We start from the raw sequence: 119,795 nt of genomic DNA on the forward strand, positions 1-119,795 counted from the left end.
TTCTGAATCTGTGTAGGAATCTGTGAAGACTAGGGACTGATGGACCTAGCTGGGCATGAGGGGACACCTCACAGAGCCTTTTGGTGTGTCTGTTCTTAACTCCCTGAATTTATCAAAAATCTCCTCCTTCTTCCCACAGCTGATGGAGTTGATCAGTATGTACTTGTGCACTGTAAAATAGAGGTCCAGAAGTATCTCAATTTCATGCTGCTTGGGCTGGAGAGGTTATGAAACATCTGAGAGAATGGATTTGTGTTGCTTTGGGGATTCATTTAGAGTTGGAAAAAAACCCCAAAACTTTGTTCCTTTCCCGCCCTCCCAGTGTTGAAGAAGTGGTGTTAAATGCGCAGCACACACAGGAAACGGTTTCAGAACTCTGTGGGCGGAACTCCTGCACCCCACTGAGCTGGGGGAGCCTCTGTGGCACAGGGTGCTCAGTGCCGGGTCTGGGTATAAACTAGAATAGCACGTTGTGGGAAGGGGGGGAAGAGACGGTGAATTCGAGCAGCCTTGTCCAGATTGTCTTCCTCCAGTCTGTCTAAGGAAGCATATTTTGCGGATGTGCTTGGAGTTTGACAGGAAGCTTGCTGAATGAGTTTGCCATTCTGCAGTGTTGTAAATTGGCACAGAGAGTAAAACTTTGTCCTAAAGAGTGAAAATCCTAGCTCGGGGCTATCACCCCTTTCAGGGGATTACCAGAGCACAGCGTGGTATTGTTACATGTTGTGCTTCCAGCACACAAGTGACCAACTGCACATAATTACTTCAGACAATTTGAGATATTGAATTAGATGTTGAATTACTCTTGGTTCTGTGATGCTACCTTGTCTAGGAAGAAACCTAATTCATGTAGTGTGTCATGTATTTTCTGTTGAGAGGAGTAGAAGAAAGAAAACTTTACAGTTGCTTTAGTCAGCTACTGTTTGATTTTGACTTTGAATGTTTTTACAGCCTTTTTCTGAAAGGAGTTGTTTGCAAACATTACTGTGAAACCTTTTATTTCTTTTTTTTTTTTTTTTTTTTTTTTGGAGCTTTGGTAGCTCCAAACAGAAATTCTGTTGCTTTGAGAAGCTTTCTTTTGATGGCTTTGAAATTCTCACATCTCTACTGATTGGGTTTGTTTAGGTGTTTTTTTTTTTTTTTTTTTAAAGGTTTCAGATTTTTTTAACTGGATTTTGCAATCAGAAACAAAATGGCATTCACTAGAGCTTGTAAAAGATGTTTTACAAATAAGTTATTTCTGTGTAATAAGAGCATATTTATGGCAGTGTTTTGACTGTGCATTTAACTCGACTGTAAGCTTCTTATTTTAGGTGTGTTTGCTCACTTCTAGACGGACTTTTCTGTTGCAGAAGGTTTGTCTAGCAGTGTGGCTTAAATTCTGGGCACAAAGGTTCAGTGGCAGAAGAGATTTTACTTTAAAAGTTGTTTCCCTCTGTTTTAGGAACTCTAACCCACCCTCTCTTCAGGGCCTAATCCTCTCAAGATTGACTTTAAAAGGGAGCAGTCTTGCCATTGATTTTTCATGGGAGTGTGGAGGGGTGCATGTGTTTCCATCTGTCATCTCTCCTAACATTTGGAAAATTGCTGTGCTCTGCAGGGTTATGCTGTCCCTCTTTTGAGGGGGATGCTTTCCTGTTTCTGACTCAATTCCTTCAGGCTGGAAGTCATATGCAGTGGGTTTCGGTCTTACTTGACTGAAAATTTAGTGTGAAATTGCTTACGGTCAGCTATGCCCAGGAAATGGCATTGGGGGGAAACACTGGTAAAGTCATTCGGTCCCTTGGCTTTCTACTGGCTCAGGTTTCTGAGTCATTCCTGCTGCTGGGCGAGAAAACTGTAAACAGAACTAATACTCAGCACAATGGGGTTCTGACTTGTTTCAGCTTCTTAGCTGTCCTGACCCCTCGTAAAACAGGGACTTCATTGTCCTGAGCAAGTCAGACAGGGAGTCCTCTGCCTCGAGCAGTGTGCGATGCAGAGAGAGGCTTCTTTTCTTGTTGCTCTATTTCCATGGGAAGGCTGGACTCAGTGGTGTCTTTAGCTCCTTTGTCCCTTGCTGGGAGAGGTCAACTTATCCCAAGTGTTCAGCTGCCCTCCTGGTTAAAATTGATACTCCAACACCATCTCTAACACTAGAGAAAGAAATGGGTGCCTTTTCGTACATCTTCTTTAACTCTGTCTCTCTACTTGTTCTTCCTTTCTCAGACAATCATGATACTTTAATTTCTCTGGGCCCTTTTTTCCTCACCTCTTTCCCCTTGAAGTGTATTTGTTATATGAAACAAATTGTGAACCTGCAGAAATGACAGATAAAATTCTAAAGTCTGGCAGCAGAACAAGCTATAATAATGCACTTCTACTTAGGTCAGAGTTGGTTTTCTGATCTACTGCTAAGGCAGACATATATAAATTCCTTACATTAAACTGTGCAACTAGAGGCGGGGAAAAAGCCTGTCCACAGCCACAAAACAAATCTGTTTGAATCAGACTGATACATTAGTTGTCATATCCAGCATCTACTGCAGCTTTGGAGGTAGCCAGAACAGATTCTGGATTCAGTTGTGTTGTACTAGTGGAAAATCAGTGTGAGTGAATAGGATCTCTGGTCCCAGTTTCCTGCTCTGCGTCTCAGACTACGCCTCTCTCCCTTTGTGTACTGATCTTCTGTGTGTCTTTTTGTCTGATGCGGAAGCTGTTAATGAAGATGCTCTTCTGCTCCAGCTGCCTGAAAGTGAGACATTGTCTGTGGGAAGCTTCCCTGGGCTGTGATAAGATGACGGGGTTTAGGGAATGAGTTTGTTGTTCATTTTAGCCTGTCCTAACTAACATAGGTTTAATAACAAGCCCTGGAAGTACAGGTTGTCATGACTACTAGGCTATTATATTTTAAAATGCTAGGTAGGGAACTGTGGAGACCTTTGGGTCCTGTTCTTGTTTCAGTGTTTGTAAAATCTCTCCTTGTGTCTCATCCAGTTTCAGATCACAGTCAAAAATGGTGATTCCAACTCTTGTGTACTTGCTGGTCACTTAGTGAGTATCAGGCTCCAGAGCGAATTGGTTCAAATTTCTGATCTTTTGGAAAACCAGCCTTTTCCCCAAAATTGAACAATGATTTGCCATTGGATCAATAAGCTGAACTGTCTCACCCTCTGGCAAGATAACTAGATCCAGTGCAGCACAGAAGTGAGGAGTGGCACCGTTCCTTTCCATTTTGGGCTGAAGTGGATTGGAGGGAAAGTGTAAGTTGTGATTTCAAATTGGCTTAATGTGATTTAACTGCTGGCTGTGTTGTGGTTGGTTTTTTTCCCATCTCCCTTCCTTGTCTCCACAATAACCATTGGGCCGCTAGCTGGATCAGCCAGCTGATTCTTCTGAAAGTCATTTTTTTACATGGACATTTTTTACAGACAGTGGACTTGGAAGTAGGTGAGGCCACCTCATTTAGCTGTGGTTTATGTTTAATCTAGCATAAGGTAACCATTTATCCACAGCCTCAAAAACTTGCCCTGACTTTAGGCATGTTGTTTCTCTGTCTCCAAAATAGGGATAAAATAGCTCCTTACCTGCAAAGTGTGGTTAGTATTTGTTGAGATCCTGTGTTTCTGAAATAGCTTCCAGCTGAATATATCAGAAGAGTAACTCTTTCAAGCTTCTCCGGTCACCATTGCTGAAAAAGCTTACAATGGCAAGTTTGAATTACATTTGTAAGTTTTTATTCCCTTCTCATCCCTGTTTAATGTTCACTCTCTGCCTTCCTGATTGCTCATCCTTTCTTCATCCTCTGTTATGACAGGCTATGAGTAGGGAGAAAAGATTTCCTTTGCCTTCAGAGTTCCCCACAGTAGTTCTACTCCAGTCTTTCCCTTTACCAGAGAGCACTGTGAAGTCATTCAAAGAATGTCGTGTGCTAAAGATATACCATAAAAATAGGAGGTGGGTGATGACTTTCTTATATCACTCTTAGCTGTTTTTCCCCATTCTTACTTATTCTCATTGCAAATGGCCCCAGAGCAGCAGAAACCAGATGGCTGGGGACAGTCTCCCTTGACTGGCTGGTATTAAAATCCATGTTCTCTTCTGTGTCTGTATGGTTTTAAATCCTGATGGAGCAAACAAAGTAGAAACGGCAACTGGAGTGCGGTGGAACAAGTTTGGTGTTGGTGTTCCAGTTATAGGAACTTGGAGTCCCTGACGTTATGTGTTTGTACTGTTTAGGATTCTGGTAAGCTCTTTTTCTGCTCATATAAATGCAGCTTTTTCTTGTAGCAGACAGTAATTATTCTGAATTTACATTTAGGGAATGGGAAATTTATCTAAGCAGTTTGAGACAACTATAAGCTGAGGATCCAAGAGAACTTAGGGCAGGCCACAGGGGGAGGCAGCCTGCATTGTTACTGCTTGGCTCCTTTTTCCCGGTGCTGGACTGTCTCTACGCTGTGAACAAGTTTAGTTCAAGTTACTTAAATGATGCTGGGGTAGTCTGAAGTCTTCAAATGCAGTTTGTCATGCTACTCCTCACCATGGTCTTATTATGTGCAAGTTTGGTGTAGATGGCTTTGCTGGGTGAGCTACTGAGTACATCTGGCTGGCAGCATGCAGCAGAGTGTAGCTTGATGTCTTGTTTTTTACTGTTGGTTGAATGTGTTCAAATCTCCAACATTTTGCAAATGATGTGAAGAACATCAAAAAAAGTAAATGACGCTCCAGGGAATAAACTTTCTGAATGACACTTTGCATGGGGAATTGTGCTTTAAATGGCTCAGCTATAAATCAAACTGTATGGGGTCTCCAGGAATAAACCAATCCATGTTTTTGTCACAAAACTGAGCTGGCAGACAGAATTAATCCTGTGTCTGGCCTAGACGCCTGATAGGATCTTGCTTTATTTCCATCCCTGAAGAGCAAGGTGAGCAGAGAATTTCACTTTGTGCTATAGAGAAGTTTGTGGTGGTTCAGGGACTGTGATTAGGCTGTGTTTTTCTAAGAGCAGGAGAGGGCAAAAAAAGCCAGAAGTAGAAAAGGTCATGGGCAGGAGGGCTGGAAATTATTTGCCATGGATTAGGGGCTTAATACTCCCTTATTCTACCCTCTTTCATGGTTCTAAACAAGTTCAAGGCTTCTCTCTGAAAAAGGTTTCTTTTGGGTTGGAGCCACTGGTTTCATCTGGGGTAGACAAAAGTGCCTAAGGCTAACTGCATGCCAGCTGAGGTTACTGGTGCCCCACAAGTTGGAATAAGATGATGGCCTGGATGGTCTTCTCTGTGGCTCATTGTGTTTGGCCATTAGTTATGTTTGCTGCTCTCTGTTGCGCAGCACTGGCAGCTGCCTTGGGACTAGGGTTTTTTGTTGCTGCTAGCAAATTACTTTTGGGCGAAGGTGGTCCACATGAGGAAGATGCTGAGGAGTAGTACTTCTGGATTGCAGCTCTCCCTCTGTTCATTACGGTTTTATGTGGGAGACTTTTCTTGGGCTGTGTAGGTCTGGTTAGGCAGCGTGCTACACAGCTGGAACTATTCTGCCTGGCTGTGAGCAACTCCGGCAGTTAGACAGGATCCCTGCAGAGAGCTGGAGCACTGGGGGAGGGAATGAAATGCCATTTCATCCACGTCATGAAATCTCTTATCAGTGGCCAACTCAGTGTTGTGGGTGGGTGAGTGGTGTTGGCCAGAAGAAGCTGCCTTTTATTTCTGCTGTGAAATGTGAGGAGCTCAGTGCTGTCAGTCAGGCGGGGAGCTGTGGAGTGGCTGTGTGGAGTTTGGGATGAATTTGTCAGTCAGGTTCTTATAACTCTAAGCCTGTAGTTTTCAATCTATCCTGCTGGTGCTTAATCTGAGATTTGCAACTTGGCTGTCCTGAGCAGTTCCCTTGGGCAGTGCCTCACAAGCACAGCTGCTTTGGCATGCTGCTCCCATACTTCTTAACTGCTTAAATCTGGTGCCTCCAGCACCTTCTGCCTTGGGATCATGCTTAAAAGGCTTGGCTGTGCGAGTTAGAGATAAAATCTGTTAGGTTATCATTCATTTTTCTGTAAGAGTTGGTTAAGGTCTTAATGTGTTGGTTGCTATTTTACCATCAAATGTGAGGGAGAAAACTACATGGAACAGATCACCATGGTACGGTGTATGGTGGTGTAAAATTCAGAGACCTTCTAGGCTGTTTGGATCTGCCGGAGTCCTCTGATTGTATTGCTTAGGTTTGAAGAATGCTCTATGTGGGATGGAATGGCCAGTGTGATGTGAGGCATTCGGTGCCTCTTTTTCTGGAGTGGTATTGCTCTGGTGTGATCCTGTCTTTGCGGAGTTGGGAAGTTGTTTGCGTGTTGGGGAGGAGGGTTGAAGAGAAGGGGCTGGGGGTGGTGCAGGGAGGAAGCTTTATGTAATTCTTGGCTGGCTTCTGAGTAATTGTTTTAATGAAATGGAATGCAGTGTATTCGGTGCTTGCTTGGCAGAAACATCTATTTTTTTATTTTCTTTGGGGGGGGGAGAGGAATTGGAGTTAGTCTATTTTCCAGCTGCTTTAAGCTTGAATACAGAGGTAGGAGTGGAATATTGCTCTTAGTGAGGGGGCAGTTGCACTGCTGCGCTTCTGTGGGAGGTTGTCCTTGTACATTCAATGTGTAAGTGGAAGAGCCTGGTCCCTCTGTTTCTCTGTAGGTTGTGAATGCCAGTGCAGTTCTGAAGTGGATCAGATTAATTTTAAAGTACCCACCAGTGAGTAGGTACACATCCATATAAAATATATATGCATCTAGGTACTTGATAGGAAAATGAACCGATTTTCCACTATGCCCTAGTTCAGTGTATAGCAGGGAAGAATATGATGAGTTAGGACAAAGGAGTCAACTTAATTTTCAGCAAAGCAGAAATGTAGAGGCTGGGAATCTTGATTTCAGTAGATTAGTGCAAAATATTCTCTGTAGTTATCTCAGATGATTGTTGACTTTTGTCATAGGATTGGTGGAGGAACAATCAGACATCATGCTGAAAGCCCTTTTTTAGAAAGTAATTTGAAGAAGGATTTATTTCATGTACCTATGCAAGGGAAGTTTATTCTCATGCTGCTTCTATTTCAGTATTGCTGGCATTTCCATTTTTGGTCGGCGCTGGAGATTGGTCTCTCTTACTCATCTTTACCTCTCAAAAATCTACTTTCTCTTTGGTCTTTATAATTTTTTTTAATTGCAGTTTTCTGTGGTTGTGAGCTAAAACAGCTTTTGGTTGATAGAATAAAATTTTTCCTTGTCTAATAACAAAACAACAAATTTTGTTCAGGACACTGCGATGAAGAAGCTGTCATGCATTTAATTGCTTTACTAATACTGCTTTTGGTAAAAATAAATCCTCACTATTTCTCTTGCTGATGACAAAACAAGGAAGAGGCTTGTGACTAGTACTGCTGTCATGATGCCAGATAATAAATAGAAGGATAGGTTTTCTTACTTCTCACAGTGGGAAGAGATAAGAAAGCCTTAAACAGGTTCTCTAGCTCTTCTCTATCCACTGGCTGTAATATATTCCAGTTATAAAACTGTTAGTTTTCTGTCTGGCTTTAACAATTTCATTTCTTTCTGTGGGCTTCTGTCATGACATTGTGAAACTCTTGAGCCGCATTCTTCTGCCAATTCTAAAAAAAAAATAAATTGCAGAGCTCTAGAGCTGTAGAGCCATCAGCAATCTCCATCAAATTACCACCCACATCTTCTCCCAAAGTAGAGTGGGGGACCAGTTCCCACATTCATTTCTGGAACATTGTCCTCCTTTCTTTCCCAGAAGCTGCTTTTAAAGTAAAAAGAAGCTGCTTTAATTAGATTTTTAACCGTTTGCTTCTTGGCCCCTTGTACTTTGTGGTCTTTCAAAGATGTGGCTTGCCCACTATCTGTAATTACTTGGGTTATCTTTAAGTTTTAGTAGAATGCCCATCATATTGAAAACCTCATTTTAAAACTTTCTACCTATTATAGTTATAAGTAGCACCAAGATCCACATGACTGAAAAATGTTAAATATTTTGTTGTCATTTCCCCCTGCCCTGCTCTGTGAGTTTACATTGCACTTTTGGCAGCGCTTTGTGTAAAGTCAGTTGCTGATGATGACTTACACTTTTTGGCTTATAAAGAGTTTGGTGTTGCTTCCAAGTCTGCTCCCACTCTTGCAGAGAACCCTTGCAGAAACGAAAACTTCTTAAAAAGAAAAATCCACCATTTTGAGAGTACTTTCTTAGTAATTAGATTTTTAACAAGCCAGTTAAACCACATACCACATTTGACAAAAGTTCCTTTTTTAAAAAAAGGGCAACAACCCACCTCAGAGTGGTTGGAAGGTTAAGCCAGCAAGTCTTTAAACTTGTCTTTTTTTATATCTCAGTATACTAACCTTTTATTTGGCATCCCCAGTATCTGGGCGAGATTTACTGGGACTTTATTTCTCCTTACAGGCACAGGCTTTTCAAACTTGAGATAACTTGGTTTTTAAGGGTAGATTTGCATTTGTTGAATGCTCTTTGCATTTATGCTCTTGGGAGATATGCTTGTTACTTACTGAATGGGAAGTTGATGGAGGTAATGAAAAATGTTCTCTTCAATGACTAAAATCTCTCAAGTTTGCATTCTGATATCCCATTTAAGAGCCTTCAGGATAGGAATGTCTCAATAAGACTGTACTAAATATGGATAAGATTAGAGTGTCTCTTTAGTGTCCTCATTCTCTGTTGCTGGTAGCCAGAGCATCCTACTTCTCATGGGCAGAATTTGTGCTTCTAATGCTTTTAATTAATTCAGAATTTATAGCAATATTTCTGTTCTTCATTTCATCATCTTTATGTGTGTCTCAAATTTTGTAACTGGCATTTTGCCTGGACGGGTCTATATTGAGATCTGTTTATGCAGCTTGGATAGGATTTCCACTGTTTAAAAGATGCTATTTTTTTCCTCCCTTAAAGTTTCATGTCTCTTCTTGCATAACCATGCAAATCTTACCCTTCTTTTTATTGCTTATAGGGTCCACATACTTTCCTGTTTCTGTTACTTTTTAAAAGGCAGATAATTAACTTAGAATGTGCAAGCTCTGACAGTATTTTGTCTCTAGCTGTGTCCAAAACCTTTTTTACATATGCAGATGGATAGGATTGTAGTGATCTGTAGCAATCTTATTCTGGACTATAGTTATCTGTGTGGCCAAGGTGAGATGCTGAGGTATCTGAGGAGGCAGCTGAGTCAATATAATGGCTTGCTGCTGCTGAAAGGGGGGATGGCTTTACTTTCAATCATCCTTACCCATTTTCTGCTCCCTTGTCTGGCTGTTTGGACATACCCCTTGCTGACTGCTGTGCTCATCTCTCTCTTTTCTAACTCAAAAGAAAACAGTCAATTTTTTTGGCTGGGTGTATATTCTGTTGAACTGGTTAGTGGAGGGATCTTGTGAGAGCCAGCGTCAACACAAGTAAGTGGCAGCAGCACATGTCTGGAAGAGGGGGTAAAACCTCTCCATTTTTGGCAATGGTGATCTGTTAATTCGCCTTTCTGCATCTTTGTGAAACTGTATCGTTCACTCCACTGTACTCCTTGTCCTGTGGAACTCCTGTGCTCCATTCCCATGTAAACCTTGATGTTAACATGTTTTCCTTCCCTACATGAGTTAGAATCAGCAATTACCAAATTACGATCTCCAAGTGGTAAGTGCTCTACAGCTATTGTAAGGTGTCCTCTTAAGTGGTCAAACTTACACGCTTGTCATTTCCATCTGAGGGCTCTGGAGCGCAAGCAAACAAGACTTGCTGTTGCCCAAAGATTTGGAAACCACTGCTGTGTGTTCACACTGTTCTGATTTGCCACTAAGCTACTGCTTAGAAGCTTCTCAGAAAAGTTAACCACTACTGGATTAGCATGTGTTGTAACCTCAATGCTGCTTATGATAATTTTCAGTTCAAGTCAGACCTGACTACCTACAGTTATGCAAATCTCAACCAAATACAGTCCACCCAGGGCTTAAAAAATGCCCTTGTCTACCCTCATTTCAGCTGGCATGTAGAGGGTTGCTTGGTAGTAGCTGGGTGCCACACACCTCTGCACTTGGCAGTTGTTTCTTCTCCAAGTCCTGTAGTCTATGGCTGAGCAGGGTCTGGCATACAAATGATGGAAGCATTTTCCTCTCTGTTCTGCTGTCCTTGTAGTTGTTGCTGTTCTCTGCCTGTCTCTCTTTCAGGAAGGTGTGAGAACAGAGACGTTCAGGTCTCTAAAGAGCCTACTTTCGCGCTGAAGGAAGAAAGCTAGTCTGCTGGAGAAGACAGATGACTTTCTTTCCCAGCAACTCCACATGCTGCTAGGGAAGGAGAATAATAGGTAGAGGGAATCTCTCCTTTCATTGCACAAGGAGAGCAAACCAACTTTTGGCAAGATAACAATTATACGGCATCAACCTGATGTATGTGACTTGGAGAGAGCAGTGTGAGTTTGGAGTGGCATCCGCTGTAGCAAAATTGTAGGATATGATAAATTTCCCAGTGCTGTGATGCTCTTACTGCCCACTGGCAGTATTTCGATGAGTGTTTGCCTGACCAATCAGCCAAGGGACTAGAAATGTCTTGAGCTTCTGTTTATTTCCTTTACCAGAGGTGCTGTTTAAAATCTATAGTGTCTTGTTTCCTGCTGTTTCCCTAACCATCCATGGACTCTTTGCTCTGTTTAATGGAGGTCTCCTTTGTACTAGATTTGTTAGATGTTTGTAAAATGGCAGCACGCACTGTGTTTTGACCTAGCGCTTATGCTAGTAGCTGCATGCTGATGTAGCAGGAAGGGTCTGGTTCCTCAGATAGCTGGCTTGGCTGAGCCCCTCTTCCTGTAGGAATACAAGGGAGTTGGTATTTTGATCAGAGGCCTTGGCCTGGGAAATTGTCCCTTAGGGGTCAGTTCAGAGGCTGCTTGTTTGGTTTTCATGAATATTTTTTTTGTTGTTGTTTTGGCAAAGGAGAGCAGATGTTGTTGGACTCTTTTGAATGTTGATCGCAGTTTCTAGAAACTTTCTGAGGGAAGCCAGCAGCAAATAAAAATTCTTATGATATGCATGGAGAGGGTTAACTTACTATTTCGTGTGTGTAGGGATAAATAGAGGACTAAAAAGCTTAGTGCATTGGTGGCTAATGTTTTTATTTTTATTTCCATCTAGGATGTTGGCTGAAACCCAGCCCAGGTCAGTACTGAGATAGTATTAACTGCTCAGTCACTTGTATGAAACGTTTATACTCACTCCAATCTGTTCCTTCCACCAAACTCAGTCAGGATGCCATTTCACCCTTGTTCAGTTTGAGCATTGCTGAGTTTGAACAGAGCTAATGCCCTTTACTTTTGTCTAAGCCAATGCGCCTCCCTCCAAGAGACAGTTAGGTCAATACAGGCCATTTGCTCATGCCTTTGTCTGGGACTTCCTGGAAATGCCTGAAAGTCTATTTGCTGTCAGGCGGAGATCAGAAATAGACCTTGCACAAGAAGAGCCACTCCAGGAGAGGACTGTCAGAGGCTGTACTTACCCTCCTTGGAGACCAAAGCTGTTTCCAACTTGGCAGTTGACACACAGGGAGAGAGATGGAGACTCTCTAATTTGTGCAAATTGTTGCTCCTCATAATCTTTCATAGGGCTAACTATAACTGCTTGTAGGAACACCAGTTTGCTTGCTTCCAAAAGGAGAGGATTCTGACAAAAGACTCGGCAGCAGGTGGAGCTTATAGCAGGCTGCAGATTCAGACTGAGAAATTCCAACTTAAGTATTTTTAGTACTGAGTACTGACAGGCCCTAGAGTCAGACTTGCTTTTTATTCCGATGTAACGTGGACTTGCCATGTTATGGTGGGCTGTTCAGGGCTGCATGTCAATGCTCCATTTCTGAAAGGCAGATGATTTTTTGTGCTATCCAGGGGGTGTGAATTCTGATTTGTGATCCTTATTGGAATTCAGGTGCAATGGCTGCCGATGTTACTGCCTATAGTTGCTGTAGGTCACAGCCTGTTATATCAATATGGAATACGTGGAGGTTTAGGTTTAGGGTGTGGAGCTGTCAACTGCTGTGGCTGAAAAATGTGGCTGAAAATGGTTTCCACTTCTGCTATTAGTGCTGTAACTTATGGGTGGGACAGTCATCTGAGGACAGTGGTACTTAAATCATAGTGGTCTGAATCACTGGAGGTCATGAGTTGGAGTACTGAGTAAAGTCTGGTTAAGTCTGTATGAAGCATTTTACATATCATAAACCTTTCTTGTGCAATCTCCAGCTTCTCTATCCAGTAAACCAGAACCTGGCATTGTCCTCTTAAACATTGAACAAGTGATGAGATTAGCTCTGCCTACGGCTTTTGCATGCTCTGTGTCACAGGATGTGCTGGAGCTATGACTTGCAAACCCTTTACAAACTTTTCCTGACCTTCATGAAGATTGTTCATAGAGGAGCGAAAGAATTTTTTGACTAAGCTTATCCATCTTTGGTAATTGTTTCCTGTTGTTCAGGACTCAGTTTGAGAGTACAGTGAATCTAGCTAGAAAGGAACCACGCAAGGGATTATTTTCTCATTTAGCTTCACACAACTGTGGGTCATCTTGTCCATGACTCACTATGCAGAGGCATTCAGGGCTTGTGTAGCTGGGAATATGCTGTTCTCAGAAGCCTTTGGTAGCTGTGAAACTGAAAACGTTTATTTGTTTAGTAAGCTGGAACATGAATTCAGATTAAGGCACTAGGTCTTAGCATAGGCTGTTCTTTTCCTGGCATGAGCTGTTTGCTACTCAGGATTATAAACAGAGGGAAGTAAATATAAGATGTCTCTTTTCACTTCAAGTGTGGAGAAAGCCAAGCTATAAAAAAGAGGATGCTGTGTACAACAGGAAATAACCCTTCCCTCCCACCCTCCCCAGCACTTTCTGGAAATGAGAAACAAATGGAGGCACACACCTTTGGGAGGGAGCAGGCTCTGAAACCAGAGATGTCACAGTGCCGCTAGTAAGTTCAAGTACACAATAGGTGAAGAATACAACAGCCAGCTTCAGCTGGATTTGTGTGGCCTTGCTTTGCTCTATGCTGTCCTTAGATCTTCAATGGCAGTACGAGTTTGTTCTTCCTGGTGTTTCTGTTGACAGCTTCCAAATTCAATAGCCACGGCAGTGGAGTGGACAGCTTTAGGTTAATTTGAAGAACGTGAAAAGCCTACACTTGGTTTAGCAGCTTTTCATCTGAAAACAAACACCCTCCTCCCCTATGTTCAAACCATATTTTCTTTGGGAATTGGCCTGGTAACCTTACTGTTTTTTTCTAGAGCATCACGTACATCCCTTCTGAAAGGAGATGGTATTTAAATCACAAATCACTTCCAATGTGAGGATGCTCAGCGAACCTATAACATATTGAGGAATATTTCTTTCTGACCATGTAAGGAGTTATGTGCCTTTTGTGAGACCTGACTTCTGTTATCTCGGCTATCCAATGAACTGTTCTGAGGAAAAGGGATGAAAGTTTTTCTAAGGAAGTTGGAGGAAGGCAGAATGACTGTGCGTTTCTCTTTTAGTAGGTGGTGGTTCATTTCTCTCAGCCAGGTTGACCTGGGGTCTAATTTAGTGTTCAAGAGCCAAGTGGAAAAATTCTGGTGCTACAGGAAAATCTTTTGTGATTCCTTCATGCAGCTTGGACTGTAGGCCAAGTGGATTTGTGGTGTTTCATCCAGGAAACTGTGCTGACTCAGATCTTTTGAGGCAGTTGGAGTGTCTCTCAGCCTGTGTGCTGCATTGATGATCCCATGCCCTGTGGGCCTAGTTAAGATTAGGTTACCTTCCTGCCAACTTGGTGATGTGAACAGAGCCAGCACTTGAAAGATTTCCCAGCCCTGTTGCATCAAAGATGACAAAGAGCTGGATTCGAGATGCTCACTCAAGGAATGGCGCTGTGATTCCCAGGGACTGCTGGTGTCAAGCTGCAAACTGGTCAGCTGGTTTCCTACTGACTGCTTCTCTGTGCCCTTGAAAGTCTTGCTGCTGAGTTACATGAGAATTAGCTGACCCCTCACCATGCTGTGACAAATACACCATTGCTGAGGTTACAGGGCAGGTCTGAGTTTCAGTGAAATGCTTGTGTTAATTTGAAAGGAAGCAGTGTGGCCAGTTCCAGGAAGGATCTTGCAGTGACCTTTTATGGTTTTCTAGCACATGTACAAATAGCCCTCTTGCCCCTCAGAGGGATCTGATGGAAGGTCTGAGCTCACGTGATGGCTCCTGTTGGGTTTTTGCAGCATACAGAGTTGGCTTATCTTCAGAATTTTATGGTCAGGAGTAGTTTGTGCCAAAAGCTAACTCTTAGGCTCAGTGGCACAAATGAGAGCGCACCAGTAGGTATACCAGCTATGCAGCCCTACCAGCTGAGGCATATCATAATTCTGGGTCTGCAAAGCCAAAACGTCAGCGTAGGCTCAGGTAGAAGTGGCTGCTAAATGGTGAGGGATGTCTCCAGAATTTAAGAGTATTTCAGTTTGTGCTGTCTGCTGATTGCTTCCTTTTCCAGTTGCAGTGTTTCTCATCTGCACCTGAGATGCAGATTAATTATGGGAATTAGACAGGGGGATGGATGATTTCTTTCAACTAATGGCAGTATGGGGCTGGATTTTACAGTTTGTGTCCTGGCCTGAGTTTTTGAGGTGAAAGTATGGTATTTCCTATCTAAAGCAGAAGTTTTGTTCACTGACTTTAGACAAGGGCTAAATTCTGGCATTGTTCTCTTTAAAACATTTTCTAAAAGCTGCTTAAGTCATAGAATGGCTGGAGCTATGCTTCCAAGAAATGTAACAGGTTTATCAAAAAAACCCCAAACCAACAGACCAGCAAACTTTTACTAGATTAGTAGGTCGAATTAATTCAGAAAGTGTCTGGCCATCAGCTGTTCCAGGAACAGCATGGGTTTTGCATGCTGGGGGAAGCAGGGATCACTGGGCCCTTCCCTTAACTGGCAGTATGTGGTGGTGTCAGCTCTGCTGAAACTATGGCCAGAGCACTCAGAAGGGTTTGCATTTCATCCCCAAATGTGCAGTGAGTAGTTACTGATAAAGTTACTGAAATTGCTTTAAACAAGCTGTATTTCCACACCCTTTTACAACCCTGTGCTTGGGGTGGTAGTAGTGTATGTCAGTTGTGACCAGTTAGTTGACCACAAGCTCTGGAATAAAGTCTCCAGCTTGGGTCTCAGTGGCTGGGACAGGAAGCCACAATCATTGCTGCAGCTGATCATGTAGACCACATCTCAACAATGCAGTGTCTTGTCTTTGTTTAGGCATTTGCTGATAGTGGTCAGAGCTGGGTGCATGGGTTGCTGTACTGGGGAAAGCTAGCTAGTTTGACTGTCCGTATTTGAGTTATGGCATAGATGGAATTCACGGTGGCTACCATCACATGATTGTTGAAAGCAGTTCTGTGTGTCACAGGATGAATTCTTGTTCAGTTTATCTCTGCAGCCTGGTGTAGCTAGGCATAGCAACTGCTAGATGGTGGCCTTTGCTGTTAAGCTTTTCTGAAGCACCCACACAACTTTGTAAATCGGTGCCACAAATGCATAGGCTAGCTTATTCCAAGGGTAGTATTGGTTTCAAAGAACAGAGAAGCTTCAAAGATTTTCATGCATATTCTCTTCTATCAGAGTTCACCATATCACATACTGATACTTCTTTTTATTCATCAGTGACACAGGGCATGACTTGCACCAATATCTTGGTATGAGAAAGCGCAAGGCTTCAAATAAACATCAGTCCCTGCAATACATTAAAAAAATAACTGGGTGATTTTATTTTTTGACCATGTCATCTGAACTTCCTCTAGGCAGGTCTAGACAATGAGAAGTAAAAATACCAGTGGCTGCTCTGTACTGGTACTCCAGCAGTTGTTAGGTCTGGCAAATGACTTCTCTTTTGTGCCTTGAAATTTTCCGTGTCTTAAATAACAATCTGTCCCTGGTTCACGAGAGAGCTGAGAGCTGTTACACGTCCTGTATTCTAATCACCTTCTCAACATATCGGTTCAATTTTGGAAAACTTCTAAATTTCTCCTTCTTAAAATGTTTTAGAAAATAAGCCAAGCTATTTTACGTGCTTTCTATATATGTGAACCAGAGAACTTCAGGATTTTCAGAGCATCTCATTGCACTTCAAATTTTTAAGGTCTCATCTTGAATGTAGTCTTTGTATTTTATTATTTTATTGCTTTTGTAGTTTCTGATCTTTTGCATTTAAAAACATTGATTAGTATATAATGCTTTATGAACCTGTTACTACATTTCTTTTACTTGGAAGTTAATGCCTGCGTTCACCTGTTTGTTCATGGTTTTCCTATTTCTGATAATTCTCTTCCATTTTGCTGAGAAAAGTCAAAGCTGCTGTTAAAAAGGGAACTTCTGCCATCAGTGTTGCTCTTTGGGGCTCCCCACCCCTTCCAGACTCAAACTCGAGGGCAGTGAGAAGCCCTATAGCAAGGCTCCAATAAGTCTTTTTGATGCAGCTCTTCTAGAGCATTGCAAATGTTTCTTTTGAAAGGCTATTTCATAGGATAAATATACCCAACCTCCCCATTCCTCTGCAGTTACTCAAAATGTAAAACTGTCTTGCCAGGGATTGGGTTACAACCCCGAGCTGTCTCCCTATATGTGAGCTGGAGTTGCATTTACTCCTGGAGGTGGGGGGGAGAAGACTTATTTGAACCTAATGAGATTTGAAAAGTTTGGATCCAGGGATTTTGCAAAGAGGTTGCTGAGATGAGTCTGTGAGCTCAGGGTTCAGTTCTGGAGATGCAATCCTCCTTGTTCTTTTAGGGGACAGCAACAATCAAGGATTTGAATTCAGCATCTTACAGGTATTAAGAAAAAAGGGCTGGAGAATGGTGTGTCATTCTGCAAACGAGGGGTCTGCAGTTTGTCTTACGCCAGGTGAGACATGATTATCATGTAAAGTCCATATTCTCATTTAGACATGTCAGTATGGCTATCTTGCTTTTTAATTTTCATTTGCCAGTGCTCTGGGAGTCTTCTGCTGTTTAAGCCAGGAAACCCTGTAGCAATTCTAGTTATTTGGGTAAACAGGGGCATGGGGAAGAACAGGGCAGGTGCAGACACCTGTTCTCTGCAGCTGCATTAGAGGAAATACTGTAGTTTGTGCTCAGACATCTCATCGTGATTATCCAGTGTGCTGTGTCTGGCTGTCAGGGACATGTGGCAGGAGAGATGCTGGGGGAGATGGGACTCTGTGGCTGAGTGCTGAAGGCAGTTGCTCTGTGGTGGTGGCTGGATGAAGAATCCTGTCTCCAGTGTCGCTCACTTTCCAGATGTCCCATGCAACAAGCAGAGCTACAGGCAACGTGCGGTTTGATGGATGTGCAGATGCGGCTTTCAGCTGTTGAAAATGAAAGGCATTGATATCTGAAGCATTTGAAGTATCTTGCCTCAGTTATGCTTCCATTTCCTCCCCAGTAGCAGATGAGATGTAGAAGAAAATTTGACCGCCATCCTTTTGATCTACTTACTCTATTGATAATGCTGTGATTTGCTGTGTCAGCATGGCTTAATAGCTCATCCTCAGTTGTTGAGAGAGGTGATTGGCATATGGAAATCTGAGGTAGTTTTCTCTCTTCTGGCACTAATGCTGTCGTCTTTGAGCTGACTGCTGTATGTCTGTAGCCCTTGCACAGGCTGGAGTTACGCTGGACACTCGGTAGTAGAAGGCTTCTCCTTAACAGAGGAAAGCAAATTTAGATTTCTCTGAATTGCCTCACTTTAAAAAAAAAAAAAAAAAAAAATTGTAGACTGCTTATGAATAGTGGAAAACTATTTACTGCTTGAGGAAAAATAAGCATTAAAAAGCTGGTTGATACCAATTGGCAAATGTGAATTTGTTGATGCCTTGTCACATAGTTTTTTCCAGGACTAGTTCATGATGTGTGCCACCTTAATCCAGGAGCATTTTTGAGATGTACAGAAGGCACAGGAAGAGGGGAGTGAACAAAGAATATGTTTTGACATGTGTGAGAAGATGCATGTATATATGTATATATTTTTAATAGCTTCACTGTATCTATTTAAGGGGTCTGAGTGTGGCTCAGATTTACAGAAAAGGGGGTTGATGTGTGCATCAGTACAAAGGGGCCCCTGTATGTTACCCATTCCTGTTCTGTACCTCAGAACTGTGTTGTGATCCCCTAGTCTGATGTTCTTGATCTTTATCAGACAAACTGGGATGTGGGAAACTGAAGAATGTGCCCCTGCGGCTGCATATGAAGCCGTTTCTGCTGGGGGATACTGCATTTGCAGGACAGCAAGTGCTGACATGCAGTGATGGTGAAGGAGCCTGCGTTGGAGTCCCTGGAATGCGTGAACTGTTCCTCGGCCTGACAGAGGTGTGGGCTGGAGAGATAGTGCAGGAATGTGTAGTATATAACTTGAGAGATGATTTTTCTTTTCACTGCAGCTTCAGCTGGTACATGGGGCTTATCCTAAGGTATTGTCCTGTTCTTTTATCTTGCTAATTTTCTTGGTGAAAGGGATTTTTCTGAGCAGTCCAATGCATTGGACATCAGTTTGAGAGTTCTTGTCCCAAGCTGTCTAAATTACTAGCAGAAATTTGGCAGATGCTGGAACTACCTTGAAGCAATGCAGTTGGTATTAAGAGCCACTTATACATGTGTAATGTGTGTGCAGAGCTGTGTGTGGGATTTGAAGACCAGAATCCCAAGAACCTCATAGTCAATAATGACTTTTGGCAAAAGGGAGGGAGAGGAGAGAGGGGCAAACTAATGCACCTGGACCTCCAGATGTCTTGGAGTGCTTTATAGCAATAAAAGTATCAAACATGACATCATTCTTTAACTGTGCCTCCTCCACAGAAAAATCTGTGTAGAAACACTTGAACGCGAACACAGATGTCCTTACATGCTGGGGAGGATGTGGTCTGAGTAGCCCTCTGGCCTGAATGTGGTTTCAGTTGAGCATGTAATTTCTGTGTTGCCCAGCGGAGGGAGGAGGACTCTGTCCTTCTGTGCCTGTCTTATGTTTGCATGCAGCTTTACCAGGTGCTTGGCCAAATTACCTGAGCCTCTGGAGTACCCGGGCATGCACACGTTGAGATGCACTGTGCTGCAGTGGACAGTAAGTTGGGGTTTTATCAGCTGTGTGACTGCAACCAGCATAGTGATGACAAGGAGGAGTGTCTGGGTTGGTGGTGTTTTAGCAAGTATCCCTCACTCTTCCACACCCCACTGGGCAGCACTCTCTTAACAGAGTGGAAAATACAAATTTCTATATGCACAGCCCCTACCTGCAGGTAGGCTGAGCCCTACTGAGCCTTTGGAAAGTGGACTGTGTGGTTCCACTCCATCCACGTGTCTGTGAGTTGTGTTAGTAGCTTCTTGTAAGGGTGAGAGTGGAAGCAGGGGTGATGCTGCCGAGGAGCAATGGCTTGAAGGTCTGATTTCTCCTGTCTGTTTTACTTTATCGCTACAAAATGGTTAAATCTATCCTCTAGAGATAAATGAATCTCTGATCTTTTAATCTTGGGAGATTCTGCCTCCTAGAGCTGTGACTGTAGTAGTTTAAAGAGTATTTGGGGCAGCAGTAAAACTGTGGTGAGGTCAGTGTGTGTGGTTGTTTCCAGAGTACTGGGCGATAGCCCCTGAGATGCTGCAGCGTGTGCTGGCATGAAGGTGCACGTCTCCGTGGGGAGGTGCAGCACACGTGGCACCCACAGAAAGTTTCTGTGTGCCTAAAATAGGGACAGGTTCCCGGCTGTGGGGATGATACAAGTGAGGTGAAGTTACTCCAAGTTAGCCCTTGCTGTCGGGTTTCCTCTCTCTGCCCATGTAAGGATGTAGTGGTGCCCTCTGATGGTTGTGTGAACTGGCCTGCGTCAGTGCGTTAGGATGATCCAGTCAACTGCTTCCTACGGGTTGGGAGGGACTAACTGGTTGATTTACACCTCCTGCAGCACTGTCCCTCAGGAGTCGCCTTGGGAAGGAACACTTCATTACCCAAGAAATCGATCAAACCTTTCATATTTCTATTCAAGTATTTAACAATTTCTATTTAAGGAGCGGTCACTGTAGTGAGCTCAATCCTGTAACGTGAAGTGCAGTGCTGCACAAGGCACAGCATCTTTGTTACAGTTCATCAGGTTACAGCTGTCTGGTCACTTTTGCAAAAGAAAGATAGAGAGCAATGCATCTTTTTTCCATTAATAAATCTCCCTTCTCTAATCTCACGTTGTCTTCTGGTAGTGTTGAAAAGTTGCACAAATCCTAAAGGAATGCACAGTGCTTCGGGACATCTTGGGATGAGGTGCTGCATGGGGTCCGTTGTTGGACCCTTTGAATGGGTGCAACAGCCCAGTCCAGCAAAACTTCAGGGGACTCTGGTTGCCTATAAGATTGGATCGGAGAACAGTTTGTGTGGGTGGAAGCAGCAGTGGGGACGGGTGTGAACGGGGAAGATCTTCCCTCTGCTGTGGCAGTGAGCTTGGAGGGAGCGACTAGGGCGTGAGGAAGAGTGGACCCTGGGGGTGCAGAACATGAGGGCGAGCAAACACAGGGAGAGGTCCTTTGCCACCCAGAAACCAGTGTGTGTGCGTCTGTCCTGCTCCTGGCTTGCTCCTTTCCCTGTCCCACCGGCGGGGTGGTGCCTGCGGGCAGCTGGTTCAGTATCAAGTTGTAAAGTTGAAGTGCAGTTTGAGTAAGCGAGTGAGTCCTTTCCAGCCTTTTCTCCTCCCTCCGCTTCCTGTTCCTCAGCTCTGCCTTGTTTGCTCAAGTCAGGAAGGGGGAGGGTATGGGGGAAGTTAATCATTAAACTGTAATGTCTTCTCCTTAACTCCTTCACAGCCTTGGGGGCAGAGTGCTCCTGGCATTTCCAGACCTCTGTTCTTCTGCAGACTTGTAAGAGTAAACCAGTAAATCTACCCGAACTCACTTTTGTGCCCTTAGTAAAAAGCCGAGGATTTCTGTCCGATGGTTCATTCAGCAGAGTGCTGAGCTGAGAGGGTGAATTTGTGGCGAGATGGTTACATCTGCCCGTCCTGCAGTCAGGGCTGGGGTAGAGGGTTGAAAAATGGTTTGGGTCCCCTCTGCAGGGCTGGAGGAGGCCAACACCCTCATGGGATTTTCAGTTCCTGGTGGAGTTTGATTTGCCTTTGTCATTGGTGGGGAGAAGCAAAAAACCACACCTTCTCGGATAGCACTTCTCTTGGAGGTTGTGTGCACGAAACCTCCAGTCATAGGACCTGCCGGGTTGAAGGAATTGCGGCTCTTCAGCAGTTCCCTTGAGGTATGTGCCTTTCACTCTGGAATCCACCAGCTGTTCTTTTGCTTATAAAGAAGATTAAGTTCATTTTTCCCCAGCTGCAGAAAGCTTGTATCCCTTTGGAGAAACTGCTTCTGGGGTATTTTGGCCCCTGTAGGAAGATGCCTGTGGCTTAAATGATTTGGAGCATCTTTTTGGCTAGAGGAAAGGGGTATAGAGTTAATTTAACACAGTATTTAATTTGCTAATGGCTGTATGCTGTTCTCTGAGTGCAGGACCGCTTTTTTTTTTTCTTTTTTGATGCCTTGGTTTGTGGAAGAGAGTGAATATAAAAGCAGCACCTTCCTTGTCTTGTAATGCAATAATACAGTCCTCCATTTGACCCTTCAATAAATTTTCTTGACGGGTTGCTAAGTGCATTGGCTGATGTGGTCTGCTCTGATCAGGAAGTGGCTTTGGGCTGGCAGGTGCCTGCCCTCTTAGAGCCGGTAGGCAGCCATTAGGGCGAGCAGTTGCTCAATTGCTATTCTGGTGTCATCTGATAACTTCAGCTCCTGGTGACCCTGATGGAGGTTATTGCAGAGTGGCTACGCTCAGACTGAGCCCTCACACCCCACACCTGAGTATCAAGTACCCACTGTATGTGGGAGGAGAAAGACAAATCCTGCTAACTGCGACTGCCTGAAGACGGTGGTGTCTGTGTGGAGGGGAGCGAGATGCAGGGGGTTTCTGAGCACCTTCTCTCCTAATTCTGCTGAAGTTGTGTTACTGGTGTCTGGCTGAATTCCACATCTGTGAAGGGACCTGCCAGGTATGTCCTGATGCTCTTATAATGGAGAGCACTGATGTCCCTAGTGAACCAGCTCCTCTCTTAATAGCCTTAAAGAGGTGTGCGTTAGAGCTTGCTGCCCCTGTGGAAAGCTGGGCACCTGGCCAGTGAGGCTTTCTTTAGAAAGTGAGTACAGTGCAGACCTGCAGTCGCCTGCTGGAGTTTCCCCCACCGGGGACTGCAGTGGGCTCCGCAGGGTGGGTTCACAGGACAGAGAACCCAACAAGTCTGGATTTGCCTGTGAGTCACCACAGAGGAGTGTGGGGTTGGGAATGGGCAGAGGATAGTTTGCAGGGAGAAATCAGTAAAGGTAGGAAAGGCTTTTCATGCCTTATCTTTGAAGGAGAGCATTTTGCCTGCTTTGAGATTTCCGAGAGGTGCTAACTGTGTGACGTGGGTTCCTCTGCCTGGCATGAGTGCCAGTGTTTCTAGCTAGTGGAAGTTTTTCTTCTCTTCAGGAATTTGTGAGCAGTCTCCACCCAGCAAGTTGAGAATTGTTTCCAGAAGAAATGGCGTTTACCTGGCAGCCTCTGAAAACTAGTTAACTGTTTGTGTGATGTACTGAGAGGGATTTTTGTTAGGAAGACTGAAGCCCATACTCCTGCTGTGCTGGTGGACTAATTTGAAAGTTTTGTGCTTCTTCCACTACCTTAGACTCTGAGAAAACCCCTCCTGAGATCTTGTTTCCTGCAGAAGGCAGTGCCTGCGGACACAGTAAATGACTCCGTGATGATGTGGGGCCTGTAATTAGTCTGTGTCAATATCCTGTTGCGAGTTGCTCTCTGGGCACGTTTCTCGTAGGTTGCTCTTCTGCAGGGTGCAGTGAGGCTGTGGGTCCTTGTTGTTGGGTGGTTTTCCAGTTAAGGCAAAAATCTGAGACTGACACAGTTTTTCTGGCTGCTTTGCTACCTTTTGGCATTTTCTTTGTACTAGAAGTTTGATTAACCCACTCAGTCCTGGGCTGCAGTGATGTTTTTCAGGGTATCTGAAAACATCTAGGCTCACCCTAGATGAAAAGTCTTCCCAAAGACCTTCTGATAAAGATATCCTGAATGAGCCGAAAGAGAAAAAGCTGTAGTCCAGGATTTTACCATTTTAGTGTCTGTTTTTTTCTTGCTTTCCTGCAGACGCATTACTGGCAGACCTGGAATCCACCACCTCACATATATCCAAACGACCAGTGTTTCTAACAGAAGAAACACCTTATTCCTATCCAACTGGAAACCACACGTACCAGGAGATTGCTGTGCCACCTCCAGTGCCCCCACCACCTTCCAATGAGGCCCTGAATGGTACTGTGATTGACCCCTTAGACCAGTGGCAACCCAACGTATCCAGATACGTTCACCAGCAAGTGAGTGAATGTGTGCGGATGGGGAGGGTGCATGCTGTTTTTTGTTAAGGAAGTAGATGAGGGGAGGAAACAGCAAGAAGTGAGGATTAATTTGGCTATGAACAGAATGGGGAAATAGGGGGAGGTGTGGGTTTTTAATGTAACTAACTGGTTGGAGCAAATGGCAGCAAAGAATCTGAAAGTCATGGTCATTTTTCCAACAAAATGGTAGTGTGATAAGATTAGTGTTAGTCATCTGTCTTGCAGCCTGTGGAAAGAGCAGACTTGAGGTTTCCAGCATAGATTGCGACTCATAGGCAAATTTGAAGCAAATGGAGAACAGTTGTTCCTGGTGTAGCTCATCTGATAGAGACTGACTGGCTATATAGCAGATTTTTTTTTTTTTTCCTGCTGGGCTTTGTTCTGCCCTATCCACGTGTGGGGTTGCAATGCAGTATTGTACATAGTCATTTTGTATTCTCTGTTTCCAATGCAAATCTCATTTCCACAGCCTCAGTCCCAGTCTCCTATATACAGCTCTAGTGCCAAAAGCTCCAGTGCCTCTGTTCCTAGAGACGGGCTCAGTTCTCCTTCTCCCCGTGCCAGTGAAGAGGAACACGTCTACAGGTATCTTGTCCCTGTTAAGAGATAAAAGCTTGACTCACAACTTGAGCCTGCTGTGGCTCAAGCTGCCTTCTATAAGTGGAAACAAACTGTTCCCTGTGTGTGTTATGTTGCCCTGTGTTGGTTTTGATTATCTCTTTTGTAAGAGGCCACTGTAACTCTCAGACTCACTGCAAACATTGACCTGGCACTTCGGTTTGCTGAGGTGCAGAAGAGGTTAAGGATCCATCAGACAGAACAGGATCTGTATTGTGTTGTGAAGGATATGATCCAGAGACAAGTGACAAATCCATCACCCTGTTAAGCAGCCCAAAAGTTATTTAGGAGGTGGGTGGCCTTTGGGTCAGTTACCCCAGGGAACTCAGTTACCTGTGGCCTACCAGGAGGTGCATTGACTTGAATTTTCAAGTAAATTCGAACTTCCGAAAACATTAATCTCAGATGATAGGTAGATGGCAGCTGCTTTTACACTGGGAGGTTGAAGGAATAGCCTGTACAGTAGGACAGACCTTTCTGCTGACATGGGGATGAGCAAGGAAGAGGCTGTCAGAACTTCATCTCTGATGCCCCTCTACAGTGCACTCTGCACTGGCTACCTTTTTACAGTGTGGAGACTAGTGTTTCTCTGGTGGTGTGTTCTAACTATGCCTAGCTCTTTCTGCTGAGCAGGAAGTTGCTTTCAGCCAGAACTAATTCTGGGTAGAGGCAGGCATATCCAGAGATGACCCAATGGAGGCAGTAACTGCAATTTTTTCAGATGGCTGTATGCAATTAGTACAAAATGGAGGTAATTACAGCCATAAGTCCTCCTGTACAAGGGTCTGGCATGGTTTGGTTCTGGTGTGAATTGTAGTTTGTGTGCTTGGGTCAGGAAGAAGTATGCCCTTCTCAGATTGCATATGTGAATTTTTTTTCAGTCTGAAGAGAAAGATAACAACTGCCCTTATGGAATTTCTTAATTGTCACTGGTGTTGTAGGTGTCAGAGTCCTAAAGCCTGTTACATATTAACTTTCTGAGCATGATATGGTAGTGTGTGCAAGACAGATGTTCCCATTTTGGATTTGGAAAGTATCTTTTTGATAAAATAAGAACCTCTAGAGCATTAGAAGTTATTTCTCCATTTGTAAAACTAGGAGAAAATAATTTCCCTGCCATTGACAATGGGAAGACTGTTATTACAGTGTAATTACTATAAAAATCACCGCATTGGTGCTAAGTTAGTTTTGAAACAGTTTGCAGTTGTGTGTGGTAAATGGGATCACCCAGGGATCACCCATGTAGGTTAAAGAATAATTACAGCCAGTGTTTTATACACGTTTGTGCACAGGTGAACTTCTTTCAAGGTGTGTGTATTTAACACAGTCAAAAATAGTTTCAAATTACTTTCTTATAAATTGATTAGAAATCCCCAAATTATAGGTTTGAGGACTCGAAAAGAGACCTTGAGTGCTGCAAGAGGCTACCACATAACCTCGTGCTTTTGACTTTTTGTTGATAGCTTGAGGTTTGTACTTTGCCTCTTTCTCCGGTCTGTGCTGGCCCTGCATTCCCTTGCTTCAGGGAGGAGGTTTTTGCTGCTTGGTGTGATGTCAGCAGAAACAAGTAATTTTCCTGTATACGAGCTAATGGTTCTGCTGCTGTTCTGTGTGTCTTGGATCTGCAGATGGTTAACTCTTTGCTACAGGACTGTGCAGCCATACAGTCCTAAAACCTGAGGCCCTGTCCACCAATGCTATTTCTTTGTAACTGACAACTGAAGATGTGGCTAAGCAGCAGCTGCGTTGTAGCCATTCCACAAAGCACACATGATCTTTTCCCCAGAGCTAAAAGCATCAGCTTGAAAAGAATACAATATATGTGTAAACTTTGTGAACCTAACGTAAGTTTCTCTCCATCCTTCTGCTGTATCTTGATGTAGAAGTTTCACACTTGCCTTTTATCTTTAGTTTCCCGAATAAGCAGAAGTCTGCAGAACCATCTCCCACAATGACCAGCTCCTCTCTGGGCAGCAACCTGTCAGAACTGGACAGACTTCTTCTGGAACTGAATGCTGTTCAACATAATCCCACCAGTGGCTTCCCAGCAGGTAAGGAATAGCAAGACATTTGGTATGAGTGGAATAGTTTGGTTCTCAAAATAGTAGTCTACTTTTACTTTGCAACATCCTTACTGAGTGAGACTCCTCCAGCCCCTGATCAAAGATTCATTTAGTACGGATGGTATCTCTTGAGGTCCATGGTGCAGCACCCTGCTCAAAGCAGGGCCAGCTTCAAATTGGCTCTAACTACATTCAAAGTTAGATTACGTTGCTCAGGCCCTTGCCCTGTTAAGTTCCGAATATCGTCAAAGATACCCTGTTCCATGGTTTTCTGGGCAATCTGTTGCTCTCGTCTGTGATTAGCATATATGTATGGACCAAGGGGTCTGAAGGACTCTTTTCTGCTCCACCTTTCTTAAGATGAAGCCAGCAGGAGCCCATCGCTGCCCAGCATGACTGCACCTCACTATGTCATCCCAGAGAGCAGCAGCTCTGTAGGAGGGAAGGCTGCACCCCCTACAAAAGAAAAGCCGAAGCGAAATGGTGCACGTGGGATCGAAGATGTGCGTCCCAGTGTGGAGAGCCTGCTGGATGAGCTGGAGAGCTCTGTGCCAAGTCCAGTGTGAGTAGTGTTTTGATGGTTCCTGGCTTGGGTGGGGTGGGACGGGCTCCTGTGGGAGTAGTGACTGTAGTGTAGGGGCAGATGTTGCAGGAGAGTGACAGATAGAAGATGGGCTTTGTCTAAAGAGTTGGAAATCAAGCAGGCGCATGAGCATGCTCATGCTCTTTTATCTGCTCCTGGATGAAAAAATACGTGTCATGTTACAAGAAAGGGATTGTTCAAACTCAGATTTATAGCTGATCGCAAATACCCACTGTCTGACAAAAGGAATGTTTGGTCGTTGTTCGTTTCTTAATGGATGGAGGGGGTGTGTGTACACACTCATGTTAGATTTGGCAGAGAGACAGGGTCTGTGTGTGTTGTGGCAGCTGGGTCTGGCAGAGGGCTGGCCAGGGTGGGCAATGCTGATTAAACTCATTATGCTGTGCTTGCCTGGGGGAGCAGGGGGACTTTCAGTCTAGGAGTGCTCTCCCAGGCTTACATGCACTCTTTCTTTTCTTTCTTTTCTTTTTTTTTTTTTTTTTTTTTTGTCAGCCCTGCAATCACTGTGAGCCAAGGTGAGGTGAGCAGCCCCCAGCGGGTCACCGCCAGTCAGCAGCAGACCCGTATATCTGCTTCTTCAGCTACACGAGAACTGGATGAGCTGATGGCATCTCTCTCTGACTTTAAGGTACCCTATCATGACAACTTAATACTTCATCTTGTCCCTCCCCGCCACCAGACTCTCTTGCCTGTTAGCCACATTTGCTGTCCTTGTTTGGTCTCCAGAATGACTTCTTTACCTCTCAGACTTGCTCTGAAAGACTTCCTGTGGTGATATTTGTGCTTTCTGAGTGTTGTTGTAGGTGTTCTCAACTGCTATAAATTCTCATCACTGTCAGGGTAAGGCAGTGCTGGGATCTGTTTTTCCTTTGGTTCTGCAGTTTGTCTGTTTGCCAAAGGTAATGAGCTTAATTACCACTCAGTAGTGGGTGAATTATTTTGCTGTGCTACAACTTAACAAGAAGTAGGGGAGCATGGGACACCAGTCTGCTTACTGACAGAGACCAAGCTCTTCTTTTCTGTGGGATGTCCCAGTGTGTTTTTACCCTGACGTGCTTTCCCTGAGGAGGATCTTCCAGGCACGTGGTGTGAGCGCTGAAGCCTTTGCATCAGACAGCCAGAGACTTCAAAGGCTTCCATCTTAAAACTGTTAGTATCTGTTATTCATCTCAAAATGGGATTAAAGTCTAAGCTTCTTGTGGGGGCAGAGGATGGCAAATAATAGTCAGAATCTTGTTTGGAAATCAAACTATTGTGTTGGAAAAGAACGGCTACTTCAGTCACAAGTAGCACATAAAAATCTCATAATAGGATAAGCTCAGGAGTAACTTGCCCATGGTCATCTTGATGTGTGAAGCACTTGGCATATGTAGTTGGATAACTTGTTCTTTATTCATATAGATATGTTATCATTCTTGCACTAGATGATTAACCGCGGAGCTTATTTTCATGAGACTTCATTTACCCATAATCATAGCAAAATGAAAAACATACTCTCTTCTTTCAACTTTCAGCTGCTTTGCTTATACCCTTACTGAATTATTCACTTGAATTTGTTCTGAGAGGTCGAGAAAGCAAATATCTAATATAGTCTCTCTGTTGTCATTGTCGGGTTTGCCTTTCTTACATACACATGCAAATCGGCCTTTTAATCCTAAGAAAGTCCCTAACTCTCTGGTTTTTCCTCATATAGAATATTCTGCTGATGTTTGGTGTTTCTTTTCTGTGCTGAACTCCATCTCCTCCTACCATGACTTTAGGTGGGGCAGCGAGAGCTGAGGAGTGTTTTGTGAGGAGAAGTAGACAGGACATTCAGTGACAGCTTTGCTGTTTGTTGTTATCTCTGTGCCACCGTTCATGTGAGAGCTTTTGGTGTGTGCTGTGGGTTTCATGGAGGTCATTACAATACCTGGAGTTTTGTCCAAGTGTGTGAGTTCAGAACCCAGCAGTGAGCATGCACGCTCTGTGGGACTTCTCTTGCCTTGCACTTGCTGGAATTGAATTCAGTCTGCCATTTCTGGCACATGTACTTCATTTTGTGAGAATCTAGGAGTTACTCACTGTTTTCTCTAGACTTACTGTAGTGTGTATTTAGTCAACTGCAAATATTGACACCTTAGTGTTGCCTTTTTTCTCCATATTAGGTCTAGGGTAGAGTGCAGGATATCCCTAAGTGTCTGTTCAGTCTGGTTGAAAAACTGCACTGTTGTGAAGCTGGAGAAGAGTTCCCACCTGTGCTGCTGGCATACCATGCCTTGCTCCTTCCATGGGTGCTGTGGGAGCTTGAGTGCTATGGCCTTGTGCCCCTGCTGCTTTTATCAGGGCTCAGAAAACAAGCTCAGGGTGTGGTTGTTGCCACCAGCCTTTGCTCCTAGGTGAGCTCTTGGCAACTGAGAATGACTTTGCCCAGCACAGGTTTTCCTTGCAAGATAAAAGGAGGGGGGCCAAAGAATCTTTGTGCAACTCCAATAAAATGTGCATGACAAAGATGAGCTGCTTTCTGTAATACTGCCTGCCTTCCTAGTTTCTGGTTGAGCTCTGAGAGCAAACTGAAATGCAGCAAGACTTTAAGATTTGGCCTTTATAAACACAATATTAGCATTTTTGCAAAGCATGGAACTCATCTGTGTCTAAATGTTCTTCCTGAAGCACAAAGAACATGGTTTCTATGATGATTTTCCTTTTGTTAATACTGTTGTTGGCTGTTTTAAAAAACAGTTATTTTCCTTTTTCCTGTCCTCCAGGTTGCTTCATTTTCCCTTCAATCCTTGTATGGTTTTACCTCCTCTATTTGTGCCAACCAGTGGTGTTAGCTTGTCTGTAAAAATGGTTTTCTAGTCTGTACCAGTGATGGGATGGGAGAGGAGTGGAGTTTTTGCAAAGGTGAAAGATGAAAGGCTATTGTTTGAATGCCAGATGTGTATGTGGTTGCAAGAAATAGGACAGAAAAACTAAGTATGATGTGTAACTAGTTGGAGTTGGTAGTTGGTACAGCTAGAAGTTGCAGTAGATGTGATTGGGAGGAGTGGAGGCACTGATGTTTAATTTCCCTCATACCCTAGAGTAAAAGGTGCTATTACAGACTGATACTACCCTTTTATCATCTTCTGCTCGCTTTAATGAGTTGCTCATTCTTTTTGCTTACAGAATCCATTTGATTTTGGTTATCTAGCTTATCAGTCATCAGGCACTGAGATTACTTAATGCACTTGTTTTTTCAACCTCTGCCATTTCTGTGTAATATGATGCCTGCTTACTGCATAGCTAGATGCTTGTATTTAACTGTTCTATTACTGTTGAGTGTTTAATCATTGCTCTTACTTTGGAGCTGGTATGTTTTTAATATGTGGGAAATCCTTGCTTTGGAGTGAAATGGTAGTCTTTCCTTGGAAATGCCTGAATTTTTATTTTAGGAAGTCTGGAAACTAAGTGTGAACCACAGCGTAAAGCCAGGTTACTCTTACAGGTGCATCCAGCTTAGGCAAAATACAGCGGGAGGGCTATATTGGGAAATGCCCTCATTTTAACTGCTGAATATACTTATTAGTCCTTTTGGTCTCTTTGCTGTGACTGTGGGTTTGCTGTGCTACTCAAGGGGAGGAGCAATCTGTAATCAGTTGTGGTCCCCTATTGCTCTTTCCTTTCTGAGCACAGTCTCCCTGTAGCACTATTGTTGTAACTTCATAAATGTGTGTGTATGCCAGCTCCTGACCCCTCGGGATGGTGGCAGCTTAGGTCAGCTGAAGGTGTATGTCTCTTCCATCTACTGGCAGATTTTGTGCACGTTCTGGTTAATTTTATGCTTTTATTCATGATAAGTATCCCAGAAAGGTAAGTAAAGATTGAAATGCCATGCATGGGCTTAGGAAGCTACATGCCCTGCTGCCTAAGAGCATGAGCATTTAATTTCTTGAGTCTGCTTTGGAAAATGTGACTAAGAATCAGAGCAGGGCCTAATAGGTCTTGGATTTGGAAATCCTTTGTGGATATGTTTTTAAAACTGGGAGTGCTCAGCATTAGTCTTAGGTTGACCTGCTGTGTGAACTTGTCCAAGCCCCTGTTATTTTCCCTTTTAAAGAGAAAGGAGTAATGCCAGTTTGTCACCCAGAGCTCAGCCAGGAACCACTGAAAATTGGGAGAAGAGGACTCATGATGTTTTTTCAAAAGACCCCATAACTCAGGGAGAACCAATAACTCTGTATCAGTTGCTTGTGTTGCTTTTGTTACACTGTATTTTGGATCAAAATTAATACTGATTTTATTACAATGTAAATGTGGAGCCTTTGGCCTAAGGGGGAGAGGCTAATCTAGCCACCTAAGCAATGTTTACAAGGGCATGGAGTGACTGACAGACTTGTATAGATCTGGTATGTGTCGCATCCAAGGTGAGATTAGTTATGTGACTAGAACAAAGTCCATGTCATCTGTTCTTGCTGTGAATGCCCTGAAGCTTTGTTTTCATTGCCATATACTCAGTCAACTGGAGCATTTTATTAGTGTATCAAGAAGAAAATGTCATGCTTTGTTCTCTTCATTGATTGCTTTTTTTCAGCTTTGAAATGTAAAATTTACATGTCTGACTATGAGTAAGTTAATGTGACCTTTACTCACAGTCTAGACATTCCTGGATTTGCAGCTGGCTTCCCAGTGGCTGCTGCATGCCCCATCACAGCTGCAGGTGAACACATGAGCTATGACTTAGAAGGAGGGCATAGGAAAAGGATCTCAATGGCTGTAGAACTTTGTCTCCTGTAATCTCATGTGAAGATCAGCACAATGTCATACTGGTTCTGCTCTTTGATATCTCCTTTTCCTTCCCTACTCTTGGAAGTAAGGCTTTGGATCAACACGGACCTTTGATTTGGAGGTCATGATTGCTATAATGCTTAATTCTTTGCTTTTTTCCTTCTCCTTACCTCTGTCTTTATTTTTTTTTCTCTCTATTCCTTCTGTCTCCTTTTTGCAGAGTAGTTCCACTATGTCTCTGATTCCTGAACCCTCCCTAGAACGAGTTACCAGCTCAGCAATTGCAGACTTCAGCAACACCCCTCACAGCTTAACAGGGCTATCCCATTCCAAACACCCTTCTGCAAGTCACAGTGGGGACTCGGCAGTGCCAACATCTGCCCCCTCAGCAGTCCTTTGCACTGAGGAAGTCAGCAACACTGTAGTTCTGCCTACTTCAGGGCATTCTGCCACTCTTCCAGGTATGCCCTGTTTGCCACAAATGGCCCCTGTGCCCCCACCACGAGTCTCTTCAGGTTCTGCTACTCGTGGGGAGCAGATGACCTCTGCAAGTTTGGTTCGGATGAGCAGAAAGCCTGACTCTTCTAGAAACGTTTTCCAGGCTATGCCGGATTCCAGTATGGCACTTCTGTGTAGATCTGCTAACGTGGAGGCACAAGGCCTATGGAACAATTTGGCAAAAGAGACTGAGAAGAAGGAGCAGAGTACTGACCCCAAAATCTCAAGTGTACCAATTTCAAACACTTTAAATGGTCAAGGGAAGGGGCAGATACCTAAAGAGCTGGATCAGCAGGGAGCAGTCAGGGACAATTCAGCCCTTCCTTCCCAGAGCAGAAATGTGGCAACAGCTTTAGATGAGCTGTGGGCTCTGGAGCTGTCTGCACATGTGCCAGAGGTACGTGCGAGAAATGACAGCGTTTTGAATACGGTTTGTGAACCTTCTGTTGTGGCCTTGGATCGGTGGGATGTCTTCCCAGACACTAAAAACCAGTTGAGCTTTGTAGTGGAGCAAGGACAGGAGCTAAAAGATGAAGTACCACATGAAACCAAGGTAGATGGCTGTCCTGATCTGGTCAAGAAGAGGCAGGGCAGAGAGAGAACTCCTAGGAAGGCAGGTATTGCTAACATCAACAGAGCTGGAGGAGACCAGGAAAATGAGCAGTTCATAAGCTCTGCAGTCACTCCGGAATCTCCTGAAAATGTTTGGAAAGCTGAATGGGATCTGCTGTGCATCTCCAAACCACCCACAGAGAGGATTTCTGCATCAGGCCAGGCAGGCACTGAATGAATGGAGGAGTAGGATGAGTCCTAGCTAGGACTGTTCTGACAGCCCACTAACATTTTGTGTGTGGTGTGAGTGTGCCCGGACTCACCCACACTAACAGCATGCAGGTCTGAGCAATGTTACTGACAGCTGCATGTCATGGAGGTTTGAAATCCTCTGCTTTACCTTGTGGTCTCTTCTGCATGTCAGTGAGCAGCACAGAACATGGCAGTTTGTAGAGACTTCCCGGTGAAACGGACTTTTAGCCCCTAACTGGGGTAAGACTCAGTCCACAGAAGCCTCTGAAAAGTTGAAGGGCTGTTTCACACCGCTGGAGGATGTTCCTGACTTGGGACAGCAGGTCCTCTGCTCTGCTAGCCTTTTTAGGTCTCATTGCTGGAGCTGTTAGTGTTCCTTCCAGTGCTGGAAGTACACTTTGTGCACCAGACATCTCTGACCAAGAGTTTATGCCTGTGAAGGGCAAACAGAGAGAGGCTGCTCTGTGTCCTTGTGTTGCTGAGTTTTCTTTAATGCTTAGTGGAGTGGTCATGCTGCACCTCCTATCTTGGCTTCCTGCTGGTTAATCTTTCCCTTCCTTTTCTAGATAGTTATTTTTGGCTGCTGTGATTATCCTTACGGGGTTTTTCCTTGCACTGAGTCACTGTTCTGGGCTGTGCCAAGAGGAATTTTGGCATTGTGGAATAAATGTCATCACTCTTCCTGCTCACAGTTGTCACTAATGGCTTGAGTTTGTGCTGTTGCATCTTGGGGCTTGTTCTGACATTGCTCTTCTCTGCTGATACTATTACATTTGTCATTTAGATTAAATCTTTAATCAAGAGGACAAAAGAGACTGCAAATGTGCATCCAATGTATCGTGACCTCTCTCCAAGGCGTAAACTAGGTCCTGCCTTATTTCGCAAGACTGAGTCCCAAGATCACTTACTTGAAGAGCTGCAGGACAGACTGGGCATCGCTAAACAGGAACAGGAAGAACAGAAGAGCCAGGATGACTGGCTGACAGAGGGGGTCATTATCACTGCCAGACCCCAGGGGGAAGAGCAGAATGGTGGACAGCAAGTAGAGAAGGTAGAAAGCAGGGATGTGTGCTACGGAATTCCAGCATGTCCCTCTGTCCAGATAGCATTGTGTGGAGGTGCAGATTAAGTTTCTGAGTGCCCTAAGCAAAATGAAGAACTAACTCTACTCACCCTTGTCTGGCCGGAAAAGGGAACTGGCACTCAGGTCCTGGTTCTTGATGTTTAAGAATTGGAGTGGGATCTGAGGGTGCTGCTGGAGGTATCTGTTTGGGCAGTCTGCTACTATCACATACCATATGTCCATGTGGGGTTTATTTTTAAAACCAGGCCTATCACAGAGGCATGCTTTGTGTTCCCCAATACTGTACCTGTGCAGGAAGTTCTGGGTGTAAGGTGGTGCTCTTCCTTGAGCTACACAGGGAAGCATATTTTCTAGTTCCCTTCTCTTTCTTTCTTGCTGGTTTTTCTCCTTAGATAAACATAGTGATAACAACCAGCCTTCCTGTTGCAGGAAGTGCTTGTTGGTTCCTCTTTGAATTTATTCACCTTTTTTCTTCTTCCGTGTCTTTCTAGGTGGTTTTTCCTCCAGAATCACCGCTCCCCCCAAGGAGGACGGTCTCTGTTCCAGCTTCTCCCCCGCTCCAGCCTTCCAAAGAAGCTGCAAAGACAGTCCCTGCTAATGCTGCTCCCTCTCATGTCTCTGGCCCTGCACCTCTTCTCCCACTCCCACCTCAGCCTTCCCATGTGCCATCTACTCCAGCTCCTAGTCCGGTCTCATCCTCTTCCTTCAGCTTGGCTCCCCAGCCTCTCTTCCAGTGGGAAACTTCTGATGATGATTATCATGAGCTTTCTGTTGTGGACACCCCTCCTGAAGATCCTAGGCACTCGTATTCTTCCCAGACCTGGACCCCTAGCACCAAGACAGTTGTTTCTGTTGGCTGTCAGACTGAAGATGACACTTTCTTCCCACATGTGCAGGCAGGCTTCTCTCTTCTGGCTTGATTTTTTTTTTAGCAGTGTTTTCCAGTCCAACTACTGCTCCCAACTTGATAGCTCAGTAGATACAATCTGTAGGTAAAGGCTGGTACTGAACTGCTAGATTGTCGAGAGGACTCATTGGCAATATCTAATCCCAGCTGTGCCTGGCTAGCCCTGCAAAGTACATGTCTGTGCAATAACCTGATGGTGTGAGTGTGGTTCCTGTCTGTCCTGATGATAGCTTTGTGCAGCAGGGACTCTTATTTCCCTCTGAGATGAAGAAGGTAGCTCTGCAGCACAGGCTGCAGCTCTCCCTGCCATGATCTGTCTTGGAGTTGGGGGAGTAAAAGATGGCAAAATCTCGATACTGGAAGGAGCAAATCAGCAGTCCTTCCTGTGTTTGCCTGTTTAGACAGGTGTCCACAGTGCAAGTGGGTTTTGGTCAGAGGTGGTATGATCAAGAGCTGTGTAATGCATCTCCTGTTGAGGGGCTGCAGCTCCAGGATGGTGGAAAGTCTTAATGTATGTGTGCAGTGATGTGCAATGCTATGTGTACGGGCAGCTCTCGAGCAGTGAGCAAGGAAACACCTCTGCATCTTGAACTGTTGTACTTTTCAGGTGACCTCTGCTCCTCCCCTTGTTCGTAGTGCCAATCTGCTGGCTGCTCGTGCACCCCTGGGCCCTTCCACCTCTGAGAAGGCAGGACCTCCTTTCTGATTCCTTGGCATGGTGTGCTATCCTGGTCCATGAGTGTGCTGCAGGTGCTGCTGGGATCTGCTCCTAGAGCTCCCAGTGCCAGTAATGTAGATGATATCCTGTAGTGCATGGTTTGCTGCTCATAGAGCTCCTAACTGAATTTGAGTGATGACAGTTCTCATGGGTGAAGGGTGGGAATTTGAAGGGCCTTTGCATGATGAGTTTATGTGGATGCTGTGCTGGGTGTCCCTTGTAAACAGCAGACATTGAGTGCAGGAGATGAAAACAAACCCTTTTCAGGTAGGGACTCATCTGGGAGCTGTCAGGAAGGCTGGGTCAACAGGCCGGGTAGAAACTGTAGTGTCCACAGGTGGTTGTGCCTGCACTGAGGTCAGCTGTGGCTTGCAGGAGTGTGTGGTCCCTTATAGGCAAGGGTGAAGTGCTCTGCTGTTGAATTCATCTCATCTCCTTTCTCTCCAGATGGTATTTATCATTTGTGAGGGGTATTTGAGCCTGCCCTGCCTAGTGGCCACAAGCCCCCTGCTTAGAGTGAGAGAGGGTAAGATCCGGCGCTTTTCCTCCCACTGTGCCATGTGGGAGGCCCTGGCTTTGTCCTGGGACTCTGGCCTGGCTTTGTACAGAGAGGTCTGTTGTCTCCCTCCTGTGAGAAGCCTCCTTGCAGTGGTATGCTTTGGAGACATCCACTGCAACTGTTAGGTAGCAAATAACTGCTGTGTGGCAGAGGGTTTGTTTTAGGCTCCGGGCGTTGGGGTGTGATGGGGCTGTTCTGTGCTGCAGGACTAGGAGAGGTGGCAAGCTGTGGGGGTGGCTGGAGGAGAGAGGATGGGAAAAGCTGCGTTAAGCTCTATTGGGAATCATGCTGTGTGCAAGACAAGGCTGATGAGGGATGTGTGTGTGTAAAAAAAGCTAAAATTATGTATGTCATGAGAATTTGTATACAAACAAGTAGAAAACAGGGTTTGTCACTGGGTAAACTAGTTGATTACAGATATGACCAGCTGCAGGACAGGGAATAGAGCTCATCCTGTGGCTGGAAGGGCACATTCTGTCAAGGCTCTGAAGCACTTCAGCATGTCCCTGGCTGCGCTGGCAGCAGGCTGATGGGTTGTTTACAAGTGTAGATTTTATGTCTGTTTTAATCTATACTCTTACTAAAAGATAACATGTGCTCCAGACCAACATCTTGGGGAGGGACTTCTTTGGGTCTCTCTAAACCTGACAGTAGCTATTGCAGTACAAAGTCAGCTAAAATAATCTGTATTTCATTATTGCAGTTTGCCTGCAAAGGGGGCTTTGGTGGCCAAAGAGAACATATATTTTGTTTATAAGTTATGAACCTAAGTAAAACATTTCTCCCCCTCCTTCTTGGGATGCCTTTCTAAGCCATGTGTATTGTGGTGGTGTGAGTTTCAGAAACAGCTTCGGAGACAAGTATCTTAATCTCCTTCCCTCCACCACCGTGCATTTCCAGTGCTCCATCTGACAATAGATGTGGCAATCTTTCCATTGCCATCCTGTCTGCTAGGTCTCTGCTGTGGATGCACTGCCCTCGCTGTAGTAAACAGCAGGCAACTTGAAGGGAGTTATTTCCTTCCTGCTTCCACTTGCTTAGCTCAATTGTGGCATGAGAGCTGCCTGAGGAGGGCAAAGGAGACTCGGCAAAAAGATCTGCAGAAAGTGGTGCAAAGAGGGGGAGGGGAAGGGAGAAGATACTCTAGCTGAAAGGGAGGTGAGATGAGAAAGAAGAGAGGGATCCCTGTCGGAGAGGAGAGAGTGACAACTAAGAGAGGGCAAAAGCATAGAAGTAGAGAGAGGCCAAGGGGAAGGGGCCCTCTGGATGGCGTCTCTGCTTTGTCAGCTGGCCAGACTCTGATGAGGTAAAGGGAGATTTCTGGCAGAGGCTTAGACAGCAGTGTACAGACTACTTAGGATCTGCTGGTGACTTCTGCTGTACGCAGAGTGAAGGAAAATCAAATCCTCGGTTCACAGCTCTGCTGTTACACATCCCAGGGTCTCTGCATGTCTCTGCATAGGCAGAATACATGTGTGTACTTGATCCTGGCTCTCACCGGCTTCTGCAGAGGGTGTAGCTGTCTCCTAGCAATCTCCTGTCTGTCTCTACAGAGGAGCCACTGGCAGCAACAGCAGGCATTTATCTTGTAAATACAGCAGCACTTGCCTTATGTTTTTTTCTCTTCCCTGCAGTTCATGGCACAGGGGAAAGCCGGGAGCAGCTCCCCTCCATCCACAGCCTCCAAGCCTGGCAGTCAGCTGGACACCATGCTGGGAAGTCTCCAGTCTGACCTGAACAAACTGGGTGTAGCTACAGTTGCCAAAGGTGTCTGTGGAGCCTGCAAGAAGCCTATTGCTGGGCAGGTGAGTTGAAGGTGCTATCTCATTGCTGAATCTTGGGCTGCAGCTGGGAGTAATGGGGAGGGCTGTTTCGTGAGGCTGAAGAGGCTGGAGATGCTGGAGAAACTGAAGTACTCTATTTATCCACTGGCTAGGTACGCTGTAAGCTCCTCCAGTGACCTCTACCCTGCCCTTGAGGGACTGCCCTCTCCTGAGATGATAGGTAATTCAGTTTTCATGCTACCCCAGTCCAGGGCTCACTTGAGTAGTAGAACTTGTCATTCTTGCTGACCTCCAGCTGGTATCTTGTCATGTGGTCTAGGGGCGAGGGAGATAGAGTTGTCCTTCATAATTTGTTTTCCCAACAGGTAGTTACAGCCATGGGGAAAACCTGGCACCCAGAGCACTTCGTCTGCACCCACTGCCAGGAGGAGATTGGGTCGCGGAACTTCTTTGAGAGGGATGGTCAGCCCTACTGCGAGAAGGACTATCACAATCTCTTCTCTCCTCGCTGCTACTACTGCAACGGGCCAATACTTGATGTGAGTTCCTTGAGGGGATTAAGGGTGCTGGCAAAGTGCTGCAGGCCTGGGTGTTAAAAACTCCGCTCATGTCCTGGGAGGAAGATTTTGTTTGGGGACTTCTATTTTTTCCTTTGCTCTGGCTCTGGCCCAGATAAATTCTTATGATAGGGAGAGGAGTTAGTTCCTCTTACCTTTCCTGGAGTTCCTTCAGAACCCCACGTTGCTCCTTCATTCCAGTAATGATTCCTCAGCATTTGTCTATTGGTAGCCTGTAGTAATAGGCACCAGTACTAGAGTCCTGAGAGCTGGACGAGGCCCTGTATAAGGGAGGAAGCAATGTGTAAGATCCTTTTAGGGTAAAACAAAGTGTGCAGTGGGGAAAGCCTGAGTGAGCCAGAGGCGGGGGAGAATTGACTCAGCTTTCTAAAGGACAGTCTATTTTAATGCACGCTCTTGTCAGTACCAACATTAATGTGTTCTTCACCCTACCCAGCCCCCTCTTAACCTCCAAGCTGAAGCCATCATTTACATGACTTGCACTTTGTCTTCTTCTGAACAGAAAGTGGTGACGGCTTTGGACAGGACATGGCACCCTGAACACTTTTTCTGTGCCCAGTGTGGAGCTTTCTTTGGACCTGAAGGTATTGCTGGTTTAGGCAGTCTCCTTGCTGAAGTGCAGACAAGTGTGTAAGGCAGAGCTGCTATTAGGGGACAGCCTGAGGGATGGCAGGGGAACTACTGAAGATGGAAATGCCAAGGGATATAGCTGTTTATGGTGGAAGGATGCTAGCAGTAATGTTCTTTTCCCGCTGGAGAGGAAGAGTGTGCATGTGTGTGTATGGGACAGGAAGGGCAGCAGAACAAGCAACAGCTACCTGCGGTGTCTGTGCGTTAGCAGCAGGAAGGCTGATCATACCCATGCTGGTTACCCTGCAGAGCTTGGCTGGTCTTAGGTAAAGACCAGGAGCTGATACTCTTTGCCACTATTCCCTGTTGGCAGGTTTTCATGAGAAGGATGGCAAAGCCTATTGCCGCAAGGACTACTTTGACATGTTTGCTCCCAAGTGTGGAGGCTGTACCCGGGCTATCCTGGAAAACTACATCTCTGCCTTGAACACCCTGTGGCATCCTGAATGCTTTGTCTGTCGGGTAAGAAACCCAAGGTCCTTTGCTGCTGCTGTACGACCCCTCTCATTTCTACCCTGCAGGCATCTGATCCCTTATCAGGAAAAGGCGTCTGGGGTAGTGAAGGGCAGCCAGCCCCACAAGATAAAAACATGGCAGCAACCAAACACCTTCTTGGTCCTCTGCCTGTTTATATTAAACTTTCTAGCTGTTTTGCTCTTTCTTCCCAGCTTCAATTATGGGCTTCTGCAGCAGCTCACAGATAAACAGAGATATTTTCTGTGACCTTTGAATAATTATAAGCTAAGCTTCTCTCTAAGTACTTGCCTCTGCAATCAGATTTTAAGGATCTTCCTCCCATGCTCCATCTGACAATGTAAACTAATGAGATTGGCCTTGTTCAGACAAATATGCAAGTCAGTGAAATGGTGGCAGGCTCCATACAACAGGCATAACAAACAGGAATACTGCAGATTAAATGCTTGGCACTCTTTCAGAAAGCTTGCAAATATTAACTCTTACAGGCCACAAGAGATGAGCAAAATCAGCCTGTGTTTCCTAGAGTGGGAAAGAAAGGCAGAAACCAGAACAAGCAGCAGAACCACAAGGTGCTGATTCCTGTGTATGATGCTCAGCGCAGACTGTCACCATGTTATTGGGGCTGCCTGCCGAGAGCTATCTGTGGCTCCGAGAGCAGTGTGCAGACAGTGGAGCCAGAAGATGGCAGTCCTGGCTGGGGAGGGCTGTGCCTTTTTCTGCAGAGACTGAGACTTCTGTCAAGGAGCTCTGCTTTCCTTTTCCCCCTGCTGCCACACTGCCAGTATTGGTGAGGCCAGCACTGATACCTTCCAGGACACAAGGTGGGATTCTCTTCCTGTTTTTGCTAAAGCAGAGCAGACTTTTCAGCTGTCCTGCTGACTGATGGAGGAGGCTGTTTACTGAACTGATTATAAGCATTAGAAAAGTCTTGGACTCGCTGCAGGCAAACTGCATTCGTCCCAGTATTGCCAGTGTTTAGCTATCCATGGCTCTGCATGCTGTTTGCTGGACTCACTGTGCACACCTTGGGGTCCAGCTGTGTGTGATACTCTGTATCGTCCCTGGGGAAGAGGATGTCTTGGGACTGAGCAAAACGAGGAGTCTGGAAATCTGGCTTCTCCTTGGGGCCTTACAGCTGATCTGTTTGTTAAATCTGTTTGGCAGCATCCTCGACTCTCCCCCACCCTGCTACCTCAGTTTCCCACTAATACAAGGAGGGGAGTCTCCCCAGTCTTGCAGGGAGAGTGGGTGCTTCTGTTGCAGGTTCTGAAGTACATTGTCCTCAGCTGCCTGACACTGAGTGGAGTGAGGTCTGGACTCTACTAAGCACATAGCTAGTGTATCCTGTTCTCCTCATCTACTCAAAATCATTAGCACTGTAGAACAGTTTCTCCAAGTAGTGATGCATGTGTACCTGGTAGAGATGTCTCAGGATGGATGATTCTGCACAAAGTGTACCCGCATAATGCCAGCCATTCTGGAGAGATGAGATCACTTCTAAAGATTAATTGAGCCTCATTTTCTCAGCTGGAACCAGTCCCATGTTCATCAAAATTCTGCTGCATGAAAGTTGCTGTTGGTCCCTGCTTCTGCCTGCAATTGTGGGGAAGCTGGAGTGAGATTAAAAAAAAAAAAAAACAAACAGGGAAAGGTGCTGCTGTGTTTCCCATCTCGGGGGAAGGAGTGTTCTCCTTTCTTCTGGCTGGACGCATCTGATCTGGTAGCTCATCTGTCATGTTTTCTTTATAGAAGTGAAACCAGCTGGGGGAGGGAGCATGGTTAATTCCCTTGCTTGTGGCTGTATCTGTTGATCTATCAGCCTTTCCTTGGGAACTCTTCTTGGACAGAGTTTGGCTCTTTGGACAACAGGATGATTCTGAAAGGCAGCAGTTCACCCTGCCCATGGTACAGCTAGGCTGTGCCACAGAGCAGAGGAGGCTTGTGGAGCTGCCTGCATCCTCAGTTTGTTATACAATCTGTCCCCTTCTGCTTTATCCTCCTGCAGGAATGTTTTACACCATTCATCAATGGCAGCTTCTTTGAGCATGACGGGCAGCCCTACTGCGAGGTGCATTACCACGAGCGTCGCGGCTCGCTCTGCTCTGGTTGCCAGAAGCCTATCACAGGACGCTGCATCACTGCTATGGGCAAGAAATTTCACCCCGAACACTTTGTCTGTGCCTTCTGCCTCAAGCAGCTCAACAAAGGAACCTTCAAAGAACAGAACGACAAGCCCTACTGCCAGAACTGCTTTGTCAAGCTCTTCTGTTAGAAGCATCATAGATGGGCGCTAAGCATCTTTCTGCCACCCCCTTGGCAGTTCTGTCTCTCTGAACATTACTGTGATTTAGAAACCTTACCAGGTGGGGAGGAGGGTGGGGTGGGGTGGGAGTGCTTTCTGCTGCTGTGGAGAGGCAGTAGATCCAGAGATGAGACGGACCATTAAACTGGAAATGCCCTTGCTGTGTCTCAGTAGAGAGAGGCTGACTCCCCTCATTACCGTGTGCGTGTCTGTGTGTGTGACTGACAGCTGAGTTTAGCTCCCGGGCTCCAACAAGATTTTACCCAGCCCCCTCCTGGCAGAAGGAGTCTTTGCCAGTAGGTTTCAGCCTGTCTTAGCACTCTGAGCAAATTGTGACACTTGCAGACAACACAGCCCTCTGCTTTGATACCTCTTTCTCAGGCTTTTGTCTGCACGCCTGCAGTCTGAGCAGTAGCACAGCGAGGGCACCCTGTGATCTCAGTGCCACCCTGGCTCTGCTCACTAGAGCCACGTGGCGTGTGCGACTTACTGAGATCAGAGCATCAGCGCAGGCAGCCAAGACCCTGCAAGGGTCTCTCCAGTTCCATTACACTGTAAGGAGATGATACCACTTTTATTATTTTTTCTTAAGAGGAATCAAGATGTTACTGTGTGGGGTGGTTTGTTTTGGTGTTCCGCTCCCCCCAGTTTGTTATTCCCTGCCTTTTCTCAACACACTGAAGCAGGAGGTGGAAGCGCCGACCATCCCTTAGCACTGATGTGCGCTCCCGTGGATGACACCCTAGGCCAGGCTCCTCCATCAGCACTCGGGCCTGCTCAGGGCAGCTGCTTTCATTGCTTCCTGCTCGCAGGAGAGAGGAAGAGGCATCGTCCCTTCTTTAAAAGCAGGTGCAGAGAGGTTAGAGTGCAGCCTTTTTCATCCATCCTTGTCATGAGCGAGCGTGATGTGCGTGTGTTTATCTGGCCTGAAACTCTCACATCTATCGGGGCCTGAAACTGCCACAAGAGCAGGGAGAAGTGGAGGGATTTAAGAAGCCAGGAAAAAAAAAAGATCCAAACTTTATATCCTTTCTTCTTCCTCTCTTTGCTAATGAGACCGGACAGCCCCTTGGTATTTCCCTTTTCTGTGCTTGTTAAATATGTTCTACTGAGAGATGCTAGAGCAATAACCTTTTATATTGACTGTTACTGGTATAACAAGTCCCTTGGGTCAGGTGTGTGTGACACACTTGGAGTTTTATTATCAAAGTAAATACTGTATCCTGTCTTTGGTAAGAACTGTAGATTTCTACACTGATTTTGAATTCATATCTAATTTACTTATACAGAAATTGGTTTTGAAGTGATTTTAAGAAAGCAACTTTTATATCAAGCTGTGCTGTTTTGGGCAGTATGCCAGTTGTGCTGGTTTACTGCATCTGTAACCTCAACGCTTTGTTAAGCCTAACTAACATTTGAGTATTTTCTTTTTATTGTGGGTTGGGAGGGGCTAGAATCTATGGGGAAGGGAATGTGACTTGTATTTTTTTTTTTTCCTCCTAACACAGGCAGGTGAACTGTGAATGGCTTTTTTCTTTCTTTTGTTTTTCCCCGCCCCTCCTCTGGGTCACCTAAAAGTGTGGTTTTGGTTTTTATTGTAACCTGTAAACTGCTGTATTTGAATCACCTGCCATTCTCCCAAAGCCCAGCTTCCAGGATGTTACAGGGAGTCTTAATGTGATGCGGCAGGGGGAAGGGGGGGGGAAGAGCTGAGACCTTTGCCTTTGATTTCTCCTCTTCAGCCACCTGAAATCAGAGCAGGGCTAACTGGGGAAGGGGTTCCTTTTCTCCTATGGAAGAAAGGTCTTGTGACTAAGGAGAAGAAATAGGAAGAGACAGATTCTGTTCCTGACTAGCTGTGTAACTTTGGGCCAGTCACTAAACCTTACTGTGCCTCGGTTTCCCCATCTGTAAAATGGGGGCAATTTAGCCTGGATTTGTGAGGTTATTGTGAGGCTTAGTTCATACTTGCTAAAGCGCTTTTAGGTCTCTGGATGGAGGGTGCTATGGAAGGTGAAATACTACGTTGAAATACCTGGTGGTGTTCTGTGGTAACAGCAGAAGCAGCCCAGGAAGTAGTGTTTGGAATTACTTCTCCAGAGTGCTACAGCGATATGGCCATTTGGGCTGTGCTTTTCAGCTTGGCAGGTGTGTTAGGGGTCCAGGGGCAACTGTGTCAGAAACCAGCCTGACCTTAGGCAGGAATCTGCGGGTTACTGTCCTGTGTAACCTTGCCATGGTGCTTCGCTGCCCTGCTTGGGACACTGAAACTGTTTTTCACTGGTTTCCCATACAAATGAACCTCCATTTGCGGTTGTGAGACCGAAGGGAGCTGTAGAAGCACTAGAGCTAAAGCTGTGTCAGCTGGGCTAAGTGCAGCTCCTGGAGAGTTCATGAGGCAAGAACCCTTACGCATTGGTCTCTTCACCTTTGAAATCAATTTGGCCTCGCCAAGAGGACAAAAAGCTGTAGTGGCAGAAGTGCTGCAGTGGGACAAGAAGATGCTTCTGGCACTACTGCTCATTGTGTGACACCTGCAAACTGTGTAACCGTGTGCCTCAGTTTCCCTGTCTGGGGAATCTTTAACCTACCTCACTGCTAGTTGAGGCTTGTGTAAGTGATGCTTCTGGCACGCGTGGAAAACCCTGGGTGTAGGGTACTGCGGAGGGGTGCTGGTGGTGCACAGCACTGAAGGGGAGGCTTGTCTGTCGGTAGTGCTTAACGGAGATTGTTAAACACTTACCTCCTGAGCAAGATGTTGAGTGCGTCCTGGATTTATCTGGTTTCTGACATGCTGGGATGCTACACGGATGCTACTCTGCCAAATAATGACTTTTGGTGGCTGCTGCCACTGTGGATGTCCAAAATGCCTGTTATTTGATTTCAGATGCAGTTTTAGGGTAGTACAGCCACGGCACTGCCTGAGCAGCCTGGGAGGGTGGCGTGTGAGGGCTGGGGATGGTATTGGAGGAGGCACGGGTGCTGTGGCACGTCCCCAGGTGCAGGCTGCTCCTGGGAGGTTTTGTCTTTGAAGGCCTCAGCCCTGTGTGCAGTCCCCCCGGACCAAGTGCTGCCCTTGGGGAAGGTCTTTCACACCACGTCGGGGCTGGGCTGGGGGATGCTCCGCTGGGTTGACAGTTATTTGATATCCCCCCCGCCCCCTTGTAAACTTCTAACTCCGCTTTCCTTTTTCCATTTAAAATTCTTGCAGTTACGCTAATAAAATTTTTACGATTATTCTAAGTGTGTGCTGGCGCTTGTTTCTAGTCCCTACGCTTGTGAGAAAGCAGAAACAAAGCGGGTTACCCTGCTGGCGGGCTGCGGGGGTGGGGGGTGCTCCGAGGGGCGGCAGCGCGCTCCTCCGGCCGCCAGGGGGCGGCCCGGTCCGAGCCGCGCCTTCCGCCGCCGCGCCGTTTCCTGCGCCGCCCGCGCCTTCCGCCGCCGGGGATGTAAGCCACAGGCACGCTGCTCAATGAGAACGACGTCCCGCCCTGATTGACATGCGGCGGGCAGCCAGTGGGATGAGATGAGGTACATCCGTTTCACGCTGCGATTGGGTATGAGCCGCGGTATAAAAGGAGGTGGGCCCGCCCTCCGGCCTTTCTTTCCCGGAGCCCTGGGGGAGGTGGGTGCGCGGCGCGGCGGCTCTCGTGGGGCTGGGCTGTGGCGGGCCGCGACCATACCCGGGGTCCTGGGCCGTGGCTGGGCTGTGGGGCGGGCAGGAGGCGTGGGAAGGGAAGGGTGCGGAGCCGCCTGAGCCGCCTTTCTCCCTGTCAGGTCACAGCTCGTCTTTAAACCCACCGGGCGATCCTTGGAGCACCGCCGCGATGCCCAGGGAAGACAGGGCTACGTGGAAGTCCAACTATTTCATGAAAATTATCGTGAGTGTCGGCGCGGCCCCGAAGGGCTGAGGCCTGGCCAGACGGCCCGGCCCTCGTGGGGCGCTGCCGCCATCTGGGCTGGGGGCGGGCCCGGCCCGGAGGGAGTGGTCCTGGCGCTGCTCGGGCCAGCGGGAATCGGGCTGGGGTGTCTGCGGGGCGTCGTTTTAAAAAAAACGATGGGGTGCCAGAGCGCATCTGTTTAAGGAGCGATTATGTGGTAATAGGAGGAGAGTAAGGTAGCCTAGATCAGACCTCTTTAAGGCTCCTGTGAGAATTGCTGTGGCAGTTACAGAGATAATTTGTTTAGGGTTATAACTAGATAGCTGAGTGAGAGGTGCAGCCTTGTGGTGCACCCAGTGTCACTTTGAGTTGAGCACTCTCAAACTTCTGCAGTTCCCTTCCCCCCACCCCCCCCCCGGCATTTTAACATGTTGAGATTTTAATGCTGCTCTGTGCACTGGTCCCTGTTTCTTTGTGTAGTTAGTGTTTTTCTCACTATAGCAACTCCTGGATGATTACCCAAAATGTTTCATTGTGGGAGCAGACAATGTGGGATCCAAGCAGATGCAGCAAATCCGTATGTCTCTGCGTGGGAAGGCCGTTGTGCTGATGGGGAAGAATACGATGATGCGCAAAGCTATTCGTGGTCATCTGGAGAATAACCCTGCCTTAGAAAAGTGGGTAACACTGTCTGAATGTACTCCTGGATCCTCTGTCTGGGAGGAGGAGATGTTGTCTGAGAAGTAGAACTGAAGGCTGTCATCTTTCCTTCAGGCTGCTGCCTCACATCCGTGGGAATGTGGGCTTTGTCTTCACCAAGGAGGATCTGACTGAGATCCGTGACATGCTGCTGGCTAACAAGGTAGGGGAGATCAGCCCTCACCGTGTCTCTGGGCTGGCAGATGCTGAATTAAAAATAAAACTGAAAATGCATGGGGAATACCTGATTATTAGGAGTCTTCAAGGATTGGGAGCTAGGCCCCTGCAGCCTTGGACAAACTGTTCAAGTTCAACTTCTGTCTTGCTTGTGTGTGCCTGGGTGATGTCCATCCTGGAGGGATGCTTCAGGAGGGAGTTGTTGCCATCCCATCTGAGGTGAGAATTCTTTCAGCTTCTCTTTTTCCCTTCAGGTGCCAGCGGCTGCCCGTGCCGGTGCTATTGCTCCTTGTGATGTGACTGTGCCGGCCCAGAACACTGGTCTTGGACCTGAGAAGACCTCCTTTTTCCAGGCCTTGGGCATCACCACAAAGATTTCCAGAGGGACCATTGAAATTCTGGTTAGTGAGCAGTGTGCTGCTGTTGTTGAAGTTCTTCCTTGACTGGAGGGTCCTGACTGTGGCTATTGATGGAGCTGCGAAGGTCAAAACTCCCATTAGTGCTGAAATCTTGCATCAGCAGTCTGACTGTGCAGCACTTTGGGAACTTGAAGGAGGATGTCTGGCTTGGCTCTGGTATGCAGCGTGGGGGGGATTTAAGTTCTCCATCAGATCTTAGCTGCGTGGTTAAGCTCTACTGGAGGAACTTGCAGGTGAGCTACCTGTAGGTAATGCAGGAAGGGCTTTGTCTTTCTCCTAGCTGAGATGTACCTTCTTGCATGGTCTAGGGATTTCTCAACTTGCGGAGCTGAACTTAGAGCCCATTTTTATTGTGCTCGTTTGTTCCTTTGCTTCCATCTCTTGCCATTGGAAATGTGTGTTTGTGTCCGGTTGGATTGACATGCCTGAGTTTGTTTCTGCGTATTCACTACTTTTCCCCTTATTTCTTCAGAGTGATGTGCAGCTCATCAAGACTGGAGACAAAGTGGGTGCCAGTGAAGCCACCCTGCTGAACATGCTGAACATCTCCCCCTTCTCTTTTGGGTTGGTGATCCAGCAGGTCTTTGACAATGGCAGCATTTACAATCCTGAAGTGCTGGACATCACCGAGGAGACCTTGCACAAGCGCTTCCTGGAGGTGAGTGCAACAACCCCTATCCATTACGTTCCACCTCTTCTGCCTAACTGCTGTGGCAGCCAGCACTGCCCCAGAATGACACAGAAGTGTCATCTCCGGTATTTTCTGTGGGGTCCTGCAGAGCCAGGAGCTCTCCTCAGTGCCCTGAAGAAACAGTCTGTCAGGGAGTACCTTCTGTAGGCTTTTTCATCTGACGCTACTTCAGAAAGTGTTTCCTTGACTAACTTCACTGGAGCTGCGGTACTTGCGTTCATTGCACGCTGTCCCTCGTTACATTGGCAGTATAGGAATGTGTTGTCACCTGCCGTGGTTGGTTTCTAGTCGTTATCTCTCAGAGCACAGAAACATGAGTCTCTCTTCTCACAGGGTGTTCGTAATGTTGCCAGCGTCTGTCTGCAAATTGGGTACCCGACCATTGCTTCTGTGCCCCACTCCATTGTTAATGGGTACAAGCGGGTCCTCGCTGTGGCGGTGGAGACCGACTACACCTTCCCGCTGGCCGAAAAGGTAATGGCTGAGTCCTATCTGCTGTTAAAAATGCAGCTGGGCACTTTGACAGAAACACCTTGCGTGTCACTTCGTTTGAAAGGACTCAGGCCCACCTGTGTGCGAGAGACCTGGCCTGAAAAGGGGTATCTGCTTTCATATGTTGTGTACCAGTGGCAGGAGAAAGCTGAATTACTTGGCATTCCTTCCCCCCCCGGGGCTGTTACACTTGAGTGTAGCTGAAATGTCTTTCGAATCTTCATTTATGGCAGTGATAAGTGCAACTCTTTGGCTTCTACCAAGCTGCCAGTGTTGCCTTAACGATTGCAAAGGTTCAATCCTTCGTAATACTTCGTTTCCTTTGAGTTTACCTTATTTTCCCCTCCTTTTACAGGTGAAGGCCTTCCTGGCAGACCCCTCTGCCTTTGTGGCAGCCATCCCTGTGGTAGCTGAAGCGGCTGCACCTGCTGCTGCCGCCGCTGCTGCTCCAGCAAAAGAGGCAGCGAAGGAGGAATCAGAAGAGTCTGATGAGGACATGGGATTCGGACTCTTTGACTAACAGCAGCCACTGTCTGTATTTATGTCAGAATTGGTCCAATGGGAGAAATAAAAAGCTATTTTACACCTTCACATGTGCCCGCATCGATGGTGTAGTCTCCAGATCACTGGGGTCTTGGGGAAAGTGTAACCAGAGGGGCTCCCATGTGCTGCAGAGGAGCGCTTGTTCCTCGGGGCCCGCTGCTCTGCACCGCCGGCACCGCAGCCCTCCCTGATGGGTGGCCGCTGCAGCCAGGGCTGAGCAGAGGCCTCGCCCGCAGCTTGTCTGGGCGGTGGGGCCTTTGCCCTGCGCTCCGGGCTGGCTTCGCCCCTGCGGGAGCCCGGGGCTCCGCGGGCCGGGCCGGGCCGGGCCGCAGCGCCGTCGCCATGGAGACGGACCCGCCCCGGCCGGCTCCGCGCGAGGCCTGCACCGGAAGCCGCTACTGCTTCCGGTGTCGCAGGCTGCGCCATGGCGGCCGACACGCAGGTGAGTGCGGGACAGGTCCGCGGCGGACGTGGCCCGGTGACGGCGGTGAGGTGGGGCGTGGGTGTCCGCCCGGGGCTGCGCCTCCTCCCGCTCCGCTGCGCTTTCTCGGCTCGTCTGCGGGGCCCGGCTTGGTGCCCGCGGCCGGACGAGGACGTGGCAGCCGGTCCGGGCGCGTCCCGGGGCGGGAAGGCCGCGCCGGCGCTGCGCGCTGGAGCCGCCCGCAGGGAGGCCGCACCGGCGCCGAGCCTCGGCCCGCGGGGAAAGGGAAGGGGCGCCCCTCTGCCGGCCTCTTTCCAGCGCGGAGGCGGCCGGGGACCCCGGGCTGAGTCGCCGCTCGCTGAGCGGCTGCCGGGGGCGGCTGCGGCCTGGAGCGGGGCGAGGGATGGCGGCTGCCGCGCTCGGGAGGATCCTGCCCGCTCCCGAAGTGAGTTCCCGATAAACGACGGGGCACAAGCTGCGTCCCTCCTGGCTGCGTCTCGTGTGCGGCTGCCGGCCCTGCGCCGGGCTCGGCGGGCTCGCGGCGCCTCAGCGGGCCCGCGGCAGCCTCCGCCCTGTCCGCGGCTGCCGGGTGTCCCGGGGTCCCGTTCAGAAAGGGAGAGGGGCCTGCCGGGCTGTAGCCGCTCCCGAGTGCCTGGGCTGCCGGGGCTCGGCTGTTGCACCCTGGTGGGCTTTTTCTCCGGCTTAGTGCATTAGGTTGGGAGGTTCCTACGGCAAATCCCGGCCTTCTCGGGATCAGGCCCTTACTAGTACAAATACTGCGTTTGTTCTCTCTGTGTTTGCAGTAGCGTTGCTTGCTAACTAACTTTGCAACACAACATATATATAGATCCTAATCAGAAGAAAAAGCAAATGGATGAAGCCTGTCCCAGTGGCTCTTCTGTGGGGACTGGGTGGTTGTGGTTTGTGCTGTTTGTATTAAGTCATTAAGCTGCATGGGAAGTTCTGTAGTGTTATACATGATTTATATTTTTAATTTCTAGACTGTTTTTCATGTCTGTACATCTCCCTGATTATGATTAAGCAGTGTGAGTCAGTGCAGCTTGGTTTGAGTTTGCATATGATGGACTCATGTAATTGAAAGGTTTGAAAGAAGACGAGCTTTTTAATGGGGGCTTGTTCTGTCAGTTCAGATGCTAACGACATTGCCATCCTCAGCAGGTTGACCTGTACCTTACCGTGAGAGGTTCAGCCCTGCTTTCAGCCAGCTTTTAAGGAGAGCTCAGGGTGTGAGATAGTCACAGGGTCGGGGAGATGTGGACAGCCTCTCTAAATCCCAGGTAGCGGCTGTGCAGGATTACCCTTCCTGCGTGTCGGCAAAAAAGCTTCACTGAAAGCAGCTCTTGAGAAGAATGGAGGCAATTGACATTTCTCAATTGCCAGGTTTCCTGTGCTTATAAAAAGACTTTTTGTGGCAAAACTGGTGGAGTTTTGCGTGAAGAGGGAAGGAATAGTTTTGATAAAGGCATGTTTATTTGCTGCTCTTCCTGAAGGTGATGATGATTATTACTAAGATAGAAAGTTGCTTGGTTTAAGAGATTAATTTTAAAAGCCTTTCCTGGAGAGCTGTGTTTTGGTTTATGTAAATGCAGAAAACCTGTGAGCATAGACCTGGCTGAGTCCTATTTGGCCCACACAAAGTCTTTTGTCTTGCATGTCTTGTTAAACTTGGAAGTTAATGGAAATGGTTTCAATAGTTCAAGGAGCAGGTCACTGAGAACTTACACTGTCTGGAAAGACTAGAAAAAAGTTTATCTCACCTTCTCGATACCACTTGAAAACTGAAACAATTTACAGGAGTTAAACTCAGTGAGTGGTCTTGATCCCTTCCCACTGGCAAGTCCAGGCACACAGTAGTGCAGGCATGAAGAAAACCATTCAGTTGTGTGATGTGATTTTTTTTTGTTTGGCTTGGGTAACCTTCAGTGCTACTGGTAGCGCATGGAAAGGAGTGTGATAGCAAGGTGCAGTCCTTTGTAATCTGGCAAATCCAATTTACAAAATCCCTGCGACATGCGTGTTAATTCTGGAAAAGAGTAAATGCAAGCAGTTCATTCTTCTGCTGGGCCTGAGTACAGAATGTCCCAGCTATTGACAGCCTGAAAGCACAGATCAGTTTTTCAGGACGGGCAGTTACAGACAGCCCTGGGTCGTCTGCAGTTAGAAGTCCCCTTCGAGGGGGTGCATGGGCTTTAGGAGATAACGTGCACCGAAAAGCACTTTTGCATTCTTGAAGTGCATTTTTTTTGGTGCTTTTAAGGGTCCTGTACTCTAGGCTATTGATCTCACCTCTCACTCTGTCCTACTTCTAGAGGAGTAAATGTATCTTACAGAGTGTGAGTGCCGTGACAGGGACACGGGTTAACAAACAGAAAGCAGTTGTCCTTCAGCCAAAGGGGGAGGTTTCTGAGTTCCGTCATGTAGATGTACAGTGACCCTTTCCCCTGCAGATAAGATTGTGGGAGCTCACATTTGGTCACTAAGAGGTTGTGTGGTGGCAGATGACATATTTTGCTTGCTCTGTTTTTGTCTTCCATGTGTTGATATCGAAGGTAGTCTGAAGTTTTTTTCCTCTGTGTGTGGTTTTAGATTTCTGATACACTGAAGCGGTTTGCGGTAAAAGTAACCACAGCCAGTGTGAAGGAACGGAGAGACATCCTCAGTGAGCTGGGAAAATGCATTTCTGGGAAAGGTAAAAGCTTTGGGGCACTGTTTTGATCACCAGGGTGGAGAAGAATGTTAAAATGTTTTGTTTCAAAGGCTATGTGAAACTTGAGGGGTAGTTTCTTGCGGGAGGGGGCCGGTAGTGTTTGGAGTCTGTGTTTTCTCACAGCGCTAATTCTAAGCGTGGGTTTTGTAGGTAACAGAACTCTGGTTACTAGCATGCGTACTTTTTCCAGTTAGTAGTTGTAGCATCATGTGTATTAGTTTTTCATTAGTGTATCAGTTGCCTGTTTCTCTCCTGACTCTTAGCTTGGTTTTGTAATGATTCATGGAATATTTATACACACAAACACCACACATATCTGTGTATATGTGTATGTGGAGAGAGGGAGGGTATGGAAGATTTTACATAGTCTTAGTAAAACAGTTGAAACAAATTTTTAAGAATCTTTTTTATTTCTTTCATTGGCTGAAGATGATTGTGGAATAGCACGTGTTCCAATTTTGCCATTATTCTTAAAAATATGCACAATATGTATAAAAAGAGAGAATTTTTACTATGATCCTTGCAAACAGTTTCATAGATGTGAGCAGTTCCCTGAGTTCAGTTGTGAAGTGAATCATGTTTGTGTTAAAGATGAAGAGCTCATTGATTTAACAAAGAAATATTTTGAAATACATTCTGTTAACAGATCTTCCAGAAGGTGCAGTGAAAGGCCTTTGCAAACTCTTCTGCCTTACTCTGCATCGATACCGGTGAGTAAATTGATGTGGAAAGGCTGTATTATTTAATATATTACTAGTATTTATGTATTTATTAGTTAAACTGGTATGGAGCATCTGGGTATGTTAGCACGCAGTGTCACATAGATGTGTATGACACTGAAAGATGCCATCTAGTAGTTAGCTTTTAAGTTAGGTTTGACATTAAGAAGTTTTACAACACTTAACTTGTGTTTCAGCTTTAATTTTGAAGTTAAAGCTTTCATTCTGTGGTTCAGTTTGCAAGGATGAATGCCTGTGTCCTTGTGACGCAAGACTAAGGTGTCTTTTAGACATCTTCTAGACACTTTTAGATTAGATTAAATCATGGCCTGGTCATAGAATCTTTGGGTTGGCATGGACCTTTAAAGATCCTCTGGTCCAACCCCTCTGCAGTGAGCCCAGATGCCTTCAACTAAACCAGGTTGCTCAGAGCCTTGTCCAACCTGACCTGGAATGTTTCTGGGGATGGGGCATCTACCATCTCTCTGGGCAACCTGTGCCAGTGTTTCAGCACCCTCATTGTGAGAAATTTCTTCCTTATATCTAGTCTGAATCTGCAGTCTTTCAGTTTAAAACTGTTACCCCTTGTTCTATCGCAACAGGCCCTGCTAAAAAGTCTGTTCCCATCTTTCTTTATAAGCCCCCTTTAAGCACTGTCAGGCTGCAATAAGGTCTTCCTGGAGCCTTCCCTTCTCCAGGCTAAGCCCCCCCAGCTCTCCCAGCCTGTCCTCTCAGCAGAGCTGTTCCAGCCCCCTGAGCATTGCTGGGGCCTCCTCTGGCCCCCTCTAGCAGGTCCAATGTCTCTCCTGTGCCGAGGGCTCCAGAGCTGGACGCAGCACTTACAGGGGGGTCTCCCCAGAGCAGAGGGGCAGCATCCCCTCCCTCGCCCTGCTGGCCATGCGGCTTTGGTTGCAGCCCAGGACACAGTTGGCCTTTTCTGGGCTGCGAGTGCACATTGCCGGCTCCTGTCCAGCTTTTCATCCACCAGTACCCCCAAGTCCTTCTCGGCAGGGCTGCTCTCCATCCCTTCATCCCCCAACCTGTACTCATACCAGGGGTTGCCCTGACCCAGGTGCAGGACCCTGCACTTGGCCTTGTTGAACCTCATGAGGTTCACACAGTTGTAGGGAAGCTGTTCAGAACCTGTGTTTTCTTCTGCAACCTGCCAAAGAGCCTCAACATAACTACCGCCGGCTAAGGAAGGGAGTGGGACTTTCTGCCAGAAACTTCTCCACTTCTTGGAACTGCAAAGATAAAATAACTGTTAGCTCGACTGCTGAAATGAGGAAGCAGAGTCCTTTGTGTGGTGCAAGTGTAGTAATGTGTGTAATGTTGGCAGGATTTATAATGCTCACAGAGATACATTTTTCATTCTAGTGATGCAGCATCCCGCAGAGCCCTGCAGCTGGCACTTCAGCAGCTCGCAGAATCCCAGCCAGATGCAACAGCAAAAAACCTTCTGCAGTCACTTCAGTCTTCAGGGGTCGGCGGCAAGGCTGGAGTTCCCAGGTGCTGGCTGAGTTCCTTGGTGGGGAAGCAGTTCTGAGTTGCTGGTGGTTGCTCTTGTGTACAGAATAATTCTTTGGTTGCTACTTTTGGCCACAGACTGCCATCCTGCAACGCCTCCATGGCTGAATAGAAGTGTAGCTTTTAGAAAAATACCTGATCTTGATTTAAAGACTTGCAGTGATATGATATTCACCCTTCAGTCACAGTGGCTGGCCTTGTGCTCAAGGACACTTTCTGTGTTCTTTCACTTTGAGGCAAAGATCAAAATGGGGTGAGGATCCTCAGGGAGCTGCAAGGTGGGATCCATTACCTGAAGTGGAGGGAGGAGGTGGGAGTTAGCAGAAACCAGAACTGGGTAATGTGCCAGGAGGGAATGTAAGCTGAGAAACAATTTGGCAGTCTAACGCTGGGAAGCTCTGACAGTAAAGATGAGCAGCACATGAGAAAACTTGAGTCACTTTTTGCACACTGTCAGTTGGCAAAGTATTTAACTCTTGTTTCTGTAATGCCACTGGGAAGATCCAGAAATGGTCTTTCTTCTGCTAAGGTTTTTTGTTCCCAGCAGGTGAGATTTAGCCTCTTTTGCGCCATTTGGAAGTTGTGAGTGTTAAACAGGAGCTGAAACACATAGCTTCTGAGGACTAATTATTTGTTTTAAAAGCTAAGACTTTAGCTGTATTTTTCTGTGATGAAATTGCCTCGCTTATAAGGTGGTGTTCTGACTTTGGCAAAGATGAGTCTATTATGGACTGGTAGGTGTAAGTTATATACTGGGAGCTGTAGATTTACCTCCTTCTCCTGTTTGTACAACAGTAAGAGCAGTGGATCTGCAGCTCTGCTGGCACTCTCCTGGACATGCCTGCTTGTACGCACAGTCTTTCCAACACCTGAAAAGAGACAGGGAGAAACATGGAAAAAACTGGTAGGTTCTTCTTGGTTTGCAGAGATATCCCTTTGGAGATAAGGACTTAAATATTTCTAACGTCTTTTAAGTTGCTGAAACATTGCAAATAATTCTGAACGTAACTGATAATGTCATGTTAAAATCCAGGTTTACACGACAATCTTTTTTGCTTTCTGGTGTATTTTGATCTCTCCTATTCTGCTGGAGGAAGTAGGAGGTGTATAGAGCATGAGAGTGGGGGAGCCTTGCTGTGTATACTATGGTTTATACCAGTGTTTCTAGGCTAGGTGGGCTAGTGGTGCCTCCAAGGTGCAGTCTGCATCGTGGCATGAATTCCCTGTGCCTCCCTTGAAGTCATTGCGTGTGATATTCTGTCGTATAGGGTCAAGTAGCTTTTTGCTTTCTTTTCACCTACTTTAACAACCTGAATCTGCGGCCATGCTCATAGCACCTTGGAATATAGTTGGAACACATTTTAAGAAGAGATATAATCTGATATAAATTGCTGTTGTCAAAGTCGGAGTTTTCAAAACTGTTATGCGTGGTTCTGCAAAGTGGTGCATGTGGGATGAAAGCAATGGCAGCTTGTTGGAAGAACTTCCATGACCTAAGGACATTTTCCTAAGCAGATTCAGCTAATCACTGGCATCTGACATGTCTTGTTTGATCTGAGGTCTCTGAGAAGCAAATGCATGAAGGTTTGCTCGGCTGTTTCCCTTGGCAGGTGGAGGTTCAGTGTTTGCTCCTTTTGGAAGTCCTGGGAGGTTCTCATAAGCAGGCAGTGGATGGGGCTGTCAAGAAATTGAACAGGCTGTGGAAAGAGGTGATGTATACCTTATGTGACCATATTTGATAGCTGTTCTAGGTTTTGTTGTATTAATGTGCCTTGCTCTTTTTCTTTTCAGAACCAAGATCTGGTGGATCAGTACCTATCTGTCATTCTTGGTCTTGAACCAAACCAGAGTTACGCTGCAATGCTCGGACTCGTCGTGCAGTTTTGCACAGCCCAGAAAGAGATTGATATTATTAAACGTCACAAGGTAAATCTGCCATACTGCTTTTTTTTGGCAATGTGTAGTATCGCTCTTAATCATGGGGCAGAGCGGGGGACAGATGTCTCAGTGAGGTTAATACTTTGCATCTGCCCCTGATTTCATTATCTGTCAATTCAGTAGTAACGCACTTCTGACTAAAGCAGCTGGGATAGATTTATAGAAGAGATGCCAGATATGTGGCTTTTTTTACTGTGACTGGTGGCCAACACTACAGCTTTCTGCCTTCTCCCCTGTTGTAGGAATGGAAGGCAGCATTTAGCTCTCAGTGCACTTTGAATGTTGGGCTGAAGGGTAGAGCAGCGAGCACTGATCTCTGCTTGACTGTCTTATGTGAGGATGGAAGCAAAGCTTCTGCTTAGTGGATAGGGCTGCCTTCCGGAGGAGAATGAGGTGGGCTGGCAAGCCTGGCTTCTTGATGGTGTGTGGGGAGCTGTGTATAGATTGTGGTGTGGCTGTAATTTGGTAAAAAATTTTGTAATTTTGCTCTGCTTGTTCAGAGTGCCCTTCTGGATTTCTACTTGAAGACCATCCTTATGAGCAAGACAAAGCCTCAGAAGCACGTGCTGGTGAGACATCCTGTTACAAGGCTGTTTGTGCTTTTGTCCTACGGGCAATGTCCACTGCTGTGCTGAGCACTTTGTTCCCTTTGCAGGACAGCTGTTCCCCACTTCTTCGGTACATGTCTCACGCTGAATTCAAGGACTTAGTTTTGCCAACTCTGCAGAAATCCCTGCTACGGAGCCCTGAGAACGTAATTGAAAGTGAGTCTGCCATCTCTCTGTATTGCTCTGTCTGTTCCTTAGAGTTCTGGAGTTGTCAGGGGAGTGTGTCTCTCTGGACTATGCTTTTGGTCCTCTGAGCGCAGGCTGTAGGGTTGTCTGGCATCTAAGGGTTGGATCTGGAGAAGCAACATTTGTGGTGTGGTCCCAAGTGTCTGGGTATGTGATAGCTACTCTTTGCACTGAGGACAGAATTTCACAGCTGAGTGCTAAGAATAATCCTGAGTTAATCTGTTCATTGAGAATCAATTTCAGTGTTTTTTCTTCCTAGTCCCTACTGACCCTGTCTGCTCTTGATGTGAACTGTGGGGAAGGGTGTATTAAAACGCTAAAACCAGTTACTTAACAAAATATAATATGCCGTTATCTCTTCTGTCTTCAGCAATCTCCTGCTTGCTTGTATCTGTGAACCTGGATCTTAGCCAGTATGCTCTAGACATTGTGAAAGGACTGGCCAGTAAGTACTCTAACTTCTGTGGGAAGGATGAATTCAGAATAAAGCTTTCTTCCAACTTTCTGGCAGTACCTCTAACAGTGTGGTTGCTGGTGAAGAGGTTGTTCTGTGTGGGTGGGAGGATGACACTGTAACAGTTCATGTGATGATTTTACGCAGTTTGTTGTAAGGAGCTCTTAGCTTGTGCATTATTTTCTAGGTCATCTGAAATCCAACAGTGTGCAGCTGATGGATGAAGCAGTTGTGGCATTAAAGAACTTAGCTCGACAATGTAGTGATCCTTCAGCTGTGGAGTCGCTGGGCAGACACCTTTTTGCCATCTTAGGGGGTGAGTAAATTGTAGAATAAGCAGTGGAGATGAATAAAGGTTTGCCACCTTCAAGGAGTTCTGTGTATTGTATCTTCTATTGTCTTTAGCTCCCTGTATGGTAGGGATGACTCAACCTGGATCAGCGGTAACGGGGCAAGCTTTTGTACTTCTAGAGAAGATTCTTGTTGTAGCACATAGGTGTTGTCTCTAAGTCAGCCATTTGTTTCTTCTTGGCAGGCTCAGAAGGGAAGCTGACAGTTGTTGCTCAGAAGATGAGTGTCCTTTCAGGTGAGGATCCTGGAAGAAAGCTGCTGCTTTGGTGGAGGAAATTCAGCAGGAGGCTGAATGAGAAGGATCTGTACTTAGGATTCCCTGCCTGTCATTCTGAACTGGCTGTGGTTAATGTCATAGAATGTGCTGGATAGCACCACGTGCCAGTTCTTGACTTTCTCTTCAAAGTGAATAATTGGCTGGTAGGAATATGACTGTATTGTGGGTAAAAATGAAGGCAGAGGTCCTGCAGTGTTGAGGCACAGTGGATGTGACATCCAGATGTAGTGACAAGAGAGAGAGATGTCTGTGCAAGGATTGAAACATGAAGGGTCATTCTTGATTGTGTTTAGATTTTGCAGCAAGTGCTGGTAGTTTGGGAACTAATGAGAGAATTATGTCCTTTTAGGGATTGGCAGCCTTAGTCACCATGTGGTTTCTGGATCCTCTAGCCAAGCCCTGACTGGAACTGTGGCTGAGCTTTTCATCCCTTTCCTGCAACAAGAAGGTGAGCCCTCTTTCCTTTGTTCTGGGTTTGCTAAGCTGCTTTCGTCTTGAGCAGGATTTTCATATGACTTGTTATTCAGGATAAATCTGGATTCTCGCCTGTTGTGTTATAAAATCCGTTGCCCTGTTTTGATGAGCAGCCCCACAGACACAGTGCTGTGTCTCTTAGAAGCATGTGCATTCTTGTCCTGCCTCCTCCTGATGTTACCTGCTTTCTGTTTTATGTTCCTGTGTTTTCTGCAATTTCTGTACTGACATGAGCTCTGTGTTACTTCCTAGTCCATGAAGGCACGTTGGTTCATGCAGTCTCTGTGCTGGCTCTTTGGTGTGTTCGGTTCACCACAGAAGTTCCTAAGAAGCTGGTAGAATGGCTAAAGAAAGCCTTCAGCCTTAAAACATCTACTTCAGCTGTGAGACATGCCTACCTGCAGTGCATGCTAGCCTCTTTCAAAGGTAAAACTGTGCAGCTATTAATAACTCTTTTGACTGTGTGGCTTAAGAGAAATCAACTTTTATACTTCCTGATAGAAGTAGATAGCTGCGTGGATTAAGAAAGATTTTTTGTAAGGCAGTATCCCTTCATTAACCTCCTTTGTATTTCTCCTTAAACTCTCTTTTCCCTTCAGGCATACAAAGATGGTTTGTCTCCTTGTATAACTAGCGCGACTGCCCATCATGCTGTCTTTTCATATACCTCCAAAGTAATTTTTGACTGCTTTATTTTTGTCTTAGACTTAAATGATAAGGTTTTTAGCTCAGGGACTATGCTTTTGTTTTACATAGCAGCCAGCATGCTGGGATCCTGGTCTGTGGCTTTGGATCTCAGAAGCTTTAAAAAAAAAAAAAAATTACTGTGTTTGAAATTAAGATCTTCAGAAATTTTAAACTTTTGGTGATCCTTTTGAGATTTGCGTCTGTTGGTCCTATCCCCTTTGACTTCAGCGTTTCATCCACAGGTCAATAGGTTATAAGTCTGATGCCTGTATGTAAGATCTCACTTTCTTGTTGATGCAGTGTGAATCAAAAAGATGGTATACGGTTGCTTAAGAGATCGATAACTCAGTGCATTGTATGGGGTCAATGGATTAGCCATCACTTCTCCATATGGATATGAGTGAAAATGTAATTCTACATTTTTCTGTTGTAGCTACCAGGAATTTCTATGCTATCATAGGGCTGAAAAAAACACTCTAAAGACTACTTAGATATCACAGGGTGGAGGTCCTTTCTGAGACATCAATATGGCAAACCTGAAATTTACTCATGCTTGCTATGGGCAAGGGGGATTACTTGTGTGTGATGTGTGCAGCTGTTCAAGTGACCAAGGCTCAAGATACTCATATTCCAAAATAATTTACTCACCACTGGAACGCTGACTACCATTGCTTTGACCCACCCAATGAAGCATCCAACTGGGACATAAAGAAAATAGAGGTTCTAAGTCTTAAGAATTTACAGTTAAAACTCTACCTGCGAATGCTTAACATAAAAAACCACAAGGTTTTTTTGTTTCCCTTTTCAGTATTGTGTGTGAGAAGTTGCTTCTGGAAATACCAGGAATACCTAGCTCAGTTTCTGGTGGAAGTGAAGGTTGCAGATCAGTGGGATTCCTTGACTTTTGAATGTTTCAAGTGGAACAGATGGTCATGGCTTGCCAGGAATTTACCTCTCTTAGGGAAGCATAGTCTAGACAGTCATAGTCTGTGATGTGAACCAATTCCTTTAATGTAACTGAACTAGCATTTTCTTTTTCATCCCATGAACAGAAACCTGTATTAAAACCGGGCTGGTTTATCTGTGATGAAAGGACTGAAGTGATTATAATCTTCACAGTTAAAATTTAATCATAGTAGTGATGTAGTGATTGGCAAATAGTCTGGGAGATTCAGAGGCTTCTCAGTATGTGTCTGGTTCCTTGTCTCATGACAACAGAAGAACCATCGATATCCTTGTGGTGTGAAGGGCCATGTTGTTTTGTAACTTGCCTCCTTCTGTCTCCTCAGGTGACACGTTATTACAGGGAATGGACTTGCTGCCAATGCTGATCCAGACAGTAGAAAAAGCAGCATCTCAAAATACTCAGGTTCCCATGGTAATGGAAGGAGTTGCCGCAGCTTTGTTGATCTGCAGGATGTCTGTAATTGAGGGACAAACTGGTAAGGTCACAAAACATATAGTAGAATCCAATATAAGCAGGTTCTGAGGGTTAACACTTCTTATTGACAGTGTGCATTCCTTAATCTGTGTATTGCTTCTGCATAGAGAATCATTGCCCTTTTGTAAACCAGGGAAAGGTTTATTTCCATCTCTCTCGGTTATGTCAGTGAAGAATTCTTGCTCTTCTGTGGCTTTGCAAATTACAGCTTCCATTCACTTAGGGCATTATTCCTCTTTATTCTGACAGAAGTTGTTTGCCCAGACTTCACATGCCAGGACTTGACTGATGCATTAAAAGCATTACTTGCTTGTTATTTGTGTAGTATTTTTATAAACTATCTTTGGAAAGCATGAGGACTGGAATTCTCTCTTCCATTAGAGGATATCACAAGAACTGCCTGAATTCATACATCTGCCAGGATATAAAATCCAGGTGTGTTCTATCAAAAGCAACACACCAGTTTTCCTCCTTTTCTTTATTTTTAGGAGGGGTTGCCCTAATGAAAGATTAAGGTGAAGCAGACTTTACATTTACATGTACACTTTACATTTCACACACAAAGTGTAAGTCAGAGAAATATATTTTTGTCGGCAGGTGTTTTTTGGACATGCTTCTAGTTCTGAATGAGAGAGATGAGAGGCTTTGTAACTGAAGACAAGTAAAGCTAGAAATAATTTGAGTGATTTCAGGAGACAGAATTCTACTGTATTTTATGTACGCTGGTGAGTTCTGACTTATTTTGAAACATCCTTGATAGACATCTGTTCTTTTCCTGTCAGAGTCTAAGCTGAGTGGTTTCTGGCAGCTGGTTCTGGATGAGAAAAAACAAATTTTTACATCTGAGAAGTTTCTGCAGTCTGCATCAGAGGAAGGTAAATTGTCAGTTATTGTATATCCAGTTGCATTTTAACGCTATTACCTCATACTTATAAGAGCTACTGTTGCTCTTAGCCCTGTTTTATGACCCTTGGAGGATCCGGTTTCAGATTAAAATGAATAGCACACTCTTTCAGAAGTACATCTAGATTAGTTGTAGTCTAAGCTTGACAATGAATTAATTTATTTCTTAAATGTTTGATAACTCGGGTTCATTATAATTCCAAATTTGTATAGTCTGTAAAAGTCTTTCTAGTACCAAATGTGCCTGTGTGGTGTCCCAGTTAGTAACTAGATAGTTGCAGCCAATATAAAGGGTGTGGAGAAGCCAAAAATTAAGAAGAAGATGGGGAAAAAGTAAAATAAGGCTGGAGAAGAAAACATGTAGGTGAAAATCTTAAGATACATGGAGGAAGAGTAATAAGATAGGAAATCAATTGGGTTATAAATTAGTGTCTCTATGCTCTGTTTTGTTCTCTTGTGTTTAAAGATTAATTGAAAAGAAAAAAAAAAGGAATGTGCCCAACACAAAACATTACTGACGACATTTTAAACTGAAAGTTTTGAAAATGAGTTCATGAATCATGTCTCTGAAACGAATTCACTTGTCTTTTGTACAAAGCTTTGAAGAGGTAAAGTTTTCTAAATGGAAAATAATTTCATCCCTGTTTCCTGAAGGCAATGTGTATATCCATTCATTTTCCCTCCCAAGTCTGCAGGTATCCTGAAACAGCATGATTTGGAAAATTTTGTGTTGCTCCTGTAGGAAGTTAGCTCCAAGAACTAATGCTGCGATTTTGGGAGTAAATATTGTAATAATTTGTTATTGGTTATTTAAGCAAAAACATCCAGCTTAACATCCCCAAACTATCTGATGCCTTGAATGCTGAAAGTCCCCTGTACCATATTTAATATGGGTTATAACCCACCCCATGTTTCAGGGCTTTCTGCTCCTGCTTTTATAATATGGTTGAATGTTGACAGACAACCAAAGAGCCTAGTGACAGCTGAAGCTCAGAAGACGGTGTGAGGTAAAATGCCGAGGCTACTATTCAAATAGCATTATGCACTTTTGTGTGAGTTCGGTGTACGTTTTATTGTCACTGGAGACATTTCGGCAGTACTCAGGAATTAACAGTACTGGTGCAGTGAGCGTGGTGTTTATCGTTTGTTTTGCTCTGTTGACTTAGACAAAAATAGGTCACACATACTGGTCAAGAAAATTCTGCTGGGATCCAGCTAACAGCATTTCTATTAAATTATGATTCTGTTTCCACTCTTGGCAGATACGAGTTGGATTTGTCTCTAGCTTCACTGAGAAGATTATATAGGGGCTCTGTCTGGGTAGCTATTTTAATGTGTCCCCTTGCTGGCTGTTTGTTTTCAGGTAAAAAAAAAAATAATCTGTTTCCTTATGAAGTCTTATGCTATTTTAAATATTTGTCTTTTCCCACAGCAATGTGTACAGTATTGCAGCTGACAGAGCGCCTTCTCTTGGATCATGTGCAACGGCTGCCTGAAAGTAAAGTTCAGTACGTAGAGTGCACTGCCACTGATCTGTGTCCGATTCCTGAATGTTAATGTGGGCAGTGGAGAGGGTGGGCTTGGGACTTTACACAAGGTGTTGAACTCTGTGCTTTTGTGTCCAGTTGATTTGCAGAGCTGCCTCCCTTGCTAAACCTGTTTGTTTCTCCATTTTCAGGCAGTATCACCGTGCCCTTGTTGCAGTACTGCTGAGTCGGATCTGGCATGTTCGAAGACAGGCGCATCAAACAGTTAAGAAGCTCTTGTCCTCTCTGGGAGGGTACAAACTGGCCTATGGGCTCTTGGAGGAGCTGAAAGTGGTTCTCAGTTCTCACAAGGTGAGTAGTCAAGAAGCGCAGACAATTGTTTGATTGCTGCCTACAGCATGATATGAAGATGATTCAATTCCAGCTGTATGATTTCCTAGAATGCTATTGCTTACTAGATTACTTCTATTACTGTATCAGTGCCTTTGGTGTGCCTACTCTTCCCTGTATACACAGAAGACATATTATTCAAAATTATTTGGGGAAGAAACTGTAATTTTGCATGTCCTTCTATTATTTTAATCCCTGCTGGAATACCAAGTGCTTAGTTCCTTTCTTGGTATCCTAGTTCTTTTCCCTGGCTTTATAGCTCAGGTTGTCTATTTAAAGCAAATGTAATATCAATACTTTAGTAGTAACTATTACCAAAAAAAAAAAAAAAAAAAAGGAAACAGTGAGTGCTGTATTATTGGGCATGCTGTTAAGCCAGTGCCATGTCGAGGTGTATAATAGATTAAGTTGCATTAATTAGGTACCAAGGCTGTGACTTTGTAAATAGTCTTCCCATGTCACAGATACAGCCTGAATAAAGTATTTTTTAAAAGATACTGGGTAAAATGAGTCTGCAGAAGTTGGATATACTGTTCCTGGTCAGCTTGTTCAACCTTTTCCGAAGTCCTCTTTGCCAGAAATGATTGTTTTAGTTTTATTTTAGCCCATCTCACCAAATGTAGTATAGTCCTCCATTCTTAGTCTTTCTGTCACTGTCATCTCTGTGCTTCAGTTCCACTGTTATCCTTTATCCCTTTCCTTTGAAAACTTCAGGCTGTAGGTACTGACAGGGGGAGCTGATTGTTGGCATTCAGTACGGTGTTACTGCGGGGAAGTGTGCTAGGGCTCAGGAAGGCTTGGTGTGATGTGTTAATGACAGGTTGTCCACTCAGGTTCTGCCTCATGAGGTCCTGGTGATGGAGTCGGGAGAGCTGTCAGAGCTAGGAAAGATATACATTCCTCCCCGTGTCCTTCATGAGGCACTCTGTGTCATCTCAAGTGTGGCAGGACTTGATGTGGATTCCTCTGAGCCAGAAAAGCTGGCACTGGAGATGCTGCTGGTGAGCCATCATCCCTCTGTAGGTAAGTGAAGGGATAAGGCCACTTTCGTGGCCAGTGTATGGGGTTTTTATCTTACATTTTGTTTGATTGTATTAGCAGTCTGCTTTGTATTTCTTATGGTGATTTATTCTTCTTGCTAGTGGCAGTGCAGCCAGGTCTTTGGCCAGCCCTTCTCATCAAGATGAAGATAGATCCCAAAGACTTCATTACCAAACACCTCAATGACATATTACCCAGAATCACTGCCTACACTCCAGAGAACCAGGTGATAAACTTCTGCTTTCCTTGTGTTAGTTTTGGGAAATACTTTGGAACAGGAGAATTTTCTGGAGGAGTTAAAAGTACTGATGAATTTATAAGGAAGGAGATCTGTCTAAAAGTTGGGGAAAGGATGGGTGCAAAGAGAATATCTCTGGTGAAAAAGAGCTGGGATTTAAGGAGGGAAGAATGTGTACCAGTAACCTAGTAGAATTCTAGATATGATTCATGTACCCACTGAACAAGGAATTAGGAATTAGAACATAACATGGGCTGCCTCAACGGGCCATACTTTTTTGATACAATTTCAAGGAATACTGATAATTTGTTTTTCCTTTGTTTTCTTGATAGTCATCTATGAATGCAGTGGGATCTCTCTCTCTGCTTTCACCTGGTAGAGTGCTCCCACAGCTCATCAGCAATATCTCAGCATCAATGGAGAATCCAGCTCTGTGCCAGGTTACTCGAGAGGAATTTGCCATCATGAAGACACCAGAGGGAGAACTGTACGACAAGTCTATAATACAGAGGTAAGACTGTAATTTCTTTTCTCCGTGCACCTGGGGATTGATTGCTGGTGGCATCTAGCCAGTGGGTGAGTGGATTTGTCAGATGCTCTTTCTGGACAGGAGTTCCTGGATTTGTGTGTCTGGATCTTAGTCCAGATTCTTGTCTCTAATTTTCCTTCTTAGTGCTCAACAAGATAGTACGAAAAAGGCTAACATGAAGAGGGAGAACAAAGCTTATTCCTTCAAGGAACAAATCATTGAGCTGGAGCTGAAGGAGGTGAGTTGATGGGAACAGGAAAGCCTGGCTGGTGTCAGAACCTTCACTACGATCTCACCTGTTTAGTTGCATGGCTTCTGGCATATGTGTGTACACTGTTGGGAAAGATTCTCTGAACTTCTTTGAGTACCTAAATGTTGTCTTCTCTTATATCTGTATGTATCAGTTTCTTTTCTCTTATATATGTATTTGTATCAATTTATGTGGTATTCTACTTGTTTGTAAGTGTGCTTACTAGTTGGTAATATCTGTTTTTTCTCTTCATCTCTTTCAATGTATCTCGTGTAACTTTTTCAGTAAGGGTTGTTAAATAGGTGCTTCCATCTTGCCGACAGCCAGCAGTTCTGGTCAGTCTGGGGCCAGAGCAATGGTTGTAGGTGGGGGGAGAAATTTGGTGAACGGAAGGGAACGTACCAGGTTGAGTGGAGCATTCTTTTATTAAAGGCTGACTTCTCTTTTGCTCTGGGGAGGATGACATGCCCATCCACTGTAGAAAGGCCTGGACAGGTCTTTTTAATGACATAAAATAATTTGTGGCCAATTCAAATGTGGGAGAAACTGATGTTATGATGCTAATGGGACGCTAAAGTGTTGTTAACCTGCTGATGTCCATTTTGTGTCTTCACTTAAGAGTGGTATGCTTGGAAGAATATTTTGATACTGTTTTAAAAGTAAATTACAAAAAAACCAATGTGTCCAACTTTCTTCTCTGCCTAGTTAAGGAGATGTTGTTATTAGCTCCCAGTTAATAATGTCCATGGCGTGCTCTTGCAGGAGATAAAGAAGAAGAAAGGAATAAAGGATGAGGTGCAACTAACTAGCAAGCAGAAAGAGCTGATGCATGCACAGTTGGAAAGGGAGTCTCAGATAAGAAAACGGCTGAAGGAGGTGAGTTTTAATGGTCTTTTTTGCCAACTCTGCAGCTACCATGACCCAAGTCATTTTGATAAAAGGAAAATGGAGTAGCATAGAGAATGTTTGGCAGTAACCTATTTGTTTCTTTTATTAGAAATTAGATTTAACAACTTGATTTTTTTTGCCCTGATGAAGTTTTTACGGTAACCTTTTGAATTGGTTCTCTTACAGCTTGATAATGAGCTGGAAACAGCCCTAGGACTCCTGGACGCTGTTATAAAGAGAAAGCCTCCTGGTCTAACCCAGTACATCCCTGGTCTCATCAGTTCCTTCTTGCCGCTTTTTCGATCACCTTTGGCTGCTCCAAGGATTAAGAATCCTTTTCTTTCCTTAGCTTCCTGTGTCATGCCTGCTCGACTGAAAACCTTTGGTTAGTATTTGCAGTTGCTGTTCAAGGGCAGGGCACATTATTTTTATGGTGGGGTGGTGAAAATCCTTGCTCTTACAAGCTGTGGATCATGACTGTGTATCACAGACAGCCAGGACGAAAAACCATGCTGGAACAGTGCTGAGGAAGACAACTGTGATGTCCCAGAGATCTCGCTGCTGGATAAGACTGGGTCCAAAGACAAGGAGTTGTCTAGTCATTGTGACCACCTCTCAGTAGCAGTTGGTCGCAATGGGACTGTCTCCCCTTTGCAGAGTTTGGAGGATGCAAGCATAACTCGCCTCTGTGACTGTTGTGAAGGAAGCTGTCCCCTGTAAGCCTCAGGGCTGTGTGCTTCCTTCTCTGTGCCTCTCTTGCAGCCTGGGCTGTTGCCCAGAGCTTTGTTGTAATTCTTGGGTCTGTGTTCCTGGGGAATTTTTCCCTCAAGAAATGTTTGGTTTTAGTCCTCTCATGGATTCTTCATTCTTTCATACCAGGTACTTTAGTGAGCCATGTGACCTTGCGCCTGATGAAACCAGAATGTGAATTAGATGAATCCTGGTGTCAAGAAGAGCTGCCTACTGCTCTGAACAGAGTTGTTAGCTTGCTGCATGTGCATACCATTCCTAGCCGAACAGGCAAGGGAGAACCAGGTAAAGTGTGTTGTAGATTCCTCTGACACCGGTCCCCCCACCCCACAATAACTCTGTGAGCTGTTCTAGTTTTGATGGTTTGTATCATGTTTTATAGGCGAGACTTCACTTTTTTTTTAAATCTGATAAGTCTTCATAGATATGAAAAACCTTAAGGTTTTTTTTTTTTTTTCAGTGGTAGTAGTAGAAATTATGTTACAAGTATAGTAAGTGTAGAAATTAAATAACTGTATTTTTTCCCAAAATGGTTCATACAGAAATAATAGTAGTGAAATTAAGGCTCATCTTTGCCAAGGACAGTTCCTACCTTTCAACACCACTTAGCATAAGTAATTCAGTGAGACTAAGTGGAAAGACAAAATAATTGCTTGTTATCTGTGATCTCAGCAGTGAAGTGCCTGTGGCCTCTGCTTGTTTGCTGTGTAGTGCTGCAGTTCATGAATATTTTATTCTGACATGGTTATAGAAGAAGCAATTCTTTCCCACGCTGTAACACGAAGGCAAGCACCAATGTTTTACAGTGCAAGAATATAATCTGGGTTAAATGAACCTTTTTTCTTGATTTTTTTCTTTTTTTTTTCCACTGGGTTAGTTTTAATCTAGATAATTTTCAGAATGTGCTTCACAATGTGGTTTGCAAGTACTTGTACCACGACATTGAAGACAATAGTACAGAAGAGGGGAGGGTAGGTCTGCTTCCTTTGGTGACAGGGATGGCTTAGGCTGTCTTAAAACATCTGGTGTACTGATAGTGGTATCACTCACTGTAGTTGTAGAGATGGTTCATCCAGCCTTTGGAGTTGTTCATCATCTAGCTCAATCAAAAGCTGCTGTGGTAGATGGTTTATAATTTTTTTAAAGGAAATGTAGGATTCCATTTGGTCCCTTACCCCAGTAGTTCAGTTCTCCTCTTACTGCTCTGTTTCCAGTCAGATCTGCAGTTGTGTGACTGTGGCACACATAATCTTCACAGCTGAGTAGTAGCAATTGACCATGTTGAGCACCACTTCAGTGCTGAACATCTCAGTAATAATTCAGTGTCTTCACGATGCAATTTATTTCGATAGTAAGTGCAAGTTCATTAATGTTTGAATCCATTTTCAGGCTTATTTCCAGAAAGTAGCAGGAGTATTTTCAACCCTCATCCTTCAAGATTTCCTACAGTGCTTAATTAAATGAATATCGGTTTTTTTCACTTCTGCAAGAGAAAGGAAGTAGGCTCCATAGCACTTTGTTGGATGAGTCATGTTATATTCCCAAATATAAATATATATAAATACATTCTCATTTTCAAAGTTCTTAGGAGTGTAGTTCTGCAATATTATTTAGTAGAGGTTAGTTTCTTAGGTTACTATGAAACCTAAGAGAGCCCATACCTTATTATAATGTGGATGATAAAATTTATCATTCACTGCTGAAATGCAAAGATACATTTTATAATCTTTTTTCATATTGGTCAATACCAGCTACTTTGTTAACAGAACATTTATCTTCTCAGATAAAGCGTTCTTCTTTCTGCTGCATATAGAGGGACAGTTGCTTAAGCTTAAAAATATCTGGCCAATAATTAAAAAAATAGAAAGTATAAAAGCAAAAATACTGAAAAAAAAAAAAATCCCACATCAGAGATGGTGACGGTTTTACCTAAGCTATTCCTGTTAAATAGCTAGGAGCTCACAGTGTGTTTTTTATTTAATATTTCTCCCTTGAACTACTTTTGCGGTATCCGTGCCCTACATAAGCTGACTAATACTGCAGTATTGTATCTGCAGTGCTCTTCATCTGCATCTTAGAAATTTAAAATCTGGTGTTCTCTGACAGCACAGATCGGATGTAGAAAGCAACAGTTTTCCCTAGATGTCTAGTGCTTGAGGTTTAACTGGACTAACGGGAGGATTGGAAAGAGAATTTGTTATGCCCCATTGCCAAGCCCCTGTGAGAAGGAAGGATCAAACTCTTTAACAATGGGAATCCAAAATTAATTTTGGTTTCCCATTTAATTTTTTTCAAGAGGGGAGGGGAGCTGAGTTTTGCACCAGAATTAGAGGAACCGCATTCTCAAGAATCCAGCTGAAGACGGGAATGACAGGTTAGCTAGGTTGGTAGGAAGTATTTAAGGGGAATATAGCTGGCAAATGGGCCCCAACTTCGGGACAAATGAACTTTAAAAGTGAATTAGCTAAATTGTAACAGATCCCTGTGTGGATTCTCCTGCTCAGAAGTAAAATTGACCGTAATTTTTATTTTTTAGTTTATTTTAATTCTCAAGAGTGTACACACAAACTTAATGCACTTTAAATAATAGATTTTATTTCAACTTTGATTGTGTGATGGAGTTGATTTTGTGTTCTGTACTGCCCTGCCCGCAAGTGTTTCCAGCATAGACAAAAGCTCGGTTTGGCCTGTCTGTCTACTTTATTCCATTGAATTGTTTTGATTTCATTTACAGTGTGTATTTTCACACTGTTGAAGCACTGGAAGTAATTTGGAATCCTAATGTGACTGTAATTAAAGCCAGCTCATTGGTGTAGCAAGCAACAACATTAGGGTAGGATCATAGAATCATTTAGATTGGAAAAGACCTTTAAGATCATCAAGTCCAACCATTAACCAATGCGAAATGTCAGTGTTGGAGACATACTGTTGCTGTCGTTAAATGAGGTGGCAAAGGGGGAGAGGTTAAACAGGGGGCCGGCTGTGTGCGCTGCTTTGGACAGGCTAAGCATTGCCTCTGTAGGGTAAGTCCAGATACATGAGACAGTGACCTTTTAGACTGGGTGTTTCTGGGGACATAGAAGTACTTAGGGTCACTGAGCACGTTTGTACATACGGCTGAAGCTGGCCATATCCATTATGTGCTACCGAGATGTACATTTTACACCAGTCAATATTATAAAACAAAGTCATGCTTAGAGTTACAACACTTGGGAATATAACAAGATCAGCTATGCTTACCGGATTGTTCTTCCTTTTCACAGGTGCTGCCCCATTATCAGCTCCAGCGTTTTCTTTAGTCTTTCCTCTCTTAAAGACAGTTATGACTGAGACATGTCATGACAGTGAAGACAAAGAGGAGTTTCTCGTCAAGATTCTGCAGATCCTTACGATCCATGCTCACCTGAGATCATCAGCAAATGGCCAGGCTTTGCTGGTAGATGAGGTAAGTGAGAGTTTGTGGGCATCAGATGACCTCCTTTTACAGTTGTTCAGATGAGGCATGGGATAAAACAGCTAATGTGTAAACTCAACAAAGCAGATTAATTCTACAAGTTAAAGTTAACAAGGTAAGATTGTTTTCGGTCACAGGTTTTGGTTAACTGTCCATGCCTAGGTTTTGATTGTGATTTTTATAAGGAGTGTCATACACAGGCAAGGTATTTCAGAGTCACAAGACGTAAGGCTTTTTCTCCCCTCAACCTTTCAGAATGGCCCAGAGTTACTGCCCCGGAGGGATATGCTGGTTCTGCTGACCCGGGTGATAGGAACAGGTTCTCCACGGTTACAGGTGAGGCCCCGGCTTTATAACCACGGTCAGGATTCTGCTTAAGTTTCATCAGCATCTACCTGAGGGAAATACACCAACCTGGTTTAAGTCTGAGGCTGGTGGTTGATACATGACTGATTTTCTCTTATGCGTATGGTATTCTTTTGGGGATAATAAAGTGCCTGTAACTTTTTTTCCTGTGGGTTTTATTGCACCAAGCATATTCTTCAGTTTTCCACAGGTGACATTTTATACCTTCTCTAAGGTATAAATATAAGCCTATAAATATAAATCAAAGTTTAGTAGATGCTCACCCAAGTGTTTGTTCTAAGGGATGAGATGGCAGAAAGGTCAATAACAAAAAGGCAAAGGGTTGGACTGAACTTGTCAGTTCTTGTTTTTGCCATGAACCCTTGTCACTGTTCTTCGAGAATTTCTTCTTTTGTGGTAGCACTCAACCCCCACACTGCGCTTGCTTTGACCAAATGCAAAGAAGGCAAAAGCGGTGGTGGAATCTCTAATACTTCCTCACGGCACTTTAGGTTTTGGCTTCCAACGCACTGACCACCCTGTGTGCAAGCAGCAGCGGGGAGGACGGCTGTGCCTATGCAGAACAGGAGGAGATTGATGTGTTACTTCAGGCCCTGCAATCTCCATGCATGAATGTTCGAGATGCATCTCTCAGGGTAGGTGGGAACCATTCCAGGGTCACACTGAATTTTTGAATTTTTAAATTTTTTTGGAGGTGAATCTTCTCCAACACTGATGAAGAGAGGCTTCAGCTGTGATGCTAGTCTTTGGGTAGTATGCCTGCAGTGGGTGGCAATAGCTACTGAACAGTAATTCAAGTAATGCTCTTTGTGCTAGACTTACCTTGCAGAAAGGAGCACTCTGGGTCTATCTACACCTTTGTTTTGTTAAAACAGGTGTAATTACGACAACTTAGCACCTTCTATTTAAAATTGCATAGAGCTTCATCTTAAAGGGAGAAGCTGTCAAAAAATTCCTGTATCTGTGTTTGGTCCAGTGTCTTTGGAAAGCTTCAGGCGCAGTCACTTCTGAGAACATAAAAAAGAAAGAAAAAAAATTAAGGATGCTTGGTTTTCTCTGCTGTGAAACAAATTTCAGCTTGGCTTACCTGAGCTGGCTTCTCTGTACCTTAGAATCAGAAAAGACTGTAGTCACCAGAGCACAACCTAGTGCCTAGTTGCCTCTCTGCAACCTGCCTATGGAGTGCTATTCTTGAGTTCACCATCTTATCTACAGCAACAGGAAGTCCTCGATCTGCACAGGCAGTGTACTGCACAAAGAAATGTGAATTTTGACACTCCCAACCACTGCGAGCTTGATGTGGAAAAGGTTTTAAGTGTTCTAAAGCATCTGTTTCTAAAATCAGATCTTTGCACTGATTCTCCTGTAAACTAATTCAGGGACTGATGGAGCTACAAATGGTTCTACCAACCCCAGACAGCGACGAAAAGAATGGACTGAATTTGTTGCGTCGCCTTTGGGTAGTAAAGTTTGATGTGGAAGATGAGATTCAGAAGTTGGCAGAGAGGTAAGAGTTCTTCCTGGCCGATTGGATTGTAAGGGGATGTCTCTTCTGCTCACCTCGTCGAGCTCCACTGGCAGGGCCTTTGCCTCCTACAGGCAGAGGGCAGCTTTGGCTGCCCTGATACTTACATGTAGCAGTGGCTTCTCTTGCTGAAGGGTGATCTGTCACCTCTATGTGTGCGCTGCAGGTTGTGGGAGTCCATGGGTCTGGAGCTGCAGCCTGACCTCTGTTCTCTGCTGATCAAAGATGTCATCTACCATGAAGAGGCAGTGCGACAAGCAGGTGCTGAAGCTCTTTCCAGAGCTGTAGCTCAGTATCGAAACCAAGCAGCAGAGGTCATGAATAAACTTACAGAGATTTACCAGGAGAAGCTCTACGTAAGTCCTAAGGCGTTGACAGGCACAAGCTTGTGCTATATTTTAGGTCTTCTATTAATCACTTTTTCTTTTGTCTGTCTTGAGGCTGTGCATGAAGCCTGCTATTGCTATGTTTGAGCTTATCACAAACTGTAATGTCTTGACCTTCAAGTTAGCAGCTGGTAATGGCACCATTGTACAGGTGGAAGATAGGCCTTTGGTGATACAGGAAGACTGGCAGAGGAGGATCAGTCTAAGTCTTCTTGGGCCTAAGCTAGCTCTCTGCTTGTTTTCTTTACCGTGCTCTTCTGGTATGGCTGACAGTATTCTCTGTGTGTGTGTCCTTAGAAAAGGCATTCTGATGAAATTTTTTTTCATTGCAGAGGCCACCTCCAGTTTTGGATGCTTTGGGACGAGTGATATCTGAATCTCCGCCTGACCAGTGGGAAGCAAGGTACAGTCATTTTCAGATTGACCTCATTACTTCCTGTGCATCCTAATGAGATGTTACAGATTTTTATTTAGAAGTTCAGGCAGTGGAGAAATAAGGGAATGTTAAGGCAACAAAATACATGCAGCTGTATTGACTTGCTGATTTCGTGCTTTTTTCTGGTAGAGAATATTTGTGCCCCTGAAGCAGGCTGGGCAGGCCAAACTGAAATGCTCTCAGTTCCATCATAACACTGGATAGTATTTTCTCCATGTCTCCTGCTGATAAGAACAGTCTTTCCCCCTCAGACTGTCTGATCTTTGTCTTATCTTGCTGGACTCCCACGTCTGTATGGGCAATTGATTGTTTCAAGAGCAGCAGTGCAAGTGTTACTGAACTGGACAAATTCCAGTTTGGATAATTGTTTTTTGTCTGCTTGCATGCCCTATACATGTTTAATTTGGGATCGTCTTGTTCACTACCTGTCTTAAGCTAATTTGTTCTTTAGTGCTGATGTACCTGGTTGTAAAGCTGCTGTATTTCAACAGTAAGATGAAGTGATCCTGATGTCTGTCTTTGTTGGCCCAAGTATCTGTAATGCTCTTTGGTTTCATAGTGGCATGCTCTCTCAATTTCTGTAAGGTATTACTGATAGCAAATGTGATTTTGACCTCAAGCAAATTCTGTCAAAAGTCAGTAAACTCACAAGCTCACCATCTTTACAGGTGTGGCATAGCTTTGGCCCTCAACAAGCTCTCACAGCATCTGGACAGTTCTCAGGTGAAGCCTCTCTTCCAGTTTTTTGTACCAGATGCTCTGAATGATCGCAGTCCTGAAGTCAGGAAGTGCATGTTAGATGCAGCTCTTTCAACGCTCAACACTCATGGCAAAGTAAGTTTGAACGCTTCTCTCAAAAAAAAAAAAAAAAAAAGTAGATGAATGAAAGTGGAAAAAATGGGATGAAAACATAAGTACTGTGTGAGGGCCCAGAGAAATTTTTTTTTTTTTAGGATTTTTTTTCCTTAGATGTTGCTGTTACTTGTAATAGCTAAAAACTTTCATGTAGTAGGAATTTTTGTGTTTGGAGTTGTTCTGTTAGTGACTAAGAGTGTAGTTTTTCCCTGTCACTGCAATAAAAAAGAAATAGCACTGAATTAACTAGACTTAAAATGATGTAAAACTACAGTAATAGAGGTAAAATCAGACCACAGATCTCTTAATCCTGGAAAAGGTAAGATTTCTCTTTCCAGCCTCATGCAAAGCAAAACATGAAAGCTTGCTGATCATTGGCTTAATTAAATTGAAAACAACTGAAGTGATTTAGAAAATTGAGGACCATCCTTCTCCTCACTGCTACACCTTCCCCAGTGGTGTTAGATGGGGTAGGTGTGCAGGGTGTAAATTGGTCAGCTTCAGATTTCCTCATATGTGCCAGTCACCGTTTCTGGACAACCCTCTGCATTTCTTTTAAGCCCAAGACTATTAGAATATTTTCATATTATTCATTCTTTCCTTCTGTTTCTTAGAAAAGCCATGTGAAGTTTGTTCTGCAAATGGAGCAAGCAAAAGAGCAGGCACTGATGTTTAGGCTCACTGTCTTGCCTAGCTTGCATTGCTTCTGGCAGAACATGATGCTGTTTGGTTTGGGGGATCTAACTTCTTTTCTCTAACTAACTTTTAGGACCTAACTTCTCTCTAGCAGGAAATATTTGTTGCCTGTCGGGATGGCACAAGGTTTTATGTGATGTGACACATTAAATGAACTGTAAATACAGTGTGATTGTTCAGCTTGTTGGCTCAGAGAAGAACAAACAAGTCCACTGAGCATAGCAAATCTCATTCTGAGTGGACTCTAGTGGCAAGTTCTGTGGTTTTGTTTTTCAGGACAATGTTAACTCTCTCTTGCCAGTGTTTGAAGAATTCCTGAAAAATGCTCCCAATGATGCCAGTTATGATGCTGTCAGGCAGAGCGTGGTCATTCTGATGGGTTCACTGGCAAAACATCTGGACAAGAGTGACCCTAAAGTGAAACCAATTGTTGGCAAACTGATAGCAGCCTTGTCCACACCATCTCAGCAGGTAGGTGTCTTCTTGGAGGAGTTCTCATGTTCTGTGCAGAGGCACGTTAACACTGTGATACTTCCAGGGATGTCAGATAAAAAGTGGCTCTGACAGAAAGCTGTCATTGTGGGTGCAGTCTAAGGGAAAGTTATGTTGGTGATGAGTATTTTGTGATCTGATAGCTGGTGGATTGTTTTACAGGTTCAAGAGTCAGTAGCAAGCTGTTTACCACCTCTGGTGCCTGCCATTAAGGAAGATGCAGGAGGAATGATACAGAAGCTAATGCAGCTGCTTTTAGAGTCTGATAAATATGCTGAGCGCAAAGGTGCAGCTTACGGGCTGGCAGGCCTGGTGAAAGGCCTTGGTATCCTCTCTCTCAAGCAGCAGGAGATGATGACCACACTGACCGATGCTATCCAGGACAAGAAGAACTTCCGTCGCCGTGAGGGTAAAGGGCAAAAGCTTTTCCCTCCAAATACTTACCATTTCTCTTGTATCTACTACCATTGTGGTCAGACCAAATGATGCCTGAACCCCTGTGCTTGGTTTATCTACATTTATTTTACTAAGTTTGCAGAGAAGGAAATGGGGAGTGTCTGTCATGAGGACATTGATTGTCTGTAGTGTCCTAAAATGGCTCTCTTTGCATTGTGGTGGGGGAAAGGTTTCTGGTCCTAGACAACGTTCTGGGTGTCTCTCCCTCTTACTTTCAAAGGCAAGTGTTGCTAGGTGGGCTCTTGCTTCCTGTAAGACTTTACAGCTGGTCCAGAGGGGCTTTCACAGCCTGCTGTTCCTTTTGCTGCTGAACGTTTCCTGTCCTTATTTCTGTTTATGTAAGCTAGGACTGGGAGGACTGTTACATATTTTTAATGCTACTGGGTTTCTTGTCCTTTCTGAGACCAGACATCCCTACCACAGCACTAGCCACAAGTTCAAGAAGGCAAGAAACTTTCAGCTTTGAGATTTGGGTGCTTTTGGGGAAGTTCTACAGATATTTGGCAAATTCCGTCTTCTCTTTCCACCCCCTTTAAATGAAGTTGTATTTTCCTCTAACTGTCCTTTTTGGCTTTGGTTTTTTTTTTAGGGGCTCTGTTTGCCTTTGAGATGCTCTGCAGTATGCTTGGAAAGCTTTTTGAGCCCTATGTGGTTCATGTGCTACCTCACTTGCTGCTTTGTTTTGGAGACGGGAACCAGTACGTGCGAGAGGTAAGATGCTGTAGATTTCTGAGATCAGAGCGTTAAGAGAAAACCCAAATGGAATGGATACGAATACTGTTTGTAACAAGGCAAATTGAGAAGGTGGATCTACCCCTGGAGATACCACTAATGCAATTTGATCTTCTTAATAACTGAAAGCCTCTTAGTTCATTGGCCATTAATTGGGAGCTGCTTGGCTAGCTGCATCATTGTACTTAGATGCTATTTTATGTGAAGGCTTTGTTCCCATTGAATCTCTGAGGAAGGAAAAAACTGGTGTTGTGATACAGCTTGTAAATGTTCTCTTCTCCTTGGAGGCTGCAGATGACTGTGCCAAAGCTGTGATGAGTAACTTGAGTACTCATGGAGTGAAGCTGGTTTTGCCATCACTTCTTGCAGCACTAGAAGAGGAATCTTGGAGAACCAAAGCTGGTATGGACCAATATCTGACTGATGTGATTGAGAGTAACTCACAGTTCCCTTCGCTGTCATTACCCTTGTTGATTCCTTCATCCCTACAGATGGCCATGATAGTTTATTGTCTCATAAGGGGCTGTGGAACTTAACAACTTTTGAGTTTCCCGACACATTTGAGCAACTTCTTTCCCCCACAGCAGATTCAAGGGGCACTTTTTACTCCTGATCCCTCTAGAAGTACTCCAGAAGCTGGAAGTTCTAACCCCCTCCTTTCTTTTCCCTAGTACAACAAAAAATTAGTTTTCAGTGTCTCAAAGTGGCATAGAGTGGCTGAATGCATTTCAGTCATTCTGTGTGTTCTCTGACTGGTCGTGCCACTTGCAGATTTGAGTTTGAGGTGAATGTGGTCATCTCATATCTCTTCTTAATGCTGTGTATTGTCTCTTTTTTTATTTTTGTGTACTTCATGTACAGGATCCGTGGAACTGCTGGGAGCTATGGCGTACTGTGCTCCCAAACAACTCTCTTCCTGCTTACCCAATATTGTGCCAAAACTTACTGAAGTGCTCACAGATTCTCATGTGAAGGTGCAGAATGCGGGTCAGCAAGCTCTCAGGCAGATTGGGTCCGTCATCAGGAATCCAGAGATCCTGGGTAAGAACTGGCTGCATCTCTGACACCAAAGAGCTGTCCTGACATGACCATGGTTTATCATAGCAAGGTTTATGTTCACTGCATTTAGGATTAAATCCAAACTTTATAGAAATTAAACTACTTCTAGGAAAGTATAACATGAAAGCTTAAGAGCAGCTGTCTGCTTCAAGGCTTTTTGAATGCTCCTTTCCATTTTGTCAGCTAATGTTAATAGGGTTTGCTCTGTTCCTGTGCTTTAGAAGGATCTAAAAAATCCCATGAGAGAACACTAGCTCACCCTGATGTGCATTTTTGTTTTATGTACAAATAAAGTGTTTTCTCTCCTTTTTAAAAATGTTCAGCAATTGCTCCAGTTCTGTTGGATGCTCTCACTGACCCCTCCAGGAAGACCCAGAAGTGTCTGCAGACTCTACTGGATACCAAATTTGTCCATTTCATTGATGCTCCATCGTTAGCACTGATCATGCCAATTGTTCAGAGAGCTTTTCAAGATCGTTCCACAGACACCAGGAAAATGGCTGCCCAGATCATTGGGAACATGTACTCCCTGACTGATCAGAAGGTACAGTGCTAAAAATGCTCTCTAACTGTATGATGTAGTTACTGTGTGGGAGATAACAGCAACCACTAGAGAGATTTTATTTGGTTTGGGGATTTTGGTTTTAAAGTAGACAATCCATGCAGCTGGCTTTAATTAAATGTATGTAAATGAACAGATAATGGCTATAAAGACAGTGACAATTCTCAGGTGCTTAAGACTGTCAGCTTTGTACTTTGGTCATCTAGTTACTACCAGATTTATCCCTGCAAAAAGGTCTTCTAATTCTTACTATATAAGAAATGCCTTAACAAACAAACTAGCAAAACCAGTACCAGTGAAACACAGATCAGTTGCTTACAAATGGACCAGGGTTTGTTTGAAAAGTATTTGTAGAACCTCACTGTAGGATAAAGATCTGTGTTTAATTTTTGTTCTGATAATCTCTACCTTTAAACCTTTGTAAATGTTAAGTGTGTTGGATTATCCTTAGATACGAAGTGCTACGTTGTGGGTGAGCATCAGAAAGGTTTTGAGTGGTCTGCACAGAACTGGTGGTGTTTCTTGGACTTGCAGAACAATTCAGTGTGCTTATTTGTAGGATTGTGAAAGCAAATGATTAAACTCCCAGGATGTTAAGGATAGTAAATAATAAGGGACCAAATGCCCTTTACATGAAGGTGACAGGTTTCTTTCTCATTTTGAATCTAGTTCTTACTCTTCGGGGTCTTTGTTTCAGGATCTGGCTCCTTACCTACCCAGTGTGACTCCTGGACTGAAGGCATCTCTGTTGGATCCTGTACCTGAAGTAAGTCTCTTGTACAAATAGAGATTATCTTTCAGTGCCTTAGGTTAGACTTTGTTCTGATCTTCTGTAGATCTGTAATCAAACACATGTGTTTTAGTAGCTTTGACTGGATATTTTGCAAATCTCTGTTCCTTTTGTCTGTTAGGTGCGTACAGTGTCTGCAAAGGCACTGGGAGCCATGGTGAAGGGTATGGGAGAATCATGCTTTGAGGATTTGTTGCCATGGCTGATGGAGACACTGACATATGAGCAAAGCTCAGTGGATCGATCTGGTGCTGCTCAAGGTGAGGACAGCTGTGTTGAATACTGAGCTCAAACTTTCTCCTATTAAATCAGATTAGCTTGTTCTTTCTTGTATATCAGCTATGTTACCTGCTTTTTTTCTCAGGTCTGGCTGAAGTTATGGCTGGTTTGGGGGTAGAAAAGCTGGAGAAACTTATGCCAGAGATTGTAGCTACTGCCAGTAAAGTGGATATTGCTCCACATGTACGAGATGGTTATATCATGATGTTCAACTACCTGCCAATTACCTTTGGAGACAAGTTCACTCCCTATGTTGGTCCTATCATTCCTTGCATCCTTAAGGTATATAGCAAAGGCCTGAAGAGTTTTATTTATTAGAGAATCAAAAGAAAGCTCTAGAGTATTTTAAGCACCATTTACAGTAATTGTGAGACGTGCAGAGACTTGTACAGCTTTGCTGGACTATACAAAATATAAAAGAATTTCAGTTATAAATTACGTCTTGTTCCAGGTTATTTGCTTGCTGTCTTTTGTTTGTAGTCACTAGTAATTTCTTGAAATCACCTTTGTGCATTCACAGCTCTATAGTTCATTTACTTTTCATGTCTGAGAGAGAAAACATTGTTTTGTTTTCCTCCTGTTGGTTTTGTATATTGTGTTGAAACCTACCCCCAGCTTTCACAGACACTTTTCTCTCTGTGCTCAGGCACTGGCAGATGAGAATGAGTTTGTGCGGGACACTGCCCTGCGTGCTGGCCAGAGAATCATAAGTATGTATGCAGAGACTGCCATTGCACTTCTCCTGCCACAGCTCGAGGATGGCCTGTTTGATGACTTGTGGAGGATAAGGTAGGGGATAACCATCTTATCCACAGGCATTTCTCTTCCATGGATGGAAAGCTGGTGTGATTTAGACTCTATGTTGCTCCTCAAGCAAATGCAGACATCTCCTGGGAAGTAAAAGCTTAAGTCTGTCTTTTTGCTTGTTGATTTGAATATGATGCGTTATAGCACTGAGTCTGCAAAGCCCTGCGAGCCATGGATCATGTTTCCTGGTACCTGCAAAGCATTCCTACTAGATTATTAATTCTGGTAGTGACTCTGAAAAGCACTTCCAAGGCAGTTGATGTGGCAATATTTAGCCCTCATATATTGTTTTTCATTTTTCAAAATGCTGAGTAATTGTTCTCCTGTGTGTATGGAAATGTGCAGTGGAGCACTTAGAGCTAATAGCAATTGCTCAAAGATTAGTTGTACTAAAAGGCTTGTGTCAGCTGAGTGTTGATGAGTGCACTTATCCCAGGTGAGTATCTTTTGGGTTGAGACAGATACTGGCAGTGTCTTGTTCCTTTTTAGAGTCCAGGCTATTCCCTGATTCATTGCTTTGATACGGGAATTCTCTCAGCACCTTCCAGTTCAGGATTCATTCCTTCCCTTTCTCTTTAGCATCCTTCTTCTCAGTCATGTATGGAGACTGATCTCACATATCAGCCTGTGCAGCATTTCAGTGCTGACCTAGCTCTTTGCCTTGCATTTTGCTCACGTCTGTATTTGAGGTGCTGTCATATTTGGACAGGTACCGCCTGAATACCCTGTTTGTAACACTTGACTTGCTCCTGTTGCCAGGTTTAGCTCAGTTCAGCTCCTTGGAGATCTTCTATTCCATATCTCAGGAGTCACTGGAAAAATGACCACAGAAACTGCCTCAGAGGATGACAACTTTGGAACAGCCCAGTCAAACAAGGTAAAGCTGTTTTTGTTGGTTGTGCCTTTAGTTTTTTTAAATTTTTATTTAAATCAGCATGGAAAGCCTGCTGGAAAGACATAGTGAGTAAGCATGTATTTTGTGCTATTTGTAAGTTTCAGTAGTGGATAACACAATTCTGTGCTATTTCTTTTCAGGCTATTATTAATGCTCTTGGTGTGGAGAGGAGGAACAGGGTGCTGGCAGGGCTGTACATGGGCCGCTCTGACACCCAGCTGGTAGTGCGTCAAGCCTCCTTACATGTCTGGAAGATCGTAGTCTCAAACACTCCTCGCACACTGCGTGAAATTTTGCCAACCCTCTTTGGGCTTCTGCTGAAATTCTTGGCCAGTACTTGCGCAGATAAGCGAACGGTGAGAAATTGAATAGTGCCTTCCTGTTAACTGCAAGTGACCATATAAACTAATTCCTGAAGAACACAGGATAATTATTTTCTATAAATCACTCCAAAGCTGCCATTAATTTAACTGTTCTAAGCATGGGTATGTCTGAGTTCTCTCTTTGCTGAAGGCAACTGTGATGACAGTAAAACCGTTTTGCTCTAGTTACTTATAACAGTAGTGTTTACGTTGCTACTACTCTCTCTATACTGTGAACAGTAGTTTATGGTCAAAAGTTAGTATTTGGTCACAGTTCACCTTCTTAAGTTTTGTAAAACAGGAAAATAGTTAATTAATACATTTTTGGGGACAGGTTGCAGCACGGACATTAGGAGACCTTGTCCGAAAATTAGGAGAGAAGATCCTCCCTGAAATCATTCCTATTCTGGAAGATGGACTGAGGTCAGACAAGAGTGATGAGAGGCAAGGAGTCTGCATTGGGTTGAGTGAGATAATGAAATCTACCAGCAGGGATGCGGTAAGTTTAAATATGGAAGATGAAATCTCCAGTTTCCTAGATATCTATGTTATAATGCAGGTATTGCAGTTGAGACAGAATAATACAGCTAGTGCTGGACTTGTTTTATGGACTGAATTTGGGACTTAAACTAAACGTGAGTTGCTCTTCAGGAACATAATATGCATTTGTATCTGTCGGTAAACTTAAAACATTGCACAGTTCTGACTTTTATGAGATGTACTTGTAGAAATAATCCACTAGGTAGCCTTAGAGTACTGCAGCTACTGGTGTTGATTAATCCTGCTTTTCTTCCAATGTATGTCAAGCAAACTGCAATTCAGTTTCAGTTGTGCAAACTCTGCATTCTTAGCTACTTTACTGAGATGCAGATGTCTGTTGTGCTTTAGACATTCTGTAATTTTATCTCTACATCTTTAGGTACTGCTTTTCTCTGAGTCCTTAGTTCCTACAGTGAGAAAAGCGCTCTGTGACCCTCTGGAAGAAGTCCGAGAGGCTGCAGCCAAAACGTTTGAACAGTTGCACTCAACAATTGGACATCAAGCTCTTGAAGATATCCTGCCATTTTTGCTGAAGCAGCTGGTAAGCATTGCTCGACATTAGTCAACAACTTGATGAATGAAGTTGTGGGGCAGGTTTTGAATAATTACTTTAAAGGAGAAGCAGGATTGTAGTGTCATATCTTCCAGGGAATGGCAGCTCTATTTTGTCTCCTCCATGGAGTGGTCCTAGCCATTGCTAGGGAAGATCTTGTGGCTAAAGCATAGGCCTAAGAATTGCTACATCTGGCTCTGCTAGGGAATTGCCATCATCACCTGCTGAAGTTACTTGGCCACCATGCATGACATGGAAAATCTGGTGTGACAGAAGAGCTTGGTTTGGGTTTTTGCTACGTAGTGCGAGAGCATTGTTGGATAGAAGGACTTGTGTGCTGGTTATATGATCACACAGTAAATTGCCACTTGAAGTAGGGATTAGCTTGGTGTGTCACAAATTATCTCTCAGGTTTGTCATTTTCTCTTTCCCTGTAGGATAATGAAGAGACATCTGACTTTGCTGTGGATGGTCTTAAACAAGTTATGGCTGTCAAGAGCCGTGTGGTGCTGCCTTATTTGGTGCCAAAGGTACAACTAGAAACAAATTTTAAACTTTAGAACTGTGCTTTTTTTTCTCTGCTTGCTGCCAGTTTTCTTTGGACTGATATGCCAAAAGGAGCAGTATAGTTTGAAATTTTCATCTGATTTTATGCTCAAAACATTGTCATTTGTGTTGTGATGCATGTGTACTGAGAAATTTTTTATGTTGTAGATGAAGTGAGATTCCTTCTGAAAAAACTTTTTGCTTGTCTTGTTTCTTGTTTTTTTGTTAGCTGACTACTCCCCCTGTGAACACCCGTGTGCTCGCTTTCCTCTCGTCAGTGGCAGGGGATGCTCTGACACGGCACTTGAGTGTCATCCTGCCTGCTATGATGTCTGCGCTGAAGGAGAAGCTGGGGACCAGCGAAGAGCAATTGGCAAGTATAATGGCTCAGCTCGGTGTTATGACAGGTTGCCTGAAGATACAGTGCTTTGGGTTTACTTCCTAGCACAGAATCTGTGTTCTCTAGATTCACAGATTGCATGTTTTAATTCAGTCCAATAGCTTCTTCAGGATGAGTCTTTTTGCCTGGTGGCATATTGTGAGTCAAAAAACGTATGCTTTCCAAATCTATTTGTATCTGTATAACAGCCTCTTTGGCCTGCAACAAGATACAATTCTCAGTTTACTTATTCTTGGAGAACTGCCGGAGTGTCTAGTTAGCTTTGTATTTATCCTTGGTGTAGAAGACTGAGAGATTAAAGGACTGAAGGGAGGAGATCTCCCATTTTGCATGCAGGGCTCCTTTTGTGCTACTTTCTGAAACATCTGGTATTTGGAGTCCAGAAAACATCCTGGAACTGTGATTGCCGATAGACATGTACATAAGTTGGTGAATTAGGAATTCAAGTTACAGAGTCCTGTTGTCTGTGTGCTGTAGATACCCATTAGCTCAGCTCCTAGCCCCAAGTCTGCCTGGAGATCTCTGACATGCTTGTAATTAGTATTATGACGCAGAGCATTAAAATACCTAAATCAAAAAAGTACTATCTGACAAGACCCACAGTCTCTGAGGAGTGAGTAAGATGGGGGAGACTCAGCTACTCTAATTTTTGTAAATTAGCCTTTCTGCGGCTGGAGAGCAACCTGTGCAGCAATCAGTTCAGCAGAGTCTGGTCACTTGTTAAATGTTGAGAGTTGGTTATATACCTGTTTCTGCTCTGGGACTGAATCGAGCCTTTAATGGTGATGTGACTAACTATGTAATGAGAAACGATTAGGAAGTGGGATATGTTGTAGTATTTCTCTAAGACATAATGCTGTGGATAATGTGGGGAAACCTGGGGTTAAACCTGGCTTTGTTCTCTTTGAGAGTTAACGTAAAGCTAATTTGGACTCTTTAGGAGATGGCAAACTGCCAATCTGTAATTCTGTCTGTGGAAGATGATGCTGGACAAAGAATTATAACTGAAGATTTACTAGAAGCTACCCGCAGCCCTGAGCTGGGAATGAGACAGGCAGCAGCTGTCATTCTGAATATCTACTGCTCCAAGACAAAAGCAGACTATACTGGTCATCTGAAGAGCTTGGTTTCAGGCTTGATACGTCTATTTAACGACACCAACCCTGTAGTTCTGAATGAAAGCTGGGACGCGCTTAATTCCATCACCAAGGTGAGAGGCAGCTTAAAAAGGTCACAGTGGTAATGCCTGGCAAGGAGAAAATGGGGATAGCTAGTAAAATACTGCTTAAATTGAAGCTTCTGTTTTGACTGTAAACTACATTTACATTTGCAAATGCTGCAAAGATCGGAGAGTTGTAAGATGAGCTTGACTTTCAGCATTGTGAGTGAGGAGGCAGGAAACGGGTATCTTCTCTTGACACACCTGAGAAGAATTCACAAAGAATAGCTGGTTGCTATGTTGCCTCATCTTTGTCTTACTCCTCTCTCCTGCAGAAATTAGATGCTGGGAACCAGCTTGCTCTCATCGAGGACCTGCACAAGGATATCCGGATTGTAGGGAATGAGGCCAAAGGCGAGCATGTGCCAGGATTCTGTATTCCTAAGAAGGTAAAGCATCAGAATGAGCGTGGATTAGTCACAGCCATAATACCCACCTTTTGGGGGAACTGGCTGATATGACTTTACAGCTATTCGAAGCAGTGACTATTTGAGCATTCCAAACCTGAACGCTGGGGAGACTTTTTGTAGGTTGCTGTTCTTGAGTGACCCTACAGCAGACTCCTTTTGTAACAAGATCTTTGACAGTTCTGTTACGCATGTAAGTCATGGTCGCTGGCTGCTTTTTGTGGGGGAGTAATGCTGGACTTCTGTGCCAAATTTCTCTGGTTTAAAAATTCCCAGAGCCGCCACCACTTTTCTCATAGCAACTGGCTTAGTAAGGCGTAGATGCATGAAATCAAACCAAATAAAAGTAGCTCTGTAAATGTGGAAGCAGGCAGCTGAATGTCAACAGGATATTGAGAAAAACTCTCCAAGTTTGTGCATCTGGTGTATAATGGCAGCAAAAATAAGATACACATTTTTTGCATATTAGCTTCTAAGCTTTCTTATCTGATGTTCATGACAGGGAGTGACTTCCATACTCCTGGTGCTGCGGGAAGGTGTTTTAACTGGTAATCCAGAACAGAAGGAAGAGGCAGCAAAGGCCTTAGGGCTCGTTATTAAGCTGACTTCTGCTGAAGCTCTTAAACCATCTGTGGTGAGCATTACTGGGCCACTTATTCGGATCTTGGGAGATAGGTTCAGCTGGAATGTCAAGGTGGCTCTGCTGGAAACATTAAGCCTTCTTTTAGCCAAGGTAAGATTCAGGATAATTGACTGTGGTTTGTGAACACTTTCCATGGTAACCTTCAGCAGTATCTGTTGCTGTTCATGTAAATGCAGCTAGGATGTCTGCTGGTGTGGGTTTGATATTTAGGAATGGCACTAACAATGTAACAGGATTGTACAGGATTACACTGTAACAGGATTCTTCCAACAGCTTCTGGCCTACCGAAAAAGCCCCCAGTTCTTCAATTTCTGGACCTCTTAGAAATATTGCTAAATGCTGATAACACTTTCAAATGATTAAAAACTACCATGTAATTAATTTCTCTCTTGTGTCCACTGTTTTTGTGAAATGTTAAGTCCGAAGATGATAATCTTACGTATTTGAGCTGAGCTTTTATTTAGTGCGCTCTATACAAAAGATTGTTCATGATGGTGTAAGGTCTTTCAACAACGTTACCCTTGTGTTTCAGTTTACAGAAAATAAGATTAGATTTGAAAGGTATAAAAGTTGCATGGTAAAATACTGTTTCATGTTTTTCCTATTTTATAGTAGTGTGTTAGATCTGAATGAGGGCTATTTGTGATAACTCACTGCTATAGAAGAGGTCATGCTGTTTTCAGGCTTGACTGTACCGCTTTCTCTTCTTTCATCTCTGGTATAGGTTGAGATTGCTCTGAAACCATTTTTGCCCCAATTGCAAACAACCTTCACCAAAGCTCTACAAGACTCAAACCGTGCTGTTCGCCTTAAAGCTGCTGATGCTCTCGGTAAACTCATTGTCATCCATGTAAAAGTTGATCCCCTCTTTACGGAGCTACTGAATGGAATTCGTTCCAGTGATGACTCTGCTATCAGGTAAGGAGTAGGCGACATCTCAGACCTTCCTGCTTACTAAGGCTGAAAGAAAGGGCTGGGATGAACCAACAAAGCTGTTACAGCTATTTGTCTAGAATTGTTTCCATTGCCCCTTTAATTCTGAGAGTAAGATTTACTTATTAGTGAAAGCAGTTGACTGTTAATCAAGGGTTGTAAAACAAAGAATGTGGATGCTAGGGACTTCTGGGTCAGAAGCTATGCTGTGACTGTGTGTCAGGGGACGCATGGCTTGGTATCTGGCAAGTTCTGGTCTCGCCTGCACACCCCCAGCAACACACTGCAGCCCACTTTCAGGTACAAGACTCTATGAGTTGTCAGTCTGACCTGAAGTAAAGCAGCTGTTCTTGTATCCTAAAGTGCACTGATCCGTAAGAAATTAAATTTTGATAACTTAACTCAAAACTTAATTTGAGAATTTTTTGTAATGTTTGAATAGTCAGAAAATACTTATGTTGTAAGAGACAAACACACATACGTACACAAACATGGAAATAATTCTCTATCATGGAGTTTTCAGCACTGCAGAGAGAGTATCAGTCTCCTAAACTGCAAGGCATATCAGTGTAATTGCTGTGTAAGAAACTGGTACAGTATCCAGAGCTCAATTTCTGCTGTAGGATGTGGGGAGAGGCAATGTCTGACTGTACTTTGTCATCACTTCTAGGGACACAATGCTGCAAGCTCTGCGGTTTGTAACACGAGGAGCTGGTGCAAAAGTTGATGCTGCAATTAGGAAGAATATCAGCACGGTGCTTCTAGGGATGCTGGGACATGATGAGGTACTGCTTCAGCCAGCTGCAAAGGATCCCTGCTGTGGATGGTCTTATTCTTAAATTTACAGTCTGAGCTTTCTAACAGAATTATTTTCTGAAATAACTTCTGGGGGAAATTACTAGTCATAGAGTAGAAAGAAACTTATGTAAGGCAGCATTTGGTTTTGGGTATTACTCACTAAACTGAATACGGTCTGTCAAATAGATCTCGTTGGAGCCTTGTAGTGCGTTAGCTGAGAGTCAGGTGCAAGAATGAGAGATGCCTAGCTAGTCCCTGGTATCTGAACATCTGAGAGTTTAATGTTTCCTTAGCAACCGCATATATGGGTTTGACCCGCAGCTCCTCACCAATGTGTTTGAGGCAGCTCTGAAGTCAGGATTTGCTTTTTATCTTGGAGAAGAACCTGCAATACTTCCACTACATGCACATATGTGTGTTTGTAGGCTCTTAGGTGGTGTTTATCATTTAGTGTAAGAAATTTTCAGCTAGTAGCAGATTTTTCTCTAATGAACAAGAAGCTCTCCAGGTTTAATATAGGGTCTTCTGTACATGGCAGATAGCAACAGTATCATCTGTGAGATTAATCATCTGGTAATTTCTTCATTATGTCTTAATCTGTGCAACATAGACATCCAAGTGTTGACATGCTAGAAATAGAAAAATTCCCACGGGGTTGTAAGTTTCAGGGTGGAGAGGAGCAGTGTCAGGATGGTCACATAAACAGGCCAGAACAACAAAAGCCTGGAATTTTTAATTTAAAAGTAGTATGCGTTTATCACAGAGATAAGCTCATCCGAATGGCTAAAGTAACACACACGTTCTAGACTGTCAATCTAAACTTAACTCTTGTGAACATATCTTTTAAAACATTCACTTTCATCTTTATGACTTTTTCCATATAACAAATTGGAGTTTACATAAGGTCTGTAATTCTTCGGAATCCTTCTGCTAGCTTTTTTGACTGTGGATTTTGGATTTAAGTTCCATTATGTACAAGAAACCTTGCGAACTGACAGAAATCCACAGGTAGTAGGAGTGAAATACTACTACTACTATTTATTTCCTCCTTCTCTTTTTATTTTTTATCATCTTCTGTCACTTGCTCTTCTTGCAGCTTATCTCTGATGTGTATTAAGCTCAACCGGTGTTACGCTTTTCTTCCTGTCCTCAGGATGCCACCCGCATGGCCTCAGCTGGCTGCTTGGCAGAACTGTGTGCGTTTCTGTCAGAAGAGGAGCTCGGTGCTGTTCTCCACCAGCACTTACTGGGTAGGTGAAGCTGTTCATGATGACAGGAACTTGTTCTGAAAGCAGAGGAAGATACCTTCTTAGCCATTGGTTCAGGAAAGCTTTGTGACTAATTATTTGGGTTTCTCCTCTTTGCCTTAAACCTGAATCTCTGCTCTGGATTTTCTTATGATTTTCTTTGCTCGTGGCTATTCAGTTGTACACCCTGATACATAGTTGAGCACAAGGTGGTGGTTGTAATTTGGGGTTACCCATACTTTTTTTCTGGATTTGTTTTCAGAGGAGTTGGTGGAAGTACCAGCATGGCTGAGTGATTGCTAGGGCTAACACAGAGAGGATGGGAGGTGACAGGATGTTCAGGCAGGGTAGACGGGAGGGTCATTCCACCTCTTTTGATGACACTGTGATCTTAGATTGGTGTAGGCTTATTGCAGACCACATCTGATGGCTTCAGATGCTTTTGGAGAATTAACTCATTTGCCTCTAAGTTAGATAAAAGCGTGAATTTTGTAGGAACTCCATAGTGGTTGGGAGTGCTACAGGATTACTCTCCGCTACGGAATTACAAAGGGAATCTGTTAGCTGGTTTCAAATTACAGATGACTTTTACAATTTTATTAGTGAGTCAAAGCTTGTGTAATCCTGATGCCAAGCTTCTTCATGCACTAAGTGATGTGTGGCCGATTACATATGACTGAGACCATCAGAAGTAACTGGGTTGAACAATGCAGAGTCACTTGTTTGTGTCTGGTTTCCACATCTGCCCAGGTGGTGTTCCTGTCTGGTAGAGGTGTTGTGTTTTAGCACTGTTTGTGTGGCTTTTTGGGAGGAGTGGAGGAGGCAAGGCGTTGCTTTAGATGCTGCTTATTATTTCTTTTTGTGGAAGTGAATTGACAAACTGACAAAAGCTTTCTTAGGTGAAGAGGAATGGGTAGCAGGAGCCTTGCTATTGTTCTTTTCTTCCATTTGCAGCAGATGTCTCTGGCATTGACTGGATGGTGAGACACGGACGAAGCCTGGCTCTCTCCGTGGCTGTAAACGTTGCTCCTAGCAGGCTATGTTCCCCCAAATACTACAACAGCGTTCAGGAGATGATCCTCAGCAATGCTACTGCCGACAGGGTGAGTGCTACATGAGAGTGGGCGAGTTCTGTTGCGCTTGTTGGGAGTAGTTTTAAAAGGTGTGCAGGTTCTCTGCGTTACCAAACAGAACAAAAGTCCCCAAGTGCCATCTGCGCTCTTCTCCCAAGTGACTAGTGACAGGACGAGAGGAAATGGCCTCAAGTTGTGTCAGGGGAGGTTTACATTGGATACTAGGAAAAAATAGCTTTTTCTCTACTTGCTCTGCTCTTTGGCACCCACACACATGTCTCTTCCAACCTTAATGATTCTATGAAGATTCTCCCTTGGCTAGGTGCAGTTTTGTAGTGAAATTACATGACTGTTCTTTGAGTTCTGGTCTCTGTGGAGATGAAGATTAAATAATCTTCAACTGCAGAGTTGCTTTCATTGGGAGTAAGTTACACTTCTGTTGCCCTATTAAAGTTCTCATTCATGGGCCAGGTTTACAAGAAGTGCAAATATTTCATTTTAGGAGGAAGATTTTACATCTAGGCTTGAATGAGTGATTTGGTGTAGGGAACCTGGGGGCTCTGTGGGGCCTGCCACTTTATTCCACGTGGCTTATAGTCGCATTATGATTTTTTTCATCCTGTTACCCAGTAACATTAACCCAATCTTTTCCTGCTTTGCATGCTACAGTTTTTTGAAAGATCTGTTTAGCTGTCTGCAGCAGCTCACCAGTCCACAAGACCATCAGCTTAGTTACAAAGGCTGTTGAATTCTGCTGTAATAATACCAATTTTTGTCTTTATGTTGAAGATTCCCATTGCAGTTAGTGGCATCAGAGGGATGGGCTTTCTTATGAAATACCACATGGAAGGAGAAGGGAACCTGCCTCCAAAACTTTCCAACCTCTTTATTAAGGTAAAACTTTTAATGAGAACTACCTGCCATTGTTCTCATGTGATCTGAATCTTGGTTTCAGGTAACATTGGGTGGCTTTCTCTGTCAAATTTCTGTATGGTAACCCAGCGTGAAAACGGAAGTCTCAGTTGCCTTATCTTGGGAAGCTCCAAATCCCCTGATACTTGAAAATCTAGATATGTCTTTTTGTGGCAAAGTACAGACGGAATCACTTTACCAGCCTGCTTTGCAGTTGTGAATACAATACCGCTACCCCTGCTGTAATACAGGGATTTGACTTTTGATCCTCCTGTGGTAAACTTCAGTTTTGATTCTTAATGAATTCATTTTTTCCTTTGTAGTAACAAAGAGCTGGCAGAGAAGGGGGGGGCAAGCTGTCAGTTTTTTTTAAGGTTGCTAAAGGTCAAAAGACCTTTGTTAAAAATGCATCAAACAGCTCTTACCTGGCTTTGTACTTTTTGACTTCCACTTTTATCTCAGAGCTATTCTCTTCCACAAAATACTGAGATAAAAGAGTATTTAAGTTAACACTTTTTTCAATTCATATCTATTTAAATATTCTACCTCAAAATTCCTTTCTTTCTTGGTCTGTTTTTTTGATGTGGGTTTTTCTTTTGTTTCTTTGATTTCCTCCCCATAAAAGTATTCCTCACAAGATCTGAATTTTTAATATTAGAATGTCTTAGAAAAGACAGGGGAAGATAGTGTTTATTTCATTTTGTCTGTCATCTTTATTGTAAATAACATGTTACATTTTCAGGTTTTATATTTCTTTTCAATTTACTTGAAAAACTACCAAACATGCAAGTTGACATGATGCAGGCCATTATACTTCAAAGCAGTCTTTTTGTTTGAAATCCTACATTTATATATTAATTTGTATCATAGTATTGTATTAAAATATAAGTAGCACAATTGTCACAATACTTTTATCACAGCATTTGCAATGCAGTTGACATTCAGGTGTCAGCCTTCATGTTTTAAATGTGTTGAGATTAAATCAAAGATACACAAAGCTCTAAATTTTTTATTTTAAAATTAAATCCACTGTTGAAATGCACCTTATACTCCAACCAGAGACTGACTTGGCTGTTGCTGCTGATCAAGTGTATTTTACAGGGTCGCTGACACTGTTGGCTTTTCCCACACTTAGTGGTTATTGTCATTTGCTGAGACAGTTGAGCGAAGAGTGTGACGCTGTTGTCAACCACATTTTTAGAACTTTTTTTTTTAAAAGGTGTCTTATTTTCAAAGTTTGATCTTCTCTGTTACACAGTTTAGTCAAACTTGTTGATAACAAGTTTGTCTCTTGTGTACCCATGAGTTGAAGACTGCTTGCTTCTTATAGTTTAAAATACTTAAATTAGGAAAAAAGATAATTACTGCTTTAAATACCTGTCCTTGGTATATCTGAATCTAAGTCCATCTTTGTCTCCTTCAGTGTCTCCAGAACTCATCCAGTGACATAAAGTTAGTTGCAGAAAAGATGATCTGGTGGGCAAATAAAAACCATCTTCCCTCACTGGATCCTCAGACAATTAAACCAATTCTCAAAGCACTTCTGGACAACACAAAGGACAAAAACACCAGTGTAAGAGCCTACAGCGACCAAGCTATTGTCAATCTTCTGAAGATGAGAGCAGGTGAAGAAGTGCTTGAGGTATGAGACAGAAGAAAACGTAATCATTGGTAGAAGGCTGTGTCATGTTGCCCTGCGTACAGTTAAGCATTGTGCTTGGAGCCTCAGAATGTGCTGGCAGTCTCTCAAGAAGTAGATGGAGTGGGACACTCCTGTTTGCATTTAAGCCTTAAGCAGCATTATCATGCTAACTAAGCCTTGAAGAAATAAGCAATACTGATACAGTACAACCTTATGTTGTGCAGTATTACCAAAATCAAGGTATTTAACATACCTCTTACATTTAATGTAGTAGCCTTGCTTTCAGAGTGCCCTAAGCCCTTACTGTGCTGTAGTTAACTTAGCTAGGACTGCTAGTTTATTGCTTTGTCACTCATGTAATCCTACTGCAGCAGCAGTGGTGCTAGAGAGAGCATTTTGGCATGGGCTACTTTGTATATCCATTTCCAGGCCTCTTTTCTAAGTCTTAGCTGCTTTTGGATAGTTCCCATGTCGGGAATCATACGACCAGATGAAGGATTTTGGTATGTTTGAAAGATTTTTACATAAATACAGCTTGTAAGGGCACTTACATTTATTCTTATTTTGAATGGTATGTCATAAGGAATTGGTAATTGGTGTTGTCTTCCTTCTGCAGTCGGTTTCCAAGATTCTGGATGCTGCCAGCTTGGAGCTTCTTAACGAAAGCTGCAGGAGATCTCTGAAGAAGCTGGCTGGCCAGGCTGACTCTGATGAACAAATAGATGACACTATACTGACGTGATAATAAAGCTCCAGAAGACAAGAAAACACTGAACCAACCGCTGCATCAGCATTTCAACTCAAACACCTATTTTAAATGTTTTCATTTTTGAAAATGTTAATTCTGATGGGATTTCATGAAAAGGACTCCCAGAGAGTATTTTAGTATCAAATATACCAGAATAGCCTTAATTAGACCCACATTATCTGAAAATTGAAAATTTGGTCCCCTTTTTGAAACAGATATAATGCACAAGAAACAGATATACTAATCAATGCTGGTAAATTGTGGCCATTTGTGAGATGTGGCTAGAGCACATCAGGCTTAAACTCTGGTGACACCTATTTCCTTTCCAGGGTCTGTGCAAAAACTCCAGTACTGGAATTATTGTTGGTCTTTTCCACGGACCCTGGGAAGCAGGAATAGAACTCAGTGAAAGTCAAAGCGTATTGTTTTTGTGTACTGCTAACTTGCTGCTTGTGACGGTTCTGAAGACTGAAAATCCCTGTAAAACAAAGTATTTAAAATAGCCTTAGAAATGACAAATGCGAAAGGGGGATTAAATGCAGTCTGTTTAGAGAAGGAACATTTAATAAAGGCTCTGACTTTGATCCTTCTGGTGTAAACTGTTCTTTTTACAAATTCATTTGTCAACAAACTTATACTGTGATTTACTTTCTGGACCTGCTTTTTCTAGGGCATACAGCTTGTAGAGTGGGTAGCGCTGTAATCTATAAATATATTTTGCAAAACTGAGGCAAGCTAGTTTTTAAAACCAAGCCAGAACTGACATTTAGTGAAATTTTTAAGTAATTACTCGTATTAATTTCCAAAGTATTTTTGACTACAGCCAGCTTTTTAGTTATTCAACTTGTGAAGAGTCCTCTATTTTTATGTCTTCAAAAGCTCCACAAGATGCTTGGCACTTCCAGCATTTTTTTTTTTTTTCAATGAGTTGTACTGCTCCAAGAAAGCTGTATTTTATTTTACCTGGACACATATACCTCTTTTTAAAAAAAATTATTTTAATTTACTAATACCCTTTATGACACTTGGTAGTGAAAATCTTGTTGCAGAACACACATTTTTAGAAGGATAAACAAGCTTTACATTCCATGTAAAGTAATAGTTAAGTGAGCCTTATCTATTTTATGAAACTACACAAGAAGCTGGCTGCACCTGAGAAGCCAGAGCATTAAGATTTGTTGTTTCAAATGGGTGGGTGGCATGCGTGTGGGAATCTTCCTTGCACGTAACTCTGGGTGGCTCAAACCATGACAAAGGGAGGAGAACACAATACTACACATCATAAAATTTGAGAGCATAACATGTAACCACACGGGAACACACATTCTGCTAGAACCAATCTGCCAAGTGGCAGTAGCAGCAAACAGAAAAACACTTTATCTCTACCATACTAAGGCCTCAAACAGCAAGAGGCAATCTCAAGTAGATATTTGGGAGTGCTGTGCTTTCTTCTGGTCACAAGTACAAGAACCTATCAAAATGTTCTTGATGTTATGTCAGCTCCCAAGCCTGTGGCGTAGGCTCCTGGCAACAGAGATTTGCTGTAGGAGTCGGTGGAATACTGCTGGAAGGGACTTGGGACAAGTCAGCTAATTTACCCCTTACCTAGCATAGGCTCAGCTCCAACTGAACCATTCCTAACTGATTTCCATGTAATTGTTTTTTGTAGCATTGTACGAGGGAGACTCCGTAACATCTCTATGCCTTCTATTTCCCTATATAAACTTTTCAGTCTGTCAGAGCTTACCTTGTATCTAAAAAAAATAATCTTCCTTGCTGCTGCTTGAGTCCATTGCTGCTTGTTCTGTTCTGACAGACATTGAAAATAGTTCATTTTTGCAGCAGCTGCATCGTCACTTCAGTGTTCTCACCCCTGGATGAAACAAGTTTAGTTTTAAGTCTTTTTCATAGTTTTTCATGTTTTCTAACTTACACTTCTGCCCTCCATATTTGTTCCATTCTGATTCATATTTGCCTCGTGGTATCCACTGCTGGACCAGGTCTTCCGGGAAGAATATTACTTTGCAAGCCCTACATAACACACTGCTGTATATCCCAACACAAGGTCTGGGTGTTCTTTTTTTGCAACAGCACAGTGGTGTTGACATGTTTAGTTTGTGATCAGCTATTAAGCCAAGCTACACAATTGCTCTTTGGCTCTTTATTTCCAATCTTGTATTTATGCAGTTGGCTGTTTCTACAAAACTGCAGTACTTTCCAGCTGGTTTTACTGAAATTGTATTCTACTAATTTCATAACATTTATCTGCATTCTGAAGGTGGATTTTGATTCTGATTTTTGCCTTCCAAATAATTACTTGCAAATCTTACACCATCTTAAAACTATGTATTTTGCACTGAATTTGTAATAATCAAAGAGTGAAAACTCAACTAAATGCTCCTGAGGATTTGGCAGTCTCAGGGCACTGGAATTAGTTTCACCCATAATGAATTAGCTGTGTTTTGGGATAAGAGGAAGGGAGTTAAACCATGCAATGTAAAAACTTTTGTGCACTGAAACATGTACAAAATTTTATGCCATTCATAAACTACTAAATAGGTGGCAAAACACTCAGTGGTTTTATTGGAATCACTTCACCATTGCAGATGGGAAAGAAAAAAATCACAAGTTTCTCTGAAGAATGGCTGTTTGAGCTTTTGGTCATGGGTACCTTGGCTTACCTACTTTACATCAGATTCTAATTGATGCTTCACATAAACATGTGAAAGAAAATTACAGTTAAACAGAAGGCTTTTTATTAATTTCTTAATTTTAGTCAGTAAGATCTTTTGTTATTAAGGGTATTTTGATGATTTGTATTTCCACCTTATCACAGAATCACAGAATCATTAAGGTTGGAAAAGACCTTTAAGATCATCAAGCCCAACCATCAACCCAATACCACCATGCCCACTAAACCATGTCCCGAAGTGCCACGTCTACATGTTTTTTGAACACTTCCAGTGGTGGTGACTCCACCACCTCCCTGGGCAGCCTGTGCCAATGTTCGATCACTCTCTCAGTGAAGAAATTTTTCCTAATATACAATCTAAACCTCCCCTGGTGCAACTTGAGGCCATTTCCTCTCATCCTATCACTAGTTACTTGGGAAAAGAGACCAACACCCACCTCACCACAACCCCCTTTCAGGTAGTTGTAGAGAGCGATAAGGTCTCCCCTCAGCCTCCTCTTCTCTAGACTGAACAACCCCAGTTCCCTCAGCCGCTTCTCACCCAGACCACTGTGCTCCAGACCACTGACCAGCTTCGTTGCCCTTCTCTGGACACGCTGCAGCACCTCAACATCCTTGTAGTGAGGGGCCCGAAACTGAACACAGTATTTGAGGTGCGGCCTCACCAGTGCTGAGTGCAGGGGCACAATCACTTCCCTAGTCCTGCTGGCCACACTATTTCTGATACAGGCCAGGATGCTGTTGGCCTTGGCCACCTGGGCACACTGTCGGCTCATATTCACCCGGCTGTCAACCAGCACCCTCAGGTCCTTTTCCGCCGGGCAGCTCTCCAGCCACTCCTCCCCAAGCCTGTAGCGTTGCATGGGGTTGTTGTGACCCAAGTGCAGGACCTGGCACTTGGCCTTGTTAAACCTCATACAGTTGACCTTGGCCCATTGATCCAGCCTGTCCAAATCCCTCTGCAGAGCCTTCCTGCCCTCCAGCAGATCAACACTCCCGCCCACCTTGGTGTTGTCTGCAAACTTACGGAGGGAAGTTTGTATGTATGTTATGTAGCAGCAAGTGGAGAAACTCATTCATCTTTTCAAACAGCAGCTGAATTTCTGCACTTCGTTTAGTTGTTTCTGAGAGGGAGGAGTGAAAGGTAAGAGCTCACTTGCACTTACTGAGAATATGCTGATTTTTCAATTGCAGCAAAACACCAAAGTTGAATTTTGATAGCTACTTTTCACTAAACTATTTATACACTGCAATATAATACATCAGAGATAAAATACCCATAATTTTTGCTACAACATGAGATCTGATAAATGGATTGTGCCAACTTGGAGACTAAAGAATTAATTTTTTTCTTATTTCAAATGTTTTAAAAATACCAGTTGTCAGTAAAAGATAATTTTTCCCCACAACTGACTGTAATAACACCTTTGAACTGTCAAGCAACTGTCTCTCAGTGACAGCTGAACTGTGTGTATTTCAAGATCAAAAAATAATTTATGAGAGATGTTTAAACTTACAAGGCGCTAAAAATGTCAATGGAAAAGAGACAAATGTGAAAGCATAAAATATTCAAATATTTTGATTTTTTTTTAGATGAGTCACAGTTTGTACTGTCCATTTCATTACTTAACATCACACCATCTCACGCTTTTCACATTATGAGGTTTCATGAGCTTAAAAATAAAGGTAATAGGAGTCATTGTCATTCTGTGTTTGAGCTCGTGGTTTGTATGCTGGATTCAAGGGATCTCCCTGCAGCTACTCAGGGTCCTGTTACCCTGATGCTCGGGCACGTATCGGGTTACATGATGGGCTGCCCCAGTGCTTTACTGGGGTGGGCAACATGTGTGCGGGGATTGCTTTAGCACTGGGCTAGGTTTGGGCTAGCTGCAAACACTTTTCTAGCAGGGTTTCTGTGAGCGTAAGTCTGTTAAATAACACACGCTCATGTCTGGTAACACTCCAGTCTTTCTCCTGCTCTTCACTTAGCTACATCATACATTTGAGGATAATGCAGAATGAGCTACAGGGTGTGGTTTTATGAGTTGCAGAGTGAATGTGAGATGGAGGTCATCCAAGTGGATTTTAGGATGTGTGGGACTTGACAGGGGTGCACTTTGAATGCTAGAATACTTTTTTGAAGGTTGAGATTAAGGAAGGTTTATAAATAAAACCACAGACATTAGCCATATTGTTGATCAGAAGTATTTAGAAGATGCAATTTCATGTGCTAAAAAAAAATAATCTTCAACCCAGACATGCTATTTTAGCCATACAGGATTGGTTTGTTTCCGGATGAATTGCATACAAATTGGACAAATATAACTGTGGAACCATACCACAATATGCAGAAGAATTAGGAAATCAGAACTGGTTAGAGACAATTGCCTTTAAAATTATTGTTATTCCTCTTAACCAAACCTTACTGTGTAAACCCAAAGAGCCTATAGTTTTCAAGTGAAGTTTTTTTTCAAGTATAGTTTTCAAGGGCCAAAGCAATGCTGCTAAAAGCTGTCTGTCATTCTCTAAGAAACACTCACAGATCAGGGCACAGTTGTGGCTGGAAGACACTTCTGGATTTCAGCTAGTCCAACCCCTGTGCTCAAACCACGGTTGAATAGAGCAGGTTGCTGGGGGCACTGTCCAGGTGGGTTGGACTCCACAACCTCCCTGGGCAATCTGTGCTGGTGCGTGAACACCCTCACAGCATCACTGACACCCTTTGCAGTGGTGATGTCCCACTGACTTCAATCTTTTACTTGTGCTTGGGTCTTAACAAAAAGATCCTCAAAGTAGGTGCAGCCTTACTCCTTAAGCATCTTTAGAGCAACTAACTAGGTTGTAATTATCAAAAGCATTATGGATTGGTATTTTCAGGCTAACTGTCCTTGATTTCTCTGTTGTATTTCCTTTGCCTGTTTATAGGCTCAGTTGACCATAAAGATCTGTGTTCTTCAGTGCTAATACAGTTCTCTCCATTTGAAAGACAAATGTATGTTAGAGATACTTGTGCCAATGAATTGTAAACTTATGGTTAAAATTAAAAATATCAACCTAATTAAATAATCAAGTCAGTATTTTGGTTTGAATCTATGCTAAACTAAAATTACTTTTAAGATAGATGCAATACCTAGCACATTGCCTTTTGTTACTGTGTTTTTACATTTATCTATTGAAAAGCCTTAGTAACTGCGAAACAAAGTCCTAAGTAATTTACATATTCTACACCAGAACACTGCATTGTTTGATCTCAGGAGTTCAAGGGCCAGTAAGAACAAATATTTTTGTACAAAAATAATCAGAGAGAAAACCAGCACTATTCTTCTGCCATCTCTCCACCTGAAAGTGGAAATCACCTAAAAAGTGATCATAGTCTTGCACAGTTTGTGCAGTCAGTATTTGTGTAATTGATGGCAAAATGACTCAGGCTGTTTGTGTGTTAAGGAACTGCGAGAGTGCTGTTTCAAACTCCGTGGATTTGGGCTGTAGATGGTGCAGAGTGGCCAATGTGTGTGAGGTCAAGGCCCTTCCTTAGCCATACATAAGCATTTCTGGATTAAAAACCCCAGAAACCTAATTCCAGACTGGCCTGAATTGCCAAGCCTGCATGACACACCTGGGCATTTCATATCACTTTGCTGTGGGTTTCCTCACCTGCAGGTTGGGCCCTGATGGGAACTGTTCTTGTAGTTGTACGACTTGCTGCTTTGGTGCACAGGCATCTTGTTGAAGCAAAACATGTTCCTAACCATTTTGCTCCGCTCCTGTGCCTTCCTAGGAGTGGAGCTGACAGTGCCTGAAAGCACCGCGGCTCCCTAACGCCTTTGGTGCATTCCTGGGAGCGGCCTCCCCTTCTGCTACATCTACAGGCCTCACACGAGTACCTATGGGAGCTGAGGTGGACACACCGCTGCCTGCTGGAGGTGGTCCGGCGGCTCAGCACAAGGGGAAGACGAGCGACCAGTGGAGGGGAAGCAGGCCAGGGGCCTCGGTGCGGTGGAAGGAAGGCGACAGCCCCGCCACAGCTCGTCCCTCACAAGCCTGTCATGGCCGCCAAGTCGCGCGATGGACGGTCACCCCGCCGCACCTTCTGCGCAGGCGCGGCCAGCGGGTGCCGCAGCTGTGAGCGGGCGCATGCGCAGCGACCGCCGCAGAGGCGAAGGGGGAAGGGGTCGCCTTTCCCGCGCAGGCGCGTGGCGCCGCGTTTCGCAGCGCGTGAACACGCGCGCGGGGTGGGGATGCGGCGCATGCGCGGCGGCGTGCCGGCGCAGCTGGCGGCCTCTGTCGGCGATGCGCATGCGCGGCGGCACCGCTGTCAGTTCCGGCTGTTTGTTCGGGAAGTGGATCCGGCCCGGAGCCGCCGCCGCCGCCCCCTCCCCCCTCGCTCCGCCGCCCGCGGCCGCTCCCGCCGCCCCGGCCATGGCCAGGGATTACGATCACCTCTTCAAGCTGCTCATCATCGGCGACAGCGGTGAGGGCGGGCGGACGGCGCGGCCCGGGGGCGGGGGTAGGCCGCTGGCGGGGTGGCTGCCCCTCGCCTCTGCCCGGGCCGTGGGGGGCCTGAGGGCGGCGGCGGGGCCGGGCCGGGCCGGGCGGCGCGGGCGAGGCGGGGAGGGCGGCCCCCTCCCGCGGCACCCGCGGGGCCGTTGCGGCCGGGGCTCCGCCGCCGTTGTGCTGTGGGTGCCGCCGCGCTGGGCTCTGCGCGGGCGGGCCGCCGGGGTACCCCCGCGCTTTGAATGAGAGGGCGCGTTTGCTTGGGCTTCGTAAGTTTTTATCTGATGAACTTGCGGAACTGGCTACCACAGGATATTATGGTAAATAGCTTGGCGAGGTTTAGGAAAAGGAAGATGAGGCACGTATAAGTAAGGAGAGCATCGGCATTCGTGCTAGCATCAGCCTTCGCGCGCCGCATGTTCTGAGGGCACCCAGTACTCTCTGGCTGGGATGAGGAGGGAATTCCCTTCGCCTGTGACAGCTAGTTTAAGGCATCGATGGGAAGGGCTGGCTGCTCCTCAGCCCTAGGGACCATTGTTTCCAGTGTGGCAACTACTGCGTTTTAACACTCCCTATTACCTTAATTATTCCTTAAGACTCTTTTTCTGTGCTTCAACGTGAAGTCTCAGCTCTAGAGTGTGTCACTCTTTTTATAAATCCTTGAAGAGATGGTAGCTTTTTGTACTTCCAGTTATAGTATAGGATGCAAATACCTAAAATAGTTATGGATAAGGGGTAGTTACAGACTTTTCAAAATAGACCTGTAAATACTTCTGCAGCAAGTTCAGAAACTTCTGGAGGGCTAGTGTGTGAACTCAGCCTGTGCCTGGTGCTTTAGTCTAGGTACTGAATTGGGGCTAGGAAGGTTCAGTGCTGGTAACACTCCAACACCTTACAGTTTAATTTCCATACACTGGAGAAGATGGCATCCACCCTCTTCTTTTAACAGAGGTGTGGTCCATAAGGCAGCAGGTCCCGGCATGCAGCGAGGCATGGCTCTTGGGTGAAGGTGTAATGTTGCACGATCTTGGCAGTTGTCACCTCCAGAAGCTTTAGCTGTATGTAAAAATATTTTATTCTGTACTAAACTGTCTGCATGAAGGGATCTAAAGAAGGAGAAAGGGCAACAGCTTCAAAACAGCTTAAAACCCTAGGTACTTTTGGGAGCCTAGGGATTATTAAAACCAAATGCTGCATTCTGAATAAAGCAGTAACTTTGTTGCTTGCTGATGAATTTCAAAACTGTTCAGGCAAGATAAACAGGATGGTGAAAACTCTGAGGAAGACTTCTCATTTTGAACAATTAAATTAAACTTCTTCTAGCAGAGTTTTCTTGAGTCCTTATAGTGTATCCAGTGAGAGGAAAAAAGTGTTGGGAGAATTGTCAGGTTGCCTGTGGTTCCCTGTTGCTGTAATTAAATCTCACTATGTAGTTTGAGTATTGATTTTTGTTTTTGCTAACCCCAACAGGAAGGCTTTATCCCTGTTTTCACAAAACAGTTTGCTTGCCTTGTTTATTGATGTTTATTCCTTGCAATCGGAAGTGGACTGATACTGGATAAGATGATTATGTCTCGTTTGCTTTCCCCTGTATGCAAAATATGTCAAGAGGGTAGTAGGCTTGTGTGTTTTTAGAACAGGTCATCTTGAAAAGCTGCTGGTGATCTCAGTTGTGCCAAATATTTAAAAATAATACAGATGATGTGTGCTTTGCATGTCCTTCTTTAATTCACTCATGCTTCTTTAATTCGCTCTACCATTCAGTAAGACACGACGTTTAGAAACTGGTGTGGCAAGGAAATTTGCTTTTAATTTTGATTTTGCAAAGCCAATAGGCCTTTTTTTGGTTTTGTTTCATTTTGCTGTCTTCAACAGGCAGAGGCCCTGCCAGCCTTCTCTTTTCAGCTCTTCAAATAACTCTGTGTAGGAAGTGGGGGGTCATGAAGAGTGTGATTTCTCTTTATGTGAACAGTGCGGGTCAGAGACAGTGTTTGTTTAGTGAGATCGTTGTCATCAGGAGCACGTAGAACTTCCCAAGTGAAGGAGGTTTCCCTTCTCTAGAAGGTGCCTGAGTGCTGAGAGCAGTATAGACAAGACCGTGTCTGTGCAGTAGTGGACAGTCTGACAAAGCAGAGGTCATGTGCAGCTCTGCAGCGTAGCCTGAGGCTGACTGACCTTTTAAGAGGGTGGTGTGGTCTGACAAGTCTGTGGGTTCCACCATCTACTTTCTTTTTATTAAGCTGGAGGCCAAGGATGCTTGATCAAAAAGCATAGTGCTTGCTGAAACCTTTGTTTTTTTACCTTGGCCAACTGGCATTTTGCAGGGATTTAGCTCTTGCTAAATAACCAGTCCTCTGTTAGAGTTTAGGAACTGCTCTGCTACCCTTTTTCAGCTCGGAAATATTCAGTGTATGCATGCTGTAACTTTGTATTTTTTAGTAGCATTTTTTTTTTCTTTAAGATTTGTAATACTCAATGAGACCTGAGCATGGCTTTTCCAGATGTCTGGTGGTTTGAATTCTTTGCAAATGAGATCTGGCTTACTGGAATCGTGCAGATTTTTAGGTGTTTTTTTGTGTGCTGGAAGCTATCTTCAGATGCCAGCAACTGAGAGCTATTGGAGCTGTATAGTCTTTGCACGTGCCTTTTGCACAGATTTTCTATTAAGAAGAACTTGCAAGATACACATCATGAAAACAATTAGTTTAATAACTTCTACCTGAATGATTTAATAGATAATCACGCTGGTGAAATTGAATTTCTCCTTCATGCCATAGCTGACTTCTTTTTGTGGGGAAGGGAGAGGAAGGGACATTAACAGCAGAGATGTTATGCGGAGATAACAACTTTGAGGCATTCTGATACCCAGATTCCCTTGGTTGGGTGTGCAGGAATGAGTTTCTTATGATTCGTCTTTGAAGCACTGTGAAAAATGCTTCCCTGCAACGGGGTGTGATCAGGGTGCAAACAATCATATAAGGAAAACCTGGATGAAGTGCTACTCAAAGCACTTAGAGAAATATTTCATTTCGTGGAACATTTTGGCTAAAGGTACAACTTCAGAAAGGTATGTGTCCTTCCTGTTAGATGTGGAACAAGCCTATTTTGGATGGCAATATAGAACAACGGTTCCCAACTCCCCTGTTTGGTTTAGGCTTCTGTTAAACTGTGGCCATGATAACATAAGCTTTATAGTACCAAACCCTAGTCTGACTTTCTAAGTAGTCCAAATTCCACTGCCGTTCAGCATGGCATAAATGAATGGGAGGTAGGCAGTGGTGTTAAGCATGATGTGCCAGTGGAATTCAATAGAGTAGTGTAGAGTAGTGTTCTGAGTACTTGTTAATTAGCATGACATACTTATTTTTGCATCTCTCCTCAGCAAATTTAAGTCTACTGATTGTAAACGTGCGTTTAGGTATTACTCTTTTATGACCTCTTAGAGCTGACCACAGTTCAAAAGCTACTGTTTGAGAGTTTGCTGAGGGCTGGAGGAAGGAAGGGACAAAAAACCCCCCCTGTACTGCTACAAGAAGCATACCAAGTCTTGGAGTGACTGCAGTGTGCTTGATCAAATCTTCAAGGAGAGTACCAAGATGAAAAGGCAAAGTGGATGGTACTAAATTGTCTGCTGAGAAAAGATCCTAGTTAGAGTTAAAAATGCAATGAATGGGTAAAATACTGTTGTGTTACCTGACACCCAAGATGCCTGTATTCAAAGATCTTGCTGTCTTTGTTTGTCGTAGGTGTGGGCAAGAGCAGTTTGCTGCTGCGTTTTGCAGATAATACGTTCTCAGGTGAGTGTTTTGTTTACTTCAGTAAGTGAAATGTTCAAGGTCTGAACCACTGCTGCTGGTTGGCAAGTTGTTGTTCTGCATTTACCCACCGATAGCTGGACTAGGAATACATTATGTTTCTAACTTTGCTTCTCTTGGTATAAGCCTATACAAGCCATACTGTCTGATCTTCACTTGCAACTGACAGTCCCACAGTATTTAAATACTGACATGGTTCCAGAAATAGCTTAGGTTTTTTAGCTTATGCTGTACTCTGTGCAGACTTCCTTTTAGCCATTTGGGATTTAGATTGGTTGAATATTGTGGCTAAAGCACTTGTATTTGTGACATAACTAATTTATTGGAAGTAAACTCTTAGAACAGACTGTATTCAAAATAAGTGATTGCAGAAGCATTTAAAGCAAAGCTTTGTCTCAAAATTTTCACAAGTAAAATACTTGCATAGTTACTGTCCATTTCTTGAGGTATTTGTGTCCTTACTCTTGACCACCAATGCAGTAAAAGAATAATTTTATTTTGTAACACTGAATTTTAAATTTTAAGGGTGGCATGGGAGAAGTGGCTTTAAGGCAAGAAAAAGTTATTATCTGCAGATAAAAATATGCAGATCAGCATGACCTGATAGGGCGTTTTGAAAGATAAGCAGACAGGGAGAACCTTGTTCTCCTGTCCAATCTGAAAGCTACCGCCAAATAGTGTTCAGAATTGTGCTTTGGGACATCCAAAATAAGCAAGACTTAGGTTCTCGCTTATCTACGCTTTCCCTTCAGGCAGCTACATTACCACAATTGGAGTGGATTTTAAAATCCGGACAGTTGAGATCAATGGAGAGAAGGTGAAGCTACAAATCTGGGACACAGCTGGACAGGAGCGCTTCCGGACTATTACATCAACGTGAGTATAACTGGGCTTAATCATATGTAACTTAGTGTATGGATCTTGTAGTTTAGAGTTACAGTTTAGATATTTTAATGTTGCAGTTGATTAGCTAACGGTAGCTCTGCTCTCTGTACAGTGAGACTTCTCTAAGCTGTTTCAGAACTGACAGCTGTGGTGATATTGTGGTTTGGTTTGAAGCTGGGATTTTGGATTTCCTCACTCTTCTGTGCATTTCCATGATGGCTTTGTTTTATTCCTCGGCTGCTAGTTTCCAAATGGTAGAACTGGAGTTCTTTCACGGTTCTGCATACGCTAGAAAACTTGTCTCTGAAGCCTGTCCGAGAAGGTCATCCTCTGATTGTATGTATTGCAGAAGTACAGAGTGCAAACCCTCCATCAGTGTCCTATAACTAATGAATAGCTTTGAGATCGAAGAATAGGTTTTCCGGTATTTAGTTTTCTTTTAGGACAAATGCATTTTAGGAGTTATCTTTGTGTGGAGTACTGCTGAAGCAGACGCCCACATGAAGTTAACCTTTACCTTGGTTTGAGTTCAGTTTTATGCTCATTGTCCTTTTGAACAGCATGTGCACAGCTTTTCCTGTTCCTGAAGAAACCACACCCAGAGCTGCAGTGGTGGGAACTAAGAATAAAATGTGTTTGTAAACTGATTGCGGTAGAGATGGGACTGTTCATCGTGGCACTAGGGGAAGAGGAAAAAATACGCTTGGAAATGAAATTTTATTTCCTTTAGGTATTAATAAGAACTACTAATTCTTGAAAGACCTAGGTGTTTTACTTGATCTTTCACGACTGGTTTCTCTTTTTGGATCCTAGAGAGGAAGATGGTTTTCAGCTGATGTATTGGTTAATTTACAGACATAAAAATAATGAGAATGGTTGCATCTGTGTTACATCTAAACAGCTAGCAATGGCAAAATTGAATCTGATGTGTGCACCGCCCCTTTCCTCTGTGCTCCTATACGGATATTACTGGATTACTTCCATTGTTTCTTAAGTGTTTAGCTTGAAAAAAACTTGGTTGCCTCTTGTAGGGTTCCTGTGTGTGACATCACTTCTTGTTTCAGCGCTGCAGGCAGCTTCGGGCAGGAAGTGGCGAGGGGGAGGCAGCAATGCAGTGCTGCAACTCCCATCAGCTGTGCGCATAGGCTAGTCACAAAGTGCCCCAATTGGTGCTGAGTCAGCAAATGGCCTTCCTGTTTTCAGATTCCCTGACACGACTCTGCGTTAATGAGCTGGTTTGTGGGGCTGATGCCAGCTAGTTCAGAAAGCCATGGTATCCGGCACTGAGCGGGGAATACCAGGAAAGGAGGCTTCCTTTTGTGAACGGGAATAGCTGCAGATGGGACTTTGCGTAGTGGTTTATGTAAATTTTCTTCTTCGATTAACAATTAAAATGGAGAAGCTGAAATGGTTTGGAGGCATTTGTGCCATGAACTGTTTGAACTCTGCTATTACTTTCTTTTGCATAGCTTTTTACCAAAGTGTGGTATATTTTTACTCTTGGGGAAGTAAAGGCCCTAGTTTTCCTGCCTTAACTCTGGTAAAGTAGTTACAAAATCTTCCATGGTCAGGGAAGAAAGATTTGAATTTTGTGCAACTTCAAGCAAAGATGTGCCTGTGTCCAAGTGCATTTAAGTGTTGAGGAAAACACTTTGGGAATGCTAGTTACATTGTCATGAAGACTCCTCTTGCTGCTACATTGACTAGCTGTGACTGTCTCGTTTTCACTGATATTTTTCAAGAGGTGCCCTGAACCTAAACATATCATCTACAGAAACAGGAGGTAACACGATCCAGATTATAGAAATGTTTTGGTTTTTTTTTTATTGGCAAAGTAATACTGTAACTGATTTGCTTATCCCAGACTGAGTCACGAATGGAGTTACCATGCTAGTACTTACGAAAGGCCTTGCCTACCAAATCATGGGTGGAGTGTGAGTGTACTGTCAAGAGTGTAGTAGTCTTTGTCAGTCTTTGACTAGATTGAGGTTAAGGATATAAAAAAGTGTTCCTTCAGTATTACTATAGGCTAGGAAGTCCCTTTACAGTTAAAGGTAGAGTTCAGATTGATGTTGAGCCAAGCCTGGCAAGGAAGTCTGAAATTAGAGCCCATCTGGTAATAATAGTAATAGGTTGGAAGTACTGCTATGTAGAACTAGAACTGCAGAACAGTAGAGGTGGTAGGAAGTTAATAGTAGAAAAATGGGAAACGTTAAAAGGTTATATACTATTTTGATTTTACTCGACTACGGCTACAGAAACTGAAGAACAGAATACAACTGTTAAGGAACAGAAATCAAGTTGATCTGGAGTATTCTACAGAAACTCGGGAAAAAGAAACTAGATCAGAATTTCAGACTGGGAAGTGTAAAAGACAGCAGTTATTTTTACTGTCCATTAAATGTGGAAATACTGGGGTAGCTGGGACCTAGTGGGAGGAGAGACCAGGTTGTATGAATTTGGTTGGCATGGAATGTCATCAAAACTCTAAGTTTGATTTAAACTCACCAGAGATGTAGAATGCCAGGACTCAGCTGTATTAGCAGCAATACTTAAGATGCATGAACAACAAGTTCCTATACCTGATTTGCTCTTGTAGATAGGACTACTTTGTCCTGATTCGGGGCTGTAGTTTTAGGATTTAAACTTTAAATAATAGTTGTCAGATGCTAGGTCAGGATGAGTAGTGATATCAGAGAGACTTTCTGCCATGCATTTGTGTGGAATGGCATGTTCAAGAGAAGGATAAGCTTTTTGAGATGATAGAATTACTGTATCTTGTAAACCAGATGTGATGGTCAAAAGACTAGTCAACTGACCTGTGACAATAGATGTGCTTCCAGGAACCTGAGAAAAAGATGAGTATGAAAACAGATTATTAGAAATCTCTGGAATTGGTTAGAATTCTTAAGGACTGAAAAACAAGGAAACGTATACTACAAGTTAGTGAAATATTAACAGAGATGCTGGATTTAACCAATGACCTGTCTTCCAAGTTGGCCAGTTACTTTTTTTTTTTTTCTTTTCTCCTGGAAAAATGAACATGTGCCCTACTGAACTGATGCAGTCAGTAATACTCTTGTCTTTTCTAAATCTGACTTAGTTACCATCATGCTTCATGAAACTAGTTGTTATAACTCCAGATGCTAATCCTGGGAAGCATTTACTAGAGGAAGTCTGAGAACTTTCTTATTGGTATCTTGTAGCAGGGAGTACCACAATGAATGGCAAAATGTTCCCTTTTGCTTGAAAGGGTAGGCTTCAGAGATGTGAGGGGAGAATACGGATGGCCGAAGGACATGAGTTTGGTTAACCAGTTCTGAAGATTTTCTGTATCAAGTCTGCAGTATTAGTAGGTAATGTTTCAAAGGCAGTAAGCTTATGTCTTTAAGCTTCTTTAAATATAATTCTATAGGTAGAACAAGCTACTTAGACGGTACTGTGTTTATTTCAACTTAAATGTCACAATTTTTAAGCCTTTTCCACACCACAGCAAAATGTAAAGCCTTTAGATCAAGGTAACTTTTCCAACCGTATGGAAGATAGTTGGCTACAACTATCCAAGGGCATGTACAGGTCAGGTTTGGTTGTCTTTCACCTCAATGGGATACTTTCATGGACACTCTAAACATGAATAACTGTTCTATAACAACTTTTTTTTTTTTTCTTTCTGTATTTCATTAATGTATTTATCACTAGGAGTAGTAGCAGGTACTGGCTTTCAACATTTGTAGGGTACAGGTACATGACAGAGCGCACCTACCGTATAGAGTACAGCTAGCATAAGTCATTTAGCCCTTGAATGGGAGGCTGAAATTGAGAACTTCATTTCTTCTCTGCTGTAATTTCTATGGCCTCCATCTTCCCTAAAATGTGGATGGGAAGAAGATAAGGCATTCTTTCCCTAGTGTCAAAACCTCAACTACCTCTTGGTTGCCAAAAGCACAAAATTTACACCTACTCCTCCCTGAATGCCAAAAGCCCCATCTGTTCTATGCTCGCCAAAGCCTACAACTTGTTATAAAAGCATTTCTGCACTGCATCATTCTGAAATTTGAAGTTTGGGTAGGATAAATCAGATTTTGTTTTCTAGTACTGTCCTGCACTTGAGGCTGGAGAATCTGTGCTGTACTTGTTAAGCCTAAAATGTTATTTAGGACATAAAGCTATATCTTACAAATGATGGAAAATAGCATGACTAGCAATGGGTATTATGAAGCTTAAGAGTTAGAGAATAAAAGGTAGTTATCTCTGGGGCTGCTAAAAGGTGATGTCAGCCAATGGAGAAAATGACATTTTAGTGGAGATGAGGGGTTGGCAACCTTTCTAGAACGATGTGCCAGACAATTTTCCCTTCCAAAAATAGAAGCAGTGTATGCTGGTAGGAACTCGGCAGGAGTCAGGGGTTGCTGTCTTGCACAAAGGAAGATATTTCCGATGAGGTGGTTGGCAATATTAGTGCTTTGTGGCAGGAGCTCCCAGCTCCTGCAGAGTTTTGAATGCCATAGTGGTCTGTGCTACATGGTCCAGCCCCGAGTCCTCATCCCTAGGAGCATCCCTAGGAGCATTCCCAGGACTGTGCTGATGACATGTCAGGAGTCGGATCTATGTGTGCAGGGTTCATGTTATTCTACTCCCTGACATCATATGCTTTGCTTAGAATAAAACCTAGGTGCATGGGCAAGGTAGGAGCAGCAGGATGGGTCTTCTGGTTCGGATGACTGGGATACCAGGCATGGTTTTATGGTGTGCACAGCAGAACGAAGCAGCTCTGCATAGGTGTAGCTGAACTCTAAACGCACTGCGTTTCTCTAAAGGCTGAGTGTTGTCTTTGCAAATGTAATGCTCAGTGTTAGGGAGGAAGCGGTAGGTCAGCCTGGGGGTTGCCGAATTAAAAGACTATTAGGTGATGTGGAAGAGTTGGAACAGAATTAGTTTGTTGTTCAGATGTAGGGAAATCTAGTGTATTGATAGGATCGGAGCTCTTTCCCTTTCTGATGCTGTCACGCAAAACAGTACTCATCAGAAATGGTGTGCAGTACATGTTAGTGTCAGGAGAGGATGGATTACTTTTGCAACAGTTGTATTCAGGCTATGGAATACTTTTTCCTGTAAAGGATCCAAGTTATGAAATAAAGTTGAGCTTGTAACGAAGTAGAGCACAAATGCAGTGCTGTAATAAGTTTTAAAGCTTTTAAAGAAACAGATTGTGAATAGACTAGAATATTTGAAAGTACAGGATCTCTTATGGGCCCTGAATAAGTAATTCTTACCTGAGTTAGTTCTTGCCAAGGGATACAAATTACTGGTAAAACATGGCATGGAAGAAGTATTTGACTGTCTCTGAAAGTGCCCAGATGACCAATGGGAGCGGGCTCTCCTACTTCCGTAAGTATGTATCGTATCCTAGAGGAGTATTGATACCCAGTGACTCTCGCTACAAAGCGATCATGAGAGGAAAGGGGTGAGGGGAGATGTGTGCACTCCATGTGTGATATACGCCTGTCTGTGGAAGTCTGTCTTGATGGTCTATAAAGGCAGATGGCTTCTGTTACAGAAGGGATGATGAGGCTAACGGTGGGGAAGAGATAGTGACTTGCTCAAGTGCATCAATAGCAGAAGTGAGGCAAAAGCAGTAAGATCTTCTGAAAGGTGGTGCATTTTGGATTAGATTAAAAGGCTTTGAAGTTCAAAGGTGTGTTCGCTGAGCTGGAATAAAGTATCAAAGAGGACCAGAGCGGTCACAGTGGACATCTCTAAAGTGCAGTGGAAGGGAAGAGTGCTGCAAGAGGTGCTAGTGGTAAGAGATCAAGGTCTAGAAATGCTGTCACAATTTAAGGGAAAAAACGTCATTTTTGGTATACTGGATTCTTGAATTTGTTTTAATAAAATCTTAATATTGATCATAAGAAAGAGGAGGAAATGAAAGGGAAAGAATAAAGCTAAACGAAATGTAGAAACTGGATGCTGGTGAAGACCTCACTGTCAACTGTTTTGATTACTTTTTTTTGGGTCAAAGCTGCCTAATTTGCAGTAGGGAAAATACCTGGTAGCCCTGTGAATGTGGCTAAAAACTGAGAAGGTAGAGCTTGCTTTTTTTTAATACAGCATTCTTACAGTGCGCATAGTGTCTGCCTTTAGTTGGTTTGTGCAGGTGATAATGTTGGAACTTGAATTCAGGTATTTTTCTTGCATATCAGAATTGCTCATCATCTTTTAAAGGTGCTGGTTGCCCAAGAGTAATGGTAACAGATTGAAATGAAGCTTATTTTTTAATGGCTAAAGGTAACAGAGCATGTTGAATGCACATATGGAGTCGATCTGCTGAGTAGGAAGGTGTGATCAGAACACAGTCGCTCAACAAGACAGAAATTTTCATGAGCTCAAGAGAGCTGTGACTGAGGGTTGAGTATATTTGGAGATCTGCTGAAATTTTAGTCTGTAAGTGATCTTTCACAGATAACAGAGTTACTGCAAAAACTTGGTGTGGCTTGTAGAATGAGAAGGTTCACATCACAGCCAGTTCTGAGGACATACTGGGGGCACCACTACCTTTTGCTTATGCAGCTGGAAGACAGCATTCATCTCTGAAGGTCTTGACAACCTGAACAAGGAAGTAAACAGCAGTCTTTGGACTTTGAAACCTCCTTGTATAGACTAAATGAGCTGGGAACTCTGTAGATTTAGAGGAATAGCGTGTGATCTAGATGTTGTAAAAGAATTAAATGACTCCCAGTAGAAAGAAAATGGGGGCACTTGATTGTTGTAACGTGGGGAGTTGTTATGAATCTTGTAGAAGCTAAGTGAAAGAGAAAGAGCTGAGAAGGTGATACATAGCAGAAGTTAAGATTTATTGTCTTTTCCTGCTCCATAGGTATTACAGAGGAACGCATGGAGTCATTGTTGTCTATGACGTAACCAGTGCAGAATCTTTTGTGAATGTAAAACGGTGGTTGCATGAAATTAATCAAAACTGTGATGATGTCTGCCGGATACTAGGTAAGTTTCTAATCAGAGAGTTATAACATCTTATTTAGTGGGCTGACCTGCTGAAGTACCAAACTGACTTGTTTTTTTTGTTCCCTTTTTTAGTGGGGAATAAGAATGATGACCCAGAGCGAAAAGTGGTAGAAACAGAAGATGCCTATAAATTTGCTGGGCAGATGGAGATCCAATTGTTTGAGACGAGCGCCAAAGAAAATATTAATGTGGAAGAGGTAATATATGCAGAAGAGTATAGAGAAAATGATTTGGGGATCATGGTTTGGGAAAAAGTAATAATTACATTCTTCCCATTGAGGAAGAAAGATAAAATGCTTTGTACAAGTTCCAAGTGAATAGGTAAAATGTCAAAAAGAGACATCCAACTGTAGGTGGAAGAGTTGGGGAAGCAAAATGAAGGACCCCACGTTGCATTTTCACTAGCTTTATGGTGCTAACGTATTAGGCATGGCCTCAGGAAAGACTTGTCACTGGGGAGAATGCTTCTAGGAGGTAGGGCTGCCCAGTCTTCACTCCTGGCCTCAGTTGCCAAACTGACCTGTTTTTATTTACTGGTTTGGGAAAGGGGATAGAGGTGTTACTGATTTAGCTTGGGATTGGATTGGGGAAGATCTCTGAACCGTTATGGAAATATCTAGAAAACTGGAGTTGCTTCAAAAGAACAGCATCGCACAAAAGCTAGCCTGAGTTCCTGGGTGGTCTGAACTTGCTTGTTTCTCTTGCAGATGTTTAATTGCATTACAGAGCTAGTCCTGCGAGCAAAGAAAGAAAACTTAGCAAAGCAGCAACAGCAGCAACAGAATGATGTGGTGAAGCTAACGAAGAACAGTAAAAGGAAGAAGCGGTGCTGCTAATGCCCTTTCCCTGCTGCAGAGACTCTGCTCTCAGACAGATCAGCCCCTCCAGCTAGACTCGGGCAATTCCACTGGGGCAGGCTTTGGGGAGGACTTTCTCAGTTTTGTGCCGTTATTTAAAGATTATTTTTTCTCCATGTTTTCTATCAAGAGGCGCTGGCACCTTACCACTTCAGTGCCAAGGAGGTATCGGATGGAATCTTGCCCCCCTCTCCTCCCCTGCTCATTCCAGTGCGCCTTGTAGACAAGAAGGACGTTGCCTACCAAGTGGACTAATTAACCCAAGAGTTTGTATATAATGTATATTGCTTTAACCAGCCTCGCCTCCCTGTTGTTGCTTTGGCTTATGCCTTCTTAATGTCAACGAATCATGGACTGCAGAGTTCATCTTTTTAAAGAAATAGTACAAAGTTCTTAATTCGAGTTGGCCTCGGGTTGGCAGCAACTGCTTCCTGGGGCCTCCAGCTTCATTTTTGTTGGGCTCCAGGCTGGCAACTGGTGCCCCTGGCGCCTATGGCTCCACCAGGAGTTCCAGGCTTTTACTGGGGCTCAGGCTTTGTTTTTCTAGGTACCAGGATTGCAGGCGTTGCTGCTGGAGCCTGGGGTTTCACTTCACCAGCCCCTGGGCTGGCAGCTGGTGCTGCTGCTGGGGCCTTGAATTTCAGTTTGCCGTGATCCAGATTTGTGGCTGGGTCCTTGGGTTTCACCTTTTTGTGCTGCAGCCCAACTGTATATCTGTGCTCTCCTTTAGTTTGTATCAAGATACTGAAAAACACACTGAGCTGCAGAAGTGGGATTTATTTGGATAAATTTTTTTAAAAAAAATGCAAAGTTTAACTCCTTTGACCTCTGCTTCTGGTTCTGCCAGGGTCCTAAGTGAGGGTCCATTTCTTTTGAGAACAACAAAAACCATGTGATTCTGCCAAAAAACCCAAACTTCTCCTTGTTGCCCTGTCCACAAATAGGCGATCTGAACTTGAATGTGAATTTTGGTGGCAAAGCTTTTGTTTTTGAGAGAGAAAAGGCATGAAAATAAATCCAGCTCTTCTGGATTGATGTCCGAATATGAAAGCTGCTGCAGGATCATTCCCAGGATTCTTCTCTTAGAAAGGAGGACTGCTGTTCAGTGTAAAGAGAGGGAAAACTTGCCTGCTTGCTTGCTTGGGTTATGTGGTGGTGGAGGATCACCTTTGGAAACGAACTGGTCTCGCTATGCTCTGCAACGTTTTCCTGGCCCTTGTTGGCCTTTCTGGGAAAACAAGGGCTCAGTTCATCAGCCTGAATATATGTAGTTAAAGGTGGAGAGTGTATGTGTGTGTAACTAAAATATCAAATGTCTGGGCTGAAAGTACATGCTCAGCACCTGAATAATTGCCTAAATAATAATAATAAAAAAGAGTTTTTCCTTAAAATGACTAAAAGGCATGGAGGATATGACTTCCTTTAAGACCTTGAAGGTGGATGTACTCAGTTTGTCAATGGAATTGCTGGCCTTAGTTTGGTAGGATATGATTCACCAATGTCCATGAGCTTTGAATCAGCCCACTTCTCTCTTCCTCCCCCTCCCCCAGGAGAGGCTAAATTTTAGTCACTTATTTTGCCTGCGTTTTTTTAGATTTTTATGGGTTGTGGTAAGAACCCTAATCATACAATCACGTCACAATCAATCACTTTAAAGACTTTTTAAAAAATGCAAACAATGAATGTGTAACACTTTTTTTTTTTAATCAGTTCAGGTGCTGGGAGTATGTATCCAGCTGCCTTCACCCGTCTCTTTCTTCACATATCTTTCATTGGTAACCCAAGAATAAGAATGAGCTGAGATGATATTACTAGTGTGAGCTCTGATAATTGTGAGACTTGAGCGGCTATAGAAGGTGGCGGCTTAAGTTACACTGGTCCATCCTGTCTGCTTTCTGATGTGGAATGTGGTGTGTGCCCAGGGAAGGAGCTGGGTCAGTCCTCAAAGCCTTCCTGTTGAAACGAAGCTGTCCTGTGATGGTTACCACTTTCAGATTAAAGCACCCAGCTGCGTTACTTTGGGACTCTTGTGGTAGCATGTGTGCAGATCTAGGAGGGAGTAACTTCATATAGGCAGAAGTAAAGACAATGTCTGAATTTACTGGAAATAATGCAATAAAATGAGGAAATGGTGCACCCAAGCCTGGAGTGTTCTCTTATATGGAAAGATTGTTCCTCTTTGAGTCTAGGTCTTTGTGGCCACCGTTTGAACTTTGCCAATCCAGGTGTCCAACTTCCTGGCTTGAAGTGGGAATTTTTTTTCAATTTTTTCCTAGAGCTGGCTGTAGAGGAGCGGTTACCTCTTTGCTCTTGCCACTGACTATTCAATTGGAAGGGATGGGAACTGTGTCTCTAGTGGTGCTGATGTGAAGTTTCCTAAATGTTGAGCAATGGAATGTCTAACTGGTTTGCTAGGATTATTTCTGTAATGAAAGTTTCTAATTATGCTTTTTAAATAATTTTAAAAAACTAAAAATAAAGGTTACAAGCTGCCAAATCTTTTTTTGAGGCTCTGTTTCCTCTGCTGTCCAGCATCTGGAGGTGGAGGGTGGCAAGCCAGGGGTGAGCTCTTCTGCTGTACGTAGAGGTCTGCTTTTTGCCCCGGGAGGGGGAGTATTGGCAAAACCACAATTAATGCTTTCAAGTGTTTAGTTGCTGTTCTGGTTTTTAAATGTGAATGAAACAGTAGGCTGGACCTGGTGACCTTATTTCTGCATGGAAGTGGGATGCTTGTGATTTTGCTAGAATCTTTCGTCTTGTTCTACAAGACGTGTTGAGTGAGCTTTGAAACCTTCTCGAAGGCAGCAGGGTTCAGATCCCCAGTTGATTAAAAAGCATCTGGAGTCTCTCCTTGCTTTCCCAGGGAAATGAACGTATGTTTTTCTGTGTAGAAACTACGCAGACATCGCTGTGCTTGTTGCCCTTAGCATTCACTGACCCCTGCCCGCCCGTGATGCACAGGTGGGCTCTTGAAGGTAAGTCCTCGCTTTTGGGAGAAGTGTGACGAAAGCTTGCTGTGGGAAGGTGCTGTTTCTTCTGTCTGCGCTGTTAAGGCGTGACTGTGTAGAGGGAAATTCTGAGGACGTGTAGATGGTCTGAACTGCAGCTGGCACAAGCCAGAGGTTTTCATCATTGTCCATCTGTGTTTTCTGTCTGAACTCATCTGAAGTTTGAATATCCCTCCATATAAAGGCCAGTAAATGGTATAAAAGGCTGTAAGGTGGAGAAGATTGACAAGCTCTTCCTTCTATTTTCCTGTGCAGCAGGAGGTAGAAATGCTTCAAATGTTCTTTCTCTGGGACCATTCTCTTCTGAACACATGCAAGTGCTTTATGTGGCTGAATTTCTTGGGATGATGAAGTACTAAGGATGCTTTTAAGTCTTAAGATGACAGTTCAAAAAGTGAGCTTGTTCTGCAGCTAGGCAAGGTAAGCAGTGACTTGAGAGCTGAGACGGTATATAAATGATCTGTTTTATTCTGAAGAGAACTATTTACAAAAGAAGTAGAGCATTGTTTTTACTAAAAATATGCCTTTATAGATTTTTATAATATGTATCTTATAAAAACCATACATTTATTTACATTACTGCTACATACAAAAATTACAGCACTGTGGTATATGTACATATCTATAGATACATTCTTTCTGCTTGTCCCTGCTGTGTGCTTTTTCCCTCTCAATCTCAGGGAATCATTGCTGCAGCACCCAGACACTTCCTTTCTTGGCTTTTTGGTTAAAACAATCTTGCTTTTTATAGCCGAGTGGGGAGTAGAGAGTTTGCCTGATGTAGAGGCATATCTGGAATTTACCGTTCTAAGTAGGACAAGTGCATGCAGCACTGCCTGTAACCTCACTTCTTACTTCTCTGTGCAAAATTATTCTGTTGTCATTAATTGATTCATTGTTCATCTCAATGGCAAGTTACTGATCTAAGTTTGTATTAAGATAAAGTGCTAGTGACTTGCCTTTCATTTACGCTTACTTGTTTCTTGTTTACAGTTGCTTCCCTTGGAGAGTTTACTAAAGGGAGGCTGATCCCTTTTCCCTTAGGCTAGCATAATAAACATTTGCCCAAACAGTCACCTGTTACTTAACTGTGGGAAAGTTCTTTGCAATCTTAATCTCAGCAGGCATCTCTTCTCTGTGCAATATTTGAACAGTTGACTGTGCAGCACTACTGTTTTATTGTCTCAAAAGCAAGGGTGAGTGCTGTACCTAGAGCTGCTGATCCCACTCCTGAAAACCTACTTTGGGATCCTGAGTACCTGCTGGATTGATGTGCTTCCTCCATCTCATTCACTGGAGCCGATGTTTCCTTTACGCCATGTGTGTCCTAGAAGTACCAAGTATCGCAAGTGGAGTGTTGGCTAACCCGACACTGCAAGGATGATTCCAGGCTCCTGGCTGTGACAGGATGGAGGTGCGTGTTTTAATGACAGCTCAAGGTGCAATAGTCAGGACCTTGTTAAAACACATTATGACAGATGAGAATGCAAAGGACTGCATTGATGACAGTTTTGAAAACAGAACAACAAAACCTAGCTGCTATGTTAAGGCAGTTTCTGTTTCTGTTGAGTAGCAGCTCAGCACAAGGAGATCTCCTTTGGTGTGTTGTCCAGTTCATTAAACCCAAGTCTCTTGTATTTCTGGGTTTAGTAGTGCAACTAAGTCTTTAGGGTTAAGGGACTAGTTTTAAGAAACCATGCCCAACTGGTACCTTAGGACATGCTGACTTTGCTCTTGCAATCTCTTCCATCGTTGTTGTTAAATAAAATTGCAGTGGGATTAAGGTAGGTTCCTCCTTAAATGAAGAGATGTGCTGCACATTTCAATTGCCTACCCCTGCAACTGAATGAGTCACTTTCCTCTCAGCAAACGTGTAGCAGAAGGCACCTTTCTTCATCTCATTCCTGTGTCTTCATCGGATAACTTAAGGCTCTTGCCTTGGGATTGCATACATACATACATACATACATACATACATACATATATCCTCACTGGGGTAGAGTCCCACACAGCTGCTGGGCATGTGGCTTGAAGAGAGCTGCTGGGGCCTGGGAAATGACAACTGACAGCAGAAAAAAGGTCTCTGAGGACCAAAACGTTCACATGGCTCGCCCACAATAAACAGTGTCATTTTCAAACAGTGTATAAGACAACTGCTCACAGGTATCATCCATGAACCCACGCCTAATTTTCAGGTATCAAAGTTTGTGTTAATGCATATGGGCATAACTGAGTCCTGACAGCTGGAGATGCTGAGCACGTGCCTCATGTCTCTGCCTTATTGAGAGTCACAATATGGGTGAGGCGGGAGGACAAGGACGTGCCATCCTGACAGTGTGCTTGGCACTGCACTGAGTTCCTTTCCCTTGCTTGCACAAGTGGGTACAAGCAGATACTCAGCAGTTGAGCATTGCCTGGAAAGGAGAGGCTGAGGTTTGGTTCCCTGCGCTGCCTGTGAGACTCCAAATTCCTTTCCCTGTAAGCATCAAGCTGTATTGGTGGTGCTTTAAGTATTTCCTGGAGCAGGATCTGCAATCCAGGTTTCATTGCTTTCAAGTAAATGGGTTTTACCACTCAGCTTTTTGCCATCGTTTTCCATCCCGAAGAGTACTCTGCTCCTTGCAATATGGAGCTGCTTCAGTGCAAAATGATTTCATACCAGTGTGGTAGTTTCATGCTAACAAGGAAACATGAGAATGCTCAAATCGTTGTAGGCAGAAAGGGTATTTGTACTGAGGTATTATGGATGTCCTATCCCATGGATAAATTGAATAATAATCAAAAAAACCCAAGCCACCAACCTCTTACCTGCTTCTTAGAAGAAGGTGTTTGATACCTAATTCTAGCAGAAAGGCTGTTACTGTAAAGAGAGAGCAGAGATAGCAGCTCCCTGTAGGATGGTGTTCTAGCACCTAAGTTGCTGAGCAGGGCAGAGCTGAATGTGTACCTAGCTCCGTCTCCTGTCGGACAGTGTGGGTGGTAGCCTCTTTAAAGCAACGGGGAAACAAATTAGGGCCTGTGGGTATCATGAGCTGGGAGAATGTGTGAAAATTGCATGACAGCAGCAGAACATCACTGAACTTAGGCTGGCATTCCTCGCTGGTTTATGATGGTAGACCCCGTTAAAGAGAAGAGCTGTAAGGTGCCCATCCAGCATGTAGGGAAGGTCCTTACTTAAGTATTGCAGGATTTCCAGCACCACTGTTGTGCATACACCAAATAAGCTACGTTCCTTCTTGTTGATCAAGTCATGCTTACAGCAAAGCAGGCTCTGATCATCTTCGGTCAAAAGGAGATGTGGCTACCTGCTCGCTGTAGGGCTGTGTAGTAAATGACCTGCAGGCAGGGACAAATACTCATTATTTTCGTCAGGCCATAGCTAATGGTACTGCATGTGGCAGAGTAAGCTGCAGGCTTTCCAGAGCTTTGTAGGTGCCCTAATCGCCTTTGGCTTTAGTGAAGGTAGATGCCTGCATGTTTTCTGATGATCAAGTCTGCCAACCCAGCACCAAAGACCTACTGACATCATTATGGGTAGGCTTTCAGTGAATTATTAGTTAGGCTTTTTGGGGGCCTATCCAGTTAAACTGACAGGTTTCTTACCCTCTTCGGGAGGCATACCTGGCTTTGGGGAAAGGTGTGTGACTTGCTGGAGCTCCACAACTACCTTTAGCCATTGGAGGGACAGTAGGTGCCCCAGGACTGAACATCCACAACTTTTATCCAGTTTGTCATCTGTTGTAGATGATCAGCCTCTTGGGGAGAAATCCTTAACATTCTGTGTAACTACAGACGCCATAACTCATCTCTAACAGGAGGGAGCTAGGGAAGACAGTAACAGCAGCAGTCCTACAACTGTCCTGATCTGTGAGGAGCCTGGATTCCCAGGTAGGGGTGAACAGCTGTGCAGAGCTGCAGGGGAGATGGTGCCCAGGCAGGATCTGCAGCGAGGGCTCAACTTCCACCACGGAGAAAGACACACTTGTCAAATCATGGCAATGCCAGGGCCAGGGCGACTCCAGTCTCAGTGGGATGGATGAAGGGTATCACAGCTGCCAGGACCGGAGGGCGGTGTCACTCCCCTCTCTTCTCTTGCATTCAGCCCTCTTCTTCCCCCTGTGCTCACTGCGACGGCAGTTCTCAATCCCCTGCGCTGCTTTGT

The 119,795-nt window shown here is 44.0% G+C and overlaps 4 protein-coding genes across 4 annotated transcripts; all 4 read left to right on the plus strand.

Annotated features, from left to right (window-relative positions):
• Positions 1-19,109: 19,109 nt before the first annotated feature.
• PXN (paxillin) lies at positions 19,110-41,830 on the plus strand (the record flags this gene model as incomplete). Its single annotated transcript, XM_082007750.1, has 11 exons — positions 19,110-19,145; positions 23,213-23,467; positions 23,958-24,073; positions 26,018-26,157; positions 26,530-26,731; positions 27,266-27,401; positions 37,724-37,894; positions 38,239-38,412; positions 38,954-39,035; positions 39,395-39,543; positions 41,564-41,830. 11 exons carry the CDS (start codon positions 19,110-19,112, stop codon positions 41,828-41,830), a joined length of 1,728 nt encoding a protein of 575 aa, XP_081863876.1.
• A 3,857-nt stretch (positions 41,831-45,687) lies between these two features.
• On the plus strand, positions 45,688-48,741 carry RPLP0 (ribosomal protein lateral stalk subunit P0; the record flags this gene model as incomplete). The annotated part of the gene is made up of 7 exons (XM_082007606.1): positions 45,688-45,741; positions 46,243-46,418; positions 46,516-46,603; positions 46,872-47,018; positions 47,509-47,694; positions 48,061-48,201; positions 48,575-48,741. The coding sequence occupies 7 exons, from the start codon at positions 45,688-45,690 to the stop codon at positions 48,737-48,739; spliced, it is 957 nt and encodes a 318-aa protein (XP_081863732.1). The 3' UTR covers positions 48,740-48,741.
• A 445-nt stretch (positions 48,742-49,186) lies between these two features.
• Positions 49,187-92,856, plus strand: GCN1 (GCN1 activator of EIF2AK4; the record flags this gene model as incomplete). The annotated part of the gene is made up of 58 exons (XM_082007905.1): positions 49,187-49,204; positions 51,791-51,893; positions 52,558-52,621; positions 54,008-54,139; positions 54,953-55,061; positions 55,768-55,866; positions 55,949-56,083; positions 56,596-56,664; positions 56,751-56,859; positions 57,260-57,334; positions 57,531-57,659; positions 57,879-57,929; positions 58,321-58,419; positions 58,698-58,871; positions 60,422-60,574; positions 61,356-61,448; positions 62,909-62,984; positions 63,155-63,314; positions 64,187-64,376; positions 64,496-64,620; positions 64,965-65,143; positions 65,306-65,399; positions 66,174-66,287; positions 66,486-66,684; positions 67,179-67,334; positions 70,313-70,494; positions 70,759-70,839; positions 71,361-71,504; positions 72,249-72,376; positions 72,561-72,750; positions 73,113-73,183; positions 73,885-74,050; positions 75,044-75,238; positions 75,422-75,668; positions 76,305-76,426; positions 76,735-76,849; positions 77,309-77,488; positions 77,830-78,050; positions 78,766-78,834; positions 78,980-79,118; positions 79,223-79,419; positions 79,784-79,926; positions 80,704-80,821; positions 80,980-81,195; positions 81,536-81,700; positions 82,121-82,282; positions 82,732-82,824; positions 83,070-83,213; positions 84,181-84,450; positions 84,735-84,848; positions 85,369-85,599; positions 86,234-86,427; positions 87,113-87,227; positions 88,394-88,490; positions 89,442-89,590; positions 90,350-90,454; positions 91,896-92,114; positions 92,731-92,856. The coding sequence occupies 58 exons, from the start codon at positions 49,187-49,189 to the stop codon at positions 92,854-92,856; spliced, it is 8,013 nt and encodes a 2,670-aa protein (XP_081864031.1).
• Positions 92,857-99,850: 6,994 nt separating this feature from the next.
• RAB35 (RAB35, member RAS oncogene family) lies at positions 99,851-112,720 on the plus strand (the record flags this gene model as incomplete). The annotated part of the gene is made up of 6 exons (XM_082007589.1): positions 99,851-100,025; positions 103,795-103,849; positions 104,620-104,739; positions 111,623-111,747; positions 111,841-111,965; positions 112,476-112,720. The coding sequence occupies 6 exons, from the start codon at positions 99,851-99,853 to the stop codon at positions 112,602-112,604; spliced, it is 729 nt and encodes a 242-aa protein (XP_081863715.1). The 3' UTR covers positions 112,605-112,720.
• Between the last annotated feature and the right edge of the window lie 7,075 nt (positions 112,721-119,795).

This window comes from Phaethon aethereus (genome assembly GCF_964289735.1).
Source record: "Phaethon aethereus genome assembly, chromosome: 17".
NCBI classification, from domain to species: Eukaryota; Metazoa; Chordata; class Aves; order Phaethontiformes; family Phaethontidae; genus Phaethon; species Phaethon aethereus.